Here is a 144,179-nt window from a genome sequence, read left to right on the forward strand (position 1 = left end):
TTGGAAACAGACAAACTATTGCCCTTTAAAAAATATTCAGTTTTTGTGAAGGAGTATTTTCTTTTTACTGTTTCTTTTAAATTTGAGATAACAGGAAACTGTGGATGTGAAGTTTTTACATTCTCTGTAAAGCCTGTTGTAATTGCTGGAAACCTGCATCTGTAATTTTTTAGGTCTATTTAATTCATGAAAGCCTTTCTGAGGCCTGAAATTATTATCCTGTGTCATAAATGTTGTCTTCTTGCATTATAAAATATGATGCACTAACCAAAGGCACTTGGTTGCTTTTTATTATTGCTTTTAAATTAATTTTGTTGTAGTCAGAGTCCAATATTTAATTAAAGTTATCCAAAGTGTCTTGACATTTATCTCAGAAATTGAGAAAGAAACACGTTTATCATCTCATCTGTTGCAGCAATTTTCTGGAGTTCCCACAAGAAGTAGGGTTAGTAAGACAGATTGAAAGGCTCAAAAACATAATACAATAGATTACTTGTTTCCTTCTAAAAAAAAAAAAATTGCAAATTCAGCCACTTACAACCTATAACTTTTATCTTCTTTCTTTACTTTTGCCTGTTTCTTTGGTTTTTATTCCTCTTTTCTCCTTCTGTCTCTTATGTTGGGATTTACAGCCAACTTCCCGGATTCGGTGGAGGACAATCTTCCAGCAGACATCAGCACAGGAATCTATTACGGCTGGGCGTTTATCAAATGATGATGAGTATCTGCTGTAACCAGTACTACAAAAAGACAAAGAAGTGCATGGTTAGTTGAAGTTGGGTGGCTTTTATTTCAGTCATAAAATCCATCCTCACTTTAATCATGTTTGGTTTTGCCAGCCAATCGAACAGGTTTAGTGTCTTTTACAACCGGACCACACCTTTTAGAAACTGGTTTCTTCAGTTGAAACTATTAATGTTCCCTTGGGAACAAGATGTACTCATAGTTTAGGGACGTCGCATTCCTCACAGTTAACAAGAACAAATCAAAAACCCTGAGCTGCACAGTTGACCTGGAACATGGCTCCAGGTTATTTTTCTCTGTCTGAATTGAGTTGGGCAGATACAGTATGTGTTTGTACCATCACACATGGAGATCAAAGAAACATGAAAACTATTTAATTTGACTTCTGAAAATGATTTCTTATTTTAAAGATGAAATATAAATGTTACTTTTGATCGATCTATCTATCTATCTATCTATCTATCTATCTATCTATCTATCTATCTATCTATCTATCTATCTATCTATCTATCTATCTATCTATCTATCTATCTATCTATCTATCTATCTATCTATCTATCTATCTATCTATCTATCTATCTATCTATCTATCTATCTATCTATTGTATTATATTTATTTATCTTTGTGGCATATATTCTGTGAGGCTAATAAAGAACAATCTTCTTCATCAGGCTGGTTCTAACTTGCCTGCCTGATGAAGAAGAACAAGCTGATTAATATGATGAATGACTTGGGGGGAAAAAAACACAAAGTTTGAATGACCAAGCATTGTTTCCTTTTTATTAGTTATAGTCAAACAGTTGTTGATGATTAGACTCTATCTGGTGTGTGCTTACAGCAAAAGCCTTATGTTTATGAACATACATTTCTTTTACATAATCGTATGTCAAAATTGTACAACAGATAAACTATTTTCCATTTTGAAATATTTCAGTTTTATGATATTTTGTAATGTGTTTGAAGCCCTTAAATGAGGATTTTCTTTTTACTGTGTTCTTCTTACTTCAGAAAATATGACAGATTAAGCAAAAGTGCATGATTGCTTTATTGTTTTTATATTGTTTTAATCAAGGTTGAACATTTGATTTAATTAATGTAATTTATTCAATTTATTTAATTTATGTCTATCATATCATCTGTTGTAGCAATTTTCTTGAGTTCCTGCAAGAAGTAGGGCTACTGAATCAGACTGAAAGGCTCAATCCTTTCTGTTTCTGTTTGAATTTCCCGTAATGCTGTCATTAATTGCTAGTGATGACTGGCATGTCTTAAAATGCAACTAAATAAAAGGGGAGTGATGTATGAAAATAAAAAACTGTAACTGTGGGGGAAAAAAATCTTCCAGCTACAGCTTTAGTTATTTGTTAGTCAGTTTACGTTGTAGCCTAAACAAACCAGGGAAAAGGTTTCTGCCTTTAAAAGATCCAAACATCTCAGGGTCACATGCCAGACTGCACCTCAGAGGGAATTGTACTTTAAATTTTTAGTCACCGCTAAATAAAAGCTGAGCTGCATTGTTACAGCTAAAAGCAGATGGAGCTGCTTGCTATCACACTTGATTTTCAGAACTTTGACTTTAGTCCAACTTCCCTGCTCACAGAGCCAGTAGCCCAACAGCTTTCTACTGGGGCAGCTGGTATAGTAGAGAAACCAGATCACATATACTTAATCTTTGATACAACCTTCCTCCTTTCTTTCTCTCCCCATCTCCTGTCTTATTACTGAATATTTAAATATATGTAAAATATAAGACCGAGAAAAAAAAAACTTTATTCACCCACAACAAAATACATTTCTTTACTGAGCTCTGGACTTAACTTTTCTTAAAACATCCAACCAAACAAGAAGTCTCTGTAATCTTCTAAGCATTTATTCATAACTTAAAACAGTTTACATGCAGTTTGACCATGCAGGGAGGTTGTCTGGTAACTGAAATGATATTCACAAAGACATTTAAGAAGCTTCATCTGACTGACAAAGCTACTTATGACTTATTGTCACACACTTGTATAACACAACTTGATCTAGCTTAATGTGGTGCAGTTTCTTATATTCTACTTGAATATGTTTCCTGATTTACTGTGTGTAAAACTACCAAGCAATCTGAGTCCTGAGCTGGAAAATAACACTGCATGTTAGCAGAAAATGTTGTGAACAGTGAGGATTAGTGGTTAACTTCAAGTTGAAGTTTTAATATAGTTAATTTGTCGATAAGCCAGGTATCCGCAAGCTCCAAACAGTAGAAATCCTGTAATCATGAATAAATCCATGGTGTATCCCGCTTGGTGTGTCCAAGAGGGCTCTCCTGTGCCCTGTCGTCTCGTCGAGAAAATTTGATCAATTGCATAAGATAAAAATCCACAGAAGAAATTTGTATTCCTTAAAAAATAAATCTAAACCGTTAATGCTAATATTTTTGTTAGAAAAAAAAGAGGAAATAGGAAAAACCAACATATTTTATTAGTTATGACTGTTGTTATGTACAATTTAGTTTCTGTTACCATGGAGCTGCCATCACCATTTACATCCAGCTTGGTGTTATCACAGGAAACAAGTCTGACAGACGAGTGAATCCCACCGTCTCTCTACTGTCACACTAACTAGTCACAACCTGAACATTTAAAATGAAGGCCCAGACTTATAGGGATCACATGTAAGCAAAAAACGTAAAAATACAAACATGACAGGAAACATGTGGAAGAAATTTCTGAATTTTAAAGACAAAAATTACAGTTTTAGTTATCATCTTTCAATAAATAAAAAGATATTACCCTGCTTCAACCATAAAATGAGCTAATAATCTTAGTTAAGATCACAGAGAAAAATCATTTGACTTAATTACATTGATGTATCGGTTAAGGCACTTAAACAAGAAACATATTCACAAACATAATCATAAGCAAAATCTACCACTTTAAAATAAGACAGCCCTCACAAATAATTCTTTAATTGTGTCATTAATTAGGCTGTTAAAGCTTCATAAATAATAATAATAAGCTGTTATAAATGAGACTTCTCATAGACTCAGAATAATTATTTAGCAAGGCACTTTCCACCTTTATTGTCTGTCATTTTTAAAAATAATACACAATAATTCTCTATTAGTGGTTTATAGTGTTCACAGCGTCACTAATAAAATGTTATTACTTGTTAATAATTAATTTATTAAGGCTTTCTTATTGTAAAGTGGTACCAAAAATAGGCGTGAATAACATTTTTGCACAGCTATTTTTTCATGTTTTTGCTTCATCTGTATGAGTAGCTCTCATCGTCATATTCCAGCTCGACATCATCATCATCCAGAAGGCCGTACTTAAATTTCCGATACACCGTTCCGTCTTTACTCATGTACACGATGTCCTCTTCGTCGTACTCCTCATCGTTCTCACACTCTGTGATTCTGTCGCTGTATTCCCCAAAGGAGGAGGTGGTGGGCTGCGGTGGACTAACATCGTTCGTGTTCAGTTTCTGATACCCCCCCTCCTTGGTTTTGGACTTCATGGCGAACCACTTGGAGCGGGCGGAGAGCAAAACAAAGATCCCTCCACCCAGAACAACGATACTCATGACACAGGCCATGACGTTGAACCTGGCACTGCTCTCTAAATCCTCAGCTGACCTCATGACAAAGTTGACACCGAGGATACACCGCACTGAAAAAAAGAGAAGATACATATTTATAAGATTACTTTAGATAATGCAACCTGCAGCTTAGCATCGGTTCTTAACATATTTTATTAGCAATGACAGAAAATAATGATGTTTTATCACATTTCGACAACAAATGTTCCGTTGGGTTTGGACAGGACTCCCTGCAGCCCAGACAGATTATTTCATGTCATCTGTCCCATATATTTATGGTCATGCAGGAACAAGTAGGTGACATCCTCAAACTGTTCCCACAAATTCGGGAATATATACAGTACAGACCAAAAGTTTGGACACACAGTTGTGTCCAAACTTTTGTTATAAAGGTCGCTGACCCCTAGTCAAAGCCAACAGAGTTATTTAACCTGCTCATGGAAAGAAAGTAAAAGTTTGACAATATTTCAAAATCCAGAATAAAACAACAGGCAACGTCTTTAAAAAGATTCTACAAAGGGTGCTTGGGCTGGTTTCCTTTTAGTGATCAAATCATAAAATGCTGCTGCTCAAAACTTGTTATGAATGACTTAAGCAGCAGCAGAGAGAACAGCACCTCTCTGTTCTTGTGAACATAAAACTTTGTTTTGTCCTTTGGATTGCCAAAGAAGAGTGATTTATTACGTCACTACACATTTTTACTGCTCCAGAGTTCAGTAAGGGTGTTCTTCATCCCACTGCTCTCAATCCTTTGCACTGAGCTTGATTTAGGAATATTTAGTAGCATCTAACTGATTTTAGATGGAAGCAGACAGCATGTCTAGATGGGTTTATACTTGTGACCATGGAAGGGACTGGAACACTTTAAGTCAATTATTTTTTAGGCGTGACCCAATATTTTTTGCAATATAGTGAACTTATGGAACTTAAGTTATATTTGTTTAAGATTCAAGAAGGTTCTGCAGCCTTAGAAGAAATTAATTTATATTAAAGTGTTAAAATTACTTGCTGTATTATAAAGGTCGCTGACCCCTAGTCAAAGCCAACAGAGTTATTTAACCTGCTCATGGAAAGAAAGTAAAAGTTTGACAATATTTCAAAATCCAGAATAAAACAACAGGCAACGTCTTTGAAAAGATTCTACAAAGGGTGCTTGGGCTGGTTTCCTTTTAGTGATCAAATCATAAAATGCTGCTGCTCAAAACTTGTTATGAATGACTTAAGCAGCAGCAGAGAGAACAGCACCTCTCTGTTCTTGTGGACATAAAACTTTCTGTTGCGTCTTAACAGAAAGTATCCTTGTTTCTGTCAAGTAAAACCAGTTTTGTCTGTCAGTTAAATGACACCGTTAAAACCGGGCAACCTTGACAGGTTTTACTATCAAGTAAAACCTGTCTGTTCCTAACAATTTACGTCTGTCAAGTAAAACCTGTCATACTTTTTGTCAGAAAGTATCAGGTTTCTAGGGGTGTCATGTTAAAAAGGTAAATTGCTGAAATAATTACTTATTGACATTGCAAACAGCTGTTTTGCTGTGAAATAAAACTTAAAACACTCACTTGGAAAAACCTTTTAAATGAATACAGTAAGTTGTAAAAGCGCTGCAAGTGGAAATCATGTTAAAGGGGCAACATGATTTCCACTCAAAAAATCCAGTTTATGATTAAAAATGTTTCTATTCACAAATCCAGGGAAGACATTTCCATTGATAAGATGACCGTAGAGGTGATGCAGTGTGTTCTTGTTTACCGTATGATGCCTCGCAGTCGCAGCACTCTCTGGGTATTGGTGTGTCGTCAAGTGGCGTCTTCTTTCCACAGCAGCTCAAGCAGCGGCCGTCATCGGCCAGGATGTGGCTCGGGTGGCAGAGGGTGCACTGCCACATGCTGGGGCCCCAGCAGCCCTCACACGATTGGTCACAATGTCTGCAGTTTGGGTCATCACGCTTCAAATCCTGAGAGGGGGGGGGGGGGGAATGATCCCACATCTATTGCTTTTGTTTTACTTTTACATTTATTTCCTAACAATTTAACAAATATAATATTAAGTACAATATTACGTAACTGTGACACATTATTTATTATTGCAGCTGCTAAAGCCAAAAGGTAAACAAGGGTTGTTTCTGGTTTGTTAAATTATTGCATTAGTAAAATGGGGCACTACCAACTCTCTTCTGAAGACAGCTCAGTACTAAACAGATTCAGAGTGTGTGTTATTTAATCTCAGCAAAAACACAGGGATGTGGACCATTACAATGCTTACCAAGACATGGCCGTCCACTTAAACTGAGACTGAGACAAGAGACGATTAAATCTAAAGTGCTTTGAACTGAAATGTTCCATACAAACAAACTTGATTGATTGGTTAATCAGAGAAGCAGCCATTAGGCACATGATAACTCTAGAAGAAGTGGAGAGATCTACAGCGCACATGGGATAATACGCAGAGAGGATAAATATCTTCTTATGAAACTTGCTCCTGTTTCGTTCAAATTTTATTAATTTATTGAATTGAGTCAAATCTCTTAATTGCTTGTTGTGTTTCCGTGTTTATAATTTTGCTTGTTAGTGTGGTGTTTTCTTTCTGTTACCTTAGAGGCCGGGTAGGAGCCTATAAAACAGGGGTTGTCACAGAATCCGCCCTCAAAGGTGAAGCCGTCATAACAGGACAGACAGGACAAAGCGCCCTCATCTGGACGAACATGGAAATTACATGAAGCACAATATCTTTGACACATGAACCGTAATTTCAAAAAGCTCAGCAGAAGTGCATCTTATTAAAATCTTATAACTGTTTCAGCATCTGTTCTCAGTTTAAACCCTATGTTTCATCTAAAACCAATTGTCTTTACAGAGAGATAATTGCAGCAAATGCTGATGTGTCTATGGTTTATCTCTCACCACTCATCTGGAAACACAGGAAGAGGAAATAAAACCACAGAGCATCAGAAAGCCACCGCAGCTTTTCTTTACCGTTGCAGGTCTTGCAGGTGTGGTGACACTTGTGACAGTCTGTGGACCAGATATCTTTGTAGTACCCTGGAGGGCAGCTCTTCAGGCATTGCCCCCATGGCCTCATGTACACATAGCCCTCCCTACAGTTCAGACAGTGTGTGTTGCCACTGCCTGCACACTGGCTGCAGGAGGGGTCACATCGCTCACAAAGCATGGTGGTCTTGTTGCCAAAGTGGCTGAAATTGAAGGAGGATTAGTATTTAGAGTATATTACGGTGATCAGGAAAGGGTTTTTAAAATGTTCTCTAACCTCTCAGAGCAGGTTTCAACACAGCTGCTGGCCTGTTTAAAAAATCCTGGTTTGCAGGTTTTGCAGTGTTGACTGTGATGACCAAAGCAGGACTCACAGCTGGGGTGGCACCGTTCACACACACGATCAACTTTGTCCTCGATGTAATAGCCCACCGGACACTTCTTCACACAGGTGGTGTCTAAGGGGCGCAGCCACAGAGATGTTAAAAGTTTCCTACACTGAATGCATCCAGACGGACACCACGGCGACTCACTCAGTAGGAGGTGCGGCTCGTTGCAGCCAAGGCAGTGGTCTCTGCCTGGACCGTCACAGCGGTGGCACTGTGTGTGACACCGCTGGCAATCACCGTTCAGGTCCATGTACGAGTCCATGGAGCACTGACTGTTCCACACACAGTGTCTGCTCTCATCCACGCGTCTGTTGGTGTCACAGCTGAGGCAGTCGGTGGGTTCATGGCCTGAGCAGGTCAGACACGACTTGTCACAAGCTGCAGGAAGAAGACGCCATTAGGACCTTCCAGAAGAAGTCAGCTGTATCCAAGAAAACTCATGGGAAACTTTGTGGAGGGGAAAACTATAATTTTAGCTTTATATATATATATATATATATATATATATATATATATATATATATATATATATATATATATATATATATATATACAGTATATATTATTATAGGTGGATAAGTCTCCACCTTCCCTACCTTTGCATTCATTGGTGTTCTCATCATGGTAGGTGTTGCTTGGACACCTGGCCAGACATTCTCCATAGTATCGGACCGCTTTAGGGTTGCGACACACATCGCAGTCATTCTGGTCGGGTCCGTCACATGAAGCACAGTCAGCATGACACTGCATACACTCCTGGTCATTGTCAAAGTAACCTTTAGGACACTCGTCCACACAGTCAGCATCGTACAGGAAGTAATAATCTGCACATTCTGAAACAGAGAAGATAAATTATGCAATAAGCAAAAGTCGGTGTAATGAAAGACGGGACAGTAATGTTCAGGGGGTTTATTGAAGAAATTTTACATTTATTTTTCCAGTTCACTCATTTAGTTTAGTCAAACGAATGACCACGATTTACCAAAAACAACACAGTTACCAACTTTCTCTTGTTTTTTTAGCCTGTTTTAAATCCCTCATCATCTTTTTTTGAAGGGTCAGATCAGGTCACATCATAAATGTTTTTTAACATCTATGTGATGTTTCAGAAAAAAGAGTTAGGGTATCTAGCTAATTTAATTACATCAACTTTTAATAATGGTCTACGTTACAAAGCAAGTAACTATGTTTTTTTTTTTTTTTTGGTTTAATTAAATTCTGACCACATTGACCCCAAATTGTTGTGGTCTTTGTTGGAACAGCGTAATTCAATTAATTAATTAAAATCATAGAATTTTATGTAATTGTAATGAAATAGCAAAAATTATTATCTAATTTTTAAAAATCTAAGGCAAATATTTGTAAAATAACTTAAATCTTATTAAGTAACACCGTCAATGCCCGTGAAATTTACAACTTCATATTCTACTCCAATTACTTTAGCTAAGTTAATATTTTACTTTCAATGTCTATGGAGAAATATAAAATCAATCCAATGTAAACAGATTTAAATTACATGTCATACATTCTAATTTGATACAAGTTGTGAAACAATGAAGTCAAGTTCATGTGTGAACTTGGTTTTATATATATATATATATATAAAAACAGACAGAGAAATAAAAAAATATTTGTCATCTTTAAAGTTTTTAATACAATCAATCATTTGTTTTAAAAATGATTCACTTATTCCCATGTAGACACAAATCATTTTTAAAAAGTTAATTTTGTTTTTCTTTTTATTGTTTTTTTTTCTAATTTTGCTGGTTTTTTTTAGAAAGATTTGTCAGAAACATGATTTTTTTGATTGTCCTCCATTTGTTTCATGTTATACTAAAATATAACGGGGTTTTTTTTTTAACTGTCTTCATTTATTTATTACTTCAAACACAATCTTAAATAATCCATTGAAAATGCAATTTTCTCTTCACTTTAAGCGTCAGCAGAACTTGGAAACTAATAAAAAGCAGCAATGTCCTTCTGTTGTTCCTACTTCGTGTTTTCATTTAGCTGTGTTCGTGTTTTCTCAATTTAGACTCTTTGCTGTTGAGAAAGCAGACGGAGAAGTTTCTAAATTTCCTGTTTTTTCTCTTTCGCCTTTCTATAAGCTTCCTCTTTTCAACTATTCAGCTCTAAAGTAAATCCCTTTCAAATCAGCATGTCTGCAATCCTTTTCACCACATTCTCCATTCCTACTTACTCTTGCAGAGGCCATCCTGACTGCACTCGCTACAGTGCTGTGGGCAGCGCAGGCACTCTTTGCTGTTGTCATAGTAGCCCTTTGGACAGGAGGACAAGCAGGAGTTGTCCAGCAACAGAAAGCGTCTCTCACAGCTCAAACAGTTGGAAGAACGTTCTTTGCAGGATCCACACTCCGGGGCACATTGGTGGCATTCTTCACCCTGTGGGAACCCTCTGAGGACGAGGCAGAGAGAGGCCCAAACCACTGAGTGACTGCTAGCAGCGACATGCTGTGTGATTTGTGCAAATAGTAAAAAAGGAGATGAGAGGGACGGCACCTCTGACACTCCACCACGCAGGTTCCATTTTGCAGATAAAGTCCTGTAAGACATCGCTGACAGGCTTGGGCTTCCTGACACACGACACACCCGCTCAGGCAGGGATCACACTGTCCAGATGTCTTGTTGCCAAATGTACCAGATGGACAACGAGACACGCAAGTGTGATTCAGAGTCAGAAAATGGTCTAAAGGCAAAGAAAAAACACAAATTACGTCAATCATACAAAAGAGGGCATTGAGCCAGTGACTCCGAATTGATACACCAGCATGTTTGCATGAGAAACATCGGAAAATACACAAGTTTGTACTAACCCATCATGGGAACACTAAAAACCTATTGTACTGTATTATAGATATGTATAAAGTTCATTAAAAAGCTTAATGTTTGCTTGCTTTGTCCTTTCCAAAACCAGTTCAGATGATTGTTTGTGTTTTCCTGTTGGATCACCGCGCTGTGTTCATGCTTCTACCATCTACCATATAGTTAATCATCCGATGTGAAGCTAAGGAAATACACACTACTCAATCATCTGCACTGCAATGCACCAAACCAGATGGAATGATGCCGCCACCACAGGGCTTGGTTTAAAAGCTTTTACTTGACTCCATAGGCTCTTCTCATAAGTGTGGTCAAATAACTCAATCTTTGTGTGGTTTGACCATAAAACTTTTCCTAAGAAGGGAAGTGGGACTACAGAGAGCATGAGGAGCTGGAGTCCTGGCAGGAAGGTCCTTTCAGTTTTTAAAGTTTACATTTTTGGAAAATCTGGATTTTTTTTCACCAATTTACTGGTTTCTGTAGTTCCAGGTGATGTCAGCCCACCCAGGGCCTTTGTTGTCATTTGGCAGCTTCTACTTACTTGGACTTTGAATAGAGGAAAGGTTACAGAAGGATTAACTGAAGTAAAAGCCCTTATTTGAAAACATTTGTGTAATTTATAATTTCTTTTGAAGGAAAGAAAACAAGGAAAAAAGAATTGATTAAAATCAGAAATCGGATTTTGCATAAAAGAAAAAGAAAAAAAATAAAGATTGTACTTTTAAGCCAGGTTGCTCAGTTCTAATAAGGTTTTTGATGGATAGAAAAAGCGTGTTGGTTGATTTACTAGAGTTGCAGCTGCTGCAACTTTCCTTCCTTGCAGCAAAGCAGTTCTTACAGGAGGAGTGACACAGTTCACATTTGCCTTGACCTGATGCAAACAGAGAATAGAAAGCAGAGTAATCATTTCCAAATTCATTTTGGTTTGAAGAACAAAGCTAATAGCAGTTTCATATTTCAAAGTGACTAGATTTTGAATATTATTTAGTATAATGGCTAAATATTAACAATCTGACGCACTGTTTTTGAACTGTCCCTCAGGACAAGTAGCGAGCTGCTTCCCGTCGAGACACTCCCCATTTTTCAGAGTGAAGCCGTCTTCACAGGAGTCACAGCTGTCAGATCCGGGCCCTCCACAGGAGCGACACTCTCTGTGACAAGGTTCACATTCCTGACTTTCCTTATCCATGAAGTATCCTTCCTGGCAATGATCCACACACTCTCCCTCTGGACACACAAGTGAGCATGAATTTATCTGTACCACATAAAATACATTTTGTTTCTCCAAGTCCAACATTTGGGGTTGAAATTCATTCAACAGCTGGTGACTAAAACACTTGAGATGAATAAAAATAATCAATTAAAAGTAACAACGAAATACAATTGAAGGACTGAAATACGTGTTTCTGATGTTACCAGAGACGTAGAATCCGTCTTCACACCAGTAGCACTGGGACTGGTCACAGACTCTACAGACTGGGTCATCACACGAAGAACACATCATGGTCTCCTTCACTTCGTAGGTCCAGTCTGGACAGGACTGATGGCAGTCAGCCTCAAACCTGCAGCACAGGACGTTTGGCATCAGTGTGAGAGCTTAAAGCTGGACGACGGTAATGAAGGAGCAATCCGAAGATACTCACAGATAATATCCGTCTTCACATTGCAGGCAGGCAGTTTTCTGTTTCTGATCTCCCGAATCATCTGGAAATTAAGAGAAATTGTAATAACAGATTTGTAGCCAGCGTCTTCTCCGCCCATCTTTAAGTGGGTTTATGTAACTTTGACCAACAATGGAGTGAAATCAAACCATCTTCATTTTTTTAAAGATAGCAGAAAATAATAATAATTTTCCTGTCTCGTTTCATTAAAATAAGTGCATGAATGAACGACTCTAAAATGTAGCAGCAGTAAAGCTTTAAAACAAAGTTTATTCAGATTTGTAAAAGATGTGACCAGCATCAATAATATGACTTAATAAAAGCTGAGGGTAAACACAGCAGACCAGTGGCAGTAAACTCAAAAGTTTAGTCATGAAGTTCCTACAAGAATGCTTTTAAGACAGAAATCCTATTAACTGTTGATTTCAACCCAAAACTGTCTTGTAATTACTTTTATTGGCTTTCAGATTCCTGGTACAGCTGCGAAATTATTTTGAGCAAAACTGCTGACAGAAACACACATTAGAAGTTACAACATCAGCCAAGAAGTTGGTACAAAAATAGGGAAAAACTATATTTAGTAAAAAATTTTGCCAAAGGAAAAAATTATATATATATATATATATATATATATATATATATATATATATATATATATATATATATATATATATAAATAATATATATAAATAATTTAATAAAAAAGAAAGTTATATATATATATATATATATATATATATATATATATATATATATATATATATATATATATATATATATATATATATATATATATATATAACTTTCTTTTTTATTAAATTATTTCTTATGTCTTTAGTGATTTTCTTTTTACCTTTGATGGACTCAAACAGTAAAACAATGAAATGTTTGAAATAAGAAAAATCCTAATTAATGGTAATGTTAATTTGATATGGAGGAAGACGACCACAAAATCGTTATACGGGAATCATTCTTGTCTTCTGTCCTTCCATCTTTGCATAAGAACAAAATAAACTAATTTTAATGTGCTTTTTGATTGGAGACAAATTTTATTCAGATGTGAAATTGGTCAAAAAGACTCAAGAGGTTGAAGAACGCTGTTCTAAGAGTAGTTTCAGTTAATACCAGCAGGTGGCACTCTAATCTCAAGCAACAGGTTCCTGTAGAGTACGACGCATGGATCTGCTTTATTCCGTCATCACCTCAGTGTGATCATAATAATAATAAATCAAACCTTTTTGCGTGTGTATTTATGTTTGGATTGATCTGATTCTGAATGTTTTTTAAAATAGGTTTGATTTGCTGATCTTGTAAAGTACCTATTGGGATGAAATTTGATGTGAATTGGTGCTTTAATAAAAAATAACTGTATCGATTTTAATTAAGCCTTCAAAATAAATAAATAAAGTTAAGAAAGGATTTTTCCCAACTTTAAATGAATGTTCGAGGCTGGATTTAAAAGAAAAAAATGTCCAGGGTGAGATTATGCTACAACATTAAAGTTTATATTTATTTTAAGAATTGCCACACACTCTCCTTACCAGGGATAATACAAACAAACTGGAACATTGTAGCAGACCCCAATAATCATTTCAAGTGAGTTCGTGAGAGGTTGCTTTTATACAACGACCAGAGAGTGAGGTCATTTTCCCCTCAAACTAATTAATCTGAGCTGTCTATCAAAACCATTCAGCTGGTAACTCTGGAGGACCCTGACTGTCACCTCCGGATGCAACAATGTCACAACATCTTCAAGGACGGAGCGAGTGAGCAGTGTGGGTAAAAGAAAAGAAATAAAGGATCAGACAGGCAGGGAGAGGACTTAAAGGATGGCTTAAAAAGACGCTCCTGCAGATCTTCCCTTGGGGCATTAATCCTCTCAAGAAAAACCCTCCGCGACCCCCACATCCCATTCCTCTTTCTGTCTCCTTCCAGCACCCTCAACTTAACACTGCACCAGTTTGCACTTCAATGCCGTCAACAAGCCACAACCTGTGAAAGCAATTACTCATACAGGGATAGAAAGACTGGGAGAAGGGGCAGGCGGGAGGGACGGAGGTGTAGGAGAAATACTCGGGTGAGGAGCCGGAAATCGTGCCTGCAGGCTGTGTCTATGAGAGGGAGAAAACAGCGCCCGCATAAATATTAACGGTGCAAAGCAGGAGGAGGGGTGGATTTCAGCTGCCGTACACATCCTGAGGTATTGACTTGTGGAATGTGCAAGCACTCACATTTACTTTTTTGGGGGGGCGTTTTTTTGCCCCTAAGTGCATTGAAAAGCTGCACATCATGTCAGCAATTGAGAGACATGTGTGATGTGAGTGCACACAATCACACTTTAAGGTGGTTCAGTTCAATTAAAAGTGAAAGGCAGTACAATCTAGGGAGATGACTGATGAATGCGGTGCCTAAATTTATCACTTCAGCTGGTTGATCTGGCATTCTGCGACTGTCAGGAAAAGAAAGGGGATAAATGAAAAATGTGGTGAAAAGTGAGTCAAAGTGAGCACCGAGCTGGCTGCGCAAAAATAATGAACAATACCGATGTTAAAAAGGAAGGAATAAATATAAGGACCTGGTTTTGAGAATACAGACTATAAAGAGCCTTATCAGAGTGACTCAGTAAAGGTGCTGGGTCTCCACATGTTGCCTTCACTTCTACTTGGCATTCACTCTGCAAGCCCGTGCAGTTCTGCTGGCGGGCGTCTTCCAGGAGATACTCCCTCACTTTGTCTTTTAACAGTGATGGTAAAGAGGGATCTCTCACACTTTGGTCCAAACAAGAAAATATTCTCTTTTCGAATCTTAGAAATTTGAAGGCCACTTCCTGTACTCATCTATCTGTTCTTTTAGCGACCGTTATTGTTCCCTTAGATACAGGAATTTGCATCCTAGAAAAAATGACTAAACGCAGCATAAAAGTTATTTTTGTCCAAGATCCCCAAAATCTTCCTCTCCATATTTGAGCTGCACAAGATGCTCACAGTGGGAGTTCCAAGTTTCAGATTTATCTTCTGTTTTGACACCAGTCTAAATGAAAAGAGATGCATCAGCAGTAATGCTTAGAAAAAAATTTTTTTAAATCAAGTAGACATGTGCTGAGGAGGAGAAAACCAAGATAATATCCTTTATCCTTTGAATAAGACAGAAAAGTGACCCCAGAGATGCAAATCCTGGAAGTACACTGAGCACCAGAAAAACATGAATACATTGTGTTTCTAGAAGATTTCCAAATCTCTAGCATGTGGTTTGGAAAGCATGACTAGTATGTTTTGGAGTATTAAAGGGTCTATAATAGGTACAAAAGAAAGTCTTGTATAACAAACTGACCCACAGATGGTATTACTTTAACATTAACCCTTACAGATCCAACATGAAGCCTAAACTGCAGATGCAATTATTCCACAACATCTCCATGACCTTATGCAAGACTTGGAGTTAAAAATCAGATTTTTTTTTTTGATTTATTCAACAATAAACTTCACTGTCTTATATTTAACTTTTATGTGATGGACAAACACAAAGTTTTGCAAAGTTGTGAAATGGAAGAAAAATTATTTCTTTCCAAAAATTTGCCGCAGGGTCAAAGTACCCCAACATGAAATGAAATCTGACTGAGCTTGAACTATTTTGTAAACATTAAAGAGCAAAAATGTCCATCTCTGGATGTTCAAAGCTGGTGGAGACACAACAAAGGTCTGAAATTGCAGCTGGATGTAGTTCTGTAGTATTGACTCTGTAGCAGAGAGTTAAACTATAAAACTTTTTTTTTAAGAAGCAATCCTTTTCCTTCCACTTCACAATCATGTGTAGGTCTAAAAGACAAAACCACAATTAAATACATTCACATTTGTGATTGTAACATTGCAAAATATGAAAAAATTATGACAGTATGACTACTATTGCAGTATCAGATCTGTTTGGTTTACAATCTAAAAAAAAGCTAAATAAAAGGATAAAAATGTCTTTCCACACACAGAACCTTCAACATTAACAAGCATTTTTCCAATATTTCTATCCCGGTGCCCTAACATTACCCTGTAGCATCATGTTTAGCAGAAGCGCCGTTCATCTTAAATCCCTCCTCTGCTGACTGATACGTTCAGTGTGGGGAGATGATGGGTGGCAGGACGGCCGAGCAGGCAGCCAGACTGAAGCAATATTCCAGACGAAACATATAATGACATAATAACAGCCCATCTCTGCCTCAGATGAGTTCACTTCACAATAACAACTTTCAGCTGTGTGTGATAATCATCTGTAAGAGGAAGAAGGTTTGTCTTTCTGTGGCATTGCAGACTGCATCTAACACGGCACTAGAGTTAGAGTGTAACTAACAGAGCATCAGGATGAAACAACCAACTTTTTCACCCTGACTCTGAGCTGCACAACATCCATCCAATCTCAAACCTGAACTCACTTTGAGAACAAGTTTTATTTCAAAGTAAGTGTCTTATGTAGAGTGTGAGGAGCAGAAATCAGTCATCATTTATAAATGCAACTCACAGTCTTGTGGAGTTAATTTAAAGCACAACAAATTCTTTCCTTATCCACGATTTTAAACGTCAGCAGGACAACAATTGTATATTATTATTACATTTCACTCCACACATTTGGAGGAGCAGGAAGAAAAGTCACTGTTGAAAATAAAGAACGTACGAAGCCATGATTCAAACTTGCCACAAGTCAGAGGACACGGCAAGCATGTAGTAGAAGGTTCTCTGGTCAGATGAGACAAAAATTAAAAAGTAGTCATCAAAATAAAGGTTGCAGCTCAATCTGAACACACCCTTCCCATATTCAGCAGGCGCAAAACTGGTGTAAATAGATGGAGCTCAAACAAGCCAGTGCTGGAAGAGAAACTGTGACTGCAGAAGATTTGAGTTTGGGTCCATAAACATACAGGTTTGGTTACAGCATATCCATGTGTCAGAATGGCTTTTTTTAAACTCCAGGCCTAAATTCAACTGGGAATCTGTGGCAAGACTTGAAAACTGCTGTTTGTAGTTTCTCTCCATCTAACTGAGCTGTTTTGCAACAACAAATTAGCAAAAAATCCAGGCTGCAGATGTGTGGACAGATAGTAGCGACACACTTGAAACTGTAATTTCTTAAAAGGTGAAAAAAAAAAATCCCATAAATGCTTAGAATTTTGTGGTTGTAACATAACAAAATGGGAAAAATTTAAAAGGGGGAATACATGGCACTAAATACCAACTGAAAGCCGTGACTTTTAATAAATCTTACTGTGCCCTCATGTGCACCACAATTGGTGGGTTTGTGCAAATTGTTGTTTACAATCTCATATTCTTTTCATATAAGTTTCATGCTCTGTGTCAATTACACAATGATGCTGAGCAGTCATTGGAGTAAAATCCAGAGAACAGCAGCGGATCACAACATCAAGTTGCAGTGGCTTAAAGTTTTGCTGATGGTTGATCAAGTTGCAGCATGTTTTACCTAGGATACACACTTTCATTCTGGTTCATCCTGGTTCTAAATGGACAACATCTGTTTAAGTTGGAGACATATGAGAGGGAAATAAAAAAAAAATAGAGACAGACGCAGTCTACTTACTGAGCCTGCATTTCTTGCAGCCCTCATCACAGGGAAGGCAGTCCTGTTGATCATCATCTGAAGCCTCATCTGACAGAAAACACAAGAGAATTGATATAAGGAATAAAATACTAAACAGATTTCTCATGTCTTGAAAAGTGCTTTTGTGACTTTTAACTTTTTCAAACATTACATTTAGTCTAAATCAAGTAAACTGAATCAAAATGTTACAGGAGAATGAAAATTAAAAACAATATAGTTGCAGATCTACTGTCATGATGTCATGATGCAATCTCTTCATGTACAAACTCTCATCCATGTTCATTTCAGACCCACTGGCGCAGAAAGCTCCATCTCCGTTCTTTATCTCAAATACTGCGAAAAGCAGAAGTCTCAGCTTTCGCTCAGTTCTCCCCTGACGGCCATTCCCAGCTGATCTCATGCTTTGATATAAACTGTGAGGTGTTCATCTTTCACAAGCTCTCAGAGGATAAAAATGAGGATTAAGATCAGAAAAAAGGGGAGGGGGGCCTGCACCATGTGGGCCTTGGTAGATGGACTAGATTAAGGCACGCCAGCAACTGTGCTTCCAACATTTTTCCCTTTGTTGAATATCAAAGATGATGGTAAGATGGCATGAACTCTCTAATCATATAACTAACATCATGCTGGGAACATCTGAGAGCTTCTCAGATGTGAAATTTAAAATGAGAGAAGAATCTACTTCTCTACAACAAAAGCTCTGACAGTTTATCATTAAGAGACTTTAAAAAAAACAGAAATCAAATCCAAAAGTTGCTTTGCTTTTTTGTTTTGTGTTGCTAAGCAGATAAACTGAGGCATCATTGTTCAATCATGACGCATTAATTCAATGATGTAATGTTGGTTATTATAACTATTATCTTTCTGACTAAATTTCTCAGAGTTGTGCCACAGTTAACCTTAATATGCAGATGTTTGATGCAGAAGAAAATGTGTCACCGTTTATGTGTCTCTAACCTGTGCTGCACTCCAGTTGGACACAGTGGCCATTTCTGAGCCTGTATCCGGAGCTGCACTGGACGCAGCGGTCTGCTGCAGTGCAAACGACGCATTCTGCAGGACACGGCTCGCAACACATCGTTGCAGAATGGAAGAAGCCCTCAGGACAGGCTTCCCGGCACTGATTCTGAAACAGGTATCTGGGTTCACCCAACCTGTCTGGGTTGAAACGGGGAAAAAAAGAGATGAGGGCTTTCATGGGAAGGAGAAGCTGATGAAAAACACAGGCATGCAGACAGACACACACCCACAGACGGAGGTTTAAGAGTAATTTAGGTTTTAGGAAACCACTGTCTTAAACGTGAAGCATCATTCAAGAATGTGCAGTCTCATCTGCCTAGCAGAGATCTTCATTACCCTTAAATATTTTCATCATTTGCTACCCCACAACCACAAATATGGATAGTTTTTTTTTGTAGATTTCATGTGATAGACCAGAGGTCTAAAAGAGCCATTTTTGCCTTCAATGACATTTACTCAGTTGTTACATGATTTCATGGAAAAAAAGATAAACATCAACTACAAAATCTTTCTTGCAATTTTCAAAGCATCACAGCTTTATTTCTATTTCTACAAGTTTAAAAAATACAGAAAATAACAAAACTTCTGTGGGATGTTGAAATTTGTGGAAAATGATGAAGAAAAAGATTACTTAGTTGCCCACAGACACACACACAAAAAAATCTTCCATTTTGGAAATTCAATGTAATAATTCCATGTCAAAAGAGGAAAAACTACTAAAATCTACATTTGTTACATTTATTTTTAAAAACATTAGCAGGCAACATTTTAAGGGCCATTGTGGAAGGTCCAAAGAGCCACTTGCAGCTCTGGAGTCTCAGGTTGCAGGTCCCTGTGACAGACCAACATGGAGAATAACATCATTATCCTCCTTTTCCACCTGAACATTTATTAGAATCTGCATAGACCGTTTATCCTGAATCTGAAGTTTTCATGTTGTGCATTGGAATTTATAGGTACAGTCTCCATAACATTTTTATTTTATTATCACTGGTTATCTTCGTGTGTCTGTGTTTTCCCCATTCTATTCTATTCTATTCTATTCTATTCTATTCTATTCTATTCTATTCTATTCTATTCTATTCTATTCTATTCTTCAACAGCACTAGGGAACCTAGATAGGACAGGCAGGAAGATGTTTGCTGCTAAATAGACAGCAATCGTCAAAGAAAACTCCATAGAGACAGCAAAAATATTTGCAGTGCAGTTTCTAGTTAAATCTTATGTTAAAATTTTTATAAACTTTATATGTGTTATTTTAATTTTATGTCTAGAAAGTTTTTTATTTGCAGTTTCTTTTACTGTCATGCTCCCTCATTTAAAAGTGACAGCAGGGATCTAAAGCATCACTATCAAAGGTCAGTATCAGAAAATCTTTTCTGTATCTTGCTCTTCTGGATGCATACCTTGTGTGGGTGTGTGTGTGTGTGCGTGTGTGTGTGTGTGTGTGTGTGGGTGTGTGGGTGTGTGTGTGTGTCTCTGAGATAAGAGAGGCTGTTCTGAGGAAGAAGCCAGGTGAGACAGATACAAGTTCTGTTCCTGCTGTTATTGTTATGTCTCATTGAGCCTCAGACAGACTTGCAATTAAACGGAACCACATTTTCAAACATAGGCTGACAAATTTTTCGGCTAATTGAAAGTGTGTGTGACGAGGAAATCTGGTGTTAATTCTTTACTCGGACATCTGGTACCTCAAAGTGAGTGTAGGTGCGTAACAGTATCTCCCCAGCGTAAACACTCTCATTCTGACAGCCATAATACCGTCTGCAACAGTGTGATAAACACAGTTGCTCCTGATACCATCAGACTAATATTTCTTCAGCTGCAGTCTGTTAATGACCTCTGAGATTTATATTAATATGAGAAAAAAGGAGTGAGGATTAGCTGCTCAGAATCAGAGGATGACAGCACTTAACACCGGGGTGGGTTTCACATTGAGGAGCGAGGAAGAAGATAAATGGACACCGTTACAGCGAAGACATCAGGGTGGATCATTCGAAGACTGATTCTCCCTTTCTAAAACACATCTATCAACAGCAACATTATAACTTAATTAGATCCATTTACTTTCAGAAGATTAATTGGGGATGTCTGACACAAATGAGCCTTAGCTTGGTCTAAAAGCACATTTGCTCCAGTCAGCAGTCAGAGCCGCGCCAACAACTTCAGACCCCTTGAGTTTTTCACATTTTCTCAGGTTAAATCTACAAACGTCTGTGGATGTTATTGAACTCTTAAGTGAAAAACAAAGTAAAGTAGTAGATAAATAGGAAGTGGTGGGAAATTATGCAAGCTTTTGCATTTTTCTGTGTGGCAGACTATGTTTTACTGCAACTACAGCTGCTGAGGAATGCTTCTACCACCTTTCCACATTTAGAGATTTAAAATTTGCGTCCATTCTGAATCTGTGTACATTAATTTTCAAGTATTCTCATCATTATTTAGATTTGGGCCATTCTAACGCATGAATATGCTTTGAGCCGAACCATTGCGCTGTAGCTCTGGTGAATTTCTCAAGCCTTTTGTAGCCTCAGAGGTTTTCATCCCGGAGTTCCTGATCTATCTTCCCGTTAAGAGCGTCCATATCCCTGCGGAAGAAAAGCATCCTCTGTAGCTCCCCAAGTACAACGAGCTTCTCTGATTCCTCTCTGATTTTTTATTTCCTTGCGCAGCGTGTCAGTTTGTGTTGATAGGTCTGGTTAGGCTTGTAGTTCCATCAAACTTTTCCATTTCAGATGATAGATTGATCAGTACTCTGCAGATGTGCAAAGCCCTTACTGACATGTCTGGTGTGTTCCCTGATTTTCACGAAGAAACAGTTTTGTATTTGGGTATTTAACGTGTTGGGGGCTGAACAGAAATGCATGTCAGACTTTGAAGATTTTTTTTTTCTGTAAAACCTTTTTAATACAATGAATTATTTTTCATTTCTTCCCAGCCCTGTATTACTTTGTATTGGGTATATCCCACAAAACCTTCATGAAATACATTGAAGTTTGTGGTCACAAGTGGGAAAGTGGTATGAAAATGTTTGTGAGGTTTAGTCACAACTTCACATGTTCTGAGTCTACAAACACAGGCAGCACATTGAGAAATTTTCACTTAGTAGCTATTAAATACCAAAGCTAAATCAATATCCTGTGCAACACGGCGAGTCAATACACCAACTTTAGTAATTATCTTCCTTGATGATTTCTGAAACATTTCAGAGATCAATAATTTACTCAAATGGAGGAAGGGGTGAAACTTTTCTAACTTCCTGTTGCAGCTAGTTGTGCTAATGCTCGCTAACATAGAAACACCTGGTGACTCATTTTTACTTGTAGCTGATATTCCTGTTCTCCGCTACAGCAGTGACACAGAACATCAGGGTTGGTATCTGCAGCTTTGGAAACATAAACCACTCATTGCTGCTCCCACTGTAAATACACTTCTGTGCCGATACAAGCCTGTTAAATTAACACACATTCAACTTGCAGAGATGATGAAAAAAAGAAAATATTTTACTTTGGCACCTGCAAATATTTTTCTATTTTCACCACAAGAAAAAAAAACAAAAAACAGAACAATTTGAATGTATTTATCTCTGTGGGAGTGTTTACCTGTGTCACAGCTGGTGCAGCTATCTGGACCCTCAGCAGTGCACGCCTTGCAGGTGTTATGACAGGGAAGACACTGCTTCCCCTGGACATAGCGCCGCTCCTGGCAGCGGATGACACAACGGCCATCTTCAAAGAACCTACATGGAAGCATGAAGCAGAGCCACAGCTGAAACATAAACACTGTGCATTAAGAAGTTAGATTTATCCTTGGAAATGAGCAGAATTTCCCATTATCTGAACCCGCCCATCTGTGAATTCACGTCTGATTTATAAAAGCATCAACTCTGTTTTCGAACCACAGTGCAGTGGTTGGATTGTAAAGCAATGTTTGCACCACTTCACTTTAGCTTACATCTTTTAAATGAACAGTGCAGATGAAGAATGTTCCACATTTTGTTTTGTTTCAGGTTTGTCTCAGCATGGATCCATTTGTTTTTATTCCTTCATTGAGTTACACACAGCAGTGCGAAGGGACTCACAAAAAGTAGTTTTAATAGAGTGTTTTGTAGCACTTTTTGTACATAGAATATGCCTCTTTGCATAATTATTGAAAAACTTCTCTTTGTACTTGGCTGAAGAGAGTTTGGCAGCCTGGAGGTTTCTTGGGAAAGATACCACAAGCTTGGCATACCTTTGTCTTGGAGGTTTTTCTGTTTCTTTTTGGCAGAATCAGTCCTGAGTGAATTTTAGCTCTCTCTGGAGAAGCTCTGCTGGGTTCAGATCCAAACTCTGGCTTGCTGCGTCCAAGACCTTAAACAGTTTTTGTGTGTGCGTGTGTGAGAGAGAGAGAGAGAGAGAGAGAGAGAGAGAGAGGCCATTCCTTTGTTTTCTTGGCTGTGTGCTTTTGTTATTGTCTCCTTGAAACTTAAGCCTCAGTTCCAGATTAAAGTCCAGATGATTGTAGGAACATATTCAGTTATATTCAGTTTGCTTTATATTTTCATGCATCTTTCTACTCTTTCCTGACCAAACGTTCCTGCAAAATAAAGCTGCAATAATTATATTCAGCTGGAAGGATGGTACAGAGGTAACACACTGTGCCAGGTTTGATTCTTAATTGATCCTAATAGCTAGAGAGTCATTCGAGTGGCCGTTTGGTAATTTAACAGAGGACTTTAACAAGCCTTTTAGAAACAATTAGCTTCTCCCCGCCTCCACACCTTCACTGTTTAGTGAAGTGCTGCACCGGTAACTTGTTCTCTAAGTTCTTCTGTCAACACAAAGTAACATTAGATGTGGATTTCTATTATCCTGTTCAAAATTTGTCCTGCTAGCTTCCTGTTTTGGAGTTAAAATGCAATATTTAAATATCTCCAAAGCTCAATCTTATAATAAATGTGTACCAAAAAGTGCGAGTGAAATTCTAACAATAGCTATGAGTTTTAATGGAGATCACATTTATGCAACCACATTATTTAAGTCTTTTGATTTCTCCCTCTAGAAGATTTAAGTTTATTTCTTTAGTTGAGTTGTACTGTTTCAATGTTATAATAAAGGTGAAAGATGTTTTGCAATTATTTCTCTTGGCATTACTATTTTACACTACAACAATTTGGCATTTTAACGTGTGCAGATTTTTTTATATCCACTGAGGCTCATAGCGACTACCATAGTAAAGATCAAATCACACAAACTATGAACTTTGATAATCATCTTAACATATCTAGCTTTAATATCATCTCTTTTAAAACTGGTCTGGGAAATCAACAAACGTGTGAAACAACAAAAAGTCTGAAAACATGTACTCTGCACTGGTGACGTTTCCTTGAGAAAGGTTTTAACCTTGTATCTGGGCAGACGGTGCAGGCTTCACTTTCCGGACCCGTGCACTGCAGACAGGAAACGTCACAAAGATGGCACGTTCCCTGTTTACTCAAGTACTCCCCTGCAGACAGAGAGCCACAAAAAACAGCTTCATTACAGACCCGCTGCAACATTATCATTCAACCCATTTCAGTTCAATTCAAAAACTTCTTGTTGATTCTTAAGGAAAATAAATTTGCGGTAACTCATATTATTGAAGTTCCTTCAAAGAATTGTAGTGGATGCTGACAGGTGGAGGCAGGAAGGATCGCCTGTAGCAGTCTGTGTCGCAGCAGATCTGAAGGAGTCTCAGACTGAAGACACTGTTGATGTGTCACGGTCTGATGAAGAAGATGCTCAGGGCTGTCCATAATGTTCTTCATTTCATGAAGAATCCTTCTTCGCACAATAATCCAAAATAGAACCAGCTTTCTTTATTCAGATTGTTTAGCCATTTTTAAATCACTAGCCAATGCTGCGACCCAAACAGATGATGGCAGAAGAAACTGCGCAGACTGACTTTCAGCATCGTGCTGCAAAAATACTTTTAAAAAGTCACTCAGATAATAAAAGTTCTGAATATTTTGGGTTTGGTTATTCCAGGCTTAAAGCCAGAGGTAAATGCAGATCATTTAAATTTCACTGATGAAAGATAATCTGCATTATAAGAACAAAGTTCAAACAACTTCCTAACCAGTTATACTTTTTATGACACTAGATATTTAAAAGTTTTAGAGTTTAATGCTTCTGTGTTTATTACCCATGATTGGAGACATTTCCACCTTTCAGCAGCACAAAAGCACAGTTGGAGTAATAAACACCACCCAGAAATTTCCAAATTAAAACTGCAGAGGAAAGTTTAACGGACTAACATCATCCCAGTTTCGAGTTGTAAAAACTTCGAAATAATGAAAGTTTGAAACAAATAAACTGTGATCGACCTAAGTAAGCAATTCTAAGAAAACATTTTGACAACAAAAAGATGTTGCAGTCACACATCTCTCAAAAACAGGAAGTGATCATCATCTATTGCTAGTAAATTATCTGCATCTGTCAAAAGACAGATGTACTTTTGTTGGCCATAAAATACCAACAAAAGTTTTAATGAAGACTTTTTTCTTCATTAAAAAAATAAACCCTTTAAGTATTGCCAAACAGATGTGTGGCCACTTAATGGTTACACAGAAAAGGAGGAAATGATACATTTTATTACAAAGATAATCTATAAAGGAAAATGCTATTGGGATTTTTTTTTTTTTTTGCCAGGGATTGTTAAACAGTTTATATTCACTCAAAATTATTCTTCGGAATGTCTTAACACTCATTGTTTCTCTGTGTTTGAGACAAATAAAAGACAAAAACAATTGCATATCAGTCTTAACATCCTCTCCAAACACTACATGTGTATCATTAGATTTAAATGACTTAGTAGAACCAAACCACAAGTTGTTTAGTAAACTACCTCTTTCCATTATTACAAAATTTGGGTGACAAACTGTGCCCGCAAAATAAAGTTTTAACTGCTACATTTCTGTGGTGAATTTTACTTTCCCAAGTGAAGAAGTGACAGATGTGGAGTCAGAATTGGATCAGAACTTGCCTCTATTTGGACGCTAGCAGGTCACAAATGACAGCTTAGTAGATTATAGGCACATTTGGTGCTTTTATCTTCTACCGTAGGGTGCCAGTATAGTAGATACCTAAGCTAAGGTTGTCAGAGAACATTTCTCCTTACCTCCTCCTGCTCAATGAATAATTTTAAATGTTAAATTTTAAATCTTAATTTCAGTTTCAGACTCTGTTATCACTACTCTACCCCTGACATTGCTGACTGAGTTTGGTATTCAAAACCTGACATTTTTAGTCAACTTTCATCTATGTATAGTCACAGCTCTTATGTGCTCATTTTTTATTTTGTGCTATTTGTGTATTTTTCCAATGTTGCTATTTAATGAATATACTGCTACAAGTCAGAAATCTAAACAAAAAATAAATAAATAAATTGTGAAAGTTATCATCTTTATATTCATTTTTGTGACCAAGCAGCAAAAGCCTCATCACTGAGAGACTGGCTTTGTTTTAGCCTGAGGTTCATAACTCCACTGCTAAAAATGCTGAACCTGTGCGTGGGTTTCAGAAGTGCAGCGAATTGAGATTTGCCTGCTGGAAACCTCTGCGACTGGCAGAGTAATCAATGAATCATTGCATCAAAAACATTATCACAATTACCATGGCCCTCTGGGTGGATGTGCAATTATGATTCCACAAAGGGCAGAGGCATAACCAAAGTTATTAAACAATGTTTGAAAATGGTCCCCCCCCCCCCCAACAAGAATAAGAGAACAAACTTCTGAAAATTCATAGAAATTGTCTTATATTGCTGGCAGTGAACTAGAAGTTTCCACAAATCCATTGACCCTAAAAATGCAAACAAGTGGCGCATAAACATCGTCTCCCCTCACTTTGCTGTTAAACAAAGGTGACAAACGCTGGTTTAAGCATAACGACGGAGCAGGATGTTTGTGTAAGAGTAGAAAGCGAGAGCATCCTTCTCCGCAGCGGTGAGGTTTGTCTGTGCTCTCCGGCTTTCGGTGAAAAGCTCAATTGTTCCTCTGGAAAACAAAGGAGGTTCTTTGTGTACAAACACAACAGGCGGCAGCTTCCCATTCAGCCTAGCTCTGCTGAAACCATTCAAAAGCCCCCCAGCCCCCTGCCACCCGAATGAGCGCCGTCACTCTTCCTCACGCCCACCCCCGCAGACAAACAAACAGAGAGCCAAGTTCTCAGGGGACCGAGGGCCACAGTGCTCTACTCAGCAGAAACCTTCCTGGAGTGCCATCCAGGAAGACAAGAGAGGGGGAGACACTCAGGGTGGTAAAACGTCTGTCCTCTGTTGTGGACGCTCAGGTCTGAGCTTGTAAGGGCAGCAACAAGTTGCTGCTGTGAGACAATGCTGACATCGTATACTAGAGAGTCTGAATCCCAGCTCCACAACTCTTCTACATCTTCTCACACTCAGTCCAAGAAAGCAGAACAAACACAACTTGACTACATCCTCCAGCAGATACATTTAGATTTTGGAAATCTTGAACGACGTACAAATACTAGATACTTTAGTGTTCAGATAAATCTTCAGAATAACTACAACATACAGAATCTTGCGAAAGGATTGATACTCCTTAAGCCTTTGCCATTATGGGATGTTCTGATAACCAAGGCTACTTCTAAAGTGGAAAGAAATAAGAGTTTCAGATATTTTTTTTTTTTACAAATTCAACTAGGAAAACTGATGTGTGTGTTTGTCTTCAGCTCTCTTTATAGAACCACCTTTCAATGCAGTTATCACTGCAGATTTTGTGGCATGGTGTGAAAACAATCATGTCAACTTCAATGAGAACAAAACAAAAGAGATAATTGTAGGTTTCTACAGAAACAGGGTTAGATCAAACTCTATTTCCATCATGGGAGAAGAAGTAGAGGTGGCTGAGGAAAATAAATACCTCAGTCTTCATCTGGACAACAGACGGAAAGGACAGAGCAGGATGTACTTCAGGAGGGATGCTACACTTTTTAGATTTACAGCCATGAGAAACTTTGAAAGCCGTGTATCATTTTTACCACTTCACAATTATGTATCATTTAGTGTTTTAAAAATCCTAATAAAGTCAATTGTAATTTGTGGCTGTAATTATCAAAGAAAGAAAGTTGAAGGGGTAATATTATCTTTACAAGGCAGTCAGTGTATTTCACACAGTGTCCCAGTCTTGTTGGTCTAGACCGTGCATTAAAATCATGTTAATACCATTAATCATCTATTTAAGAGGTTTAAAGTTTCCAAAAATCCTTTAGGGATTTTATATTCTTACAGCCATCATAACTACTGTACTTACATGACTTGTTTTTGAGCAAACATTTAGGAATCAGCTATAAGGGTAAAACTGTTTACTATGCATCAAATCCACTAGATCCCACTAGGTCAATGTGCATGCTTTGAAATCATGATTGATGAAAAGTGAGTTTATATTTAACAATCCCCAGAGGATCCGCCGTCAGAAACTACGGTTTTCTGAAACAAGTTTGATGTGATTAAAGATTCCCGACATGTCACATCCCGATGTAACTTTTATCAATAAAGTCAACAAAATTCATAAACAATTTATTTCCATTTTATCAAGACTGAACATTCTATGTTACTGTTGTATTTGGTGAGGATTAGACGTAATGACCACTTTTGGAGGAAAGAGGCAGATTTAAGTAAGAGGGAGTGGCCAAAAAAGTTGGCATGATGAGCAAAATATGTGGAAACATTGGACAACATCTCAATTTATCAGCCAAGAAGATAGAGATTGGGCACAAATGAGCCTTGGAAATTGATAAAGACCACAAGCATATAAATGCATTTATTATAAAGTGGCTTAACGATAAGAAAGTCAATGTTTTGGAAAGGCTGTCACAAAGCAATGAGAAGTTGTGGGCAGATCTGAAAAGGTATGCATGAGAGTAAGATGAGTTGCATCATTTCTATCAGGAGGAATGGAGCAGAAGTCTAGTGAGGAAGGAAAACCAAAAAGCTTAGAATCAAGTCAAGTTGATGCTGAGAAAATGTATGTAAACCTCTACATTTAATTGAATAAAAACCACTGTCAGTGAGAAAAGTGTTTTGAGTTTTTATGTTGCGTATATTAATATCAAGTTTATACTGCATCTCCTCCAAAACACTCAGCCTCAAGGAATGTGGAGCCTTTATTAAATCAGCTTGACTGATGAAAACGTATCACTTTTTAAAATGTAACTCGGTGTAGAGTAAAAGCAGATTTTCAGATCTTTTCTTTAAAAAAAAAAAAAAAGGAAATAATTCACGATGCTAATACAGTAACAATTTCATGGTAAAAAAAAAAGTGAATAAAAGAAAACCCGAGAAGACAACAGAACCGTAAACAGATTAAACATTTTAATAAGAACACTTAAGTAAAGGTAATAAAAAAAGATTTTCAAAACTAGGACTTTGAGTAACATTAATAATGCATTGTCACAGATATGTCACAAGTACACAATAAAAACAGCTTTTATACGAGGGGCTGTATGTGTGTGTCTACTGTCACACACACGCAATCAAAAGTCATCTTAAACAATGACCAAGATTAACTTCTTTTAACCCAAACAGGGGACTTTCTTTATTACAAATCACCAACAACCATTACCAGCCCACAGTACAGCAATTCATCTAATACTGTAAAGGCTCCAGGCTGCAGGCATCAACACCCACCAAAAAGTACCATCCAGAGAGGTTTTTATTTTCCCTTTTAGGTTTATTTGCATTTTTTTTTTTAATTCTTATTCAATGTTAAAAGCCAGCATTTCTGGAATAATTTACGAGCTCCATCAGGTAAAGCTCAAAGACGGACAGGAGGGGAGCGCAGCACGGACGTCTATTGGGCTCATCACTGAAGCTTTTTTTCTTTTAATTATGTGAATTTTTGACACAGTTTTGAGTTCTGACACCGACAGCTTCCCTTCAGAGAAAAATAAAGAGAATCAAATGTGTGACTATACCTTTAGCTTAACAAAACAACTCAATTTGTCTAAAATTGAGAAAAATAAGGATAGAAATGTGAGACGGCCGTTCCCTGTCCAACTGCCTCTCAGTGAGCTTTATCTGCAGATGCAAACATCATTAAATGAATATATTATGTAAGAATTGTCAGAGAACATCAGTTCATGTGCATTGTCATTGTAACAGAATAAAGAGAGCAGAAACTTCTAAAACTCTATTTTATTTGAGAACAGTAACATATAGGGATGCACCGATACAGATACAATATCATTACTGGACAATAGTTCCCTTAAGCTGTGTCATACAGGGCATGTGGAGAAAGGTAATCAACATTTCAATAAATTTCAGACCCCAGTAACAAGTCTGACAGATATTGCAGTTTTCTTATCCAACAAAGTAAAGGAAGAAGCTTTGAAGTGTGAAGTCACTGCAGTGGATAAACTCGGTCCTCAGTTTTTGGGCCATGAATCTTCGTCACACGTGTGAAAACGTGGCATCGGTACATCCCTAGTACCGCAAATTCATTATAACTTACTGCGGAGCTCCCCTCCCTGCAGAACGATCTGGAAAGAATGACTATCGACTCTTGAATGAATCAATGCCGTCTGGGCTTACATCAAGAATTAATGGCAATCTCCTGGACACCGCAATAAAGATAAACACACCCACATACACACTACTCAGAGGGGCAGATGGATGTTTGAAGTAAATGAAAAGAGTTGGTTCTGCTCAGTAATGTGCATCAGTCTTGGCGTACGCCGAAGTCTGTAACTTCAAGTAGTGGCTGATAAATGTGTCTGCGCTCCTGCCTAAAGGTGCATGTGTGTGGTGTGGATATACATATATAAATATAGACATTTATGTATTTATATATGTATATATAAATGTGCATCAGTGTACTGCGTGTGGTACGTACTAAAGTGTGAATTTGTCTTCTCTCCCCTCAAACAGCCAGAATCAGCCCAGACACGCATTATTTTCACATTATGAGCTACGTGGGTTTTTTTTTTTTTTAATCTTCGCCTTCTTTGACGTATATTTACAGGCAGAAAACCATGGCATCTCCTACTGTATGCTCACTTTCTCCATCTGTTGGTCATTAGCACTGGAAGGAGATGAGAAAGAGGGGCCAAAACAAAAAATGCACACAGACGTATTGAGAGGTCTGCAGGCTGAGAGGCTCCTGTTTTTAACTATGCTCTGTACACTGGCAACAAATACAAAGAAGGTTCAATTATTTTGGCATCAATGCTTTGGTCACAAAATACCAACACCTTTATTTTCTTTTGTTTGTTTGCTTTTTTTCTTGTTGTTGTTGTTTTCAATAGCTCATTTTTCTTGAAGTAAGTCCCAGTCGTTTCACACCCTGATCATGTGTTTGTCCCAGTACTGAAAAAAAGGTAGGTTTGTTGTAGTCCTGTCATCGCACCTCCGATGCGTCCTTTAAAGAGGCACAGATTTTCTTATAAATTATGTGACTGTGAATGCTCAGGCAGGTAGAGGGAGGAGGGGGGTTAAAGAAGGAGAGGGTTGGCCCCCGTGCCCTCCCACCCCTCCGTGCGCTCCCTCTCGCGCCCGGTGGCGGCGTCCCGTCACCCCTTTTGCGAGCACGTTCTGCAGCACAGCTGCTGCAGCACTCTCCTCTGGCAGAGATTGTTCTTTTTAACGAGCACGCAGAAACCGCCTTCCGCCCAAGATTCTTCATTTGCTTTCCACAGACCAGGAAGAGGAGATGCAGGCGGAGGGAAAGGGAGAGAGGGGGGCAAACATTACAGAGAAACACACACAAGGAAGAACCATTAACAATGACAAGCAGAGTTGCATGATTGGTCAGGAGAATGTTCAGGTGACAGGAAGGAGGGTTTTTTTTTTTTGATCCAATCACAGGGATGTTCATCGAGGTGGAAAAGGATTGTGGTCCAGCGGAGTGATGTCAGGAGATCAGAAAATGGATTTGGGGGAAAGAAAAGAGAGAGAAAAAGGGGAAAAAAGTGTCACACAATTAGTAAAATAATGATTTCCCCCCCCCAAAAAAATATTAATTTAATTTTTCCAAACTAGTGAACCCTCCATCTGTACACGGGCTTTTAATAAAAGCATTCTAATTTTAAAGTTGCAGACAAACCATCATCAAAATGAGACTTTTGCTTTACAAAGACAGACTGAGGGTGCACTTTAAGTAATACAGATCATCGTCAACATAAAGGTGACGCAGCAAAGCCACGTTCCAGAGCTTTATCTCATCACACGGATGTGTTTTCAGATCAACTAGAACATTCTTGCCCAAGCAGAAAATCGCAAGTTGCAGTCAAAGCATCATCAGACTGACAGGTCTGTGAGTTAGTCAAAACTATTTATGTCTAAAGAATCATAGACACAACATGCACAGTTTTAGGGGAAAAGAGAGCAGAGGAGAAAAAAACTGAATGTTCAACAAAAAAGATGAATGCGGGAAAACAGACGTTATGAAGTAGACTTCAGGTCAGTGCAGAGAGAAACTTGGAAAAACTGTTTTAGAGATGGAGATCTTGTCAGTGAGGTATTTCCAGAGAAATGATATGTTGTGGGCATAAACTGTGAGAAAGCAACACATAAGCCAGAGCATGAAAGCAAAGGCAGACTGGCCGCTTGCTTTGGAGCTACAACAATGAGTGGGTTAGCAAAGATGTTAGTAAAAAGCTCAAAATGTTATCAAAAGGCCACAAGTTTTGCTGTGCATTGCAAAAATACTGTTAATTTATTCTACTGTTTATTTGGTCATCTAAAATTTATCCAACATTTTATTTCCCATTTCTAAAACGATCCCATTTCTATACTAAATGCTTGTACAATGAAAATCTATCCTATTTGCATGTTACGGCTAATATTGAAAATGCACACACACATATAGAGCATGTAGCTAATAAGAAAGCTGACAACTCACCATCTTTGCAGACTGTGCTAACCACGCAGGTTCCCGCCTCCAAGTTGTAGCCGCTGTTGCAGCTGCTGCAGTTCAGTTCCCCGGGTCCCAGGCACTCGAAGCAGCTATTATCACATCTGGCCAGGGTTAAATCCAGAATTACGTTACTAAACTATTAATTACGGTATTAAACTTTCTTTATATTGATACGGTTTAAATAAAATTAAATAAGGAAACAATCAGAAAATTATGCAACAAAAATATATTTAGTGAAAGTTTTGGGATTTAAGAAAATCATTTTAATGAATTTTTTTTTCCCACAAAAAAACAAGAGAAAGTAAGAAGATAAAGATTCTGAACATCATCTTGATCACAACAAAACCCTTGCCCTGCGGGAATAATGAAAATAGGGAAAACGCCTATAAAAATGGTTTTCCTGATAGGAGAGGGGCTGACAGAGAATGAAAGAACTGAAGAGGGTAAAAGGTCGGGTGAGCAATAAATAATTCAAGGTGTGAGAGCAAAATACAAGGAATGCATCACAACGAGCGAAAGCAGCACACATGTCCGATTCTGTGGCGAGGATTGGCTTTGATGAAAAAAATAAACTGATCGTAAAATAAAAAACATTAACAGAGGATGTTTACGGCTGATTCTTACTTCTCCTTTATACATCTTAGCATTATTTAAAAGTGGCAGCAGAAAATAAACATCATCAGCCAGAAGAGCACCGATGTGTTTGTTCACATTTTTATTCAGGCAGTAGCACATGGTGCTACAGTGTAGATTGTTTTCATAAACTGCAAAAAGTGAAAGGTTTTAAATGTAATCACACTTTATGCCATTAATCCTTTCATTATAATATTCTCCCAGCAGCATATTAATCTTTGATCTTCCCATTTAAGGCTGATCCAAGCACCATAAAGACATAAAGAATATTTAATTATAATTTCAGATCTTTGGTGCTTTGTGTTGTTAAAACTAAAAAACATCAGCTTTTTAAAAAAACGACACTTTTTTTTAGTGCAATATGTTTTTATGTTTTTTCTCTTAAAAATAGTTTTACTTTATTTATATTAATGTAGAGTTTTTAATGACCTTCCACAAAATGAATGAAACTACGTTTTGTGAGTTTTTTATAAAAATACAACAAAATACAATGCTTACCATGTATGGTGAGGACTTGAGCTATTTATGGCATTAATAAAAACAACTTAAAAATAAAAGCAAATACAATTCAGTCTTTAAGAGCCTTTTGTGTTGAATGGGTAAAGGTGGAACAATGTAATACAAACTATATTGCAAAGAAAACAGTTCAGAATGAGTATTTGCTGCTAGACTAGATTAGTGCTGCAAAATATTATTTTAGTAGTGTTGCAGTATCAAAGAACTGCCTGAAATAAATATTATTTAACTGTTGCAGTGCCATGCATCCAGGCTGTCTGTAATATATTTGGTGATTTGTTTAATTCAGCATGAAAAGCAATAGAAGGTAAAGAAGTGCTAAGATGGTCAAGTCAGTAAGAAACAATAGCCAAGTCTCAGTAAAACCTTGCGGTTGAGATGGAAATAATGATTTTTTTCTTCTTTTACAGTAGCTGGACACACTATTATCTGGAGTTTATGTTTGCTATAAACCCAAAGCAAAAAGAAATCAATAATTTTTAAATTATTTTTCTTTATTTACCGAGTTTTGTTACTTTGACACTTCCCGTCATCATCAAATATTTTATGTTTTCCTAGTGAGCAACGCCAACTCTGACAGCAATGAAAATTAAAACTGGCACAGTTGTGTTTATTTCCATAGAAAGTACTCCTAGTTCAGTGATTTTATGCTAAACTGTGACATTTTTTTGGGTGATGCAATATTCAGTTTTTAACTCTGCACATTCAGTTTTTTTTTTTTTCTGCATGCATGCTCAGTTTCCTTCGACATGTGTGATTCTGAGGTTTTAGAAAGACTTTGGCTTCACATTCACAGAGTTTCTTCCTGATCTTATTTTGGCCTTTCTTCAGTATTATGTAGAGATGCTTGCTGAGCAGACTCACTTCTTACAGAACCGCTGCACCTGGCCATTGTCTGAGGTCTGCTCTGACAGGTAGTAGCCAGGGCTGCATGTTAACACGCATCGCCAGTCCTCCAGTAAGTAGTCATCTGCACACTTGGTACACGCTTCTATACCTGTACCTAAAAGACACATCATTTTTTTAAAGCAAAATATGTTGCTGAGGTAGCTGTGTTTTTTTTGTTTTTTGTTTAATCTTGGACTTTCTACCTGCACAGGTGGCACAGGCACGATGACAAAGCTCGCATGTCCTCCTGTGGCCGTTGAAATAGGTTCCAGGATTACAGGTCATCTGGCATTTATGTCCTTGGAGACTGGAAGAATAAATAAAAAAATTAGTTTATAACTCCATCATCCTCCTGGGTGGCACACAGAAGAGCAGCAGAATATTTGCTGCATGTTCTGGACCAACATAAATCAGCCTGTTTTGACACGCTACAAGTGGTTTTGGCCTTTGAGCCAGATGTATGGATAGAGGTCAGCTAGGAAGCAGGTTTGGAGGTTATAAAGTCCCTTTTTGTGAAGTCACAGTGAGGACAGGTTGGTGCGTCTGTTGCACTGAGCTGAAAAACAGCTGGAAAGCGTTAGCAAAAGTTTCCCAGAAACAATCTGGTCCCCTCTTCCTCCCTGGCTCTTAACAAGACTAAATGGAGGAGGGGAAGCTGAGCGTGTGCATGTGTGTGTACAAGGTCCTTTTATTTTTTTTACTGTGATCTCAAAGCCGTTCCGGGGAAATTACGGCCTCCGAGTGTCTCCACCTCCACCTCTGGCTACACTGAACACTTAAAAGTTGAGTTTGAGACTTCCAGACTGCAATGTGTTTTAAACGCTTCTCAGGAGTTTCCCTCATGACCTCGGAGGAATGTCACCACTTTAAATCATGATATCCTCTCTGGAAGGGGCCAAACAAAATGAAATGGAAAATTTAGAAAACACTTGAGGTTAAATTAAAGTGTCTTTAAAGAGAAACATTTAACCCAGAACAGCTCATCAAAAACGTACATTAATTTAAAAAATACTAAATTAAAAAAAAAGATTTTCAGGGAAACAAGATTGATTATTTCATGTTGCAAAACCAAACAAAAGCTTACTGTAGAAAATTAACCTGAAATAGACAAAATCTCTTTTGCTATCTCTGTTGCAAAAGCTTGTCGTATTGAAGGCTCAACATTTCTAATCAGTAGTTTTATTTTTTTCCTCGACACCTGAGTCCCATCAAGTTTAAACTGCTCCGTATTGCTTGAATACAAATATGACCACATAGCTGAATGAGACAGTAAGGGGTTGACTTAGTTAAATGAGCACAGCTGTCTGATCTGATACAGTTCAAACTAATGATTATTAATATGCTAATGCTAAACGAAAAGAAAAGAAGTGGCCGGGGAGAGGGAAGTCTGGGCCTCCCTTCTGAAGCTGCTACCCCCGCAACCCGACCCCGGATAAGCGGAAGAAGATGGATGGATGGATGGATGGATGGATGGATAAATTACTCTGTTCAGTATCTGGGTCGAGACACCCTAACACTGTGCCTAAGCTCTCGGGTTTTACAGCTTCGGTTGCAAAATTTGAGCAAATTTAAAGTTTGCAAACTTTCCATGGATTACTCAGAGGAATAAGTTAAAATAAGTAGCAAAAAATGGGGACTATAAAATATAGTTCTTCAAGTGGATTTTAGATGCAGTTACAGTATACAGAATACAGTTACAGAATACAGTACAGACCAAAGGTTTGGACACACCTTCTAATTCAATGGGTTTTCTTTATTTTCATGACTATTTATAAGGCAAGAAATCCCACTTATTAACCTGACAGGGCAACACCTATGAAGTGAAAACCATTTCAGGTGACGACCTCTTGAAGCTCATCAAGAAAATGCAGAGTGTGTGCAAAGCAGTAATCACAGCAAAAGGTTGCTACTTTGAAGAAACTAGAATATAAGGGGTGTTTTCAGTTGTTTTACACTTTTTTGTTTAGTGCATATTTCCACATGTGTTATTCATAGTTTTGATGCCTTCAGTGTGAATCTACAATGTCAATAGTCATGAAAATAAAGGAAACTCATTGAATTAAAAGGTGTGTCCAAACCTTTGGTCTGTACTGTATATTTTAGCATTTTGACAAAAAACAACCAGATTTTATGAGGTTACATTTGGTTATTCCTATTCTATATCTCAACAGCAAGTAAACAGCATATTGCTTTCTGCAGAGGTGTTTAGGCCACATAGCAAATTACCAATTTTCAGAAGATTCCGATAAATTTCCAAAATTCCTATGGATACTTTCCCACTTGGAATACTTTGAGTATTTTGGAAAATTTACTATACATTTTTCTCCTTCTTGCAAATATATTTGCAGCCATTTCAGTGTGCCAGAGGGCAAAAAAACAGAAGTAAATATGTAAAGGTGAGAAAAAATTCACATTAAAATTCATAAAACAAAGTGATCTGAAAGCTATTCTGTGTGTATTTAAATGGTTACAATATTGTGAGGTAGGCAAAAACCAAAACCAGCATTGCAATAAATGAAGGTGAAGAGAAATATTCAAATGTTTGTCTAATGTAAAGAGCAACAGTTTTGACATATGATGTGCAGCGGTTCTGTAAGAAGTACTCATCATATTATCTTTATAAAAGAATTAAAATAAATGTGGAAGTGTAAAACCACCCTGTCTCATGTATTTACAAAAGGTTAAAATATAAGCTAATGTAAAATAATTTATTGTCAGTCTCATGTTTTCTTTGCTTACCTCATCCCAGGTTTACACTCAGTGCAGATATTGGAGGCTGAACATCTCTTACAGTTCTCCTGACATCTTCTGCAAATGTTGGAATCTGTAGGACACACAGTGTCCGCATCATAATTAGGGGCTGACCTGGAAACAGTGTTCCTGCATACATTTGGTGAGATGTGTAGGTTGAAAAGTCATCAAAACAAGAGGATTTATGACAGGTGCTAGAAAAGATTGCTAGAAAATATTAACATGTTAAAGACTCAAGAATAACATAAATATCAAAACTTGAAAACTGACATGTCTAGTGAACAAAACATATTTTTTCACAGTTTTTGGAAAATGTAGGAAACACTTCTGCAAGTACCAAAAGAGAATAAAGGCTACGCCACACTTTCACACAATCCTCAGCTGCCAAAGAAGAGAGAAAAAGAAAGAAATATAAATTGAGAAACAGGAAAGTCTCTGGCTCCTACATATTTTCCTTTCAGAATGCCAAAAACAATATGTATATAAATTTAATGTCAGTATTTTAAATATGGAACTTGCAAAAACATCAGCGAGTCAGGAGGAACCAAAGAAAAACAAACAGATTGATGGATGACTGGATGGACGAAAGGATGCATGGCTGGATGGACACACCGATGGATAAACGGTTGGATGGATGGCAAATACATCGAATGATTGATGAACAACGGGTGAATAGATGGAAGAATTTGTGAATGCATGGATATACACAACTTTTAGAAAATGGGATAAGCTTGAAATACTTTTTTTAAAGTCCATTTTCTGTTTTCAGCCAGATCTCCAAATGACTAAAATCAAACTTGGAACTGTGTAGAAACCCTGTTTGTAATTAAGTTTATAATACAATAAAGGAACAGACGCATTTCCTTTGCTTATCTAACTTTATCGTCACTTAGAGTTCTTTAGAAGGAAAAACATTAAATAATGAATCTGTCAATGTGATGGATGGAGGAGGAATTCACCTCCTTTTGCTGCCAGAGTGATAAAAAAGGAAACTAGTTTGCTCATTTGAAAACCAAACATTAAATTGTGGCACCGATTCAAAGGAAACAGCATCCACTTCAACTTGGCCTGGTGGAATAACGATGGGATTTGGATCAGATCATTTCAGATCTGCAGCCAGGGTTTACACTAAGCTGGCTGTAAACACACACTCATAATTAGAAGATTTACACCAAAAAAAGGTCATTTACAAAGCTTTAGTCTTTTGTACTTGATCTGCTTTCAAAACTGGCATATGTCTCAAACATAAGGCAAATCAATCAGTAGGTCCTTTCCGTGTTTATGTTATAATGTAAATGAATAGATTTGGAATGACTCAATGCACAGAAAAGACCCTGATCAAAATCTAAAGGCAATCCTGTAGGTCTGTTTCATTTTAGTTTAGTTATTTTACAGTAAAACATCTTTACTACCACATGCTTTTTCTTTTTTTCCTAATTGGATTCAGCAAGTGCAGGAAAATAAACACACGGCTAGACATTACATCAAGGGTAAAACGGCATCACTGTGAGTCCAGGAGTAGAAAAACAGTTTTGCAGAGTACTCTTTTTTTTGTAAGGCAGGTGGTAGACAGATGTTTCTAAAAGTCTACTTTGCTTCGCCATCTCTGGAAAACCGTTTTCACAGTGCAATACCTTCCACCGTGCTTTTATCTCAGGGGCCATGAGCTTACAAACGATCAATAGAGAGAAAAGGATTCTGGCTGGACAATTAACAAGATTGGTCCAATCTGCCCTCAACAATTTGTTTGGAAACAAACACTTCACTGCCAACACATCTACTCGTTTCTTAAAGCTTTTTATGGAACTAGTGATCTTTATTTAACAGCAGCTCAACAGAAAGAAGAGCAGAGAGAGAAGGGAAACGCATCATATTATTCAGAGAACTGCAGCGCCACTGTTCTGCCACATGTGGCGCTCCATCTGCTCACTAGCTAAGCCAGGAAGAAAAAGGCGCACCACTATCAAGGTAGAAGCCATCAGCACAGTTGGCAGCGCACGTGTTGGAGCCCTCGATGAGGTGGTAACCCGTCCTGCACGAGATGCACTGGTCGCTCCGACTGCCGACACACGTCTCGCACATGGAGGAGCATTTCTTGCAGCGCTTCCTGTCGTCACGGAAAAATCCACTGGGGCACTCAGAGACACACATCCTGGGGCGAGACGGGAGCAGAGGAGGGAAACCAGGTGAGAAAGAGGTTGAAGAACTTCACAAAGATGAACTCAGAAATATTTATATGCATAAAGAGTTAAATAAAATGTTTTCTCCCGTCCCTGCCTGACATTAAATCAGGCTAATTTAGTTCAGCTAGGATTACCAAAATTATCCCCATTTTCAAAATTTAAAGCAAAGTTTCTATGTGGCTGAGACCTGGGCTTTGCGATTCCAAAACGTTACATTCTTGTCCTCAAGACATTTTCCTTTAATGGCTTGTTTAGAGTCAATGTCCGTTTTAAAGATCCATTTTTGGCCAAACTTTAACGATGTGTTGCTTTAATATATTAACATGTTATTGTTTCATCATTATGCTACATATTTTGTTTAGTGCATCAGTGCCTCCTGCAGCAAAACACTCACACAGCATGATAGTGCCACCACTGTGCTTCACACTTGGGATGATGTTCTAAGGGTTTGCAAGTTCAATATTTCTTCATCCAAATGTAAACAGTCATTACTGTCAAATATAAAACCTCATAAAACGTGTCTCAAAAAATTTAAGTCTTGGCCCTCAAATGCAATTAATCTGGACGTTTTATGTTGTGTTTGTAGCAGCTGCTGCTTTTCCGAGCGACCTTTTATGGTCAAAGGCTAATACACACACTGTAACAAGAAGTTTGCCTCCTGATGTACTCACTCATGTACAGCACTTTAATACTTGCAAATAATTGATTAAAGTAGATAAATGAGGAACATTCAGTCATCTGGAATCTCATTTTCCTTTGATTTTTCCATACAGTCACACAAAGGAGTAGTTTGTTTGAGGTGCTGCCCTAAACTACATTCACAGGTGTTCGTACAATTAACTCAAGTGTTCTGAATTAAAATATCTCACATGTAAAAAAGCCATAACATTACTATCATCTGATATTTTCCACATTGTTTTAAGGCACAGTAATCTTGGTGTATGTAAAAGTCTGACTTTGAAGAGAGGGGGAAAAAATGATCCCACTCCAAAAGAATCTCTTATTCACACATTTGGCAAATAAAAAAAAAAACCCAACTTGATAATAGTAACAGTCAAACTAAGAAGTCATTGTCAGACTGTAAAAAAGATTGTGTTTTATTCTAAAGTGAATGTAAACATCTGGTTTTAATTGCATGTAATAAAATATTCTGGTTTAGATTCCATTAAAATTTAAAACAGGAGTTAAAGCTCATAAATGTATAATGAACACTATCACACAGTTTAATGGTATATTAACAGGATCACATTGTTCGGCCACATCCTACAGATAATGTGGCAAACACGAGCTCTAAATGTGTTAAACTGAACCAGAAATAATCATATTTCACTGAGTTGGGGCAGACAGATGTGGAGGTGTAATGGGCCAGTTTGCGTGCGTGCAGGTGAACATCTGCCGGATTACATCAGCACGCCTCGTCACCCAGAGGCTCCTTTCCTTAGGTGGAGAGACCTCTGAAGTCCTCAGCAGCACAGAACACACACACAGTTCAAGCCTTAGTCACACTCTGCAGAAACCTCTGCCAGAAAGCACATATGGAACATGTCAGACACTGAATCTATGTGTGAAAGCACACGCTGGCTGCAATTGTGCCGAACTGTTAGAGTCCGCTTTCTCGTCAAGCTGAAGCCGACAGACGACTTGTAGCGCATGCTGTCCTAATCCAACTATAATTTATAATTTTTAATCAAAGTCAATCAGATTCACTTTCTAAGATTTAGAGATTACATCACTTTAATGAAACATCAATGTCAGACAATCACGCAAACCTCTTAAAGATTTAAATATTCATGCATCACGTTTTTCTTTCCGATAGAAACCAAAAAAAGTCCCATTGGACAATAGAAGTCCATGAATTTGAGTTCACATACACATCCAAATAAAGATATTTAGTGGGATTGTGAACTAGAAAAGAGGAACATGAGATGATTCATGCTTTTCTTTGAAATTGTCAGACGTTTTAAAACAAAAAAAGGAAAACTTCTAATCAAAGAGCCCAGCACCTTTCAATAAACAGAGACCATCTAAGATGTGTGTTGTTGTAATTATCTGAACATCCTGCCCCTTCCTGCCATCACTCCCCTCCAATCTCCATTCATCAATTCCTCCCTGTGCGGGCAGAAAAGGCCAGCACATCTCTAAAGTGGGCCGATGTTAAGCTTCAGCTAAGCTTTCACGTTCTCATTCACCTGCATTGCTTTGCCTTTTATCTGCACAGAGGAGCGCCAACACAAAGGCAGGTACCACACACTTTGATCCTAATGGGATTCGAGTAACACAAGAAAATCACATCTGCATATTTACAGCCCACACTCACAAATCATGTTTATGATTTATAATTTAGAGCAAGAAATGACAAACTAACACAGTGCGACAGGAATAAACGTCTCTACAGCCACCGTGTCACAGTAACGACAATTAAAGTGTCAAACTGTGGAAACAGACAGGAGTCCTTATTTCACACAGAGGACAAGTTATTTATGATGAGACAATGCAGATAAAGTCACAACTTGTCAGTAATGTTGGAGGCAAAATTTAAAGCTGGATCAACATTTCCTGAGGAAACTATAACTAGAACAGTAGAAAGACAAATAGAAACCAGTTACAACATGTTTGGAGAAAAAATGTATTAGGCCTTAAAGTTACACAACTATTGGATTCAATTCTACATATAAATGAACTATAACATATGTGATGTATGCATTAAGGATGTTTTATGAAAATAATTAAAAAAAAAAATAACTCTTCTGCTAGGTACAGATACAGTGCCTTTTACAAGTCTCAACACTTTGCTTTGTTCATGTTACAACTACAAACTTGTCATATTTATATTTAGGAAAAATTCTGTACTCAGGACTTCGTTGTATTCAGATCTACCACATATAATCTCTATAAAATGCAACAAAGTTTGTCTGTAAGGTGAAAATGAGTTAACAGGGAATTTCTGAAAAATAAAGCAAGCATGACCGTACAGGGGGAAACTGGATTTTGAAATGTGTAAAGAAATGATTATTTTACATCTGCTATGGTCAAGAGGCCAGAAAGATCTGAACGGGTTTTAAATTGATTACAGAATCATCTGTAATCAATCTTCATAAATTAAAAATCTTTTAAAATATATATTTTTATTTATTTATTACTGCATTCTTCATTGTTTAACAATTTGTTATCTGTAGTTGAGGGTTTTCACAGTTGTTCTATTTCAAAATTCCATATTTTTCTACGACCAAATGTTCAGATATTTTTCTCACCATTTTATAGCATTCAGGAAGTTTGGGTGCAAAACATTTACCTTGAAAATTCTTGTACAACTTAAAGCTTTTATTATTGATATGTTCCACAGATCATTGCATGACCAGAGTCTGAAGTTTGCTCAGTCTGCTTCAAAGGGCTGTTTTCCTGCTTTTTTCTGTCATCTGCACTGACTTGTCAGATCAATCACATTTAAAAAAAAAATCTAACATGCTTAGATGTCTTAAATTAAAGATGATTTCATAAAGAACACTTTGATGCTTTCATTCTGTAGTAAAAAATATATTTTTAAACAAAAGTCATGGTTTATGTGGGATCAAAGCCAACATCCAGTTTAAAAACCTGATATAAAGATACAAATACGGTTTGAAATTGAAAATATGTTTGAACATGTGTATATCTGTGCAGAACAGACAAAGTCTAAGTGTGAAGTGGCAAATTGAGAATAAAGAAAATGATTTAAAACATAAATCAAGAAGAAACACTTTTTGAACTTGGCACACTTGTAAGTACCACAGTAGGATGGCAAAGTCCTGCCAAGATTTATATTTAAACCCACATTGAAGCGTTTCGGATCACAGTCTCTCCAGATCTGTGGCTGAACCACAAACATAAATGACAAAATATTCTTGGGTTAATAAATGAGGGCAAATGTGTGACAATTTGTTCAAAGTGAGAACAAATTTCTAGTTTATTTTGGTTGTCATGTTAATAAATATGCTTAATCGTTCAATACTTTCCAAACATCTCTTTTCTCTCTTTTACAACGAGGTGAAATTAGCTTTGGATCCATGTTCTCTTTGAATCTTTCCACTATTCCTTCCCTTGAAAACAATTTGTAGATCGAGTAGATTAATATCAATACATCATTATTTTTAAAATATTTTGCAAAGCAAAGAAAGAAAGAACCTTTCTGTAATGTTCTAAATCAGACAGACCTGGTGTTGTTCTTGAACTTGAGGAAGTAGTGGAGGCAGTTGATGCAGTGGTGCGGTCCGGGACCCTCACAGCCATTCTCGTTGCATTCAGCATCACAGGGACCTGGAAACGGACAGAAGAAGCCCCTCAGTGAAACCCCCAAAACAACATCTGGACTGACTAATGATAACTTTCTATCAAAAATAAGCCAGTTCAGTCCATTACGCCACACAAACTCCCATGTTGTGGTATATTAAAAAAACTATTAAACCCGATTGTTTTTTTTAATTTATGGTGATGCTGCAGTGTGTTTTGTATGATTCACCGTTGTACTCCTCAGTGAACTCCTCCTCAGGCTGCAATGAGTCTGTGAAGCGATCCTTTTGCTGAGTGGAGTACGGGTGGACAGAGGTGCCATACAACACCAGAGACCACTCCTTCAGCTTCCCTGTGTAACACAGACTCCTGGTGAAGATCAACCCCAGGCAGGAATTACCTTCGACTGACCAGGATTACTACATGTTTCCCTTATTGAGTTCTGTGTCCTGCAAGTCAAATGTTCACATCTTTCAAAAGTGTTCCAGATTTAAATAAACAATGGGACGGGAAATTTTCACAAAATTCTCATGTAATGCTCCGAAAATTTGATTAAGTTTGCATCCAGGTCAAATGTTTGCTACAGATGCTCACATTCCTAACAAAAATGTAGTTAAAATCCTGCTGAACCAAATTTTTGATACCAGTTAACAGCAGTGCAGTTTTTACCAGGCACTTTCTGGCTGCGGAGTTGAGAGGGCGAGTCGTAGATCTCCAGGATCCAGTCGCCTGCTGCCTTCTCTCCCCAGCAGTGGGTGGTCATGAATTCCCAATTCTTAAAGCCCTCCATGGAGTGATCAAACAACCTGTGCATTAAAAATATACACCCCACACACACGCACGCACACGCACGCCAGGATACACACACCCCACAGATCCAAGTCTGATTAGTAATGAACTTAAGTGCTCCAAATAGCAGAGCAATCAGGACAATTCACACTCAGCAAAATGGAATTAGCTTCTAATAAACACAAACAGGGCTGTGACTTATGGCATTCCGGATTCTGTCTGGAAGAATTTAGTAGCAATCAGAAGGCGTAATCATTCAGCTAAAACTAAGGTGTTTACAGTAATTAAAGTTAAAGGCAATGAAAGCTGAACACAAGCTGCAGCAGTAAAGCCCAACAACAAAACAATGCGCTCTCTACAGGAACAGCGTAGACCTGAATGCCTCATAAATCCAAATTAATGTTTGAAACCCAATGAAAGGTCACAGGTAATCCAGAAGAAGCCAACGTGCAGCAATTAAAATGTGAAGCAGAAAACGTAGAGATGACCCAGAGTCTTCAAACAGAAAGTATTCTGTGTAAACTTCTCTCCATGCATACAAACTGTTGGCCCAGTTGTCCATTCTTAATTAGCAACATCTGCAGCTGTAAAAGAACAGCCTCATCTGGCCGGGCGCGCGGCCACAGCATGGAGGGCGGGGACGCGGACAGATAAGTGAAGCTGGTGAAAAACATAATGACTTACAGAGGAAGAAAAAAATTCAACCTTAGTTGATATAAAATTTTCATATTTTCCCCGCACGCTTTAACCTTAAATTAGGCTTAATTTATCTTTTGTAGAAAAATTATTTGTTTGGGCAAATAATTGATATTTCCATAAATGCCAGAAGAATAAATAATTTTTTAATTTTTCTAGATATTTTCTTTTTACTTTTTTGAAAAATCAGAGGTTTACGTACACTAAGGTTATTGTGCCAATTAAAAAGTGCTAGTGCCTTTGTGAGCTTCTTATAGGTTAATTGACAACATTTGAGTTAACTGGAGGCAAACCCATTGATATATTTTTAAAAGCAGGCCTAAAACGCACCACCTCCTCCTGGGACATTATGAAAAACATCTAAATAAACCAGTTAAGACATCAGAAAATGACCTCTAAAGATGTGATTCATCCTTGGCTTCAATTTTCAAATGCCTGAATGTTCCACATTCATCCGTGCAAATTATCATATTCAAGTACAAACAGCATGGAAATGTCTGTGCCATTAAACCACACAGTAAGCAGACAGGTTCAATGTCCCAGATAGGAATGTGTTTTGGGCTGAAATGCTTGGTTCAACCCTAAAACAAAAGCAAAAGGCCTTGTGAAGACGCTGGATGAAGATGGAAGATGGCGCTACAGTAAAACAAGTTCCTTATCAACATCTGCTGAAATATGCAAACTGTAGTCTGGATTTTTATGTTGTCCTTATTTTCTGATTAAAGCAAATTTTAATGTTTTGCCTTATGAAGAAGAGGGAAGGCTGCAAGCCTGACAACCCCATCCAGAATGAGAAGTATGAGGGTAGCAGCGTCATGTTGTTTGGGTGATGCGCTGTGGGAGGGACTGGTGCACTTCACAAAATAGATGGCATCTTGAGGAAAGAAGTTTATGTGGAAATACTGAAGCAGCATATCTAGATGCAAGCCAGGAAGTTATAGCGTGTGCATAAATGTGTCTTCTAAATGGAAAACAACCCTCAACATGCTGGCAAATTATCTGCAACGATGTTTAAAAACAAGTAGCTCTGTGACGTGGAGGGGAAATCAGAAAAAAACGTGTAGGCAGAGCAGAAAAGCTGAATGTGAGGAAGATGGCCTACAAAACCTGAATCTGTTTCATTGTCAGACATCCACATTAAAGTATCGAGTCCTCAACAAGCATTTACATTTTTGAAAAATTGCAGCTGAAATAAGAGAGTTTCTTTTCTATTTCACAAGATGCCCAAATGCCCAATTCATCTAGGAAATGTTACAAATTCTGTCATCAATAATGACAGCTGGCCTCAACAATACAACCAGGTTTGACAACATCTTTAAAAATGAACACAGCTGACCATCCACGGCTTTTTCTGTTCTGTACCTGTTGGCGAGCAGCTGCGACTTGGTCCCCGACGGAGAGGTCAGGTTGATCGACAGATCCCCACGACGAGGGTGCGTGATTGTTATGCGTACAACCACATGCTCCAGGTAGATCACTTTGAGGTTGGGATTGTCCGAACATCCAGTCGCCTTGTACACGGAGCGCACCAAGTGCTCCGGACGGATGGTTCTGCTGGACAGGAAGGAGGGAATTAGTAGGTCAACATTAGCAACACATCCACGGGTATAAATGATGCTTTAAATTCAACGACTGAAGGGAAAACTGGATCAGTGAACACAAACAATGAGGAACCTTTTGGGTTCTATGTCAAATGCTTGTTTAGTTGGATGGACTGCTGCAAATCCAGGACTTCCTTAAGTAAATACCTTTTCACTAATTGGTTTTTAAGAATGACAAAAATCTACCCTAATCCCTCATTATAATCATTTAAATCAAAAAAGCATCTTCCCTTCACACTTCTCACTTCTCAAGTTTCTTTATTTTCTATAAATTGACTTCTTCTTGGGATTCATCAGCATCCTAGATGGTCACTTCCTCCACATCAAAGTCCTCCTCTTCATTTCCACTGTAGAGTGAGGCTTTCGTACGGCCAGTAAATTTTTCCACTCTCAAATTCATGAGCCTATTGCTACTCTTTTGTTTCAAAATATTACCCTTTTTTTAGGCATGAAATTCTCTTAGTAACCATAAATTTTCATGACAAGTTTCCATTCTTCCACCTAGATCTACCCGAGGACCTACGATTACAACCATCAAGTTTTGCTGTCATTGCAGCAATCAATAACACTTCATTTAAACTGAACAGTGCCCAAAGTTTCCCATTTCTAAATGTCCATCCTGCTAAAAAGCTGTATGTGATAAGATAAAGAGAAATATTTGCTGAATCTGCGATGCACTGCTCAGCGGCACAACCACCTCAGAACAGCCAACACAAACATTTAATGGCCACTTGAATAACATTTGCAGTATGATCTAACACCACAGCAACACAACACCAAAACCACGGAGAGAGCCAGTAAAAAAAACAACGCATATCTTCCTGCCAGCTCAGGGTATTTTTATGCCACAACTGTGTAAGAATTCGAAGCACCAGATCGATAAAATATCAGGAGGTTCATCAGAGTGAAACAAATTACCATGATTTGTGTTGTCACTGACGTGTGTCCTCCCATCTTGTCTTAGAGATGATTTAATCAAATTCCTTCTCGTCTCGCCTAACAATCACAGTGATGACATGTTTACCGACAAACCGATCCAGCATGGATATTTATCTTCTAACCAATAATCCCTCTGAGGTAATATGCAGTTGGTCTCTGATTACTTGGAAAAAGAGGCACGACATGCCAACACGTTCAAAGAATAACTGATATTAAACATATTAAAAACTCACTGACATCAATTATCAATACTAATATTGATTGGCTTGTTAATTGAAAAATCCAGTTTAAACGTATAGTGGATGTTAAAAAGCTGCTTAAAGGAGCAAAAGTTATAAAATCAGTTTTGAATAAGTGATTTATCAATTTAAAATGAAAATTTAAGCAAAACATAAAAAACTGGTATAACTTTTTTCCACTTTAGCTCTAGCCACTACAAGCCTGACCTGTCCTACTGAAGGAGTCAATAACAATTTAAACATAAAAACACAGAAAAACAGCAAACATTATCTGGAACAGACTACTCTGAATGAGCAGCAGTCGCTTTGGACGCCTGTCTGGGGAGTATGGAGCCGATAGAACAGCTCTGGCCTCTCCATGACACAGCTCAGATAACTGAGTCGTACGCATGGGACAGAGCACAGCAGATGCACAGCTGATTACTACCAGCTTGATTGCACAAAAATGATTTCTTTTTGTTTTGTTTTGTTTTTCTGGCGCATACTCCAAGCAGAGTGCAGAGGATCAGCTGCAGAGCAGCAACACTAAAGAAGAGGGGAAGGTCCGGTCAGATGGTGTGAAGGAACACGGCATTGAGCTGATGTCTGCCCTGACTGTCAACATTTCTGCTAGAACCACGACTACAAGTCACATAGACACTCTACTTTCAAAATAAAAATACCGATGTACAAAATATAGTTGATATTAGACATGAATTAACAGATTTCCAAACTTTTGGATTCATATGAAATGTTCCAGTTTTTAATTGAGACAGAATCATAAGAGGTTTTTCCTTCGTTTTAGTTCTACGTCACAGATAAATTAGGTTTTTATTTTCTAATTGCATACCTCTTGCTGGATAGAGATCCAGTTTTCTCCAACAACAATTAAAGAACCTCCAAGTGTCAATTCACAAAACAGAAGGAACAAGAAAGCTTAAATGACAGGGTTGCTTTATTCATTTCACGCTTTAGCCCACATATATTACAAGACTGTAAAAGGCTTGAAGATCACTGGATTTGACGTGAGTCCGACTTTACATAGGGCCTATATGAAGAGACTTGTGCAGTGAAGCAGGACAGACAAAATGACACAGATAACGCTGCATTTTCTGTCCGTGGAGGCTTCAGCTGAAAGCAAACCAGTCCAGGGCCCTGAGTTCAGCCAGCCTAATACAGCACAGCGCTCAGGCTTCCAGCTGCATCAAGAATAACAAGCTGTGAAGTCCTGGCTCTCTCTGAGTAAGAGTGTGTGTGCATAGTAAAGGTCTTATGTGAGAACCACCCTGCCAGAACTAATGCTTGGCCCCTATCAAGGTACAGCTTGCACAACCGTACTCTAAAACACATGCCGGTGCAAAACACTGGAGACAGAAAAAATGAGAAAAGACTTTACAGCTGAGAGAGAAAGAATGGAGCAGACAGAGAAAGAGGTTCCTGAGCGAGGCACAAACCAGTTCCCATTTACACAGCAACCATATTTGATAGGGATGCACAGATATTAAAATCTGGGCAGATACTGATGCTGATGCAGCTGATAACCAATATCTACCAACATTACTTACATTTTCCCTACCCTTTCAACATCATGAAAAATCTACCGTACTGCTGACATCACTATCACAAGGCCAATCCCCTTCCCTCCTAAAACACACACACTAAATAAACGTTAGTAATTATTATTATGAAAATAATCAGTCGATAACGATAGCAATGCCAATATATTGTGCATCCTGAATAATTGATCCACTGATGGATAAAAGTTGCAACACACACAAATGTGGAACATTTGATAAAAGTACACTAAACCTGCAGCTCATCTGGCCTTTTAAGTCCAAATTAAATGAGTAAATACAAAAAGTTGTTGTAAAATGATGATTTAATTTATTAACGAAGAAAAGCTATTAAAACCAACATTAAAATAATCCAGTGATTTCTAGTGAAAATTGTAAACAGCTTACAAACTATGAAAACCTGCCGGTCAAAATGTTAGTCTTCACTAATGCTCTTTTCTCCTCACTGTTTATTGCCTTATTTAATAGCCTGTGCACCATCTGATTGTGATTATGCTGCACCTGATTTGTCTGTCGGCGGTCTCCACGCAGACTTGTTGGGCGGGGACGTGCTTCCATTGCTCCGCCTCCTTCACCATCGCCTCAGCATCCATAAGGCCAAAGCCGTACAGGTGGCTGACTGCAGAAACAAGGAATGTTTTAGTGGTTTTAATCTGTATGCAGACAAACATACAACATAAGGAAAACATGTGACTGCAAGAATGAAATCATTCTCTTCTCTTTTCTCTTTACCCCCACATTCCATTTTCTTTGAGCGTTAGTATTTGTCAGTATTGGTTTCAGTAAAATCCATATATCTGGTCAAATACGCTATTTGCATGCAGTGCATTAATGTATTAATGCATATCGCCAGCCAAATGCTGCACATTAATAAAGTGATGATGACTGTGATTCCATATGTTGTGCAGCTATTTTTTATTCCAGTATATTACATAACACAAATGTACATGGAAAGTTTTTGCTTAAACCGATTCCCTGCAGATTTTCCGATTTAAATATTAGATGAGTCATAGAATATTACTAATATTTAAAAAAAAAAAATCAAACTACTGCCCAACTGATTGCTACATATAATGTAGTGTGAAATTCTTTCATACATCTACCCCCCCTTCTGTCACTTGGAAAGTCTCCAGGCAGCAAGTCTGCTGCCTGGCTGACCCTTAGTTCCCACTCTCCTGGTTTCTCTCCAACACACACTTTCATACGCTCCCTCTCTCTCTCACTCTCACACACACACACCCACACACACATTCAGGTATGCGTTAATCATGCACTGAAAGTTACAAAACAGCACCCACCACATGGACCCTGACAGATGGCAGCTGGCGGCACACCACTTAGCAAGCAAGAACTGAACCTTTGGAGAAATTGCTCAAGGCCTTTTATCTCACTAAAGAAAATCTGTGGTAAAAATAAGTTATGTATCCAAACTGATGAGGTGATTAAAGAAAATGACAGTAAAATTCATGATAAAAGATGGGAGATAATAAATGACTGTCTAGTAAAAGATTGTGAATCTTTTCATTTATGTGGTGTTGCAAACTGCTGCTGATTTTATCTTGCTACAGATAATCAGTTCTGGGAAAGATGAAAACATCTTCCTTTCTGAGATGTCCAAAGGTTTCATAGCATGTACTTATTAACATTATTTTACATCCTTTCAGTGCATCTTTAAATCTAACTCACAGGTTTATTTTTCTGCTAATCTCAATCTTCTTTTAGGTATTGTTTTTAGTGCAAGACTTATTTTATAGCATCATGGATTAAAAGTCATCTAAAACTGCGGTGCAGTTACCTCACACAATCAAAACAGGTGCAAATTATAACACCACCCCACACCCTATCACACATATGGGACAGTGCTTATGTTCTTTACAGCAAACCGCTTTCTCACTGCTATTAAACTGTCCACTGTCACCACATGCTTCCGCAGGAGATAGGATGATAGAAAGTCAAACTCAATGAAATCATCTGGTTTAAAAGGGCAATATGACATGTTTTCCAGGCATATAGTACCTTTTATAGCACAATCAAGTAACTATGATATCTTCAATTGTTATTAAAAAAAATACTGTATATATCAAACACGACTTAAGAGAAGTTTGACATTGCAATTCAACGTCATGAAATTGGGCTTCTGTCTCTTTAAGAGAGAAAACGTGGAGGGACCTCTGAATGGCTGCCACAGGAGATTAAGGGATTTCTCAAAAATGCATGAAAGAATCAAGGCTACAATCCAGATGTGTTTATAAAGAGGGAATAACATTTAACGCAATCTAAAGGTCAAAAAAAGTCACATTTATATAATACACCCCTTTAATTAGGTTGACTTTTTCCCAATTGGCCTTTGTAGCCAAATTAAACCAGCATCAAACTGGAATGTATATAATTTTTACAGTTGAATTTTTGTCTTGTATTTTCCTGTAAAATGCCTTAAGTACGGTGGCCGACAGGTGCAAATGCGCAGCAAAAGAGAAAACATGCAAACAAAAAAGAAGACACCCCCGAATGAAATGCAGCAAACAAAAAGAGAGACGCAAACACCCCCGAATGAAATGCAGCAAATAAAAAGAGAGACGCAAACACCCCCGAATGAAATGCAGCAAATAAAAAGAGAGACGCAAACACCCCCGAATGAAATGCAGCAAATAAAAAGTGTTGAAAACGGAAGTGCTCCAGACCACTAGGGGGAGTCAAAGAAAATAGTATTCATTTCTATGGGACCAGATGCAAGATTCTTCTTCTTCTTCTTCTTGGTATTTATTGGCGGTTGGCAACAAACTTACAGTAGCATTACCGCCACTTACCAGTATGGAGTGTGGTTCGAGATGGTCTATAAACTTTCACTTTCTACCTTTTCCCTCCATTAACTCCTGATTAAACATACCCCCACACATACACACCTGCTTATATTATCCAACTTGCTTATAACTTTATATACCCCTCTTTGATATTCTTTACACATTCACACCCAACTTGCTCTACTCATATCCTATGAAATAGCTTTGTTTTTTTAAGATACCGAATAATTATTTGAATATGTCTACTCCCGAAATCTCTCCTCAAAAATTCTATTAAATTAAACCTTTCTTTAATACCTACACACTCTCTCAGCATGCATCTTCTCTCTTCTTCATACTTACAACACTCTAAAATAACATGCTCTATTGTTTCAGACTTCTCACAATAATCACACTTTCCAGATGCAAGATTCAGAGAGATACCTTTACTTTCTTTCAAATTTCTTTCTCTGAATCTTGCATCTGGTCCCATAGAAATGAATACTATTTTCTTTGACTCCCCCTAGTGGTCTGGAGCACTTCCGTTTTCAACACTTTTTGTTTGCTGCATTTCATTCGGGGGTGTTTGCGTCTCTCTTTTTATTTGCTGCATTTCATTCGGGGGTGTTTGCGTCTCTCTTTTTGTTTGCTGCATTTCATTCGGGGGTGTTTGCGTCTCTCTTTTTATTTGCTGCATTTCATTCGGGGGTGTTTGCGTCTCTCTTTTTGTTTGCTGCATTTCATTCGGGGGTGTCTTCTTTTTTGTTTGCATGTTTTCTCTTTTGCTGCGCATTTGCACCTGTCGGCCACCGTACTTAAGGCTGCATTTGTTGTGCATCTAAAGTTATATAAGTAAATACATTTAATCAAACCATTCTTACAACTAAAATGTTCCATTTTATTGTTTATCCATCAACACATTTTTCCAGCTGTCCACTGGCCAGACAATGTGACCTTTATCAAACTGCAGACAGCAGGTTTCTTCCTGGTGGATCGAAGTCTTCATTTCGCAGCTCGGCCATGCCCACACTTGAGTTCACCGTTCTCTTGATGGTCGACTCATTAACACCAACATTGGCAATTTTTATTAGTTATCTGTTTTTGGCTTTCTTTATGACATTTTGCTCCTAAAGTAATCTCGTTCATTGATCTCATCTTGGATTGGTAGGAATGTTCTTGAACTCGCTTTATTTGAGCACAATCAGCCTTCTTAAAGATTTTTGGAGATTTTTTTGAACAATTTTGCAGTCCGAGCAGCACCTTTGATTTGGTGATTTTACTTTGCTTGTGTCTGTGTTTGTAAGGATGTTTACCGTTATAACCAGCGGCATTGGTCTTCCAGTCAGGAGCGCTAAGATGTCCAGCTCTTGAGGTTTTCACGATGATGTGCTGAACATCTCTCCATGTTAGAAAAGTACTAAGGTAGGAAAAGCATTAACACTGCTTAGTCATAAAGTATAATACATAATGTCACATATAATGCAGTACAAAGAGATCATTAGAAGACAAAATATGTGTTTTAAGAAGCATTCATTAAATATGAATACATAAATAACCTTATGCAGGGTTAATTATCCACCAGAAAAACATGATGAATAATTCATTGTAATGTCAACAGATTAGAGTAAAAAGAAGATCAACCAAAGGACTTGGAAGGGCAGGATGATCATTAATATACACAGACTTATCTTTGTTATCAGAGTAAATTTAGACAACAGTGCAGAGGGCAGATAGTTAGATGAAAGAGGAACATAAAGATGCAAGATGAAAGAGTTTAAAGACAAATCACAAAGAAGAACAAGAGATTGTAATATGAAAGCATAAGGTAAAGAAACGAGTCATATACTGTGTATGGTAGATTAGATTAGAGAGCAAATTACAGAGAGCACAGATGAAGAGCTGCCTGTTGATGTATCCCTTAGTTTTCCTTTTTTAGATCTCACGTGAGAGCTATTACAAGATAGCAGCCATGTGTCTGAAGTCCTTTGATGCCCAAACAGGAGATTAAAGGCAAAAGAAACAGGAAGAAGTGGGTCACCAAGTTTCATGGGATTCCCTTCGATCTCATATGTTTGCCAGATGCTCTGCTCCCTCCCTCGTGTCACTGCCTCACCATCTGAGACCTCCAGACTTCTCAGTAATCCAAAACGCTTGAAGAAACTGTCAAATATTATGCTTGTTCTCCATAGTTTGGGTTTTAGAAGCTAACAATGTTCTCTGATACAACACGAGAGAGAGAGAGACGAAGAATAGCAATCGACTTCCTGCTAAATCGCTTACATAAGAGCAGGTATGTTTAAAATCCTGAACATCTGTGCAGAGTCTGAACGTCACATATTTAGCTACTGCACATGTTTCCAGAGAGGTGTTTACATATGCTTGTTATTCTGTGAAATTCAGACAATTTGGGGCTTTTTGTGAAACTAAAGAAACACCAATCAACCTTGGATTCTTCCATAAGGGAAAGATTAGCAATTTAATGCTGAGAATCAATCCAATACATGGAAAATCCAAGGTAAAATCTGGTTTGTTAAAAAGAGGTAGATGTTTCCTATGAAAACAAACATCTATGAAAATACCTGGATCAAATCTCTATAAAGTAAAATAGACCGATGCTTAAAAAAAAACACATAACATAGTAGCGCTCTGAATAAATCAATCTCTGACCAGTGCTCTCAAGGAGCCAACTCTTATTAAATCCATGAGAATATTCAACATCTAGGACAACTGGCTGGAAATAAAATGTCAAGAGCAAAATAAATAAAGGGTGGAAGCGCAGATAAGTCCTGAAAGAAGTCAGAATAATTAATGTTCGGATCAATATTAATAGGCTAAGCTGCCACTGCGTAATTATGGTTCCATTAAAGTTTTATGGTCATTAATTAAAAGTGACTTTGGCATTGCTATCTAGGCCATGACCGCCTTCCCATAAACAAGCCAAAACTAATTAATGGAGGAGCTCACAGACAGCAGGAATCTGCAGCAAATAAGAAGTCTAATATACGTTTCTCTCTTCTTCTCTGAACTGCAATTATGGATGGAAATAAAGCTGGAAAACAAGGAATTTTGAGGAAAAAAGGAAAAGAGAAAGAAATAGACATTCAAACTTTCACCTCTCTATAGTCTGTTTACAGAGGGACACCAGTAAAACCGTGGTGAATTTATTTTTCCACAGAGAAAAAGAGGAAAACCAAGTTTAGGTTTGATCCATCTTCTGTCTTCTTGAAGACTCCCTTTCCAGCGTGAGGTTTATCAGACATATTATTCCTTCCTTTTCATGTTTCCTGATCACTTTAGCATTTTTATGTTACATAAAGGAAGGAATCAGAGAATCATACCAATAGTCAAACATGGTTGTGGCAGTGTGATGATCTGGGCCTGCTCTTCTGCTTTAAGACCTCAGGCACCAGATGTAACTGTTTCAACCATGAATTCTCCTCTCAACCAAAAATTATGCAGCAACATGATCTCAACACCATCAAATTTATCTCTTGGATATTCATCGGCAAAGTCTAGTCTTGATTTAGGTTCTATTGACGATAAACAGTCCAGTTTTCCCAAAGACTTGGTCGCAGTTGTGGACTCAAAGGTTGGATTTTCACACAGCCATTTTGGTTGGACAGCTTATTCCCCTCATTAAAATAAATTATCATTTGAAAACTGCCTTTTTTAAAATATTAAACTTTTGTTTACTGATCTGAAACATCAAAGTATGACCAAAAAAAAGCAAAAATAGAAGAAATCTGAAAAAAAGTAAATTATTTTTTGCAGCATGGTGGTTTGCGAGTTTGGCATGAAAACCCAACCAAGCCAGCAGCGTGAAAGTCAGTTCAGAAAGAAGTCGGTTTCCCTCACAGGACTAACAAAGAGCATTGTTGCTGTGATGGAGCCACAGAAAAGCAGAAAGCAAGCAGGGAAGAAACCGTGTGTGATAATCTTGTTGAGAAAACGGGCTTACGATCCCGGCACTGCCTGGAAACCGAGAATATTTTCTGTTGGGAGGATTTGGATCGGATTATCCAGGTTAATCGACGTGACCTCAGTTATCCGAGCTGCTCAACATGTGATGATGGGCCTAATTCACAGTCTCTGCACCTGCGCTGCACTGTTGCCAATTCATGAATTTATTACAATATTGATACCCAGAACGGATTTAAAAGAAGAACCTGATGGCATGGAGCAAAAGAGAAAGGTCATGGAGGATCGAGAAGGGATTATGGCAAAACACTGAAACAGATCAAAAAATGACTTGCTTTTAATAAATATTTTTTCTAGGTTTTGGTCTCGCTTTGATTAATAAAATCTGAAAACTAAATCTAAAAAAAAGAACAGATTATATAGATGAACTGAAGTGTTTGTTTTGTGAGAATGAAGTTTTCTTTTTAATCGACTGTTGAGGTAATGATCAGAGTTAAAGGCAAAGGCATAAAGCAAAGCGGCTCATCGTTTAAATTTCTGCAACAAACAATCAAAATGCTAATGAGTCATCCACCTGCCTCTGGATCCCAGTGCATGTATTCATAATTTACCGCCGTCGGGAACAATCCCGAGTAAGTCTTCTTACAGTTTGCACACACTGTAGCTAAACGTGGATGCCGCTTCACAATAGTCAGTTTAATCCTGATAAAGCCCCTGAAGATAATCACTGAATGAGCATGATGACAAACGATCTGAAAAGCAGCAATTAGGTTCAGTACTGCAAGAACGTTCCTCACTTCAAAACATAAGCAAACAATTGAAAACTCTGCTCAAGATTTCAAAGGCCAAAAGGTCAGAGTTGAGAGAAAATCAAGGAGAATTTTAGACTTTTTTTCAACATTCAGTGCACTGATAAAACAAAGACTCCTGCATCTCCAAGCGATGAAGTGTATTTGTATTGTTGACAATGTGAAGTCTCACGTGTTCCTCTTATAGATCGGTGCGATAAGAGGACAACAGGGCATTAGAGGTTAGTGGCGGGACAAAGGGATGAGAGGATGAGGTTAAGTGGATCTTACTTTGCTTCCAGGGCCAGAGCAATGATGGCAGCTGCCATGGGAGCCGAGGCTGATGTCCCGGTGTGACTGTCTGTGCATCGGTGTCGCAGGTCTGTTGTGATCTGAGGATGAGGGAGCAGGAGAGACTCAAAAAGATGGATATAACACAGACTACAATTAAGACGGGGATAAATGACAGAACTGTGGAGGAAGACGGCAGTGATGACAGGTAGAACGGGTGAAAAAGGTTACGTTCACACAGCAGGTCTTAACATATTTCCAATTTTTTTGCTGAAATCTAATTTTTCTTGTTGTTTCGTTCATATTACCGAATGATGCAACTGAGATAAAACTTCTGTGTCACAACCACCAAAAGACCTGCATGCAAGAACGTTGATGTCATAGGAGGGCACAGTTTAAGGAAGTAATAGTGGATAGAGCCGTTTATGGATCACTATTAAAATTATTTAGGGATGACAGTATTGTTGCAAGATCATAACACGAAAGAAGCTAAGAAGAAGACATAATAGCTAATAACAATGGCCTTTTGTGGAGCACTGACTGCAACTTCGGTAGAAAAGTCTGTTTGGGCGTGAAGTCAGACCAGAAGTGGCTTAACTGTGACTAACAAACTTCTTTCATAATTTAATTGTTATACTTTTTAGCCATTGTTTATGTCTGGATTTACCCCGTCTGACTTCTTCTGGTGAAGAGTTATGACGCAAATGTCACGTCGATGATGTAAAAGTCGAACAAAATTCGACATGACCGTTTAGACTTCTGACACCTTAAAAACTTTTGGCTGCGTTTCCAATTTAGTTTTAAGTTTTATGTTGTTTTATGTGGTCATATGTCTGTTTCTGTATGTACTGCTGCTGCTCTCTGCACCTTAATTTCCGTTTGGGATGAATTAAGTTTTATTGAATAGACTTGAATAAAGTTATTTTTGGTTTTTTTGTATGAAAAGATTGGAATTGGGCCGCCCAGACTGCCATAGAAACATCTGTTTTGGGTCACATTTACCTGCTGAGTAAACGCAGCCTAAGAGACAGACTAAAGAGATGAGTATCAGCCAGATTTAAACACACCTGAAATCACTCAGACACACATTCCAGCTTTCATACAAAAACTCACGTCAGTTTATTATGAAAGAAACAAGAGACACATTGTGTTAAGCAATATGATGTAAGAAAAGTTATTAAAGAGCCGTAATATTTACTTTGATTGCGCATACGTTAAACAGCTTGACATTCAGTTGGCCAAGAATAACTTGGATCATTTCCAGTCTGAGCTCTCATCAAATGGAGCTTGTTTGGACTGGAAATATTGAGGGATTATCTGAACACAAACTGGACCTTACCATCTGCTGTGGATTGGCCAAAAGTTAAGACACACAAGCTTCTACTTTTCAAAAGCTTTACAGAAACTGTGTGCGTGTGTGTAATGTCAGTGTGAGGAATGTAGCAAGAAGATGCTGAACAAGCCAGTTCTTCATGGTCAGACATCTTAGTTCATCCCAGTGATGTGGTTGAAAGCTGTCAGACAAAGTCATAGTGCTTTAACCACATTCACAATGAAGAAAATAAATGTCTTCTTAAGAAGAAGAGGCTTTATGTCCAACTGGAGCCAGCTGGCTGAGTTAAGAAACGAGGAATGTGGTGTGCTTGCAGACAGACGTTAGGCTGTCGAGCACACATGCAGGGAACAACTACAATAGCTCTTCTCCTGCTTTTTCTTTTAATTTGATAACAGAAAGGAATGATTGCAGATGATACACACTCAATATGTACATCTTGAAGTTATGATGATCAGTTTCCACAAATTAAAAAATCCCAAACATACCCAACAAACACAAAGCCAGTGTGATACTCACGATCTTTCGGTCGTAGTTCTCGCCGCTGCTGTACGTAGTGGTCAGGGTGGACGAGCATTCCTCCAGGTACCAGGGCTTTCGTCCGCTCTCGGCCGTGCTGGAAATGGAGATGGTGTAGATGGAGTTGGTGTAGCCGTCGCAGGAGCAGTGGTCTCTGCTGCGCCCACCGTTTCCTGAAGCCCAAACAAATATAGAGCCACGGCCCTTCCTTCCCTGAAAGAAAAAGAAGCAGTTGCTCCACTTATTTCATCTTTAGATTAATGTCTCGGGTAACGGAGTGAAATCACAAAATGAAGCAAATTCACAAGTGCAGTTGAAGCCCTGTCATAAGCAATAAATTGTTATCAGATTACAGTTCAAGCTGTAGTAAGATTCAGTAAAACTTTACTCGAAATAAACACTGAAATCAGAAGGACATTGGCCCTCCAATTTTCTACATTTGGTCCCAAAGTCCGGTTCGTCAAAGCTCTCACATTCATCATCATCCTCAGTGTATTTACTGTCAGGCACGGCACTGTCGTCTTCAGAAGTTGTAACCATGACAACCACAGCTGTAATTTGGTGCATGTATAACATTTTTATCTATGGTGTCTAAAGTGCACTGTAAAATATGCAAATGTCAGAGATCACTACAATGTCCACTATCAAATAGATACGAATGTACACGTTTCAAAAATGTCCTCACTCAGACATTTGCTCGCCTGTCAAACTCTAAAAATACTGAAATCAGTTAAATATAAAATTATTTTCTACCAATTTTTCCAGATATATGAGCATATTCTATATGTGTATGTAGTCAAAACTTACTAAAAAGGAAACTAATAGTCTGAATTAACACAGTGAGGTTGTCAGGAGCGCTCAAGATCAGCCAGGAGTGGGTGAAAAAAAAAAGATCCAACAAACAAACTGGCACTGAAATTCACACCAGTTGCTTATACACACTAAACACACAGACTCACAAACTCTAATACATGGTAATAAAAGGTAGGATGGAGTTTTTCAAGAGAAGGCTTCTGTCAGACAGCGATAAGCGCATGAAGCCCCTCTGTGAGTTAGAGGAGGATCAGTCGGGACTAAAGGCTGGCAGGTGAAAGTGATGGAGAGCACTTTTATAAGCAGTTAACAAAGGAAAGGGGGTATTACACAAAAGGATGGAGGATAGTGAAGGAGAGGAGGCAGAAGAATGATTAAGTGCTATATAAACATGGCACAGACAAGTTAAGATCTGATTAAATCATATATATAGCAGCACATCACAGGATGTAACTCTCACCACAGGCATCAGTTATACTGCTAACACCTCGGCTCTGAGTAAACCGTCTCTTCAGGGTGTCTCTCAGGTCCATGTCACACTAACAAGCACGCCACTTTCACTCATCCTCACTAACCCAGCTGTACGGGGACAGTGGGACAGATCCACCTGCCCAGCTTCCACAGCTGGACAGCCGTCTTCCTCACCTCTGTCGTCTGTAAATCCCAAACAACCTCCACCTTTACATGTTTTCTTTTTGTCCACAGACATTCGGTTGTAGCCAGTAATAATACAGAGTACACCTTACATTCAGATAAACACCATTAACTCTTCTCCCTCGCTACTACAACATCTTCTTCATTAATAGAGAGCTGACTAAAGCAAACAGTGTGAATGTGCAGGCTTATGTTCATGCCATTAAATCACTTCACCCCCATTGACCTCTGCTGCAGCTTCCCACTCGACTCAGACACTCTGCCCTGTGACTCAATAAGCGCCACTTTGTTGGTGTGAAAAGCAGCCGATGAATATGCAAATGAAAATATGCTAATAAAGAAGCATTGCACTGAAATGTCAGGAGGAGGACTGTAGGTAGAAAATGGCAACAGATATCTCTGATCAGGAAAATACCGGTAGGAAAAAAATGTGTTTATATCACTTCTAGCTATGTAAATGCTCATGTTCAGTTTTTGGCTGGTTAATGGTTTACATGTTTATATATGATGGGATATTTCTGCTTGTAAAATGTGAATCCAAATGCGCTCACCATGCGGATGCCGTTCTCAAAGGCCTGCCTGGCCAGAGACGCCGGTCCGTCCACGGTCTTCCCATCGTCATCGGGTCCCCAGCTGGCGCTGTAAATATCAATATGCTGCGGGTTGAGACTCAGAGACCTGGCCTCCACCATGTCTGTTACATCTCCGTCCAGCATTCGGACACCTAGCGTACAAACAGAAACAAAACCAAACACTTCATCTTTTCCACAAAAAAAAGATTTAAGAGGGCAGTCACTGAAACCCAGCAAACTTATCAAGTACTTCTGTGTTGCATTTTTTGCCTCAGGAAAATATATGAAATTAACAAGCACTGCATTTCTGCAACACAATCCTTCAAAGCCTTGAGGAGAAAAAACAAGAAAAAAACTGAGGGGGAGTCTCCTGCAAAATTTAGTGGCTCTGTTAGACTGTGAAGGGCATGTCTGGCTTTTTACCTTTTTGTCCATTTTTACTGTTCCGAGTGATTCCTCGGATGAGACACTGCTAATAGATTTACATACCCCCAATTAATGTGAAATCTAGTTAATGATTTGATCGGCATTAACAACTAAACTGGAAACTTCACCAACTCTGCGGTTTTCTAACCAGAGCACCCTGTACATTTACTGACAGTCCAAATGAAGAAGGAAACAAAAAACATTGAAATAGTGGTTTTGCTCCAACTATTAGATTCAGTGCTTTTTTTTTTAACCCTCTTTAAAATTCCAATATATTTTGTTAAATCAACTCTGGATTAAATCTAAAATCTAAAAACATTTAGACTTGTCATACCTGGTGGGTTCAAGGAGGTGCCAAAAATAACATTAATCCAATTTATTTATTATGAACCATAATAAACTAATAAAAAATGTGATGAACATTTAAAATGCCTTGAAATTTATTTCATATAAGTTGGGGGTACACTACATGTTTATAAACTATAAAACATATTAGAGAATATACAAAGTACAGTGAAACCTTTAAAAAACATTTTTTTTAAATCAAGAGTTAAACATACTGAACTACTGACCTCCTATTCTGGCATTGTAGGCAATACCCACAATGCAGTGAGAGTTGTTTGCAGCTGCAGCGACTTCACCTGCACAGCGTGTACCATGTCTGAAGACAGAGCAGGAATAAACAGCTTATCATTGCACAATTTCAAACACTCTCAGTTGATATAACTGCACAAATTCACAAAAGTAAATTTAGACACCAGCAGGAACCAAGTATATAATGTAAACCTGCAGAATTTAAAGAAAAACTAATAGATGAAGGAAAACGCAGGTCTTTAAAACGTGAACATGGTTGAAGAAGTTGTAAACAAAAAGAGCTGACATGTATAAATTAAGGGATATGCAGGCTGAAAACATACAGAACATCTTCAAAAATATATATATCAGAATCGCTTCTTTATAAATGTAGAAATCCAGAGACCTTGTTTTGATATTCTCTATGAGAAGCCCCCAAGCTGTATACTTCCACCGGACCAGAAGAGGACAAAGACAGCTTTAGCAATGCCTACAAGTAATAAGTTTGACACGTGAGTGAGAGGGTAACATTCCTTGAGTAACTGCAGCAGTGACAATCGAGCCAGGTCAGCGACCATGACACAAACATGGCGTGTTTGTGTCTGCTGCCTTCTCCAAAACACCGCTTTCCAGATCTACACAAACACACACACACCTCCTACAGAGAACATCTGCATCACAACTCACACACACACAACCCCAAGAATAAAAACGATCTCTAAAAGCAGCCATGGAAAACCAGCAAACAGTTAAACAAAATCCACCATCAAAAAAAATAAAAAATAAAAAATCAAAGGGAGCTCCAGAGTCCTGAAAGCATTTTAGGCTGAATAAAGTTTGTGTGTCAAATCATCTCAAGGTAACAAAAATTGATTTACGTAACAGAACTGTACACTGAAACATCCTCACTTGCTGCTGATGTTATATCAAATATCTTGAATCAGTTCTTTAAAATGAACCATTCATGAGGAAAATCTGGGCTAGAAATTCAGCCAATCTTCACTTGAGTGCAGACACTGATGCCAGTTTAATAATTTGTTCATATTTTTTCATCTTATACTTTTTCAATCAGAAAAAAGAACCCTATACAAGTATATTTAACAATAATTTTAAATATATGTGTATAGATATCCTTTCTATTTTAGACCTAAAATAAATAAATAGATGACTGACAGAAAGAGGGGGACTTTTAAGTTGAACTCGACCTGTACCTCAAGTCTCAATGAAATATGAAGTTTCTTTTCTTAGAGATTTTGATGTTCAATGTTGAGGGATTCATCATGATATGGGACCGAACTGCTGCCTGCATCAGAAAATTACGAGGTACTTTTGAGCAAAATGTGACGAGACAGAGTACTTCATTTTTGGCAAGACAATGTAATAATATGACCAAATTGAACTCCTAAAAGAAAGTGGAGTCGGTCTGATTAAGACTTAGACTTAGACTGACTTTATTGTCATTTTGCATGCACAGGGTGTATACAGAACGAAATTTCGTTGCATACGGCTCAGGACAATGTTTTGAGGTTCCAATGTTATGAGGTTACTCCAGAATAAATTAAAATACAGTATAAAATATGAATATAAATATAAAATATAAAGTGCAGGAATGACAGTAAAATAGAAGTTATTTAGCTATGTACATGTGCAAGGTATGAAGTGGAGACCATTCTCCAACACTCAGTTCTGAACCAAATCCTGCAGAAGATCTATGGAGATGGCGGGAGCTGAAATCTGCCGCTTTCTTACAGGTTCTTGCACCTTTAAGCCAGTTTGATGCTTTGAAGCTGCAAAAGTCACAGGAAAGTCTAGATGACCTCTAATCTGCTTCAGGGTTCTGCATCTGAACGTAACAGTTTTCCACAAACGCAGCTCTTATATCAGCCCTGAGATATTCAATCAATGTACACAAATATGTGCTGTACTCCCCATTCAGACACATGTGGGAGTCGCATCAACAAGAATGACCTTCATTTGCTATCTTCCAGTTGTAAAGACAGTGATTTCCACATCATGACTTGTCTCCAGCTCGCGCCTCCGCATCTCGCTCACATTTCCAGCTGTGAGAACACGTCTCCAGCAGAAAACCTCCAGCTGTGAAATGCATGTGTGAGCAGCATCTGCAGGAAAAATAACTTAAATTTCACATTTTCTGACTTTTACATCTTTTTTCAGACTAATTGTTGGATAATTGTGGAATTATGCAAGATTAAAAAGAATCTGTTTAGCTGTAAATATAAAACTCAAACAAATAAAGTGACTACAGATTAGTAATCTGACTTTTTAGCACAGTTAATTAGCTCCCTCTCCTGCACTGTCCAACCTGCTCACGTTATCGCAGTAATCCATAAAACTGTCTTTCTGGCCTTCTTTTCGTTCTTTAGTGCTTGTGTCTGTCATCACATCTGTGTTGCAGTCACTCGTGGATCTCTCTGCTCAACCAGAACCAATTTTCAGCAGATGGAGCCACCAGAGCATCTCATTTTCTGTACACAAGTTAATTTGGATCCAGTTCTAATACCCTTACAGATATTTTCATGAATGTTTCTGTTAATCCTGTGTTGTTTCTGATGCATTTCAGACCATAAAAGACTATCGAGTTACAGCTTTTGTTTGTTTTCAAATGTGTCATATAAATTAATTTTAAAAAATCACACCAGTATTCCTGTTTTTTAGTGTAAAAAAGGCAGCTAATGCTGAAAATGTCTTAGGTCAAAGTCATAAAATCTCCACTACTGAGTAGATCCACCTAGAAACCCTATGAAATTGTTTTAGTCTTTAAATCAAGCAGGTGTTAGTTTCTAATTTTGCAGACCTAAAAAACGCACAGGTAGATATTACAAAAACCTAGCTGAAGCTTTGCATCATCAAACTGTTAGAAAGTTCATTATACTTTGATTTTAGCTGAAGGCCGCCTGATTAGAAAATAATGTATTTAAAAATGCACTTCAATACTTGCACCCACAAAGAGGGGCTTACCAGAGAACAACTCCAGAATATGAAAGTGCAGAAAAAAGAATGGCACATTTGACCCAGATCAAGAACCACAGGTGCAGTTAAGCCAAACGTTAAGTGTTTTCTGGGCACATAGTGCTATTTTATACCACAATCAAGTAACTGTGTTACCTTCAGCTTTAAAAATGCCGTATAAATCAAAAACTTCAAAGAAATTTCACTTCCATATCCAACTCCTTAAAATTGGCTTCTGTCTCTTTAAGAACCTCCTGTCCTTTTCGACACTCCTCTTTCAACGCATCATCACAATAAAGCTTCTCCATGCTGTCCATTGAACAAACTAAAGAGGTCAGCAGGTGCACATTTCCCCCAGGTGTTTGCTAGTTGCTGCTGCCGCTAGTCTGGTGGAGCTGAGTGGGGGAGGTGCAGGGAAGAGCTGCGCTGTGAGGCGGGAGATCAAGGATTCCTCAAACATGCATGAAAGAGTCAAAACGTCACCTTGAGTATGTTTGTGATGACACGACATAAAGATCAACAGCTACATTTTACATAATATGCCCTTTAACCATTCTTAGACCTTTGTCATTTTGAAAATAAAAGGGAATAACATTTTGATAATGAAACATTTTTATAGACTGTGAACCCTGAGATGAAGATTGGTTTCAACAAGCCAGTTATCTCATATCAACATGAAAGATGTTTCCACTAAAGACATCTGAATTAAAAAATAAAACATAAAACTGCTCCACCCTATGATACTAATACAAAAGGTCATAAAATAGCAACACCCAAAGCCTTATAAGTGAAAAATTCAACCTGGAGCTCATTCAACTGCATCTGCAGCCCTCATGCTGTCTCTTTAAGACATCACCAGCAGGGACTGAGCCACTGCCACGACACTTGTGTTGCTGCAGCCAAACACACATTCAAACAAAAAAAAAAATAAAAGAGGAGGAGGGGAAGTCACTTGCTGAGCTAAAGCCAAGCTGGCACAAGACAAGTGCATAGACAAGTGAGTTTGTTTTTCTCCCCATTCTTACACAGCCACTCACACATTCACATTCTTCCAAACAGAAAAAACCACAAGCTTCCCACAGATATCATCACAATCAAATTCTCTGTCACTCAGCAAAACCACAACAAAGTCAGGACTGAACTAATCCATCAGAAAGACACAACTGCTTCAAAAACAGCATGAAAGCACTCCAAGATGAAGAAGAGCAAGTATACCATAAAACCCTTCCTGTCCATGACTCATTCTTTTTGTAAAAATATTTTTTCTTACTTGTTCTCATTGGTTGCATCGTATCGCGGCATGGGATCCAGATCATTGCTGTTGACGTCATAGCTTGCTTGAGGATCCTGGAAGAGACACCAAGATGAAATCAAGAATATGAAACTTCAAATTAGCTTGTAATAAAAACAGGAGGGAAAAAATCTTGACAAAGCCCAACATGGTCATGTCAATGGATCATCAAAATGCGAATCCAGCCTGAACAAACAGTTCACACGAGAGTCATAACGGCTCTGTAAATTGAATGCAATCGTAGTTAATCCACTGTGCCGAGCATTTCAGCCTTCAGCATAAACAACTCCTGGCATTAGGAGGAGTTAATAACCGCAGCACAGGCCCTGTCAAACAGGAGGAATCACTCTGACTGATAGCCTTACCAGCTGCCTGAGGCCAAGATGTTTACCTAAATATCTGACAAACTTCATCATCCCTTCATCATCTACTGTATGTAACTAGAGATGTACAGCAACATGGACAGCACCTTGCAAAAGTACAAATTGCTCATGCACTTTTGCTTTTCTTAGATTCCTATTATGTCTTGTAACAGAACACCATGACGTTCTGGACACTTGTTAAGTGGAAGTAAAAATACTTTACTTTTTTACCTAAATGTTTTCTAAATGAAAATCTGAAAAGAGGGGCAAATACTTGTGTACAGCACCTCTCACTTAATGATTTTTAGACCACCATATGCTGTAAGTGTTTAGAGGTATTGCTCTACCACAGGGGCGTCCAAACTTTTTGTCACATCGACATCGAGTCTAAAATACTCAAAGGCCAAGAAAAAAAAATAAAATAAAATCAAGCAAAATAGGCTGATTTTTTATTTTATTTTGTAGGAAAAAGATGTTATTCATCATCAATCCAAACATTTGAAATGATTTTATTAAAAGAAATTATTTTGAAATAATTTTAGGCTCGTTTGAACAGGATTTGGGTCACTTTCTTTCACAACGCTTGCTATGTTCAGCAGAGTTGAATAAATTTGGGTGCAGCAAAGTCAGTTTTTCAGAAAAAGTCTCTAAATAAACGTGGTTCTACTTATCATAAAAGTTTAAAAAGACAAATACTGTTTTAAAAGAAAATTGTCAGTAATAGTTTCACCCTGGGTAAAAATGAAAGGCTTTATAAACATTATTCTTGAATACAGTTGGAGGTCATTAAAAAAAGAAAAAAAAAATGTCCAAGGTCACATATGGCCCCCAAGCCGGACTTTGGACATCCCTGCTCCAGCATCTTTCCACATCCAGAAACTGACATTTTTTCCTCATTTTCTATTGAAAATGGGGAAAAAGCCTCAAGCTTAGTCAGACTGGATGGAGAACATTTGTTAGCCTCAGTCTGCCATCGACTCACAGAGTTCACAACAATTTGTTGTCTTGTTAACTGATTCCTCCTGCTTAGCTCTCAATTTCTCCAAAGGAGATAATTTGATAAGATCCTATTTGATAGGCTTTTCTGATTAAATGAATCCTCTCTTGGCCCATGGGTTTAGCTGGATGGTCATGTTTTTACTGGTCATACTTTCCATTTTGTGAATGTTTCTGTTAATCCTGTGTTGTTTCTGAGACTTCTTCGTCATGAATCTGTTTGCTCACTAATGTTCTCTAAGAAACCGTCTGAGGCCTCCACAGATTTACTGATTAGTTTTGCATACAATATTTTGGAAAACCACACATTCTTTCCCCTGCTCCACATAAATATGCGCTGCCTTGTGTTGATCTAAAAGCTAAAAATAGCAATAAAATACATTAAAGTTCAAGTTTGATTTGTTACAAAAAGTGGAAAACTTTATACTTACTTTTGCATTTATTATACTGACAGCCTACATATGCTCTAACAAGTTTAAAGAAGCTTCCTACTACAATATAATTTGTGATTATCAGATAAAAATTCCTTTGGAGGTTTAAATTTTTCACATTTTTTTTAGACTTTTATTATATAAAAAAAAATCTTTCTATAAGCCTGACCTTTTAAGACACAATATAAAGCTAGAGCCCAGAGACTACAGCATAGTTTGTATACCTACCCAAACCTCACATGTAAGCAACAGTACTTACAAAGATCAACACTTTGAAGTCACTGACAACACCAAACATAAACACACTACCGCTCATAGTCGCCCTACACGCGCATACATACACACTCACGTAGTTCTGAGAAAGGTCCGGGTGGGTCCGCTCAATCCCATCGTCCAGAATGGTGACCACCACGTCTTTACCCGTGTAGCCCCTCTTCCACGCCCCCATGATGTTCATGTCCGACTGGCAGTTGTGGACGTCGTCGCTGCAGTGCTGCAGGGCCGGAAGCAGATGGAGAGGAGAGGTCGGGAGAAAATAGAGAGTAAATAAAGCTGTGAGGGGAAAAAGGTTAAGAACATTCAAACATGTACTGCTAATTTACAGCAAGATCCAGAGTAAACATTGCACAATCGGACATAAACAAGCTCAAACTTGTTTATGTTAGGTTTATCTGGAGAGTTTTTTTTCCAGTTTCATTCAACCTGGTCAAATCATACAGTCCTGAAAGAAAAAACTACCTCAATCTCATTTGTGGAGAAACCAAGAACATATGAAAAATAAAAAGCTAAATTGAGACAATAACATAATTGAACTCTGCCATAATTCCATCCTCAGAAACACCTATAAGTCATAAGTATTACTTTCTGGTAGAAAAGCCAGAAAGTAATAAACTAAAAAAGCTTCATTCAATTCAGTCTGGATGAATTTTAGGTGTTTTCAGTTGTCATCAAACATTTAACTTGACATCAGCAGTGATGAAGCAGAGTTTGTCAATAAGAAAACTACAAGTTGTTCTGCACAAATTGTAATTTCTAAACTGAACAAACACACTCATACATTAGCAGTGCTTGTGATTTCCTACCTAGAGTGTCAACATCACATAACATTGCAGCAGTGGCAGAATACCTAAGACGCGGTTGGACCACGTGGTTGTGGTCCAAACCTCTTCGAATGCTATTGGTTCATGTCTTAACATTTTCACATATTGCAAGTTTTCTATCATGCAACTCTTGAACACCATTTAAAATAAGAGAAACTGTTTTGATTACTTTATCAGAGTAATGTAATTACATTAAGTTTCTCTTTGATTACTTTTTAAAATATCAAGGTAAATCACATCTTCAGTTCACATTAAGCAGTCATCCAAGATTGGCACGTTTCAGCCACTCAGATGAGATATGTAATCTAAATTTAAAACATCCGACATTATTGTTTTGAAATGTTAAGAGGTCAGTGCAACACAATTTTTACTCCTATTGCTGTCGTCACTGCTGCACCACAATTCCTGTCATTTCTGAGCACTCACAGTTGTGCGGGATATCACCGTCTCCACTTGTGATTTATGACTAGCCAAAGGGAGCACAGTGGCGGCTTGTCTTTGTGAGTTTATGGCAAACGTGTTTTTTTTTAAAGAGGCTACAGACTGTTTGGAGCACAACAACATCTTGAAACTAAGAAAACATTTTACAATGCAGTTAGATTTGTGCCTTTTCAGCAGATATAACACACTTTAATCACCCGTAGCACCGGCAGCTCTAAAGTCGTGCAGGCTGGAGGCAAAGGAGGCGGCAAACAGGCAGGTGGCGCTGTAAACGGAAACTGCTTACCAACGAGCCCGTAAGTCAAGAGTAACTTCTGTAATTCTCATGAGACAATTAAAGGAAAAATATAAATAAAATGTTGGAAGCACTTTACTCTCTCTAGATTGCAGCTATATTTGAAGAACTAATTATCTACTCACTAGACAATTTAAAATGATATTATGTCGTACGACAAAACATTACTGCCAGGATTTTATGAGAGCAATCTCACAGTGTGACACTTGCAATAAAATTACACGATTGCTGTAGCTGCACAGGCTGACGGCGCCTTTTGTTTGAGTTGGCAATCCCTTATCGCTCAATGAAAATGTTAGTCAAACGTGTCCAATTTTATTTGTTTCCAGGTCAAAGTGAAATTTAGGTGCACAACTGTCAACAATGACTTTACCTTTTAGCCACTTAAAGGGGAGCTATTATGTAAAATCTACTTTTTCGAGCTTAAGATCATGCTATGATGTTGTTTTAGTCTCCGATGTCAACCACTCAGTGGCGCCTAAACGCTTGCTCTCACAAAGTGGCACCCATTGACACAAAGCTCTCCCTTGGAGCTGCAGCCTCCAATTCAAGACCTCACAGACCTCAACTATGACTCATTAACTGAGCTCCTTCAGACTAGCGGCAGCTGCAATTAGCAAATACCTGGTGGAACTGAGTCTGTTTAGTCCAACGCTCTTAAGACAGGGTTGTAAATGCCATAATACATGAACATTGTTGTGATTACGTGAAGAAGATGGAGTGTCAAAAAAACGTAGGAGCTCCTTAAAGAGATAGATGGCCAATTTCAAAAAGTCAAATTACAAAGTTATGTTTGATATATGCAGCACTCTTATAACAATTAAAGGTGGCATAGTTACTTAAATGTGCTTTAAAATGGCACTATATGCCTAGAAAATACATAATACCATCCCACTGAGGAATTTTCTGCTCGTGTGTTAAGTTAGAAAAAAACATTTTCATTGTTTCAACTGTACTGCTGGTTTTTTTCAAGGAAAAGACAGGATGTAATGTTTTTTTCTTTGTCTCAGAGAAAAAAAAAGTACAGTAAAAAAATCAGTTAAAAAAATACTGGCATAACCTAAAACCAAACGCAGAAAGTTCAGAGAGTTTCATCCCCCAGCTGAACCCCCCCAAATCTCTGGTCAAAGTACCAGGATTTATCTAAATCAAGTTAACTATTGACAGAGTCGAGGACACTGGACCGGTCACATACACAAAAAATGTACACCTAAAGGAGCAATGATCTGAAGGTGTACAGTAAGTAAACACCTCTGATAAATGCCCAAACACAGCTGGTATAAACCACGCTTCTAGTTGTTTTTCATACGGTAAAGAGGGACATTTTTTCCATAAAAACAACCACGATTGTTTGATTTCAGAGAAAATAGGCACATAAATCCCTCAGCTCCACTGTCACCGCAGTAATCAGGGCCACATCACAACACAACCAGACCTTTGTCCCACAAACTGGGGAAAGGTGGGCAGCACACAGTCCTCTGAATATACAGTGTACTTACAATATACCACATGCTGCTCCACTTTGCATCATTGTAGAAAATGTTGTTCTGGGCCACGCTGTTCTGGGCGGGGCTCGTCTGGGAAAAGGGTGGGACAGGTTTGTAATCCCTCTTGATCCTCCTCTTCACCACCTGCTGTTCTATCCACTCCACCTAAAACAAGCACATACACACACAGGTGTAATTTAGCAGAGATCACTACTACTAATTAAACACACAGTGAAAATTAGCCCTCAGATAACACAATAAGGAAACAAGATAAAGTATAGATAAATATATAAACCCTATGTTCTAATTTATCACATGAACCAAATAAAACATTGAAAAGAGACTTAACAGAACAGATTATTAGTTACCTGCGAGCCAAGGTAATAAATTATATTTCAAGCTGAGCTGGTGCTCTGTTGATAGCATCCTCACAATATATTTTGCAAAAGTTCTCAGGATTGATATCTCATCAAAACAAATTTATCTCTGCAACACAGAACTTCTACTTTCCAAATGACATGATAGTTGGATGTTCCCAAAAATAACGTGACTGATTACTTCTGATTTTTTCTTGATGTTGCACAAAGAAGCAATGTTATTGAGGTTATTGCTTTAAAATAAATCCCAACATTTACCTCAGTTTAACTAAACTGCAAAACAAAATTTCTTTGGTGATCCGAACTGAGCTAAAAACGAAAGGTTCACTCTGATTTACTTTTAGATATTGAAAAAATTAGGTTATTAAAAAGTATGATTTTTATATTACTTTACAGTGGTTGTAAAAGTCAGGTTTCGACTAAATGTAAAAGCAGCATTGATTTTACAAATGAAAACCAAAATGTGTTTTGGAAAAAGCATCACAACAACCCAAGACAAAAAAATAAATAAGTAAAAGGCAATCTTGTATTTTCTGGCTGAAAATCATTTGCTAAGAACTCATAAAAGTCTCCCAGGTGACATCAATTTCTCAAATGTTATGCGCTTGCTTCCAAGCACAAGCCAGTCCTTGGAAAAAAGTTAATCCCGGTTTTAGACAGAATTTTCCGATTTCAAAAACAGCATTTTGCTGGATCAGAGGAGGACAGCTGAACCCACTGCTGAACTCTGCTTCTTTGTGTTTAGTCTAGCAGGTTTCATACCTTCAAGAGTTTACACTCAGGCAGCAGCACAGAAACTGAAATGACACCAGACACAACATCCATGGAGAAGAAAGGAAAATACTATAGAATTTAAATTTGCACTTAAACATATGCTGCAAAGAAGACAAATCCCATTGCTTTGTATAAGTTTTAACCCTGACTGTTTGTTTATATTTTACCTTTGGAAAACTGGTGCTAAAGATGGCGCTTACAGCTAAGAAGCTTTCAGACTCTCTGAAGATCTTCCTGGTATTTTGTCTAGCTTTTACACACACAATACAGACTAAAATGTATTTAAAGTAAGCAGCAAACTGAAGGAACGAGTGTGTAAGAGTCAATTTTAACATGAATCTCTAGCTACTGTGTTACTAGTTGGTTAAAAAACAAATAGCATTCGTTACATTTCTTCAAATAAATCTCCAAAAATGCTAAAAAAAATAATAAAAAAAGAATGTGGCAATTTAAACTAATTGTGATTCCATTAACTGAAAAACGTATGGTGACACAATATGCAATGATTAGCAAAAAGCGTTAACAAGACAACTGCAATTTCTGTTGTTAAAAGCAATAAAATACTGACAAAATACCTGGTAATTCCTTATGCAATTTCTTTAGTCAATATATCTTTTATAAATAACTCTGCAAGTAAAAAGAAGGATCAAATGAAGTGTCTTTGTCATAGACTTGTGAACACAGAAGGCTGTACAATAAAACCAGTCGGCTTTAAGCCTTTAAGAAACACCAATCAGGATTTACCAACTGATACTGATATTAGACGCCTGACTTTTGTTTAAGGAGATTAGAACAGGAAACATATTTCTCCTCATTTTGTTTTAATTCAGCAATTAAATGTAACAAACACTAAACATAAAATGAGGGGATTACAAGAGTTTTCCCATTTGTGCACAAACTTACATGTCCCTAATCATATCTAACTTTTTCTACAGTCAAAATACAGAAAATGCTTTTAAAGAAGAGCCTTTTCTTTCTTGATGCATTTAATGAACATTACATAGGTCAGAGTTTGGCAGCTTAAACAAAGATTTAATAACAAATACTCTAAATAATAGAAAACAACAGCCAGTGTGAAAATAAATAAAACCCAGAGAACCATTGATCAAGATCCATTGAAAAGATTAATAAGAACAATCTCCCTATTCTTAAAAGACATATTGACAATAAAACTCGCACATGGAGGTATTTTGTCAGGTTACAACCACAAAACATGCATTTTATTGGGATTTCATGTGAAAAATCAATAGATATAGAAACTAGCAATAATTTGTGTAAGAAGGTAGGAGGAAAATGAAACATAATTTACTAAATTTGAAAATCTAGAAAATATGTCAAGCCTTTAATTAAGCCCTCAACCTCTATGGGGTTATTTCCCCATGATGTGGAACTTTGTCTTGATCTGTCATGAAATGTCATTAAATTAAAAGAAGTTTAAGGTTGTAGTGTGACAAACTGTAATAATGTTCACATTTTACAAACCGTTGTGTTTTCAGATATGTATGTGGTACTGTTGTGAAGCTAGAAGTCTGACTGTCAAAGTGATGCTCAGACAAAAATATAAAAATACACATTAAGGGCAATCAATTTATTTTTATTTTCTGATATTACATAGTTCACCAGACATTCAGAAATCCATGATTACCCACATATTACTCACTGTACCTCTGTAAAAGTAAAACATTTCTCTGCTTCTATGCATGCTTTGCAGATGAAGAGGAGAACGAAAACAAAAAAGAAGAACAGAAAAGCTGACATGACGACTATGGAGTGATTATCTGGTCTCATACACTGAAACAATCCACGGGATCTCTGGAGAGTTGGAAAGCGAGGCAACAAGACAAGAGAAGATGAGAGGAGGAGAGACGATAAAGAGCTGAAGAGAAGGAGTCCCAGGAGAGTGAATGAAAGAAGTCTGAGCTTGAAGAGGAGACAAGTGAAAAACAAATTGCATGAGGGACCAAAAGGGAGAAAGAGGTGGTAATAATTGATTTTATAGTAAATAATCTGGATTTCTTAGCTACATATATTGTTTACAATGTTGTGAAGAAAGGCTAAAAAAAAAATAACACTTTCCATTTGTGAAGTAATTCAATAAATGTGCAGAGCACAGCAAGATATGAAAGAAATAAAATCAAGGCAAAGAGAAATAAAATGATTGGAGATGGAGAAAAAGCCTGAAGCTTCCTCCATGTGCCGAAGTCTCGGCTCATTTCACTTCGGACTACTATGAGGACCATCAGCTTCAAAGTGACCATTTACACAACCCATTAGCTCCAAAGCAAATCCCACGTAGTGTATGACCCTTCCTGCAATTTGCAAATCTAAGATCCATGAAGCCTTCCAAAGCTTTAATTGCACTTTTTGAAAACTAAAAGTAATTATTCACTCAAGTCACAACACATATATCCAACATCTGAATAAAAATAAGACAATCATTGCATCATTTACAATACTTTTACTAAATTTTAAAGGGGCAAAGACATTGAACCTGAAACTATTTTCAAATTAAAAATGTTTACTGAATGTATAAAATCTCATTGCATTTATACAAAGCTCACTATCAACAGAAATGTGCAGATCTTTTAAGCCGATTTTGTTTACTGAAGTCCAAAACTGTTCAGTAGCTTCTCTTGGAATTACCAGAATGTCTGACCCCAACTACAGAGAAGCAAGCTGCTTACAGGAAACATGTCCTTTTATGGACCTGAGGCTGTGGAGGCCTGCAGCCTTCATGTTGATATCAAGCAGGCCAAATCGTGCAAAGAGAGATGGTGCAAGCTCTTAGTGCAAGTAAGAGCTGCAGTTGTATTTGTTTCTTTTTGTAAAATTATTCTTCATACTTGATTTCATGCACAAAACATTAAAGCTCTAAGATGTTTCCTGGGGCTTATTTTTCGAAGACTTTTACTGACACAAAGAATTAAAAATAAAAATGGTGTAATTTTGACACAATGAGCTAAGTTTTTCAATTCAAATAAATTTTGCTTGATGCTATATTTAACAAAAAGACTTGATCTCATGGATTTGTTTTCATGCTGTGGTTTCTCCAACTGTACAGACCCAAATATATTTATCTAAATCATGCATCATCTAAATCATTCCTCGACTGGTTAAAGAAAGTGTATTTAATAATACAGAGCTTTGCATAAAACAATTAAGTCACTTTATTTTACTAGAAATGTGACTTTACAACCTCAGTATGAAATGTGCTATTTTTAACATGCCTCACAGAATAACTGTGGTTTTGCAAATTTTTTAGAAAACTGATTTTAACTTCACTGGCCTTACCAAGGCATGATTACCTTCACACCCGTAGTCAAAAATAGATTCATGTTAAGTAATTTAAGTACGACAAAAAACAAAATAAATCTTTAAGAGACAAATACGTTTTATGGTGAAAGCTGAAACTAAAACTAAAAGCTGAAAAGACTAAAACAATTAAGGGTGTCTGCACAAAAGCTGCTAATGACTGTGGTTTATTCATGTCGACTTACACAAGCAGTAAACGCTGGATATGTAAACTTGGATATCAGGATCTGATCAGAACTTTTCTAAACCTGAAGTTTCCTCTACTTGGTAATTTTTCTTACAGGCATATTGTTGTTCTGTCATATCTGTACCACAAAACTCAGTGTCAGGTGTTCGTAGGACTATACTGTTGGTTTCATTTATGTTTTAGTACGAATGCAATGGTCTTTTTAAAGAGATTTGACCTGAGGATGGATGGGTGGAAGAATGAGGAACATTTTCCTGGACAGACGAAGAACTGTCTTAAATTTTCGCAGACAGTCAAAACGTTGTGCATTTTTATGGTCACAGAGTTCCCTCAAAAAATTCTTCTGTTGCCACATCCTGCTTTATTTCTCATAAGTACATCTGTCCCTGTGAGTAATTATATGCTGTTTTTCTTTTTAAAAGTAGTAAAATGAAAAAACTGACTGCAGATCAGTCTGCTGAAGTTTACTTCAACTTTTCCAAATTGGAATACAAATACTATTACTTACATAATAAAATAAAACAAAAGTTATACAGTTATGATAATGAATATTTTTTATTTTATTAGGGAAATTGCGTGATGATTGGGATGTTCTGAATAATCCATCTATAATATATTTCATAAAATGTTAAAGTTATTCTTAAATGAGAACAAGTGTACCCACTAAAATAAAATGGATATATTGTACATGCATTTTTCTCTACAAAACGTTTGTTTATGGTTGGTGGCATTTTGACATGGGTCATATGGGCGACTGCCCAGGGCAGCATTTGAAAAGGGAGTGCAAGAGAGCTGGATTTAAAAAAATTGAATTATATGAATTATAAAAAGGAGATAAGCTGAGAAAAAAACCCTCACTGAAACTTCAGGCTGACTTTTCTGTCAATCACGCTGCTAGAGTACCTTTATGTGCGCCCAACTGGGAAATCTGATGAAATTACTTCCTCACAAACTGGAACTGCACAACTACAAGTAGACTGCACAGATGATGATACATTTCTTTTCTAGGAATACATTTAAAAGTTGTATGCTCAATTTGTTTAATACCCACAGGTGAGAAAAAGGCCGTCATCTAACTATTTTAATCTACCAAGTGCTGTGGCCTTCCTATTTGGTCTTCAATAAAAACAAACTATTGCTATCTAGATCGATTGGATTTTGTGTGCCAGAGTTTATCCAAACAAAAAACAACACTGCCCGTCGTTACTGCCCCTAAAGCTTGGCTATATATTGCTCAAGTTGTTTTTGTGCCTGTTCTTTGGCCGGCCTTGAGGTGTGACAATCTATTTAGCCACTTAACTCCAATTTGATTGAACACTGGATTTCCTGCTAACACCTCTGCTCCAATGTCAAAGTTCCTATTGTGCTTTTTCTTCCAGTCTGATTCCCAGTTATCTCAGTCTTCTACCCCTCTCCTCTCTGCCCCTGATTTACTGCTCTCTTAGCAATTCTTTTTCATTACATTTTCTGCTCCTCTTATCCACAGATGCCCATTTGCTCCCTCAGATGCTTGTCGTTTTACTCGCTCCTATCTCTGCCTCTCCCTCCTTCCTCCCCCCGGCTCTCATTCGAGCTCTGTGTAAGGGTTTGCAGGTGGCTCTCTTGCTGGCTGGGTCAGTAACCAGGGGAAACTGGGGAAGAGTTCACTTCAATAGAGCAAATGGGAACAAATTGATCCACTTTCACTGCTGTTTGTGTGATGATGTTTGAACTGCAGGCTACAAAAATGTAAGCTGGGAGTTTGAAGAGAAAAAAATAGCAAGCAGAATACTCAGAAACCTTTGGCCTGAGAGAAGAAGCCGGTTATTGCACTGACATTTGAGAAACTAAAACTTTTTAGAGACTTCAGATTGGGTAAAACTGTGGTTTCCTTGCACACTGAGTCTTAATTTATGAATTTGGTACTTTTAAAGAAGACAGGAGATTTGATACAAGAACTCCATATAAACAAAGATCTGCACCTCTGACTTATTATTTACAAATTTGGCAGATTGTGACTTTAAATTATTTTCATTTAACGCACAAGCCTGTTTCTAAACAGGAATGATAAAATAATAATAAAAAAAAGATTCAGTTTAAGGGAAGCAATGCCAACAATTTAACTCTTCTCAAAAATAAATGTTATTTTTTATTATTGTTTTTACACATTAAAAAAATTTGATTGTTTCTTGTTGTTATTTATTATTAAAATTACTCAGTTAAATCTTTGCTTACTGGCGTTTGACGGGTTTCCACTGGTAATTTGATGATTTATTTATTATTGATGAGCTCCAAGTGATAGAGGTAAGAAGGCGTCCTTGCTACCACCCTAATCTTTAGCTCAATTCCAAAGATTACCAATCAGATTAAAGTCAGGACTCTGACAGGATACCTTTGAAACATTAATTGAAGAAATGCGTTCAGTAAAAGATTACCGTTACTGAACATGTTTGTTAGGGTAAATATTAAGCTTCCTTCAATGGTGAATAAAAAATATATGGCCTGTACTTTTAGAAAAATCCACCTAAACATATTTTTAAAAGACATTTAAAGAAAAAAGGGTAAGAGGAAAAAGAAAACATTTTGAAGTGAGTTTTGTCCAAATGAGTAATTTCATCTAAACACTTGTGGAAATTAGTGAAAGACTGCAACCAGGACGGCCCAACATCCCAAACAGAGCCGCAGAAGCAATTCTGTACTAATTTCTGAAAACACTTTAAAAGGACACAAAACAGGGAAAATAATATTATAATACTGTAATTACTGCTTACACTCAACATTAAACAGTTGGAGAGTAATTTCAGATTTGTATTGCAGTAGTTATTTTGAACAAAGACATGTTGGAGGGAACAAAGGGTTTATATAAAATGCAATGATTTATTTGTATTTCTTGTTTGGAATTCAAAGCTCTGGAGATTTGGTCGAGTTCAGACATCTTTCTTTATCTGGAGGCAATTTCAGATTAGAAAAAACAAACTGATGATGTAATGTACGGCGTTGCTCATGCTGTCAAGTGCCAACTTTTTGTTTTAATTTGATAAATCTCCTACAAGTTCATGTTTCATATTTGGCTTAAAGCTAAAACACAGTAATAATGTGAAATCTGGTTTCCATAGAGTTGATGTCAGTAAACTCCACTAAAAAAAGGTTCTGTCAAATGGACAAGAAGTTCATTTCACTTTGAAAAGTCTGACAAAATATTCAAAAACTTTCAAAATTGATACAAAAATTAAATATTAACTGTGTGAGGCAAAATTGTAGCACATTTTAAGACTGCCCGCTTCTCAACAGATCTGGTTATTTAAGGCAGGCTCCGGCGAGGGGAGGAAGTTCTAGCGAAGCACAGAGCAAGGGGGAGGGTGTGAGCAGCATGTACATGTCAGTTGATTGACAGCGTTAAGACCCACCTCCTGGCTCTGACTGGTTGTTTCTGACCAGAAGCAGTGTGTTTCTGCAGACGACCTCAAGGAAGAGGAACTCGATTTTGTCACAGATTATCTGTCTCATACTGTCAGGACATAGTGACAGTTTTAACAAATGTGTGAAAAATATTTTTATAAACATTACCTATTGAAGCTTTATATAATCGCTGGGCTTCCTCCTAGTCATGGTTGAATATTCACAGATTCACTTATTCTATATATATTGGCATAAATATCAAAAGTCAGATATTTGAAAAAAAATGTATGTTGGAAAGCTGAAATACTGCACCACACCTTTGAAAGATAAAAATCCCAACACGTTTTAAAATATCATACAAACAATAAGAGAAAAAAAAAGAACAAAAGAATAAAAGTAGATAGTAAAAACTAAAAGTTTAGCTGAATAAAGAGTCACCAGCTGCCTTTTAAAGTAGTCAATGCTGTCAATACCACAAAAAGACAAGAGAAGCATCTTATGCAGTCAAGGTGTGAATATCTGAAAAGAGCAAACTCCACATTTACAAGTTTTGAAGCCGGTCTGAGGACCCAACCAGAACCTCTGGTTGGCTGAGGTTTTGAGTAAATGTGTAAGGCTTCACCGGGTCAGAGATATAAATAAGGAGCTTCACCCTGCAAAGTCCTAAAGGTTAACAGCAGCATGTTAAAGGGAACTCTAAACGTACCTGGTAGCCATCCAGAAACATTAACACAGTGTGTCCTCTGCTTGGTTCTAGTAAGAAAGTGGCGCTGCAGAGTAAGGTAAATAAGAAGAAATAAAAAGCATGGAGGATCTTCTCTAATCTATGTCCTAACACCAGCCTTCTTAATTTAGAAATATTTCTCAAGTGAAAGAAAGAGTTTCGTACCAGCTGTCTTGTGTGATGGTTTAGAGACATGGACTGATCAAACACAGCATCCAAGCTCCGCAGACAGGACAGGCCAGCTCAATCTAAACGGCTAATTTTAATGTGGAGAGAAAATACATGAAAATATAACAAAATCTCTTTAAATGAAAGTTAAAAGTTGCTTTGCTCTTCAGTGAGTAAAACAACCAGTTTGACTTGGTCCTACTTTGAGAATCATCCATTGACCAGCACAATTCAGAGATGTTTTTTTCTAGTTGGCCTTTAAGTTTGTAGAGATCTCAGGGGGCATTTTGCAGAAACACTCTAAATTCTTTAGGTTTCTTGACCGCCACTTGGCAACTCAAAGTTTCAGCTTCCTCCACAGATTTTCTGTAGAACGGAGATCTGGAGACTAAGGTCACCTCTTTATGTGCTTCCTCTTTAGCCCCTTTGTTGCCTTGCCAGTCTTCATAGTTCTGGCTGAGGAAATAAAGTTTCTTACTGAAAATCCCTAGATGAAAAATCTCCCCAAACAATAACTCTTCAACCTCCAAAGGTGACAGTATAAGTATCCACCAAACATGTTGGGCCGATTTGGTCCCAAAAAACTCCATTTTGATCTCATATGACTACAGCTCTTTCTCCCACGTTGTCGCTTAACCATTTAGATGATCTCAAGATATTTAAGACAGGCTGTGATGTACGTAGTAGGCCTGTATCAATAACAAATTTTGTGGGCAATAAGTTATTATTGCGATGATGTTGTTTTGAGACCATTTTCAAGTAATAAAATGATAACGCCAGAATAATGAAAAGTTTGTCCGCTCAAGACCAATAAACTTTAAATTTGTAAAAATAAATAAATAAATAAAAATACCTCACACTGGAACAGGGAGATATTTGAAATAATCAAATAAATAAACAAAATGCCCAAAAACAATAAATAAAACAGAAATAAAAATCATACACAACTGAAACAATAGGTGTAAGATTATGAAATCTGTCAAAAAAAACTGCCCTCCAAAAAATATTAACTATTAGAATGGAAATTATCGAGCTTATTTTGATTTATTATGTGATTAATTAATGTATTGCTTGTTGCGTCTGGCTCTGATGTAAGCCTTCTGCAGCAACAAGATGTCAGGCCATGACAGCAGAGTGTGTTATCAACGGTTCCTTAGTGCTTTCACTAAGGACTTGAAGGACTTGACTGGCTGTCCAAAGAGCTGTCAAAGAACTAATGAAGGATTTGCTGGACAGCAGAGTGTGACTGATCAACACGGGACATGAGAAAAGACTCAGACTTCATGTCATTAGCCAAACTGCTCCACATGCAGTTACGGGTTAATCCCTCTTCGTCCCCTTGAGGTGAATTCAGTCTAAGGGTAACAGTTATTTTGTATTTTAATAATACTGTAACAAAAAAAATCTGTGATATCTCTCAAGCTTTCATTCTTAAGATATTAATGTTGCTACAAATGGCATTGCTCACAGCAACTTAGCAAATTACCAAGAAGAATGTTGCAACCTAAAACGAAGCAGTTCTCTTTGATGGCGCTAGAACGTCAGCTTTTGCTCGGTTCCACGTAAAGTGGAACTGAGTAAAAGTCTTTTACCTGATCTGAATCTAGAGGCAATTGTCAACTGGATCATGTTTTTATCTTTAAGCCATAAACGCATTAGGATTGTCGCAGTGCGGCAAGTCATGTTGACACGGTTAATTGTTGTCACCCATAAATAAATAGGCCACGTCACACCGGGCCAGTGCCGACCTCTGGACTCTGAAATAACTAAAACAACAGAAATGTATTGTTGTGATGCGCATTGTGCAACTTAAAAAAACTGTCAGCAGTTGAACAATGTAAAAGTGAAAATGGCTTTCTATATGGCTTTCTGCCGTCTTTCCATAAAATACGGTGGGTTTTTTTGTTGTTGTTTTTTTTAATTTCCTTTATTTAACCAGGTAAATCCCATGAGATCTGGATCTCATTTTCAAGAGGGACCTGGGCAGAAATCTGCAGTTAAACTACAAGTGTTTTGTAGAACAATTTTTGTTCTTTTCACTACTGCCAATTTAATCTAAAAGCTCCTGTAAAACTTGTCATGAGCATTTGTTAAATCACCAAAACAAAGTGGGGAGGAGACTAATGAATGCCAAATTACTCAAGGAAAATGAAACAAACTTATAAGATAACTAATGTTTCTAATTTTATCAAATATTAACATGCAATAGTTGCTTCTCCAAGGAGTCTTATAAAACCTTAAAGACTTTGATCTTTGAGCAGTATATCCTGACAGGTTTATCTTTGAGTTTGAGATGCCATAAAATTTCCATTTGCACTTCCTTGGGGGAATTTTCCAACAAAGCGGTTCTAGAACTAGCTTAAAAGCACTTGTTTATTCATGCTTTTAATCACCAATGTGTTCAATTTAATCACTAAGTAAATAAAATTGGTGTTCTAATGTCAAAAACTCTTTGCGAGGCCCAGTGTAAAGAACAGCTGTTCTGTGAAGGTGTGTGGTAGATATAGTAAAAACTAAACAGAGGGATTTAATTGAGACCTCAAGCGTTCAACTTTTTGATTTAGTTTAGCTTTTTATTATACAGATAATTTTTGAAGTTCAATAAATGTTAAGCAATGCACAATGTGAACTACAGTTAATGTAATGGTTTCAAATGTTCCCTCAGTTTAAATCTTCAAGACGTACTTCAGGAATTTAAAATGACCGCAACCAACAGACTCGTTTCTGCCACATGCAGCCTTCTTGGGATGCTTCTCGGCATCTTGACCTCTTTTTATATTGGAAAATGACCCGACAGGCGAGTGACACCACGTTTAGTCAGGTGACATAAACTGGTAATCTGTGCTGCATCGCCATGGCAACATGCGTGCCAGTAAGTACTGGGGATGGCAGGGTGCGTCGTTTCATGGCTCTGCTACACCCATCTGACTCACTCGTACACACACAAAAAAAACGCGCACGGCTGTCATCACAAAACCTGATTGCAAAACATCATTAGCAGTGCGCCAGACTCAGCTGGAGCAAACTGGCCATCAGTTTGAGACCCAAACACAGACTGGTCTGCAGATTGCTCTGTAGGGATAAAAGCTGACAGCTCAATTACTGTACGGTCCAGGCTTTCTTCACTTAGTCTCTATGGTTCATCTCCCTTTCAGTTTTCTCTCAGTTAACCTTCTGTTCCTCATCCAGTCTGTTAAAATCCGTATCTTAGCCAGCTGGCATCAGACCTGCATCAAACAGGCACAGTGTCGGGCCCAAGAGGGCAAGAAGACAGAAGAACCAGGACAAGAGACGCGTATACTGGAAGCAAAAGAGGGAATCAAAGGAGCATAAAGAACAATAGATGAATGGAATAATAAAAAAACACAACATGAACCAAGCTATAAGACGACAAGGTGTATGCCAAAGGAGGTGACAGGTGGTGTCTCTTCTTTTTTTGACTCTCTGCTGTAGCTTAAACACTGGGATGCATCTTTACTGATCCTTACTGCTCATCATGCATTCATGTCTGTAGTTTGCCAAGTCAAGCCTGAGCTTGTATGAAAATGTGACCCACTTCATAAAAAAGCAGATCTAAACAAGCTTGACTGTGAAAGATGAAGGCAAAATATGTTAAAGATAAAAGATTAGAGCTAACCATACCATTTCATCCCAGTGTATTTACATTTTATACCCATAAAAGAAAGATTTTGTAAAGCTGTATCTAACTGCCTAGGGGACCATACTATCTTTGGGCAATACTTAAAAAAATCCAAGATCATCATGTTCAAATAACAGTTTTTCTACAGTCAATTAATAAGAGAAAACTGACTTTTTGCTCCACAAAAGGTCTGAAAACATTTCATGTTCCTTTTCGGTTTAAATGAAGTAGGTGATCATTTCTAATAATAAACTAATTAATTTTGTTAAGCTAAGTAATGGAAACTTGTTAAAATGGTGGCTTTATCTAACAGTCCACCATTATAGTATTACCATAGTAGCATTGGCATAACCAAGCATTGACAGAAATTTAAAGAGGAGCAGCAAAAGCAAATAAACTGGATAAGCATTGCTTGCTAATAACTGATGGTGTCATCAGATATTAAGCTCTTAGCATCTCATGACAGTCACACGGCAACAGTCTTCAGTCAGAGGCTTGCTCAGATTGTTGTAAGACTGACTGCTGCCTGAGATCCTTCCTGCCCACAGCATCAACATGCTCAATCTTTGAAGCTACTTGGGCCATATGAGTTATGACAACATTTAACTTGCCTGTGGGAAGAAAAAAGTCTTTTTGGATCGAATTGAATACTAGTTTGGGTATTTATAATGTTCAAAGGCATATTATTTCATCATACGTGTGCTGTTATCTTTATAAACATGACATCATCTTTTCCTTTACTGACATCATGATGCGTACCACAGACTGCTCGCCGCTGCGTGTTTATTTACCTTGTTTTTTTATTGTTTTATTTGATGGATTATGGAGTTAAAGACCACAAAAATGCTCACCGTTGTCTCTAATTAAATGCAGTTGTATGTCATTTTCTGCAGCTTTCTGCAGTACAAAATCATTTTAATTTTATGTGTAGTTTGTAATAAAAATACTGTTCTATGTATGAACATTTAGTACTGTGCGGAAGATTGTATTTATTTATCAACACCCAAGTCAGAGGTCAGCAACCTGCGGCCCCAGAGCTTCACCTGGTTCATTAGGCCGTCTACATCCAAAGTCATTTACAACAAACCAGAGATTTAAAGCATAACAGGTAGTTTAAAAAGGCAAGGGTTTACCTTTTTTAAAGCCTTTTCTGCACAGACCTTCCATAACAATGGTGAAACAAATTATTATTGTTCAGATATTTTTGATATTAGGCCACAAACATTTCTTTTGTTCCCACATGCATGGGTCATTCCAGACGGAAATAAAATATTCACTTTTTTGCAAGTAAATGTATGTCTTCTCAGCATAAATCAATCCATAAATCAAACAAATGATGGACGCTATTGCTTAATGTACCTGGAATGCCAAATTAACTTTAAACAGTTTAACACCAGTGAAACTAAATATTAGAGTCTGGAATGAAGATGGCTGACCATCAGCTATGAGGAAGATGAAATGTGCTGAATGAGAAATTTTTAATTACTTTAAAAAATCATCACAAGGTTTTCAACACTCTCCTGTCTTTAGCATATTGGACACAGTAACCAGTGTCATGTGTGGCTATTTACTGTTATAAGATTCCAAAAGGTGGAATACAAACCAGCACAATAGCAGAAAAACATGTTCATTACAATGTTTTTATTGAATATTATGATTATACTGGTTATGATTAACCCACTACTTTCTTTTCCAACATCTGCAATTCGATGTATGTTTGCTGCTAATTTCAAATTATTTAAAAGATCTTTGTTTTTCCTAGAAACTTGTAACTGTGTAAAAATTTTGCTTTCACAAAAATATTGTTAAAATGTGTCATTATACTCTTTGTTAATAAAAATCGCACACTGTTATAAATGGGAAGTTTAACACTGAAGACTTTCAGCTACTTTCATCCAACATGGTTGTTTTACACAACTATTACATACATTTATCAGAAATATTAAATAATACAGCATAATGCAAGTAAACTTGATTTAATTTTCAGCCATGGTGAAAATGTTTATGTTACCATGGTTCCCTCAGGAGTAGCTTTTACAGATCTGCCTGTGAACAAAGGAGTGAATACTTTACATAGTATATGTCTAAATAAGGTCAGGACAAAGGTTTTGGACTACAAGCAGAAACATCTGGATCAAGAAAGATTTTTCTTTCTTTAGCCAAAGAACTTCTGTGAAAACGTTTGTCAAATGTTGTGACTGCATTTTGGGTCAAGCTGCACCTAAAGCCTCAACAGTCTGAGTGATAAACGAGGTTTGACGCACAGCAGCGTTCAAGGTGGAGACCATGAACTTTGTGCTGCGGCACAGTAAAAAAAAATCTGATCAACACGGTTACATTCTGGTTCCTTTTGAGGCAATACTGAACCTAATGCCAAAAACTGAAAAGTAATTTATGTTAAAGCTGTAGAAATTGGCATCTTGGAACAAACGTAATGAATAAATTCAGTAGTAAAATGTTTTACAAGAGTTTGAGTTTTTTGAGTTAGACATGGGCAAAATTAACTCAGAAGTTTAACTATGATATAGTGTGATATTACCAACATTTAATGTGGAAACATTCAAAAATCTGAACAGCAAATGAAGGTTTTGATTGCTGTATTGTAAATAAAGATTGTACTGTTGATTAAAGAGAAGAGTATAAATCAGTTTAACAACATAATCAAGCAATTTTATTATTACTTTAAATTCTAGACTAAATGACAATTTAAAACTCAAATCTGCCAGGGTTACAAGTAATTCTAGGTTTAACTGTGTAACAGTGTGTGTTATATTACTTAGACAAGATTAACAATTTCTGTACAGAGTGTCAGAAATGCAGTCCCTTTTTATATTCTGTACTTGTATGGGTCAATACTGTTTCCTGCAAAGAAAAAAATGCCTCAGCCTTCCAGTTAGACAAAACCCCATTTTGACAGAACAATCTTCATCCACATAATGACCTAATAAACCAAACCACCTGCACGACTCTGAGTAACACATGGAGTATCCTCAGCTGCCACCCTGAATAGCAGCTTGATTACAGAGTCAGGAAAGACCCACTGAGTCTCAACTGAGTCAACTGAGCCAGTCAACCCATCGACAGACAGAACCACAGACATGCGCCGACACAGCAGGTCTAGAGCAGGCCACAGGCTCACCTTGGGCTCCATGGAGATGAAACTATGGCGACCACGGCTTGATAAAGTTGATCTCTTGATAGTCCGACTGTGGAAGAAGTGATAGTGGTCTTTGAGGTCCCCAATCTGCAAAGCACATATGCAGACATTAATGCATATACTGTATATCAATGTGTTATTTGTACTTAGTGATATGTTGAAGTAAGGGAGTGGTGGCATTTTTACTGATGAACCATCTTGAGACACCAAACCATAGAACATAAATGTATTATTCCAATAAATTCTATTATAAATGTTACCAGAGTTTTGATACAACAGTGACCAAAGAAAAATATGTAATTGAAACATGATATTATGACAAACTAGGAGTGGGCGGAAGATATGATGACATTTGATAGTTTAGGTGTTTTGAGACAGACATGATGGTTTCTATTTCCTTGATGTCAATTTCATAAATACAAATAAAAGCTATTTGCTCTAGATAGAGATGTTTTATTTCTATTAGAGCAATTCTTTTATGTAGAGAAAGTATTAATGACTTCATTACAAAAAAGTTGATATGATCGTTTTCTATAAATAATCCACATTTTCCTTTTTTATCATTACACATTGTCAACACTAAGGATGCAGGATATTATGAAAACATTCGATAATATCTTAAGATTGTAATAACAATACAATTTGCAGTTCATAAATAAGCAAACAGTGTTTATCCCTTTCTGCTCTGCAAACATAGACCAGAACATAACAGTCTGTCCAGCAACAGGCACAAAAAATAATTGATTATTTCTACCACAAGGTTTCATTGAAAAAGTTGACCCTGACTGAGGTGTGTAGTTTTTAAGTCTTCATGACTTGAGCATCATCCAAAACTTTTCTTGCTGCTTAAAAAACCTGGCAATACTATATTTGCAAGCATAATACATTGGTTGCAATGCACTTCAGCTCAGACAGTTGTTTGCGATATGCATACTGCGTACAGTGAACAATAAATGTGCAATATATTATGCAGCCGCTGCCTTAGACAACATTACTCTGCATAAGTCTTAGTATCTGAACTAAAAGCTGAACTATCAGTTACGGGCAGTAAAGGCAACTAAAGACTATCCAGCTGGACAAATATGCAGAGCGTGAATGCATAACACTTGAAATCTAATATTCTACCAAATATCCCGTCCAAGCAATCCTGCAAGATTGTGATGTAGTTTGTGCCTTTGTTTGCTTTTGTTTAATTGACTAACAATGTCTGTATAATTTTATGACAATCAGAATCACAAGTCTCCATTTATTTTAGAGGTCATAACAAGATTTTTTCCCCAAACCAGTTCAGATGCTAATCAGTGCCCCACTGGTTTTAGTGACTGCATGAGTTTCACCACAGCCAGATTTGGCACTGGTAAACTGGTGCATATCTTGGCAAAACGACAAAGCTGAGCCACAGAAAAGAACCACTTTCTACCTGGAGATCAGAGATCAACAACCATGTTAGAGAAACGTTTAACACTCCTGAGATGATTTCGTCTTTGATTTGCCTAATTTGAGATGATAAACTAGAAAGCCGCCAGGTTTTAGATTAATAAAAATTGGATTAGTTTTCGCATAATGTTACTTGGCTCTTAGGTTTGAGTTGTTCATCCTAGTATTCCATCCATTATGAGGCTTTATGTTGGTCAGCTCATATCTGCTGTTTTTGCTAAATTAGTGAGGTAGTTCCTAAACATCCTTGGTCTTCTGAGATTAATAAATACTGATACCAATCAGATGAGCTAATCCAGACTGTGAAACATTGACAAAATCAAATTGTTTAAAATGGTTTTCAACAACAATAAAAATGGTGACATGAAGGCATCTGTATGTAGTGTTCCTAAGACAGATTATGTGATTCCTGTAGATAAACTGTCTGTACCCAAAGATACTCCAATGTATTGGGCTTGTATCTTGTCATGTTATTCTAGATCAATCAATCCATTCATCAGGGGCCACCATCATAAAGATCTAAGATCTTCCCCTGCAAACCTGTATCAAGTAATTGAATGATCTCCTTAGCGTGTTACTATGTTGTGTAGGAAACCCATTCAAATGATTCTGATGAGTTGCAGCAGGAGAACATCTAAAAGATGTCATTGAGAGTGGGAAAGTGTCCACTTTTGTCCAACACCGATTTCATAATATCTGTATATAACTTGACTTTATGGAGGATAAGACACACTTCTCCTCGACTTCCTGGTTGTGAGTTTCTTTTGTGCTACAAAATGTGTGAAGGTCTGATCAGGTGCTTTAATTATGGTAATTTGTGTGGATAAACTTCTCCACAGTTGAAGCACACAGTGTAAGCAATTTATAGGTTTCTATGAGAAATGTACTCTACAAGTGACTACCAAGAGTTAATTTAATTTAATGTTTATTATAATGTTTGTTAATATTTCTTGTTCCTAGAAGTTTAAAAACAACAGCAATAAAAGGTCAGAGAAAAGGTGAAACCCGAGACAAAATGAAACACGACCTTTTAATGACTGTGGGGGAAAGGGGACAAATGATACACAGAAACAACAATGGTAGACAGCCGGCAAGCTGCTGTTAAGGTGATTAGTTTTAATAATTGATAAAGACCATTCAATCCTTCAGATGATCAAACTGTCATGGCTGCCAGGGGTCCTGTGGTGCATCGCTGCTCCACGGCAGAGAGCCACCACCTCAGAGTCCATTAGATCAACTTTCAACTCCAACACACGCCCGCATTTTCCAGCTTACTCTGAGAGGAGATGAGAAACAAGTAACTGCAAAGAGCTTCACATCTACACCCCTTAGCAAAGCTTCAACATGTCTTCATCGCCTCTCTTTTTAATCGCTTTAAAAAGAGGCTGGGGTTGTCACCGTAGTTATGACAACCTGTGATCGCAGGTATACATGCAGGTACTTCCAAGGGCAACAGATGTTATCCAACTACAACAATCTGCTGCAAGTTCTCAATAAAAACATCAGAATGATGTGTAGGCTGAATGAGAGGGAGAAAACACAGGATTGTGGATACCCAGTGCTTTGTAACCCTGACTTTTTCCCAGATTAATTACATTTTCAACTCATCTGCAGAGTTCACTCTAGGGAACTCAACAAAACACACACATTGCCCAAATAAACAATGATGTAACAGCTCAGACGGTCAAAATAGGAATTCAAACTTTAATCACATTACTGCTTTCCTTTTATATCAAACAGAGGGACAATCACAACACAAGAAGCTGAGGAAATTACACACAAATCTACTCTGAATGATTCTGCCAGATTCAGATCAGGTTGCACCATTGGCAATTCAAAACCCAATTTAATATCCTCACATTGCCATTTTGTCCTATTATCTGCCACCCTGTGTGGCTCGATTATTGTTCTGATCACTTTATAGACCAAGTGACTAATGAAATATGGCAGAATATGTTCACACATCACCAGAATTGCAGTAAAAGGACAAGCTGTAGTGAGTCCAGAAAGAGCAGAAATCAGGGTTTTAGTCATGGACGGTTGTATCGGAAGCAGAAACGCTTCTGAAGAGAACAGGTTTAAAAATAACTGCTCAGTGCTGCACCTTGGAGCATTGGCTGCTTTTTAAATTAAGTGTGATTAACCACATTCCTCTGGTTTCATTTCACTAGGATATAGGAAAAGTCCAATTTGTGACAGATCTATGAAATCAAGAAATCAGTAAAAAGGAGCTTGTCTGATGACACAAAGTAGAAAATGGATCTCAAAAATGAGCAATCTCAAGAAATTCAACAATTGAGAAACAATGCAATTGATTTTATCAATCTGGAAGAGTGGCCAAGTTAATTCTAATAATTTAGGGCTCCAGCTAACCACAGAAACACTCAGACTTCTAACAAGCAGTTTGCCAACCAAAATTAGTCCAATAACCCATCAACAACTCATCCAGGAGCTCAAAGATAAAGTTGGCAACATCTAAAATGAAAGTGTTCAGCACTCAACAATAAGATAGAGTGAGAAAAAAATGATCTATTGAAAATCACTGCTCAGTTGCTTACAAAGGACACAAATACCTGTCTCAGATTTTTTTTTTTTTTTACTTGTCTCACATTTACTATAATACATCTTCATGATCCCTAAATCGTCTGGGAAAGTATTCTACTGACTAGTTTTTTGGGACATGTGTTCCATTACATCTGGTGACAAAAACAAAACAAAAAGATGGTCATGCTGCCAGTTAAACTTAAACTTGGTAATTGTGTGATGCAGAGTCTAGAGCTGCTCTGAACTATAAGGAATTTGCCTAATTATTGATGGAACCAGTAATTCTGATCTCATCAGAAAATCCTGGCCATCCAGTGAAAGGCAGTGATCAGTAAGTCCATTTCGGAATGACTAAAATAGAAAAAAATAACGTTTATGAAAAGGCCTAGTCAAAGACCATCTTTAAAAAAAGATGAAGTGATATAACCTGAAACAGGCTTTTCATACCCTAAAGTCCTACAAAACCATTTCAGTGTGGTAGCAAGAAAAAGCAAAAGAAATCTGAGGTGGTAATAGGAGCATAATTTTTTTGACTCAAGTTATTTCACCAATCTGTGTTGCCAATGAGCAACTTCCTCCTAGTAGACTTTTATCAGAGGCACATAACCACTTTTCCTTTCAGCAGACTAGGATTATAGAAAATTACTTGATGCATCAACTTAACGTAGCATTTTCCTTTTTTACTAAAAAAAAAAAAACTTGGGTGCAAGACAACCAAAATTCAATATCACGAAACTGTAATTGGGTGAAATGACCAGCACCATATTCTGCCTGAGCATCAACAACAGAGTTGAATTGTGACCAGAAACAAGTAGATGTGGAGCATAGTCCTTCACAAAAAAAATGAGAAGCACAGAAACCTAAACAGCACTGGTTTTAGAAAATGCAACATTTCACAACACAAAAAAAATCTTTTTAAAATCATTTTATCTGAAATGTTTTCTGGATTCCGTTCTTACCTCCTCTGGGTTGTCAAGTTACCTTTTGAGAAACTTGCAGATTTTATTTTGAATGGAATATTCCTCTATTTTTTAGACTGCATTTGTTTTCCCCAGTTTTTGTCAAATCCTAGAACCGTTCCTCTCTTAACCCAGTAACCAACAGACTGCAAGGCATATTCTGGAAGCCCAATAACAGGAGAAAAGAAATAAATGCCCTGTACGAATCACCATCTTCAGTTGTTATTGATCCAAGCGTCTCCAGTCTGGCTCCAAGTTATGACCAACCCTCTCAATGCGATCCACATCCTCTCCCATCCCTTCTAAACACCAATTTGGACGGATATCCACGTCTGGGGCCTCATCAGCTGATTTAGACTCAATTTGAGCCAGTGTCTTAGTCTGGGAAGGGGGCTCCACAGCTAAGAGGATTACCCAGAATTCCCCAACGAGGCGCTCTCGTACTCCATGCCAACTCTTTTCATCCATCCGTCCATCCATGGTCCCAGCTTTCAGCCCCTCATTCTGTCATCTCTCAGTGTGCTTATCTTTGTCTGATTTCCTCTTCCCAACCCCGTAAAGAAGACCATATTGTCCCTAAGCAGCATTTTTTCCTTCCCATCCCCCTTTGTCTTTCTTTAAGCACTTGATCCCACTCCCAATTAAACCCCTCTCCTAATTTAGCATCCATATTGTTGTTTTATCCTTTGTTACAAGCGGCCAACTTGAGCACTCTACGCAGGTTTAAGCTGCAAAACCTGCACATTAAAGTGAAAAATAAAACATAAAAACATATTCCAAAATTAATTTCACAGTGATATGAATGTTGTGCTGATAAACAGGCTGAGGGTCTGCTATGACAGAGATGTCAGAGTTCACATTAAGCAACCAGAGCGTGCTGCTATCAATCCCATGGGAGCGGCTTTCGGCTGACCCCAAAATAAGGAAGTGAAGTGAAACTCTTGTCTATGAGGTGTCAAAGTCCAATGAGTACTCCATATTGAGATGGAAATCAGGGCGAACGGCGGGGGTTGGGGCCGCCAACCCACTCTGCCGGGGAATTCCTATGTGCGGGGGGTTAGTATGGAAAAATTGGGAGCGTGTGTGAGTGTGTCTGAGAAAGGGGGTGCAGGGGGTGGGGAGAAGAGATTCAACACATTAGTTGTTGTCAAAGAGAGGGGATAAACGAGGCCATTAAGGCCTACTCTCTCCGGGAGTACGGTGGGTGGGCAGGCTGGGTAAGGTGGAGAGGGAGGGGATGGTGGTGGGGATTCAATAGCTGTTGACTAGGCTACCCCACAACAACCTGTCAGAATGCCCCCCTCCCCATGTTCTGTGCTGTCTGCACACCCAACACTGGCAAGTGCAGGCATGAGCTGCCCATGTATGATGGCGGTACTGGAGTGTGTGTGGGGTCCACATTTGGGGTTTCTTTTGTCGGCCACTCTTTCAACTTTGTCAAAACACATGTAGAAGAAAAGGGATAAACCTCCCGACACCGACACAGCGTCCTGCTGTCAGTTACTTGCAGTTTTCCATTTTCTACTTCTTTAAATATGTTCTTGGAAGTTATTTTCTACCACATTATACAAAAGCCCCTTGCTTTACTGCATCAAATCAATTGAATGCAGAGGGACTTGAACTGCACATAAAAGTGCAGTTTACCCAATTATTCATGCCACTGGATTTAAAACTATGTTTTCAATCACCAAAAAGTTTGTTTCTAATTCTAAATCACACAGGCAGCTCGCAAAAGATAAGCAAAACGACGTGGAAAGAGAATCAATTTAGAAGAATAAAAAGCTTTGTTTTTATTAAAAAACAGCAATACAAACATTAGCTTTATATAATTATTTATAATCTTATCATTGCTGGCCAGCTTTTTGAACGTTTCCACTTGGATTGATGAGCTCCAAGTCTTTGAGGTTGGAATACCTCATTGCCATCACCCTAATCTTTAGCTTCCTCCACAGATTATCAATACAATTCAAATCAGAACTCTGGCTGGACATGTTGGTCAAATCAAAAGAGGACTTTGAACCTAAATCTGGCAGGGGTATGAATAATTTGGGGCTTGACTCAAAATTGGGTAATTCAAATCTAGTAATAGATACCAACGTTGGACCAGTTACTTTTAGAAATTACAGGCCATTTCTTGTAACATTTTAAAATGCTGCACTATCATTCTCAAAACTTTTGCATAATAAGACGATTTGTGAAAGCACCCAATCAGTCATTTCTCAAAGGGTAGAACCTATAAACAAGGGGTGCAACACTAAAAGTTATGTTGGAACATAATGTGCTTTCTTTCTATTAAAAAGTTCTCCTGAGGAGGAAAAAAAGTTGCTCTTTTTTAATCCAAATTCTCCATGGGAACATCATCCGTTATTATCTCTCTCACACACCCTGCCTGTTGTATAAGATGGATCCACTCCGGACCTTTAGGTGTCCAAGATCAAGAGCCAAACAGCGCTGGCTGCTCTCAAGTATGTGTCAGGAGGAGCAAACACAGGAGACAGCTGTGAGCGAGGCTCAAAGCGAGTTCACTGTGTCTTCTGAACGAATCTGCGGAAACCCAGAGAGGAGGCACCTGTTGTACCATCCTGCTCTCCGAGTCTTTGTTCCCCGCAGCTCCCCTCTCCAGATCTGAGGTCCGGAGAGCCGCAGAAAGAGTTAGGAGAGGAGGTTTTGGTTCAGGTTCCTACTTGTGCCTCGTTTCAAATCTGCGTCCCACTCGCGTGAGTTGCAGCAAACACGAATGCACAAACACAACTCTGGCCGGGCGCAGTTTGTGACTTACCTGTCCCATGTTCCTATAGCCATATTTTTCCGCTATCCGATCGGCCACCTCGGGTCCGCCGGCTATCCTGACTGCCCAGTGGTTCGTGAAAAGCCGAGCTTTGCACGGCGGGGACGCAAAGCCGAGATAGATCGCCAGGACGCAAAGGAAGCTCCTTCTCCAAGCGGCGTTGTGGACCATCTTCCCCCCACTTTTAACCAGACTCTTCTCCTCCTCCTCCTCCTCCTCAGCCGACCAGGCAAACAACCAAACTTCTCTTCTCGCCAAGCAAGACTCTCATAGGAACACAAATATCCGGGATGAGGGGGAAAGAGGAGAAAAAGAAAAACACTCCGAGGGAGAAAGAGAGGGGCAGAGGGGGGGAAAGCTCCGAAGAGGGGAAAAAAATACACCTTATCTCCAAACCTCTGCTTTCCACATGGGAGAGTTGGAAGTTCGTGTGCCCTCTCACTCTGCTCCTCTCTCTCCCTCTTTTTTTTCCACGGAGGACGAGGAGGAAGTGTGTGCGTGTCTGTGCGCCGTGCGTAATCGCGCGCGAGTTGGTGCGGGTGTGCGCGCGCGCGGAGCTTCTCAAAGCTGATTTCTCTTCTCCACCAACTACTCGGATGTTGGTCGCTCAGCGCATCATGCTTTCATGTGGCGAAATGGCTACAGCGCCTCCCCGCAAATAACTGGCTGACAATCCGGAGAGTAGAAACAACTACAGCCGCGGGGTTTCCCTCCCAACTCCGCTGGGTCTTAAAGGCACTCTGTTTGAGGACGCAGCAGACGCAGTTCAGGCAGAGGGGTTTAATGCAGGACGGGGGCCAACTTCAAGGACTTCATCCAGCGACACCTCCCCCGGAGAGAAAATAATAATAATAATAATTAATTAATTATAATAAAACAAAGCTAGAAGTTGTTCTTCTGTCTCCAGCTTATTTTTATTTTTTAACAGTTAAATAAATAAAGATAGATGGGGGCCCGCGCATATTTTGGTATTGACCAACAGTGGAAAACCATCGAACAAATTGTTGTTGGATATTTATTTGAAAAAATAAACTAATTCAGATGAGTAGAAATCTGCATTTGCGTTGATTTATCTTTAACTGTTAGCAACAAAAAAAAAACTGACCACTTTTTCCTACTTCAATTTCTAGACAGGCACCTTGTTAAATGACTATGCTTTACTGTGACTGTAGGGGGCGCTTTTTTCGGCGCATCGAAAGAGCTTTCCCGCTTAAGTTTTTCACAAAATAAAAATAAAGAAGAATATTTTTAACAAACGAAGCATTATTTTTATATAACGGTTTTATATAGCTATTGCTATTTATTTGATTGCTTCTCAATCAGAAAACAAGCTTGAAGTAGTTTTTACTTTAAAGCAAAAGTCAAATTAACATTTATTATGTTATTTCTCATTTCTGACTGTTACTCAGATTTTTAACTTTAGGCATTGTTCTTGTATTTCTGAAATAACATTTGTAGACAAACTGGAACATGTGTACATAACACATCATCTGCACACATGAAAATGTGTTATGCACTAATTATTAGCACATCTGGGGACTTAATAGATTTCACATATTGCAATGTAAAACCTCTATTAGCAAACATGCAGCCTCAGTGTTTTAACACATAAAATGGAAAGAATTAAATTTTTTACAGCTTGTGTTGGTAATAGTATTTCGCGCCAGCAAATCTTGCTGTTTTCTGATTTGGAACTAAGGTGGATTTGACATAATTTCTTATGTTGAGCTCTGATTTCTGTGACAAATTGAGTGCATCAATAGAATGCAGAAAACAGGCTTGCTAGTGGTAACAATATGTATTTCTCCTTATGTCATGTTTTCAAACACCGTAGTTATGTGTTTGCAAATATACACACATAAAACACGAGCATCTGTCACTACGTTTTACATATTCTCCTTGAAAATGAATCTTGCACCTTTGAAGTGTCTGTTTTCCCCTTAAATTGAACCACGTTTGTAGGGAAAATGCATTTTTGGGTTGAGCAGCATCCTCTATGCTAATGCCAAACAGCTTTGGGTGAAGACAGGGTGATTGTGTGGGGCAGCATCTCCCTCGCAGAAAATAAGCAAAGCTTTAGCAGTTGAGACAGTCTTAACGCAGAGAGATAGCAAGATGAGATTCTGGAGCAAGTGGCACTCACCCCTTCCATATCTTGAAATAGCAGTGGCATCCTCCAAAATGTTTACCCTGTTTACCCCAAAAGATTGGATTTCCCAGAGAAAAGCCAGAAACTTTAGGAGTGAATAAGATGAAACACCCTGATCTAAACTCCACCGAATAGTTGTGAATGAGTTTGGGTGTGCTGTTCTTGACAGAGTTATCTGAATTTCAGAGTGACCAAAACAGCCACGTTGGCTGACTTGCACCAAATGCTGCCATCCCTCAGCAGTGTGGAACGAAGCTGGTGACCATCGTGAGCAGGAGTTGCCAGGCTGTTGTGGTTGTGTAAGGTTCTCCCTTGAGGCTTCTGTTTGTACAATTAATGAATTTTTTAACTGCCATTACCTCTTGTTGCTTCAAACTTTAATCTTCTAGTCCAACAAATTACACCAGAAGCAGAATAAGCAGAGAGGATTTGGTCAACATCAACAACCAACTTGGCTGCTTAACCTAAAGATGGCTTTTTCTTACACATGTGGCACTGGATAAAGGGAAATAACCAGGTTTTCCTACAGTAAGTTTAGTTACTAAATTAAATATCTGCAACTCCATTGCCTAAATTCTTGACATTATTGTCAAGAAATTAATTGTTCTTTGTGAATGTTTTGTTGCCATTGATACCATCATAAATGAACTGACCAAACAGCCTGAGATGCAGACGTAATTTATTATTTTAGTACCTTTAAAACAATCTCTCAAGAATAAAGCATAAACATCAGTAAACAAGGAGGAGGCACCGATTGCGGTTCAAATACTTCTGTCTCTGCTGTTGAATGCAAGCTTTGTCTGCCAGTAGACCAATATTGACACAGACATACCAATGTAAAGTTGAGTAAACTCTGGCCTCCACCCCAGTCATCCTCCACTGAAAATCAGTAGCACATATGAAACAGAAATATCAAAAGATTCCCATCTTCTATGAAGACGGAGGATCAATCAGTTTGATCATTTTTTCATGATCCGCAGTCGGTTGGGTGGACTATTTGTGTGGGCTATAAGTAGGCACATTAATTTAGGAGGATTTGTCACCTACTAATTTCTTGACCCTGAGAACAACTCAGGTGTCATTACCACAGCCTTGTTCCTTGAATCAGCGAAGCTCTTGATGTCATGCCCCCTCGTCACAGCGAAGATCACAGCTGACTAAATGCTGTCATCATGGAATGTCCCGCTATTATGTGCCGCCGAGCCATTCATCCAAGGCCTTTGTTGACTGATAGCTTTTTGTTTGGCAGCAATTTTCCAGAGATGTCTCAGTGGAGAGCAAAAACTCTGTTCTGCACGGGACACAAGTGAAAATCAGCATAATAGCTCTAATTAGAGACAGTTTCTTTCTGAATGGACCCCAGCATCACATTTCACAAAGAGGAGGACAAGAGCATATCATTTACTTACATGCTAGAGACCTAAACAAATCCAGTAGCAGTTCTCCATTCAGCTGCATGCAAGTGTTTCTCTTTTAAAGAGATTTTTTTTTTAAATCAAACAGTAGGGATTAATTTTAGCATCAAATCAAGTACCCCCATCAAGACTCCTCCTTTAGCAACAGGAGTGTCAAGTTTCCATTCAGACCTTCAGTGTTGCAATATGCTGTGTGACGGCTTCACAGCTCCCCGTGTTTCCCAGGGAAGAATGAACTATGTGAACCTCAAAACCATCTTTGTCTACATCTGAGAACAGAGCGGTCGCAAGTGTCAGCAAACACTCTTAGGGGCATTCCTGTGTGCATTCCAGTGTCTCAATGAAATAACAGGGTGAATTGTGAATAATGTGCCAAAAAAAAAAAGAGCCCAGCAGACAACTTGCAGCATCCAGTGAAACATTACAATGGAAGACCGGGTGGGAAACTGCACCCACGCAGTTTTATTCTCTGTGGCTAATTTGTTCATTCAGTTTCAAGCTCAGCATCACAGGGGGACATCCATCAACAGAAACACGTGACCAAACAAGTCAACTCCTCTGTAATGTTTTTAGCCATTGTCTGACATTTTGTATACACTGTTCTCGTTTTGCAATATTTCCGTTACGGCTTTGTTTTATCATTTCGTCTTTAAATGGCCCCATGTAACCCTTGTAACCATCAGCTGCTTCAGATCCTTCCTTTATACCCAACACATCATTGTGGGTGGGCTGCAAGGGGTCTTGGGGCTAGCCTTTTAACTTCACTTTGACTTTTAACCTTCTTGCTGTAGGCTCCCACAATGCATCCATAAAAGCACCCGTCACTCAGGTCAGCTCTTTCTATTTCACATCCAATGTCTTTTCTTCTTACAATTTTTCTAATTCACCACATTCTATGGTTTATAAAGGCTAGTTAAGTTGTCCACATACTACTTAGTTCGGAGGCAAGACCAAAGAAGTTGCCCGCTTCATTACAGACAATTCATATAAATTGTCAGCAGTGCCAGACCAGAGTTCATGTATAAATCTGAAGTTTCTTAGGAGCTGTATACTGCCATCTACTGGTATTTAGTGAAACTTACACCACTAAGAACGCATATCAATATGTAGTTTATTTGAATCGTACTATTGCAGTCTCCAGCTGTGCTTTTCCAATGCTGTGTAAAAAGGATTTATGAATCATGTTAAATCTAAAAAAATAAATAAATTTTAAAAAATCATGATTTATTATACTTGAGCCTTAATTTCTTGTAGTGATGACTATGGCTTAGAAAGAAAACAGAATACAGGGTGTGAGAAAATTTGATTATAAGCTCAATACAAATTATATTTTTCAAGAGAAACGTCAGGCTTCTGAAAAATATAAAATTCTAATTCTTCTATGCTGCCAGTACTTGGTTGGGTCTCCTTTTGCATAAATGACTGCATCAATGCTGCGTGGCATGGAGGTGACCAATCTAGAAACACGTTTCTCTGATAGTCTTCTTGTAAGTTTTCTATGGTGAGTTTGCTAGCCATTCAAGCACAGAAATACTGCAGTCACTGAATTAGCTTTTATTACCTTTGGCAGTGTGAGCAGGTACCAACTCCTACCTGAAAAAGAAATCAGCCTCTTCATACAGCTTGTCAGCAGGAGGAACCATGAAGTGCCCTAATATTTCCTGGTAGAGGGGCTGCGACTGAGAAAACACAGTGGACCAGAATCAGATGGCATGGCACCCCTAGCAATCACTGATTGTGGAAACGTTTGACAATGTGCCTCTCAACTCTTCAAGACTCTAGGACTTTAATTTCCAAACGAAATGCAAACTAGTCTATGGTCTTAAGAGGACATGTCTATAAATTCAACCTGGTGAACATGGTGTCTTCTGCAGAGACAACATATACATCACATCAGACTTGTGGAGATCCACTATTCTCGTCCTGATTTCCCTGACATTTTTTCCCGATTCTGTTAGACAATTACCCACATATTTAAAAGAGCTTAGTTAAAATACTTAAAAAAAAACAAAAAACTGTTGGTCTATCATTCTGCACAAATTATTTAAATTATTTTAAAGTAAATTCTTAAAGGGAAAATTATCTAACTTTTAGCACATCCTTACTGTTCTAAAAAAAGAAATATAGTCTTATGATTCTCATTACTGATGAGGTTTGGAAATGCAATGTTTGCCTTTTACAATCTATATTTGCTATGTACCTCAATTTTACAGATTTTAATAAAATCCATTTTCAGGATCTCACTGCACCTCATCTCCACTGAACGACTTCCTACTAACAGAGCCAAGAAAATGTCTCATTACCAAATATTTATAACCAAGTTGAACTTTAACAAAAAAAGAAACATCTGAAATATAGCCCGTGTAAAAACTGGGACCATAGAGATGAAAAGACGAGACAGAAGTTGGAGCTCCAACTGCTCAGAACTTTATTTTGAGAGAAATAAGGGTTAAAATTAAATTAAAATATAAAATTTGGTTGACAGGTCTGGTATGTAGTTTTGAAAAAGAGGCGGTATGGACACAGGGCGGGAAGGCAGCTTCCAGGGGAGGGAGCTAGATGGAGGGAAAAGATATGAAAAATTTAAAGAGGATGAATTAAGCAATACAGGAAGTCATGTATAAAAAAGAAAAACAAAAAGACAGATGCAGTTAGTCATTATAAACCCCACCCCCATCTGAAATGTCCTCATATGTGATCAGTGCTACTGCGCTCTCCTTTTCCTTTTTCTGTTTCTTCAGGAGGATTGGATCATTTATCATCTTCACTCTCATATTAAATGTAACAATTTTTCCTGCAGTTTTGAAAAAAGTAAACAAAAAGTCCTTCAAAAATAAAATGCGGCAACCACTTTATGTTCTACTATTACATATACAGTATATATATATATTTATATATAAATACATACATAAATATCTTACATGTACAACCAATTTTGAAAAGAAGGGGGAAGAGAGAACCCAAAAGACTTATGAGGACTTGGAGGTGGGGAGAGCATAATGCTCATTGTAAGGGTAGTGTGCCTGTTTTTTTATGTTTTCCATTTGTTTTGTTCTAACTTTACACACACACTCTCATGCAACCACACAGCCTTTTGGGGGAGAAGGAAGTGGGGAGCATTCCTCAGTTTGCCCAGTAGGGAGAGCTGCCATAGCTGGACTTGCTGCCTTGGGTTTTCTGCTGCATACTGCTGGACTGATTTCGCTGACCTGGACCACCCTGCAATGAAACAAAGAATCGTTGTGAGGTTTCATCTCGCATCCTGTTCTGCAATAGAGATATTCCACATGTTTGCTATAGACGTACAATTTTAGAGGTGTACAGACAGAAGGTTTGGCCTTTGCTTACCTGTCCATCTTGTGTTAGGTGATGGTGCAGCAGCTGGGAGTGGGGTTGTTGGTGTGGAGGCAGGATGTGCAGGAAGGGGGCAGGAGCATAGCCAGGAGCTCCACCAGGGTTCATGGGGCCGGTTCCTCCCAGAGCAGAAGGCAGACTGAAGGGAGGTGGCGTCCCGGTGTGGAAGCCTTGCTTATCAAACGACTGGGATACAAAAGAGCAAAAGAGGTTCAATTACTTCATGAGAACCCGCAAGTCTGGTGTCGCTCATTTATTAACAATCATTCCTGACTGCACTCAGACTATACAAATGCCCAACTGTAAGTGCCTTTAAATTTGCTCTGGACTCATTTATTGATGCGTTTACAGATTAATATATGTACATACTTGTTTTTATCTATTCTATATTTAAGGTATTTTAAAATTACTTCTACTTTCACCTGGAGAATGTTGATTAAAAAAAAAAAGATATATACATAATATCACTTATGGTTATATTTGGTTTTCCCTAATATTTAACTCCTTGGATGGAGAAGCTTGTAAACAAATAAGCTACTCAAAATATATTCTGATTACCCTGCTGCCAAAGAAAGACATTTTCCTATATTTAAAATAGTTTTAATCAATATTATTTTAGAGATTTTGATGAACATCGGAGAATCTGCAGTTCTTTCCCCTTTCACTGAGATGTTTCTTCTCATTAAGGCTGTTTGCTTTAAAAGTGATCAAGTCACAAAACTGTTTAAACAAGCAACAAAACAACTTTGTGTAAAAATTTAGTGTGTACCTTTAAGCTTAATTTTAAAATTTGTTTGTAGGATCTAAACTTGTTTTGATTAAACTCCTTTAAGATAACAGAGGTGCCTCCCAATCGTAGCACTGAAAGCAGTATATACTCCAAATGTCTAGCAAACACATCACCAAAAGATATTAAACATTAATCACACAAACATGATGAGAAACATACCTGTGTTTTGCTGTATATGGAACCTCCCATATCAGGTACTCCACCAGCAGTTCCTGATCCAGATAATCCTGGTGCTGAGAAATGAGAGAAAGAGAAATGAAGAAATATTTTAATGAAAGATACTTGAACCTGCAGTGAAAAACAAGAATTGGCAAAAGCTTTAAACCAATCTCTTCACTGTTTAGCAGTAAATCTTGAATTTCTGTTTCCATGTTAGTATTCCAGATGCCAGCCCGCAGGAAGAAGCAGATTAGGTGAGGAGGTGCAGCGGCACATTGTCTCACTTTTTCACCACTCTCTGCAATGAGCTGCTGTATCCCATGTGGATAGATTTCCATGGTTCCACTGCAGTAAATAAACAATGTTTCAGGATGCACATGTGTTGTGTGTACCTTTCCCTGGGCCGCTGCCAGCTGATTTGGCCTGTGACTGGGCAGAGCCTCCATACCCTGTCTTATTGTAATCCCCACCGTGGGCTTGAGACAGGTCATCAAAAGCTGAAGGACGAGGAACAGCACAGGACAGAAAGAGGGGGTTGGGGAATCAGAAGGGAGATGAGCAATGAAATTTATGAAGAGGAAAATGGATAGGTGGAGAAGAAGGGATTGGAGCAGGTCAGAGAGATACGGCAACCCGACAGTGATGGAAAGTGTGACTATATGTTCAACTTCAGGAGTGGCTTTCAGCTAAGCAAGCAGGCAAATAAACAGGCCACACACATGCAGCAAGATGTCCTCGTTCCTCTACAGACATGAGAGCAGCTTTTAGCCACATAACTAGAGTCTGATGTCACCAATCTTAGAAGTATCTGCTTTGTACAAACTATGTGCAACACTGCTTCAGTAAAAGATGAGAGCGTAGTAATGTCCCACCTGCACTGTAGGCGTGCTGCCCGTAACTTGGCTGATGCTGTTGGTGGTATTGACTGGAGGGGTTGGCCAGGCCCATCGCAGGCTGCTTGGCAGAAGCTGGAGGCACAAACACTGTGGGGCCGTACTGGAAGGCTGAAGGAACGCCAGGCATGCCAGCGTAGTATGGCAGACCTGAGAGAGAGCAGAGGGGGAAATCAAAGCTTAGCACAATCTCAATTAAACTAATACAGTAAAACTGTCTAATTTTTTTCTGAATTCTGCCAGGAAAAAGATTAAAGGTTATTTGTAGCTTGTGTAAATGTTAGAGTAACAATTAATTAGAATAAGTACCTTTCAAACCCTGAAGAACTTAAATCAAAAGCTAATAAAGTAAACTATGAAAATTATTTTATTGTGTAGTGCTAACTTAGGTGGTTGATGTTTCATTCAGGAAATCTTATGAAGCCGGGAAGAAAAATACACATTTAAAATTAGGTGCTTTCATCAATTTCATTTAACCAATCAGAAAATGAAAAGTTCATACAGAATGTGCCTCAGTGTCACATTTGCAAAGCTTTAAAGGTCAAGGGCAGAGAGCCTGTAGATAACTGCTTTACATATAAAAACATCAGACATCCTGCCAGTGATTAACATAATCCATCTGCAGGTTCTGGTTTTCTTTACCAGTGTATCCGTAGCCAGGTGGCAGAGGCGGGTTGAGGAAAGCCTGGTTCTGTGTCTGCTGACCCTGGTTCTGACCCTGTCCTTGAGTCCCTGCCTGCTGGGTCTGCTGGGTCTGAGACTGGACCCCAGCTGTAGCCAGGCTGGTTGGGGGAGCCGGGGAAGAAGAGTCATTCCTGCCAAACTTTGTTGCCTCACCTGCAAACGCAAGCACACACAAAATCATTAATTGGATCACTGGAATATTTGTTTTGAAGTATTCTGATTGGCTGATTAAGGTTTTAGCTTTATGCTACACTTCCCACTGTGCTTTCAATATGTTTAGAAGCCAACACTCTGGTGTATTTGTGTACAATACACCAGAATGAAAGTTTTTCTTAAAACCTTCCTGTATGTGCAATATTTCCTAAAGCAGATATTTTTGTCTTTATAAAAGCCCTCTATGTATGTAGAAGGCCTTAGTGGCCATCATGCTCACAAATTATGTTGACTTATGGGGCAAACATACAGATCAGGGGGAATATTTATACATGTAAATTTGGGAAAGTGATGTTGATTATTCAGTGTTAATGATCAAAGTAAACCATATTTCACTCACCAGAATATGGATTATTAGCCAGACTCTCTCTTCCAGGCATTGGAGCTGTAGCACCAGGGAATGTTACACCGTAGTAGTCCTGATAAAAAAAATAAATCAAGGGGTTAAAGAAGATGTGAAAAAAGGAACCTATTCAATCGATAAATATACAAGCACATACTAAACTTAAGAGCGGTTTAACCCAAGAGAAACTGCACTGATGTGTATGGTTGTGTGAAGGAGTTGACTGAAATAGTAAATGAATTGAACAAGACGTTGAGCATTAATAGAAATGGTGAAGTCAGTACTGTTCAAAAACATGAACCTAATTTTTCAAATTACGTGTCTTTTGTGCTACTAAGTTACTGTCAGGAAGGGAAAAAAAACAATTGGATGTGTAGTTTGTGAAGCTAAGAAGGTAAAGCAGGCTGAGCTGTCAATGAGCTAACATGAAGAAAATCAGGAAGTGACTAAGAAAAATGAAAAGTTTAATAATAATCATAGAACAGTCAAATCTATTTGAAGAAAAAGCAGTTTAAAAGCAGAGACAAGTAGTTTAATTTTTAAATTGCGATGCAAAACCATCGGGGATCAGACTTCATGGATGCGAATCCATTTTGTTTAGATTTGAGCAGCACGAGAAAAAGACTCACCAAAGGTAGTCGAGACTGCAGCATTTGCAAGTCTTCATATCCATAGATCTGCTGTTGGAAAAAAGTAGTAATAAATTATCATCTTGTGTCATGGTGAAATATGTAGAAAATCCTCAGGAATGACGCAGAAATTCATTTAAGTCTCTGCTTGTAAAAAATGACATTGAAGAGAATGAAGACAAATTACTATAAATTAGGAAAAAAAAGTTACCGGGTAAGCAGGCAGCAAGCCACCAGGACCCATAATGTACTGGTTAGCCAGTAGCGGCGGTACTCCTTGGGCCAAATTAGGAGGAGCCTTACCTGTAGGGGAGGAAGAGCAGAAACCCACATGACCTTCTCTTTCATAAACAAATGAAGTGACATAAATCAGGTAGCTAATTTGAAATACTGAAGCAAGTTGACTTATGGGCCCAGATAAAAATAACTTGCCAGAAGTGGTGGTGATTTGTGGTGCTGTGCGGCTGCCTGCAGCTGAGATTGTGTTGTTTGTGCCATTCTGACTCAGTCCTGGTCCTGCTGATTGGTGCAGACCATTGGAGGATGAAGTGCTGGCAATCGTGGATGCAGTAGGAGCGACAGCTTGGCTGGAGGATGATGAAAAGGCATGAAGGTTGCTGTTGCTTTCCTCATTGGTCATCTGGTCGAGAAAGAAACAACCAGATCAAGTGTGAGAAATTCAGGACTAAAAAGAATTGGAAGCATAATCTCGGTCACAAGATGCTTGTAAACTTACAGTGAGGGAAGAACTTGTGACTAGGGCTGATCCAGATGAGTGAGTACTGCTCATGTGACTGCAAAGAGAATAAATATATTAACCTGATGCAAATGAAAGTTTGAGCTTTAAAAGGAAAATGAGTCTTAGAAGCTAGGAGATTCAGAGATTTGTTTTCTCCACATTATAAGATTAGGATATGTGCTTGAAACCATCATTATCTCCATGTTAAATGTCAGTATGAGTGAGCCAGCCATTACCTGCTGAGTGATGAGATGGGGGCTGAGTGGGATGGGGTAACTACAGGAGAAGGAATATGGTGTCCAGATCCACCCTCACTTGTCATAACAGGAGATTCTGTTTTCACAGTTCTAGACGACGTAGAGCCTGGTTTAAAGAAGAAAAGAAATGTATCTTGTGTGTTGAAGACATAAAATATTGTAGTAGTGGGTGTACTTACTTTCCTGTGTGCCCTGTGTCTTCATAGCACTGTAGCCATTCTGTAACAGGAAGAATGCATTTTGTCTTAAAATTCATCAGGCCGCGGCCACAGTAAGCCTTCAGGAACCAAACAGGACCAAGTTGTTTATACTTACCGTCAGAGGAGCAGTAACACCTGATGGAACGTCTTTGCTCTGCGAGAAGGCAAGATGAGGAGGCAGAGTTCTTGAGCTGCTGTTGTCTACTCGACTGGTTGGAGTAGGAACTGAAGAGGAAGGTGGCGCTGCCGCACTGGGGAGACCGAGTGAAGGGGAGGGAGTAGCACCAGGTAGGCCCAGAGATGGGGAAGGAAAGCTGGCATCTGATACAGCTGAGGGTAAGCTGCTCATGTGGTCACTGTTCAAAAGACCAAGGGGTGGGAGGGAAGGGAAATATTTGAGAGAAATATTGAAAAGTATTGCTTAGACAGCAATAGTTTAATTATGCAGGTGTTGAAAAGAATTGTGGAAATGTTTTACAAGGACATTATGGTGCTTGGCTTAAGACTATGTCAACATGTAACCAAATTGTTTTATTGTCAGTACAGCAAGTTTAGTTAAACACAGGTGTAGCATATTAGGTTTCTGGAAAGAAAAAAAGATTTATCTTCTGCCATATTGTCCCTAAAGATTAAAATCCTCTCCGTGTGGCTCTAGTCTCTCTGGGAAGTGTCGGAGGGTGTGGAGATTTTTGTAGGCTGCATAATGCATTAACTAGAGCTGTGATGCTCATCTACTGCCTGTTGCTGCATTCTGCTAGAGGACATGGTTCTTACAGGTTTTTCCATTTCCTCCATTATGAAATAGAAAATTCCAAACTTTACTATAACTACTTCTGCAGTGGTTAAGTTTTCAAGAAGGGGGAAGGAAGTAAAGAAACGAAGAAAGAGGAGGTAGGATAAGAACGAAAACAAAAGTAAGTACACGAAATTGACACCAAGAGGCAAAGAAGAGAAAGTGAAAGTTGGGTCAAGCATTTGCAGATCACAACTGAATGCATAACTACTGCAGGGGATGAAAGAAAGAACATGATTAGATATTTTACTGAACTAAAACCAAATTAAAACTAAAGGAGACAGTGTGAAGGTCTTTTTCTGGATCACTTGCACACCTTTCGGGATCGTCTAGCTATTCAACTATAATAGATTGAAATCAAAGAGATATTAAGTACATGATGCATTTTAGGGCATCATTGGTTTACAGGTAGATTGGGTGTCCCAAAAAACAGCAGCCGTTGGGTTCAACACCTGACCTTGACATCTTTCCTGGATGTCTGCTCTTCTCTCTGATTACTGTCAGTCATTTTTTTAATGCATCAAGTTTTGCAATCTTTATCTCAGGGAAAATTCCTTAGGGAATTTATTTTAGGTAGGAACTGGTGAAAATAAAAAATAAAATACATATAACCAAGACAAGGCAAAACAACCCCCAGAGAAAGAATAGAAATAGTACAGAAATATACATAGAATGGAAAATTAAAAAATAATTCCTTATATTTTAAAAAGTTAAAGACTTCTTTTCAAAAACTATGTTAGATATGCACTAGTTGAAAACTAGGAAAGAATGCTGGTTATGTTGTAGTTGATATGTGAATGAATGGGAAGACCTATTTTGACAAGAGCATGAAAAAAATCTGCTATCATCTGAAGCACATGTCAAGAGACCTACCATGAAATAGATTCATGACACTGATGTGAAATTTTTTACATAAAACATGGAATTATTACAGAACTCACTGGATTGCCATAATTGAGTTAAATGTATTTTAAAATTTGGTGCATGTGTCCTACTATATACAACATTTTTCATTTTCTTGAGAGAAAAAAAAGAGATAAAAGTAAAATAAAACCAATTTATTGTCAATGGGCCTCCATCCTTTTGTATGACCACTGTTCCATTTTAATAGCCTCATACCTCACAGGTCCTGACTTGGGGAACATGCTGTTCTGTGCCTGCTGTGTGGGAACAGCTGCAGGAGCAGGCATGGTGGTCTGAACCAGGGTGGATGAATGTTCCCGGGCCAACTCAGCCTGAGAGTCTGCTGTTACACTTCCAGCTTCAGAGCTGAAGTCAAGAGCTCCAAACTGAACGTTCAGACCAGAGATGTCGGCTGAGCCTGGCATTTCCACTGCTGATGATGGAATCTGAGACAGAAAGAATGCGTGTTGTAGAAAAAGAAAGCAAACCAACACTGGTATAAATCCTGTGTACTTCTTATTTACAGAAGGGCTAAAAAAATAAATAAATAACCACCCCAAAACTGCAATGCAATCTGTAGTAACACTTCTCGCTATGAAGAGGTTTCAAAGTTTAAAACCTGAATTTGGAATCAATGAATTGTATCTTTATCAACATAAGTTGATGTCTTACGAGTAACATTCCCATCATCCATGCAGAGGTTTGTATTGTACATTTTATGTTCTTAAGAGCTCTGATATTTTACCTTTGATGGAAGAGGAGCTCTGCGTCGCTGGGTCTTTAACTGTCGCTGGGGAGGATCAGAAATCGAAAGATCCAGGCCTGACTGCTTACTTCCTGGAGAAGATCCATCTCTTACAGGGAGGCCAGAAGACTCCTGACCTGAAATTCAAAACAATGTTTTTGCATACAATAACAAACCTACAGGTGTCAAAAGAAGACATGTTAAACACAACACTCCCATAATCTCCTCATACAGGGACCGATAAAAAACAGTTTGCATTATTTATTCAAGCTGAATTGTGTCAAAACTGCAATATTGTATTTATTAGCATCTGTAAAAGTATACAAAAATTTTAAACATTGCATAAATCAGTGGGCCATTTATTTATTGCATCATTCCTGCTATTTATAATCCTTTTAATTAAAAGCTACGCTCACGTGTTTCTACACACTTCTAATCAGCAGGATGAAAGAATAATAAACTATTTAACTGTTGGGAAACAATTCCCGTCACAAAAATCTCAGTGGGGTAAGTAAAGGAGCTTCACAGCGCTGACTGGAGGATGACTGTTTTAAAACTGAAGTTTGTTACCTCTCATCTTTGTTAAGTAGCTGACATTTAAAAATTACCCCACCAGTTTATGATTATTCTTTATTAATACTGAAGTCTTGTTGTCAAATAAAATGTTAGGAAATAACTACAAAGAAAAAAGCAACTGTAAAGATCTATTTCAGGTCATTGTAGCATTTATAGTGAATATTGTTACAGTTCTGTTTTAAACAGAAGACGCCATGTAACATTTTACATATTAGACTCATCTTTAACATCATGAAGACTAAATGTATTTAATAGTGTGTTGAGCTATTCTGTGGCTGTACCTGGTGGCGTCGGAGCCTGTGGTGCGTGTGGCTGAGGCAGGCCCAGAGGCTCTGTGGTGGGCAGTATGGAGGACTGCTGCTGCCTTTGAGCAAGCTGGCTGAGCACTGCAGATGGTTCTGGCTGATGCTTCATTTCCACTTCAGAGAACACAAAAAATATCGTTGTAGCTGCAAGTACATGGTTAATTTAGAGCACCCAAGTCCTAAATTTAATTTAAGATGAACTTACAGTTTTGGGATCCAATAGGGCCATTTTCAACCCTCTGTGCCTTGGTATCTGCAGTTGGTGAAGCAGCAGGAGCTGGACTCTGCATCGAAGGTTGTCCTGGGTCTTTGGAGACGGCGCCGCTTGTTGCCAACATCTGACTGGTTCTCTGAGGCAAACGAGGCCCGTTGAGTGGCTCAGACATGCAAATGTCTGGACTTGGTGCCTGCTTAGGTGCATTCAGGGACCCGAAACCAGAACCTATGACTGAAGACTGGGAGCATAACAGACAAGACAAAATGACTTCAACAGTACCACAGATTAGTAATATTTATGAAATATGGGTTCTCTAAAACGGGTGAGTGTGTGTGGTAAGGAATACCAGTGCAGCATGTGCATAGGTGGTGCTAGCAGAGGCGGCATGAGCGTAGCTGTTGGCGGTGGCATGTGCGTAGCTGTGTGTTGCAGTCCGTCCATTGTGGTGGGAGTTGGTGAACACCAGGCTTTGGCCCAAATCCTCTGCTGAAGGACCATCAACGATTGCTCCCAAGTCAGAGTCCACAGAACCTCCCACAGTCACTCCAGTCTTAGGCAGTATGCTAGCCAGGTCCACACTGAGCAGATACAGGACAAGAGAACAAAAAGTAGAGGAGAGATTTGTTTCCAGAAGACGAGCATTAAGAAGATTGGGATTTTTAAAGCCTGTTTTATAAAGACGTTTAAGGTTGGACTTTGAACAAGAAGACTTACTTGTGTCCAGGTGTGATGTGGTTAGCTGGAGCAGAAGAGGCAGTGAACACTTTGGTCTCAGACAACTGTGATAGAGTATAAATACAGTCATGAGATTATCTCTGCGTATGGCTGACACTGTAGGTCAAATGCAACTTCTTTCCAACCTTGTATCAAGTGCAACTTTCATTTCCATCAATAAGCAGTTGCTATTATTTACCAAGATGCTTTCATGTCATTTAGCCCCTGAGCTGTTTTGCTTCTTGGCAAATGTGGTTATTTCATACCAGGCTTTTGCATTACAAATGGTGCTGTCTAAACCAGGGCCTGTAACCCCCAGAGGGAGATTTTGTACCAGCTTTGATGGCCATAGATTAGAAATGATTCTCAATATTCTACTCAGTCTACTGCAGGAAAATTGAGTTATATGCATGATCCTTGTGTATCCCCCTAATATTCACCACTGGACCAAAACAGTCTATTCACAATTTAATGATACTATGTATCCTTAAATGTCTCCAATAGTAATGAAAATACTCTGCTGCCAAACAATACAGTCATACAACATGGCATGACATGGTTTAAGTACATAGGAAAAAAAACAAACTGTTAATAGGCATAAAATTGAAGCCAGAAGGGTGTAAAACATTCTCTCGCTTCTTAAAAAACAGACTTTACTCAAGTATCCATGATTACAATATTGACTCAAAATATACCCCTAAAAATACACTTTATATAATTATAAATTATACACTTTATAATTACATAAAGTGTACAAATACACTTTATGCAATTATAAAGTGTTTTATATATAATTATAAAGTGTATTTATATATAATTATAAAGTGTATTTATATTTCAGTCAAAGCAGATAATTCAAAGATTGGGGAACTTAGATGTTACGCAGTGAAAGTAACCGAGAAATTATGCTGTTGTAAATATGACAAGACATGATTGAAATTGCAAATTGAAACAAACAAGTGCATATTTAACATTTATGTCTTACATCCTCATTCCATTCTTCTGAAGTCCAGTCTTCCACATTGCCGCGCCATGTTCCTGACAGAGAAAGAGAGCAAAAGCTGTCAAGTTATAAACTTATTGTTTTAAGTTTCTTTCAACTCTTCACAAATAGTTTTAATTTTACCCTGAGCTATATCTCCAACTCCAGTCCACAAGAGGTAAAGTTCTGATGTTTTTATAGATATTCTTGTTCCACCTGAATCAAATGTCTGAATCACACCCTTAACATTTCATCAAATCCTGTCAAGTCCTGGTAGTGATCCATTCATCAGATTCAAGTGTCTGTAAACAAGGTGGCCTCAGGACAAAACATTGTCCTCAGCCGTATGCAACAAAATTTCGTTCTGTATACACCCTGTGCATGCAAAATGACAATAAAGTCAGTCTAAGTCTCTAAACTCTGAAGACAGTGGCTCTGAAGGACTACAATACTACACCGCAGTAGTAAATTTATGTCTTGTAGTGTGGATTTCAAAAGCAGTGAGACTGTGCTACTAAAGAATGGACTGATACCACCAAACAAAAGGCCACATCTACTGTAAAAACATGAGCAAAATCTGACTTCAAAATGTGGAAAATTAGTTTCTATAATCTTATTTACCAGCTCCCTCAGTAGTTTCATTGCCCTCCAATCTGTCTTGGTTGGCTCTGGAGTTTGAGGTGTAGTCAGCAGGATTAAAAGTGCTGGAAGAAGTAAAAAGTAAATTACTCAGAATCTAATATTAAAATACAAGATCTTGTTCCCACAGATAGGGTGTGAATTTTGTTTTGTTTGAATTTTTCCTATTTCTGGAACAGTAAATGGACAGGAGATAGGGAGCAGGGATAAGGGGAGGACATGAAACAAATGCCCCCAAATCACACCACATCAAGAACCACAGCCTCTGCAAATGGTGCCCACGCTTTAAGAATTGAGCCATCCAGTGCCCAAGCTGTACATATTTTAACAGAGCTTAAGATTTAACTCAATCTTTTATCATTTGATACTGAAAACAATTATTTTAACAGGATTTAAGTCAATATCCTTACCCCATTCCTTGTGAAGAGAACCTGTTTCCAACAGTTCCTCTTCCTCTCCCACGGCCCCCAACTCCTGAAGGGAAAATAGACATGAGCTAATTGGAACCCTCAACCTTAATTTCTGATTAAATACTTTATGAAAAAATATAATAAGAAAATAAATAAATAAAATGAAATCACCCAACAATTTTCGACCACTGAGAATACAATAAATCAAGAGTCGTTTGTCCAGTAAGTTTGTTAAAAGCAAACAAACTCTGGATTTATCTGCATTTAGTAAGAGGGTTTTATTCTAGTGTACCTCTGCCTCGCCCCCTGCGCCCACGGTCAGACCCTCTCTCTCCAGGAGTCACCTCAAACCCGTTCTCCTCTGAACGACCTACAATTCAACCAGAACAAAAATAAATACATAATAAGAAAACTGCACACACACAGTCTACATTATTCAGCATTACACCATTTTAACATTTCATACCTTCACGACCTCGGCTGATTCCTCTGCCCCTCCTGTTGGACGCTCCACGTCCACGGCTGACCTCCCGTTCTCCTTTCTTCTCCCGGCTTTCTTTTAAATCCGAGGTTCCTCCCTCTTTCCCGATACTACGCTTCTTTCCTACAGTCTCCCAGGAGTTCTGAACAGCAAACAAAATCAATGTTGGTGCTACAAAGAACACTGTAGAGATGGGTGGTTTGACCAAAATTTTATATCATGGCATTTTCAACAATTGTCACTGTGTGTTAATCACATTTTCTACATCCTTAAAAAATGTGACAGGATCTCTAGAAGTGAGTTTTCAGGACAGTGTCACTAATGAATCACATGGCATGACTGTTGTGGTGTAAATATAGAACATTTCATTAAATATTACCTATGTGGTATTAAACAGCAGCAGCTATCCAGCCTTTTGGCCATAGCTCTAAAACGTTTTTCCACAGCGCTTAACGGGACCATATCTTAAGCTACATAAAAAGTGATTTTTTTTATTTTTATTTCAACCCACCGCATGCCTCTTTATTTCAACACAGATGGCATATTATTGTTGTTTCAATGACACGTGAGCTTTCAAAGCCTAAGTATTTCTATACAACAGGAACCGCACCTCTTTTAGGCACTTCTTCTAGGTAATCACCTTAAACTTCTTTTGCTGCAATTTTTGTCCAAGTCCACACTCAACTTCCCCAATGACACTGGCTTGTCTTTTGCTGCGCTGCATATGACTTTAGTGTGTAACAAAGAAAAAGGCCCTTTGTGAAACAGGTTACTAGTGCATGTAAGTTCCGAGACTTAAAAAATAAATAACTAAAAGGCTGTACGGAAAATTCAAACAACAAAAATAAAAACAATTAAAAAAAAAAAACTGTCTGATGTCTTATGTGATTAGAACAAAAAAAATAAAAAGCAGCACAGTTCCCCCTCATTTCCCCCCAAATAGTAGTAAAAAAAAAAAAAAGCTAGCCAGAATGTCATTATTTTATCTCTGTACATCCATGTTTGTGTGTGCTCTTACTGTGTCAGAGGGACTCTCAAGCAGAAAATTGATGGCTCTGTTTACATCTTCATTGCAGTCATGGAGGGCTACTATGCATTCATCTTGGGTCTTCCCAGTTACCTCAATCAACTGAATGCAAAGGAATCAGAATTAAGATGTTATGTTTTATCATGAACCACAACAAAGTTATTTGTGTTAAGAAGCTGTATGAATCTAGACTACATTACTCTTTATTTCCCACCTGTGAATGAACATACCTGTTTGATCTTGTCTTCAAAGTCAGCATCATTATTGTCATAGATAACCTGCGCTAAACGCATTTGCTCTGCTGTGGCCTGTAAGAAAGAAGCAAACATACCTAAGAAAGGACAACAGCAAAATGTGGCTTCTTGTCTTAATCATTTAAAATTATCTTATGTGGAGGTTCACCGATTAGAGTTTAGTGGCCATTTCTTGAGCTCAACTTCTAAAAGCTTTGACCTGCCAATACACATTTTATGCAGCTTCAATTCCTCTTTAAGGACAAATTGAATAAGAGAAATCACAAAAAAATATTTTAAGCCTTCCTGCTACAAACATGTTTTAAGTTTATATCAAAACCAGAAGTGAAGAAGGTTTTGCCAACATAAAACAAAGACCAAACGCTTACAAAGTTCACATTTTAAACTATTCTTACCGCCCTGTATTAGCAATCTGAGCAGATACATTAGTACTTATAAGCCACAATCAGTGATTTCCCTGAAGAATGTAGACCCTGGCCTTAGTTCAGAACAACAAAAAGATGTCAATACTTCCAAATTCAGCATGTTACATACAGGCAGAAATCACAAGCTTAAAGGATTTTTAAAAAAGTGACTGTTGTACTTCAGCCATCTTATTTGCTTTAAAAGTCTTTGTTTTGCTGCCTGAATGAAATTCTGATGTAAAATGAAGTTTGATTTTAAATACTTTCTTGAATCTCAATGTGTCTCCTGATATCCTTTCTAAAATATTTTTCCAGTAACAGCATCCACAAAAGTGTTGTTGTCAGCAGACCTGATGGCGATCAGACAGGGTGCTTAAACTATAATATCAAGATAAGATATTATAGTTTCAGGCTGACTGGTCGCTACTCAGGGCCCATCAAGCTAAAGCCTGGATGATTATGGTCATCAACCATTTTGTTTGGTGAATTTTCATGTAGTTTTAGAAGTAAATACAATTATAATTTAAAGAAAAGAGAAACAATCAATATCTCACCTGTATCTGTTTCTGTGGCTGTGTTGTTTGGGTTGTTGTGGGCAGCGTCTTGTCCCGAGGCCCTCGGGCTGGATTGCTGACCACTGAAGTCATCATATACAGTATATACAAAAAAAATGTATGTACAAAATAGAAAAAATCTAGGGGAAAGGGAAGAAAGTACAAATATGGTAATTGAAATGAGAGTTTATGAAAAGGTAGAAATGAACAGCTGTGTCTTTAAAAAAATGGCTCTGGGTAAATGCGCAATACTAGAGCTGTACACTTGATATAGGCAGACTGAGACACCATGTATACCATGTAAGACTATAACCCCCCTATCTGCCGCCCCCCACATCCACAGTTAAATTTAGCCAGCCAAGAGGGGACTGTCCGGGTGTCATCTTACAGCTCTCCCTCCTGTCCCCACTCAAAAATACCGTCAGTATTCACCAGTGTTTCTTATCGGAGGTCAGAGATATCGTTCCCTTTGATGAGCTACAAACCTTTACCGCAAACAAAAACGAAAATAAGATTTTAAAAAGCAAAGCGGAGAACTGCTATGTAGGCCAAAATTAGTATAAATTGAAAGCACAAAAACAAGGATTACGTCACACCTTTTAATAGACCATAAGATTCCGAAAATGTTAGGAAATTGCGGGTTTCAAATGACGTTACAAAAATAAACAATCAAAAAAAATAACAGTGGGATGGCTAGTCACTGATGAAAGTTGGAAGGCAAAAATCACGTAAACGTTACATGGTGGGTGTATTGTCCGCTTTAAATAGATTCCAAGAGTTATGGGTTTTTTTTATCTTTCGACCATAGAAATAACTGAAATTATCCGACGTTGAAAAGCGCTCAAATAAAATAAAATAAAAAAAACACAACAGAAGCTGAAAATACAGACCAACGTTCAGTCGAGCTTATGAAAGCTGTAGCCTAGCGAGCCACTTGCCTTTGTTCTTTCAGCGATCCCTACGCCATTCCCGAGTCTCCGCTTGGAGAATATCAGCGCAGTAATTTTACGGTTGGTCCGCGTGTCATAAAACAACGACGCTTTTTGTTTTACAGTCACCAAGGCAGACAGGGGAGAACAACAAACAGACGCGTCAAGAGCGACGACATACCCCTTTGTGTAAACCCGAGCGAAAAGCTAACATTAGCAGCAAGCTAACACTTGCAACGAAAGCAACACAGTGGCGTGTCCCCTGAAGATTATCGTACTTACGCGACCCAAATATCGTTTAATTTACTTCAGGGACCGCGGATGGCAATTACTCAGTCGAAATTTAAGTTGCCCACGAAGCTACAAGAGTAATGAGCGGCTAAATGCTACCAGCTCCGGCATGTGAAAGGCCTTTTTCCCAAATGCAATACAATGGTTCACAGTTTAGACAGAGCCTCGCGTGTTAGCAAACCACGGAACAACCTGTTCAAGTCGAATTTACATACGTGGAACGTCAAACACCGACTATAAAACAAAACCAAATTACACAATAAAAACATTTCTACTTTTCAGACGGATTTTAAACATAATTCGCTAAACAAATCTGACTTTCTTTTACCTGCTAACACGCTTTCGCTCAGCCAGCAGGCAGCAGCAGATGTGTCACGTGATCCACCGCGCCGTTGTTTAACGTAAGGAATCGGAGCTCCACAAACAAACGTTACAACCAATCAAAATCATCTACCAAGTCACGTGGTACAACGTCGCAGCACAACTCGCGCGTAAGGTGATTGATATTTAGGCTTTACATTGTATTTTATTCAGTCAGTAAATGTACGAATTATGTGAAAAAATTAGACCCCGTATAAAGTCCCTTCGGTTTCTTTTCAGCCAAATCTTAATGTATCGTTATTTAATACAAATTATAGCACAGCATTAAGACAATAAAGTATCTAAGCTATTAAAACGTAAGAAAAAAAAACTTCTGTACATCATAATTTTTTTTAAAAATCACCTTTTCGAGTGAGGGATCAATAAGCGCATGTCCACATCTATTCGCAGTTAAAATGCATAAGATTACACAGGTGTATGACACTAGATGCACATCGTTAGAACTTGTTCACCCCGACATGCACTGTTTAAAAATTAGATATTTAATTTCATCTTCTCCTGACTGCCATTTTCTTTCTTTGTAAAGGAAATTGGCTGCAACATTTCCTCTTGAAACATGATTAGTAAACAGAATCTCTATTTTTCAAATATACAATTTTCATTTACCATAGACAGAGAAGTCGTATATATGTCCTTTATGGTTGATCTAAATTTACACACACACACACACACACACACACACACACACACACACACACACACACACACATATATATATATATATATATATATATATATATATATATATATATATATATATATATATATATATATATATATATATATACTTATATCATATAAAGCACTTATAATATAAAGCACTTTTTATTCAAATGTAAACCACTGACACCGTATAAACAATTTTAATTAAATCTTCAACCCATCTTGCAAAAGATATTCTACCAAAAACAGATGAACCTCTTAGTCAGAAACTTGGCCTGAAGCTTGAAATACATTAGTAAAAAATAAATAAATAATAAATATTGGAAAATACTATTATCCATATTAGCATGATACATGATTTCATTCTGCTTGATGTCCCAAATACTGACAGAATGTAAACACCATCTTGGTGGTCTACTCTGGACAAAGAAGATGTTTGAGGTTTTTTCCATTTTAATTAAAATTATATTAAGTTGTAGCAAGACATGCTCAGGAACATCTGAGATGACATGACCACAGACAATAGTAAATGACACTTCATTATAAAAAGCAGCCAAAGTTTTGTGGAACACATTTTAAAACAAATTTACCAAAATGATTCACTGCCTTCAGACACATCTAAACATGAGTGAGTTCCTTAATCTGCAGGGTTTAATGTAATGTTGGCCCACTCTTTGCCACTATAACAGCTGTCCTGGGACAGGGTGTCCACTTGGGTTAGGAGTATGTTTATAGAAATGTTGACAATTTTTAGTCAGACACTGATGTTGAATGAGACCCCGTCTTGGAAACTTTACACTTGGTAAAGCAAGGCTTGGCTGCAGCAGCTCAGGAATGGAAACTCACTCTGTGAAGCTCTCTATACTCTCCTCAGATAAAGTTTGGAGTTCTGTTGCTATTAAACCTGCGGAAAGTTTGTGACCTCCACACACTATGTCCCTCAGCCTTGGCAGACCCTGTTCTGTGATTTCAAGAGGCCTACCACTTTGTTACTGGGTTGCAGCTGGAGAAAATGATGCAATTCTACAAACTCAACCCCAAAAAAGAAAAAAACAGGAAAAAAATAAAAAAAATATATACATCAATTAAGTGCCTCCTCCTGTTGTCTTGATGTCCTGCACAAAGATCTAATATTATTATGTCAACCTTCCAGAACACTCAGGTCTTCTGGTTTATGTCTGCTCTGCATCTACCGGAATCAGAACCAAGCATTTAAAAAGCAACATTTAATTTTTGTGCTCCACTAATCTGGAACAAACTTCCAGAAAACTGCAATAATGCTGAAGCAACGAGTTCCTTTAAACAAGGAATGAAAATTTGTTTAAAGCTGAAATCAAAGAATACCTGGGACAAAACAAAGTGTAGTCTGTTTTCAACTTGTCATCGTTTTACCTCACTTTGAAAGATAAGAGTTTTTTAATTTTTTGTAGTTTTATTTTTCTTCTAAAAATGTAAAGAACTTGCCTTGTGGCTGAAAATGGGCTATGCAAATAAAACTGCCTTGCTGTTCTGTCCTATCACTTCCACTTTGTTATAATACCACTGCTAGTTGACTGTGGAATATTTAGCAGCAAGGAAATTTCATGCTGCACTGTCACCCAGTTTGTAGCACTATTGACTTGCAGCAACAATGTCCTGTGATTTCACTGCATGGAGATGTGGGTACTCCAGCTTCTCCCCACAGTCCTGAATCATGACTATTAGGTTAATTCAATTCTAATTACACTGATCAAATTAATTGGTCTCTCAATTCATGTCTTTAGGTATGTGTGTGTGCATGCTTGTGCTGTGTCCCTAGTATTATTAGTTTAAATAAATTTAAACTTGAACTTCATCATTCAAGTTTATAGTGGAATAAATTTTCTTGCTGGATTTTTAAAGTATGCTGGGGGGGGGGGTTCTTGTGAAAAATAGCATTTTTCTAATCTTCTTGTGTGGAGTGATGGTTAGTCTTCAGGTAGTGCCTCAGATGAGCTTTCATTCTGTGTACACACTGAGCCTTTCTCTCCAGGATCTCATCCAGCTTGTGGACAAATTCCACAAAAACCTGTTGGACCAAAGGACAAAAATTAGGATGTACAAAAAAAAAAAGAGTGAAAGCCATCTGTTGTGAAGTTGATTTTATCGAACCATATCATGCTGCTGGCGAAGAAGTTCCCCCTCTATGTGACAAATAGCGTCCATCTGTTTCAGCTGCTCCAAGTGGACCTCAATAATGTGCAACCTGGGAACACATTGAGTTAAAGTAGTTCTACTCAAGAATCATAACATTGTGTCACATTTAATAATTCTTACCTTGCGTGGTCCGATCTGTCCATGGTGAACAGACGGATTGTGGGTTTGATTTGCTGGTTGCCGCTTTCTTCTCCACCTAACTCACCAGGTTTGAACTGCTCAGCAGCAACTCTTGAGATATTGTAATAATTTGCCTGTGCTGAGTTCAAGGAGCCATATTGAGGCTCTGAATGTAGCTTAGATATGTCGGGTACGATTTTAGAGTGTATATTATGTGTACATTCTAGTGAATAGTGTGTAGACTGAGAGCTACAATCCTCAGTGCTTTTGATTAAAGATGAAGCCTGGGATTTAATTATGGATGCAGTTAAATTTTTTTCTGAAGTTGATAGTTTTTTCTCCTTGTTGCCTTGGTCTTTGATGGAGTAAGGTGTATCTGTACCTGAAAAAAAGGAGATTACCTCAGATTCTTAATAAATGAGCTTATCATCAAGGAGTTAATTTATGTCAGTAATTCAATTCAAAAAGTGAAACTGACACAATATACATTCACTACACACAACAATTGATTTCAAGCCTTAATTTATATTCGTTTGAATGATTCTTATAGCTAATAAATTCTTCTTTTTTTTGTGGAAAATTAGAATATTACATGGGAGCAACAACAAACGATTTCCAACAGAGCAATGTTATGGTAGGTGCAATACGGTTGCTGACTGGACAGATGTCCAGCAGAAAGTCACTGACATAATTTTCCTCAACAATGACGTTAAGTCACAAAATATGAATGCAAAAGAATCTGATTGATCACAGAGTTCTGTATCCAGGCATGTTGAATGGAAAGCTGAGTGGTCAAAAAGCTGCAGAAGGAACAAGAAATCTAAAGCCACCACACATAGCTGTGTCTGCGGCAGGAACCACAACTGTCCCATCAATATAAACCTAAACCATAGACAATGTTAGAGATGTCATATAAGATAAGTAAGGTGAAAAAAAGTTGATGCTCAGAGGTCGAAAGTTCTTTCAGATCAAAGTAATTTTTACATTTTATTTGGTAATACAAATCCAGTAGTCTGGGGGAAAAGTGGGGATCTCTTGTGCGGGATCCACTTTGAAGTCCCCACAGTCAGTGGTGATTTTGGGAGCCATGTTATCGTCTTGATCTTCTGTGTTTTATCAAGTATAAATCATTTCCATGCTGCGCTTCATTGATGCAGCATTTCATGCAAAAGGAGCCACAAGCAAGTGAATAAGTAAAGAAGAGTGAATTTCAGCACTTTTTTTTATTAGTCTCAAGTAATATTCCTATTTTCTTAACACACATTTTGGTTTTCCACTGAGCCAAAGCTTTAATTATTCACATTAACTGAAATAAATGATAGAAATGTATCTTCTGGTCTGTGGTGTTTCACTTTTTAAATTGAATCACCGAAACTAATGAACTTAATGTGATATTCTAATTTATTAAGATGCACATGTGCTTTATATTTTTTTACTAAAACAGAAGCAGGGTCTCTCTTACCTCTTCCATTGACAGTGATTGTGATGCATTTCTTTTGCTCATGGTGACCAGCTGCTGTTGCAGTATCATATGTAGCAGACATATTCATCTGGAGGTTCTTTGAGTGGGGCGGCTCCAATGGAGAAAAGGAAAATTCTTTATGTGGACCAGCAGGCTGCCGCTGCTGCTCCACATGAGGTTGGGAAATGCTGAGAGGATCCATAAAGCAGCTTAAAGAATCTCTAGAAATATCAACTTGAGGTAAAAGAGACAGTTTGCTGCTGTTTTCACATACTGGGGAAAGTGCATTAAATTGCAGATGAAGATTTTTGCTGTGGTAGTCAGATACTCCTTTCTGCTCATGGCTCCATGCTATGTCTGTTGTTTGCTGTTTCTGCAGATCCACATCCCCTTTGACCTCTGAATCAAGGCAACCAGACAGGTGTGCCTCTGTTTTTGTTGGGATTTGCTTGGACTCCACTTCTGTGTTTCCCATCCAACAGTCCCTCAAGTATCCCCCCTTCATACCAGGTAGCCTCTTCTCCTCCTTCCTCCCAGCTGCTTCACCTGCTGCCTCAGTCTTCACCTTCCTCTCATTTTCACACTTGTCGTCATCAGCAACATTCATAGTGTGGTTTGCAGAGGTTTCAGTTTGCACACCTGAAGTCTCTTCTAAACAGGGATCGGTTTGGGTAGAGAATGAAAAGTTAGACGAGTGCAGGAGGGAAGACAGAGATCCCCGAGAAGAGGAAGAGAAAGATGAAGATGAGAGAAGATGAACGTATGAAGACATTGGTGAAGGTGAAAACTGTTGCAGCTGCTGATGATACTCTCTCAGATGCTTCACTTTCTCTTTTTCGCCAACTTTGTGTAATTCTCTTTCTTTTAACTCCTCTTCTTCCTTGCATGTGTCTCTACAGCTTACAGCCTGTCTTCTCATTTCTGTCCATTCTGGTTCCTCACTCTTTCTCTCTTCCGTAGTCTGCTGATAGTTCTCCTTTTCCCTGTGGTAGAATCCAGATTCCCTTTCAGAAAAAGTTAAATCACCCCCTTTAACGGCTCCATTGTTTTGTTGTCCCAAAATCTCCACTGCTCTTGTGTGTTTCCCTTTAACACAGTGACTGTGAATATCACTGTACGTTTCATTTTCAGTTCTCCCATCCTGTCTGACCTCCAGTCCTCTACTCAAACACCTGTCTTCAGTCTGTGCAAACGACCCTCTAATTGGGCTAATATGTTCAAGTTCTATGACTTTTCTGGTCCTTGATTGAGTTTCCTCTAAACAAGAAGATTTTGTGGGTGTTGAGCAGAAAACTGGTTGTGATATGTGTGGGCTTGTATGTGTTTTGGAACTGAAATTCTTGTTCTGATTTCCTAGCTTTGGATTTTTAGAAGTCCCATCATTCCTTCTGTTCCCTGTGTTGCTGTTGTCGAACCGTGTCATGTTGCTTCTGCTTCTTTTTCTTCCAATTGGCCAATTTTGTCCTCTCAACTCTTTCACACTGTAAGAAATTGAACACATGCAGTGCCTTATGAAAGTCTTTATACAACTGACACGTTTCCAAATTTTCTAATGTTACAACCACAAACCTCAATATTTTTACTGAGATTTATAAAGTAGGGCATAATTTTAAGGTGGAAGCAAGATGATGCTGCATATTCTTCGGCACTGTCCTCTTTCCCCTTTACTCCAATACCCATAAATATAATCCAGAGCAATGTGCCAGCATCTTATGAGAGAAGTAACTTTTGCCTCTATTTACTGTTTCCTTCCCCTTTAAACTCTTACCGATCTGCATATCTCAGAGTATTCAGTGTGTGTTCTGTTGCTGAGTGACCCGGTGAAATGTTGGCAATCATGCATGTCTTCGAGTCACCAACAAATGAGTCCTTTAAAACCTAAAATTAAAATGAACCAGTTTAGTTTGAAAACAAATTCAAGAATATGTGTGGGTCAAAGTGGAAAAACAATAAAATTATCCATCTTTTTATTATTAAGTTACATCAGTCTAACTACCTGAGTGAGTTTGCTTTGTCGGAAAGGAGTGTGAGATTCCTCTTTGTCAAGTGAACGGATACATTCTTTCAGCTGTGGGGGGAAAGCAGGTATTAGATCTGTGGAAAAATTAGACAGAATATTGCTGCTTTCATAGGATTTAAAAAGAAACTTAGCAGCCAAGTACTGAAATTACATGTATAATATTAGCTGATCATCCCTGTTGCTTGCTTTAAAAAAACTCAGGTAGTCTCTGTTTATGTGTTTTAAAAGAAATGTGAATTTGGAAAGAGATCAGCAAGGATCTCAGAGGAGTCACTGTTGCTACCCATAACTTTGAGAATGTTCTTCAGGCCTTATTTAAACAATTTCAAAACCAATAAAGTGAAACTGATAAATTTACACAGAACACAGTTGCAATAGGAAATTTTACAAGCCACTGAATAATGAGATGTGGTTAATTTTAGCACCTTTTTTTTCCAGTGACTGATTATAATTAAATATGGTGAAGTATATCTGAGTTTGTGAGAAAGTTTCTTACAGCCAGCAGGCTCTGGTTGATCTCAGCTCCCTCCATCCGACTCTGCTTGTTTGGTTCTTTGGCATCTGAAGCCCTCTCACTGCCTGCCAGGTCCACAAACCATATTCTGCACACATGCATACACAAACACGCAACAATTCGTTTTATCAATTTTCCACAAAACATTAGAGCTATCGGATTGTCAATTCAGGTAGTTAAAAAAAAAATGAAATCATCAGGAAGGTGGTAAAACACCAGACCTTCTTCCAGGATTTAGCTCCTCCCATCTTCCTATCAGTGTGGTAGGATTTCATTTCTGCCATGTGTTTTCCATTTTCACATGACAGATTGAACAGCAGTCTGTGAGAAGTCCAAAGCTTAGGATGTTGCTTTAAACTTCTCCAAAACTTTCTCACACTAATTAGGTAACTACTGAAGGCAATCAGGAGAAATTGGATTTTATCCGAGTCTGTCAGAGTGAAGAGGGAACACAAGTGCATGCCACAATTCACAGATTTTTATTCTTAAAATAAAGAAATAAATGGTCTATGACATGAAACACCCCTCAAAAAACATGCTCAAGCTTTAAAATGTTATGTGACAAAATGTGAAAAACTTCTTTTGGGAGAAATTTTTAAACCTTGAAAAAATACTAACTATTATAAATAATATTAACAAATAGAAAGATTAAGTCTCTCACCTTCCGGCTATCTGCTGATTAAGATCCCTGAGCTGAATCTGAAGCAAGGCATGGGATCGAGAGGAAAGAGGATTCACGCCACTTGTCCCTTGTGTTCGCTCAGCTGTTCCCTGTGAAATCACCTTAAAGCAGCCAGGAATGCAGAAAAAGGAGATAAGCTTAAGAGAGAGACCATTACATTACAGACAGAAGAGTGATTCCGATCTGAAATGTAAAGAAAATATAAATTAATGGTAGGTAGGAGTCAGCTACTGGATCATTGAGGATGTAACCACATATCTATTATTTCACTAGACTAAATTGTTTTGTACCTTTTGACAATTAAAGTAGTCTTTCTCATCTTGAATTGGAAAGTATTTCATTTCAGTTTAAAAGTTTGGTTTAAAGCTCATACTTTGTTGGTTGGTTTGCCATTTACAACACTAACTCTGGACTACACATTGGGTAAATTACTAATTGTATGAATAAAAGGATCAAACCTCTAACAGTGAGCTGACTGAATCCACTCGGATGTCCCGTAGACCTGAAATGTGAACCACTTTCTTTCCATCCTCCCTGGCAAATAACCTTCAATGGGGGAAAAATAGGTAAGATATTCTGGTCATTATAGAAAAACTAACTGTCCAGCAAAGAAAAGCAGTGAAAACACAAACCAGTTAAGAATAAAAAAAAGCAATAAATTTGAAACCAATAACCTTTTCCTGTGTTCCAACAAGTCGTACAGCTGGCCGCAGTAGATTTCAAAGAAGCTGACATAAACCAGTAGAGATGCGCTTGTTGCAGACAGGTGAGCAAAAATGTCATGAACTGCTAGAGCATATAAGCCGGTTCCAGCAGGGGATGAACCCAGCATGGTGTGAGTCTTTCCTGCGCCTGTCTGTCCATATGCAAAGCAGGTGGCCTTGCCTCTGTGGATACACACAACACAAAGAGAAAGACACTAAAGAGCGGAAGCTTAAACACTTCATGTTATTTCATTTGGAGGAAAGAATGTGATCAACTGGACAGTTCAGTAGGCATGGGTCAGTAGGAAACTGATCTGATTACTTTTATTGAAAATATCAACCATTAACAATTAATTATTTACACTGTTGGTGCAATAACCAATCGTTAGGCTCTTTAAAGTAATATCTACAACATTTGCTCACTGTTATTTAAGTTTGACACACTTTTAGTTTCCACGCCCATGACAGTCCATGTTTTTCTTGACCAGAATTATTTCCAAAAACACAAATTTGTCTTTCATGTAAGCAATAAGGGGGAACAGTAAGATAATTTTTTGTGCCAGTTGACTGGCAGTGCACAGCAGCCTGTGGGGAGAGGCAGAACTGCATTTGTCTATGTGCTGCACAGCTGGAGAAAAACGTCTTTAACTTAAAGAAGTTAAAGAGGTACAAATACAGAAAAACAAGGTGGGTGTAAAATTATTTAAAAAATACATAAACCAGTCATTCTCATTACTTTAAATCTACTATATATACATTTTTAAACTTAGCCAATAAAATAAAAACCTATGATGAAAGTTTTGGGGGGTTTGAACTTTAGGAGTCCTTTCACAGTAGTAATTGACCCTTATTCTTAATTTTTTTTTTTTTAACTATATTCAAAATTGCAATGTTTATTTTTAATCTGTTGTATGTTGTTTTTAACTTTTTTGTACAAGCACTTTGAATTGTCTTTGGCTGAAAGGTGCTATATAAATAAAGTTGCCTTGCCTTGCCTTATCTACAAGGCACATGCCTTGCATGGCAATTTAGCAGTGGACACCTACCCACTGAGCATGTGCTGTACCAAAGGGTATGCTGTTTTCAGATAGACTTCTTCATTGGAGCTCTCCTCTCCAAAAACCTGGTCGAAATGATACCTGTGCTGCAAAACAACAGAGAACCAGAACAAATTAAGCATAAAATGTTATTTTTTTTAGAATTACAAAATGAAGGAATCAGAATTTTTCTCTTTCTGCATATCTACCTGTAATATGTACTCTGTGAGATCCACAGCTTCTTTACTTTCGTGCACAACCGCCATACACTCTCCACTTTTAGTTGTCACAACATCTACCTCTCCTCTTTTGCACTCTGCACGAGTTAAAGGTCGTTTCCTCACACACACGCTGATGCGTTGTCCTTCCCCATGTCTGCTCCAAAATACAGAGATCATACTGTTATTATGTTTCTTAGGTTCATGCAAAAGTATTCAAACCTCTGACGACCGCAAACATGAAAGTCATTTAAATGGATTTTATCAAATGGACCAAGACAAACTAGTCCAAATCAAAATCTGAAAACAGTGGAGTCCACTTGATTTCAGACCAGTTCGATCTGATACCCTTATAAAATTGCCTTCAGAAGTTGCATTAACAATAACAGTCCTCTTTTGTGAAATTTTATCTGAGTATTAATTAGAGAATCTATGACTTGAAAATAACTGTTGTCAGACAATCTGACAAAGCTGAGCTATTTTTACAAAAAAAATCAACAATAATTCAGCTGGAGATGCTAAGAAGATATACAAAAGGTCCCACACCAGTAATTGCAGCAAAAGTTGATTCTACAAGGTACTGACTAAGCAGGGGCCATTTGACAAATGAGTGTCACTCTTCCCAAAGTAGATTACTTTAGAAATATGCACTACTTTGTGTTGTCTGTCTCACAAAAAAAAACACAAAATGGGTGAAAAGGGATGTGGACACTTTAGCATAGACACTTGCATATCAACTTTCTTGCTAAGTGAAACTGGCAGTTGTTGTCTTGTGCAGAAATATAGCAATGAGGGTAGAACTGAATAGCACTTTACTTTGCAGCCTGAGGAGGACTCAGAGGTAATCCATAGTTGTAGCTGGCTGTTCTTTTTGCTTCGTAAACAGGCGTGGGCTTGGTATCATCTGCAGCGCTCTTTTTCTTCCTGGAGATTGTCTTTCTGTCTTTCTGTGCTGATGGTCTGTTAATAAATGATTCCGATGTTACTGCTGCTGGGGGAGCATTCAATTTGTTGAATGCCTCACTCTTTGGTACTAATCTGATGTGAGAGTTGAGCATTGAAGATTCCCGTGTGACCTGCAGCTTGATGCTTTGCACATTGTGAGTATCACATGAACAGCTACGCTCATTTAGCTTACTGCTTTTGCTTTGTCGAAGGTCACACACCACAGTGTTTCTGCTGTGAAGCCCCAGTTGAATGGGTGTGACTGATCCGTTTTCATGAACTGGATCATCATTCCTGTTATGACTTGCATAGACATGAATGGTGTCTTCAAAATGAGAACACAATCTCTGATCTGTGTTTTTAGTAGAGAAATCCAGCCTTCTGCGAACATATGATGGTCTATCACTGAATGCACTAGAAGTAGCTCCACTTTCATTCTTATCCCTTCTCACATCTCCATTGGAGTTTCCATATCCATAAGGACTGACGCTATTATTAGCAGGAAATAGCTCATTGCCTTCTTCATAATAACACTCATTGTAAATCCCAAAATCGTCATTTCTAAGGCTCCTTAGATCAAGGCTTTTAACCAGTTGGACCAGCTGGAAAAGGCGAGCTCTGTCCTCCATAGAGCAAACTCCCAGGAGGGGGTAGTCCTCCATGCTCAGTGTGGAAAGATGGGCTGCCCGGTAAACACCCATCAAGGTGAACCTAAAAGGCAAAAAACAGAGAAAGATAAGTGTATCATTAGAAAAATCAAAGCAACAATGTGGATTTGACTGATCTGTCTGCTTACCTTGAATAATGACGCTGAAGCCCAGCCGCCGATAGACAATTGTACAGGCAAACTGTCATTTCTCCCTTGGCTTTTTTTCTATTTGGTCTTCTACTTTGTCAAACAAGTGAATAAGTCAGCTTGGCTTCTGTCTATTAGGAAATAAATAGAATGCAAAGTGGGTAGCTAGCATTATTCTGCATTAATGAAATGACAACAGCAGCAACATAAAACACTGTCCTGTCCAGTAAAAATGATGACCAGTGGTTTCTCCTGGTGTCATTACTACCAGCATGTTCTGTTGACTGGAAAGTAAAGCACTGGGCTGCAGCATGACGCTGAAACCTGACACTGGTGCAGGATAGAGCTGGGGCCTGCACCAGTGCAGCCGCAGCATATTTCTACATAGTGGCAAACGTGACAAATGTAGAAAACACAGGCTGATCAACTGTTGACTTCTACTGTACATTGGCTAACAGCTGCAACCAGTCTTACTGTTATACAGTCTCCTACAATTAGTCACTTGGACATTACTAGACCTTCCATCCGTTTTTTACACCTAATCTTTAAAGGACCGAAGGGGGATGGTGCTTATCTCCATCTGACATCATGAGGCAGATGCAAATAAGCATCTGCCTCATGATGCACAGCATGGGGCAGTGCACCCTCTAGTTGCACTGCCTCTGGATACGTCACCAGACCCACTGGACACTTCTTTACTTTATGGTGTTACTACATAAGAGGGCTGCATTTCCTGAAAAACTGTAACATTTATAAACTTCATTTTTAAAACAGTTAGTCAATTGAGATGTTACTGCTGCTGAGGGTCTGAGGCATTGATTTGCATCTAAGTAAAGAAGTATTTCTGTGGATCTATACACATTCTACAAAATACTTCTTAATATCCTTGTTTAAGTTGCTGGTTTAGTTGCCAGAATGGCTCTTAAACTGTGCTACAAGAAGTGCCATTGGAGGTACGTGGTCTGACTTTAATGGTATTCAGAGGAAATGTTGGTATTAGTTATTTGCAACTTAAATACAACTAAATTATTACTAATATTTAGTTAGCTTCTAGCTCAATATGTAGTTATCAAGCTAAATATTTAGTTAGCAAACTAGATATTTAGCTTCAAGGTAAATATATACTTAGCAAAACCTAAATATTATTGTTAGCAAACAAAATATGTAGTTTATCTTCGAACAAAATTTTTAGTATGCAAACTAAATATTTATCTTCAAATTAAATATTTAGTTAGCAAGCTATATAATGTTTAGCTTATGACCACTTATCTGTTAGCAAGCTACATAAGTAGCTTCAAATTCTGCTCCAACCTAAATATTTAATTTAAACTTAAATATTTAGATAGATAATTAAATATTTAGTTTTAAGCTGTAACATTTACAAATGGATGAATAACGTGGTAAAAAAAATATGACTTTGAAAATGAACCCATATTTCCTTCTCTTATGACTTTGTAAATAATTTATTGCTGTCAATTTTTGTAACTTTACAAACGACACTCAACATTTTACAGTTCTCCATCATTCGGGTAGCTGCAAAACTCATAAAATCTAGAACAACATTGAAGGAAAAACAAAATACAAAATACACTTACCCAAGACGTTTTAGTAGCACAGAAAGCTAAGAACGGGACGTTAAACTGACATTAATGTTTCACCAAGTAGCAACCTGACTGACGTTTCCGTACACAGACAGAATCTCCATAACGACGGAAACAGCTCGGCGCCCTCTCTTCCTGCTGGAGCGCAGCCTTAGTCAAAATAGACCTTGTTAAATATAAAAGGCAGGCTTTTCAGAGCTGCAACTGGTCGAATAACGCTCAGTTCAGCAAAACACTGAGCGATAATCCGTCAGAGGCTTAAGCCACTAAGAAGCCCACACACCAAACCATTTCAAAGCAATGGTCAACTGAATGTACAACTGGGAGTAAGCAATACAGGTAGAGCTACTTTGTTTATTTTTTAATGAACCAACTGGACTGTATAAAGATAAAGTAGAACTGCTAAGAAATAAATTATCTTTTTTTTTATTAAACTTTATTTACTATTGTACACATATTTTAATTATAGTAATTTGGTAGAGAGAAAAAAACTCAATTGAGCATTATTTGTAAATATTGTAAAAACAAAAACAACGAGTATTTATTTGGTAAGAAAAGATAAGCGAGTTAGATAGAACAACAGGTGTAATGTAAATATATACAAAACCTATATTTAATTTGCTAAAAAGATTTTAAAAATATTTCAAAAATATTTTTAATCTTTATTTACTGGGTTTTATCATGTCAGAAATAAAATCTTAAATTTGCTTTTTATAGCTATTGCAGAAATTGGGGTGACAAATAAGCACTAAAAGATCAGGCGGAATGTGTCTCAGTTCGGGACATCGTTTTTGTTTCTTGGGGGACGTAATTAAACGTAACACCAAACTATTGGCTCGTTTGCAGCAGTTCTGGTTATAGGCGTGTGGTAGTTTGCATTTTATTTGTTGACTCCAAATGTTCGGGTACGCCTGCAGGGTGAAGATAACGCAGATCCACGTTTGCTTGCGCATAGTTTTGGTAAGATAAGTTGTCAGTATGAATCGTTGTACAGTAAGCTGCTTGAAGTCCTAACTAAAGCTGCCTGGAGTTCATGGTCTGGTCCCTTCAGCACCCAGTTGAAGGTTAAGTCAGAGACTGAGCCAAATCACAGTAGGTTCATTTATTCTCTATATCAGGCAAGCAAGAGCAAGGTTGCATAGCAACAGTGAATACATCTTTATAGATTAGTGTGAAAGTGCAACTCTGTATTTTTCAGATCTTGCTTTCCAAAATCTAGATTTTCATTTATGTTCATTTATGTATTAAAATAGCTTTGAGTAGTATTTTCCAATGGGTTGTAGAGACTTTTTATTTTTTCTTTGAATCTCAACTGCATTGCACTTATTTTAACTCCAGCACAAGACCTTTCTTCTAAAAAAAAAGTTATTGATATGTTCATTAACACAGATGTATGAATGAGTTTGAAATATAAGAAAAACCAACTCAATGGATTAGGTAACAAAAGATCATAAATTATTACTTTCCTTTTTACTTTAGATCAATAAGTTGGTTCCAAAAGACCATGAAAGAGTTGCCAACATGTCTGTAGTACTGAGGATGAAATAGGCATATTTTACTGGGTACTCACTGTTAAAGTAGAGGGGCTGTTACTAATAACTATGTTTTTAAAGCCATAATTAGAAAATAACTGCTGGTTAATTATTTTTGTCTAAAAAATAAATTGTGTGCGTTTTATAGTTAATTTCAAATAACAACTATTTGCCTCAAATGAACCAAAACAAACATCAAACTACAAGAAAAACTCACCGTGTAACATCCTGGTACTCCACTGACCACTCCATTCCTGAAAAGAAACCAGTCGTTATTTCACTTCTTTAAAGCTTGAGGTGCGTCTTCTGTTTCCAGTTTGCTGCTACAGTAACCTTTCTGCAAATTTGAGTAACTAACCTGGTACAGATCATTTGGTGCTCAGTTTTTACCTTCCATACTGTTAATAGTTTAGCTTGTGCTCCAAACCAACTTCTAGTAATGATACTGAACTGATAGTTTGGAGTTAGGCACAGGAGATTGAGTATCAGGGAACATGTACTAGTTCCTGTACTCTCCAGTTCAAAAATATTTAGTTGATTTCAGTGTTTCAGATATTGAGATAATGTACCTAATTCACAAAATAGAAACTTATAATTATCACAAAATCAGGATAAAGACCTCTTGGACTCTCACAGATGCATGATCCACTAATTCTGTAAGTCAATGTTTCAACCAATACTTGGAAATCACCTTGTTGGTACAAATATTAACGCTTTATAACTCTATAACTCTCTTGCCTTTTAAAGTTTGTGAACGATCTGTTAAACAAATTGTGTGGGGGTTTTTTTATACAGCAGTACAATCAGGATGTCATCTCAAGAGGAGAACCCTCCTTGCCCCTCGCCTGATATGCATTTCATTGGAAAGAAGGCTGATATTGTTAAGGCTGGCCGTGTGACGATGCGGGTGAATGGATGCAGAGATGTGCTTGTTGTGTACCACCAGGAGAAGCTTTATGCATTGGACCTGCGTTGCTACCGTAAGCTCTGAGCAAAGGAGAGCTGTGTGTGTGATTGGACATATAGTCTAAAGGGAATGCCCAGTTGAAATACTGTATGGAATAACAGCATCTTTTTTTTCTTTTTGACAGATGCTGGTGGTCTATTACAGGATGGAGATATCGAGGTTGGCTTTTTCTGTTTTATAAGTAAAACATATTACATCTGATAGTAGCTGTGAATGGTTTTCCATTGCTTTTATTCTGCCTTGAAATAGTATTCAAAGTTTAAAGCAATACCATAGACTCGAGGATTTTGTATATACTTTTGCTAGGCACTGTGCATTACAACATTTAAATATGTACCATATTGAGGCTTATTTGTGTGTGAAATAGCTGTTTAGTTGTATATTTATATCATAGCTGTAGAAAACTAAGTTCTTATTGTAATACCAATTTTACACTTGTACCAATAATCTCCATTAGGACTTCAATGGACGGCTGTGCATTGTTTGTCCGTGCCACAAATACAAGATCACCCTGACAGAAGGTGAAGGACTTTATGAAGCTGTGGACAATCCTACGATCAGACCACTGAAGACTCAGTGGCGCTCCAAGGGACTCAAGCAAAGGATTCATAAAGTCACTGAAGTTAGCGGGGATGTCTTTGTTACCCTGAATGACTCCAGCGAGGCCATCGAGTCAGATGTCTACCAGACTGAGAAATACAGAACTGTTTCACTCGATGCACTGCCGAAACCCAAACACAAGACATAGAAAAAATACAAACACTTATTAAAACTTCTGTCTTATTTACAAACACTCTAGTTCTTTCAAAGATAGTTTAATGATTTAACAAAATGTTCAGACTCCTTTTCTGATGCTATGTCAATATTTTCTCATTGTAATTTCGATCTGATTAATCTTTTAATTTCCACAGGGTTCAAACAAAGGAGAAACAAAACCTTTCAGAAAATTGATCAAATTTGCTTCAGGATGAAAACAAATGACTGAATCATTACAATTAAAGCCAATGATGCCTTCTTTAAAAAGTTGAATCTGTTAATCCTAATGTATTTCTTTTGAATATGTAGAACAAACAAGGATATTTTACTAATTACATTTTACACTGTTTCTTAACATATTGCAGTTTTATTTTTCTTCCTTTGCTTCATTCTTCTTCCTTAAGCTTTTACTTGAATACAGAAACCATAAACATGCTTATTAGAAGAGATGTGTTCAAACAACAAACAGATCTTACATCTGTCGATCTGTGTAATATCGACAACTTGCCAACAATTGTTCGACAAAATGTAATGTAGAAGTACAAATGATATTTTGACAATGTTTTTACATTTTGTATCAGTACAAACTGATAATTTTGCACAACAAACTTAATTTTAATTTGTTTAATATGTCTTGGCTTCTGTAAAAATAAGCTAAATTTTTATTGGACTACATTTTGTTGTGCTTTCTGCATTCTTTCACCTCAGAAATATTTCCTTCAGTTTGTGCATTATAACACTTACTTCCATTCCAACGTTGTTCACCTTAGTTGTGTTTTTAAAACTTTGTACTGAAAAACATCCTAAAAACTCTCAGCTGTTTACATTATGGACTTCTGTGAATGTATAAAAATCAAGTTTAATGAAATACATTTTATACTTTGATCTCAGGAGGTCTTTTCATTATCTTAGTCAAGGGTAAAGAGAGAGAGAAAAAGTACCCACAATTCAAATGGTGACTAACCTTTCTGGTAAATGAGAAAAAAGAAAAATATATATATATATATATATATTTGTATATATATGTCTGAAAAGGTCTATATTATTAATAAACTATATCTCATTAAAAGGTGGATTAATTTAGCCATTTAGTCCCAAAATGTGGGTCCTGTTTGTGTGTTTAAATTACTTACAATATTAAAGACAACTGTAAGTTTTACAATTTCTTTTCTAATGCACATTTTGCCAAACACATAAATGACTCTGATCACTGATTTTCCAGAGGTTTGGATAATTTGTTTATATCACAAACAAATTATAGCTGGTATTTCTTATGCTGTAATTTTGCACTTACTGTACAGTTTCTTATTTCTATTTATTTTTTTATGTTTTACTGCTTTGGGAATCTGCATGCTTCCATTTGCCTGCAATTCTTCTGCCAGTACACCTAGATTTTCCCACTTTCAATAAAGGACATTCCCATTATACCCTTTTGTTCTATCAAAGTGAGTCCAAGTATCAAAAAAGCAATGTAATATCCAGAAGTTGTTTTACATATGTGTGTTTTGATGATTTATGGAACTTGCAATTAGAATTTAAATTGGTTAATATTTAGAATTCAGATGTCTAGAATTTGGGCTTGTAAAGCTATGCAATTTGAAAAAATAAAAAATATACAGGAGCCTTGTATAAGAGATGGTTTCAATTATATTAGACAACATGAAACTGCCTTAAATTTTCTGTCCTATTTATTTAACTTTTACATTTTTATTATTTTTAAAGCATTTTTCTCAACTTTATTTGCTGGGTGATACTAAAAATGTCTCAACTTGTTGTGCAAAATCAATCGTAGCGCTAGGTGGCAGCAGGGCGCCTCTCTTTCTTCAGTCTAACAGACAATAGAAGAAGAGGCGATGCTTGCGATCCGCCATAATAGAAAAGAAGAAGAGGTTTATGTAGTTTTTCCTCGAACCTGGATAACTTTAGCTAGATAAGACGTTAGCTACATTTTATGCGCTATCAGCTAATATTGTAATTCATCAGAGATGGAAATTAGCAGCAGATAAAGCTGGAAGAACATCTGTTCTCCTTTGGTTTCTAACAAATACTTTACGAAATGGCTTCAGGTCTGTCCTGCTCATAATATGCCCCTTATTGGCAAACATTATGTTTTCGATAGTTGTAATGCTGGATCGTTTCTTTTGCATTGGGTTGATATTTGTCATGTTTTTTTTGCAGAGGATGAATTGAATCTCCTGGTCATCGTGGTTGATGTGAATCCCATCTGGTGGGGTCAGCAGGGTCAGCGTGAGCCAGAGGTATCCTCTTTCTTATTTCTGATACCTCAGTCATATTTTCTACTCAGTAGTGATTAGGTAAATTATTTATTTACATATGGCATGTTAAGATCGAAGCAAAAGAAATACATTTGAACTAGAGTTTGAGATCACATAATGCAAAGTTTACCACTAATCTTGTTGTTTACCAGGATTAGTGCTAAACAACACTAATCCTGAAATTAGTCCATTTTCTCATTTTCTATTGTCCATTTGAGGTTTTATCGTTAAAAATAAAGTAATTTATGTCAGCAAACAATCTATGAAAATTTATGTTTAATTCTAATATTTTAAACACAAATATCTGCCTGTCTCTGAGAACTGTATCCACTGTGTTTCTATTTTTTAAGTTCACTTTGTGCAAGTGTCTGGATGCCGTCATGGTGATGGGAAATTCCCATATGGCAATGACAAGGACAAACAGGCTGGCGGTTATCGCCAGTCACTGTCAAGACAGGTAACCACAGTTCACAACATTATAAGAAACTTTTGTTTACCTTCCCTCTGGGATTAATAGTGTAATTGAAATTTGACCCTGTCCTCCCAGCTAATCCATCCCTCCATCCATCCATCCATCCATCCATCCATCCATCCATCCATCCATCCATCCATCCATCCATCCATCCATCCATCCATCCATCCATCCATCCATCCATCCATCCATCCATCCATCCATCTATCCATCCCCAAGCACAGTCTTGTAATTCCTTCAGTTTTTGTTGACTAAAAGACCTACATAACTTTATTTTGCATGAATAAATGTCTTTGCAAAAATTATACCAGAATCAGTTAAAATCTGTATTAATATTAGTAAAAAAAAAGTCTAATTATTGCAACTCCAGTTTTTTTTTCTTACTGGATTGGACATTCTATTTATTCTTCTACATAGCCTTGCTTTTATAATATTTTATTGCCATGATTGATCCAGAAATTACATTAAACCTATATTGTGACAATCTAGTTTTATTTTTTTTTTTTTGCTACAGATGTTTTTTTTAGTGTTTGGAACTAAAATGCTGGATATGTAATGTTTTATACCTTTCATCACTTTTGTCTTTCATCTAGTCACTTCTTGTATCCCAGTAAGACTTGGAAAAGTGGGGACAGTGGTGGGGATGAAATTTCCTCCAGCCGGGATGGAAAATACGAACTTCTAGCTGTCGCCAACAACCTCATTGCTGAAGAGATCAGGAATATTATGGCTAAAAGTGGGTAAAAAAAACACCTTTGGTTTTAATAGCATGTGACTAAAGCTAATGTAAAAGGTACTCAGATTTGGTTGGTTGGTACCTTTTGTTTAATATTATTTTCAGCTATTTAATGATTCATTATTAAACATACTGGTGACTGCTGTGCGTCTTCTTCTTACAGCTGAAGTGACGGGGAATTCAACTGACACCCTGTTGGCAGGATCTCTTGCCAAAGCCCTCTGCTGTATCCTTTCAGTGAAACGTCTTTGATAATTCAGTATTCAGGAAATTGGTTCATCTAACAAAAACTGAATTATTTATATGTCATTACAGTCATGAAGTTTTATGACTGACTTCTCTGAGGTAACCCTACGTGCAACTTTGATTTGCTCATTGGGTCAGAAGAAATTAGTTTGTGTGAGCTGTTTTGCTAATTGTCCTTAAGATGTCACCATGCAGATATTCACAGGGTCTCAAAAGAGTTAGAAGGTAAAGTCAGATTAGACTGCCTCTATTTTTGTTTCATTATGTTCTTATATTAGAAACTACAAAGTTGCATTTTACTTTTTTTTTAGTTGGACAGGAGATGAAGTCAAGGATATTGGTAAGATCTTATTTAATTCCTCACTTGGTTTTGTTTTTCCTTATCAGTTCAGCTGTTGGTACTCCCATGCCATTTTGTACCCATGAACTTAACAGTTTAATTTTTTAAGCTGATTACAAATTTTGATTAATTGTAGCATTAAAAAGTACTAGAAATATCCAGCAATCGGAGGGTGTGGTGCTTTTTATCTGCAGTGTTCATTAAGCTGCTGATAGTGTACACACTGGACAGTTTTCCAGTCTGTCACAGGGTAACACTGAAATACACAACCACAGACACACACACACACCCACACACCTTTGGGTCAATTTAGAGTGACCAACCTGTTGATTTTGGACAGTAGAAGGAAGCTAGAGTAACCTGTGAGAACTCGAGCAGAGAAAAAAACACATTGAGTAATTGTGTAGTTACTAAAAAACAAATTTATATGAATAATATGTAGCTCATAAAAAACTAAAATCCTACATCATTTGTTCATAAAACTATGTTTCACCCTGTTTTTATTGATTGTAGTTCTGAATCAGTTCTAAATTGGTTGTCATACTTAGCTTCCCAAAAGCAGTTATGGTTAATAAATGCCATCTCATAATGGATGATCCTGCACAGGGACAAAATGGTGAAGATGTGAAATCACCGTCTCTGTTTTGAGACTAATGTTTTGTTTTGCTCGTCTTGGTTAGGTGATAAAAGCAGCTGATGACTGCGCTCTCCAGTACATGAACTTCATGAATGTGATTTTTGCTGCACAAAAGCAGGTAAAAACTAAATCTCCCTGCTCTAGACTTTCACTAATGTATCTTTTCAATGGATTAAAAAACCCCTCCGTTTATATTTTTGCCAGAACATCCTGATAGATGCGTGTGTGCTGGACTCAGACTCGGGGCTGCTTCAGCAGGTACATCTTTGCTGCTGTGATACAGGCTTATTAACGTAGCATTACAACTGTGAAGGTGTAACTAATGACTGACAAAATATCAGTCAGTGGATATTAAAACAGAAAGTAGTACCACCAGGATGATGTTTATGTTTTAGGCTTGTGACATAACAGGAGGCTTGTACCTGAAGATACCGCAGAAAGTAGCCCTGGCTCAGTACCTTCTGGTGAGTGTTTCTGCTGTTTGCTGTGGCTTACAGTGGTTGCAGTTTGAAGGTAGAGTCAGTATGTGTGTGTTTTGGGAACAGTGGGTGTTCCTGCCCGACTCGGAGCAGCGCTCCCAGCTGGTGCTGCCGCCGCCTGCCCACGTGGACTACAGAGCTGCGTGTTTCTGTCACCGTAACCTCATCGAAATCGGTTATGTCTGCTCTGTTTGTCTGTCGAGTGAGTAGCGTGTGCTGGCAAGTGCATTTCAGAGACATAATGTTATATTTGTGGTGATGATTTTTCTCTTGTTTGCTTTCAAGTATTCTGCAACTTCAGCCCTATTTGCACAACATGCGAGTAAGTCTCTTACTTTGACTTTACCATATTGTCAGGTAAAATATATATATTTACTTTATAGTTTGCTTGGCAGTAATGGTTAAAAATCTGTTTGTTCTTAGGACGGCCTTTAAAATCCAGCTACCTCAGATGGTCAAACCTAAAAAGAAGAAATTGAAGCAAGCAGCTTGATGACTGTTTTGATTTCCTCACTGCCATTTAGGCAGATCTGTTTTTGAGAAGAAGCAGCCCCTGATCCAAATGACCTCGTTACTGAAACTTCCTGGGTAAAATGTATTTGCTGTTAGAGCAAAGATTTCCTGGATACCTTTGTCAAGACGAACATGTGGAAGATTCTTCTTATTCTTCTTGTCTCTGGAAAGCAAGAAAAACATAATAAAAGACCCAACACACCCAGCACAAGGAGTGTTTTAATGGACATTTCTGGATTTTACAGCCTTGTTTCTATAATTGATTTTAACAATTTAATCTGCAGAAGAAACTCTTCAGTCTCATTGCTACGGAAATATTTAATCTCTTCTGCTTTGTCAAATTTATTACTGAAAATAAAAAAATCCACCAAGAGCTGATTCACTGTAACTTCACCAATATAAAATATGCTATGTAAACCCCATCCACAATAATATGTGAATTTCCTAAACAACTTAACAAGGAATCATGCCAAACCACAACCAGTTATACATCATAAACTGGTCACTGGTATTTCTAAAAATATATTTTGGCTATTAAAGCACAACTGTAGTAGTTTATTCATTTAACACACCATCATTTAATCTTAAATATTTTTTATGATAATAAAATTTTTTAAATATAATATAATATTGAATAAAATGTATTTATTGCAAAAATTCATCACTTCATACAAGTCAAAATGTTTCTTACTTGTTTTCTTCAAGAAAACTATTTATTCAACCAGAATAGTCATATGTACACACAGGATAAGAATTACTGAAGCATCCCATCTTTAATAACCATGACCATCTTCTTTCACGCTCCCAAGAGAAAAGAAACTTCAATCCAAAAGCCGGCCTCTTTAAACATGTGTGGAAGAATGTATGCAGATCTTAATCATAGGTTCAGTGTGATCCCCTTTGCTGCAGCACTTTTAACTTGGACATATTCTGTTCTTAGTCATTGTATGGAGAAAGTGTTCAAGATTTTAATTAGGAAACTGAAAAATAGAAATAGATCCAAGCTTCTGCTGTACAGAGTAGAAAACACTCAGGAGATCTGGAATAAGGTTGTGTGGATTATTGCTGGACTGGAACAATGTTGCACCTGAAAAAAAAAGAAGAAAGAACTGTGATGTTAACAGTTATTCTAATAACAACTAGACTCACAAACTGCTTCTGCTGCCTAGATAAGTCAGAATGACAGTTTTCGTGTCGCTTTGTGCACTCACCCTAGCAGACCCCTGCCGGACCACCGCTGTGGAGTCAGGCTCATCTGAACCTTTTGGCCATCTCTGATCACAGCGACCCGTAAAGGTTTCTGGCAACGAACATTATGCTGCTGTTTACATTGGCTGATAGGCATGTTCAGAAAGTACAATCATGGTAAAAGCAATCAAATTTACATTGTTTTTGCAAGTAAAGTAAAATAAAACATGAAAACTGAATTACTAAGCTACAGCAAACTGCAAGATTATCAATACTTAAAACAATTTATTTTTCAATATAAACAAGTGAAATCAAACTAAACTTACTCCTTCACTGTGTTGCACCACTGCAGCAATATTCTGCAGATTCTGAAAGTTGTTTGTGTTCACAGAGCCAAACTCAATGACTTCATCTCCTACTTTGAGCCCCTGTGAGAAAAAAAACAACAATCATGCGCAAAGAAATTGAAACTTTACACATGAATGTCAGCATAAATGTTGGTTTATCTGAAGGTTTTACTACGTTAAAGAGCAGAGAAAATGTTCCTCACAGCTCCAGAAGCAGGTGAGCCGTATGTGACGGCATCCACTCGAGCAAAGGGAGGAGGCAGAGTGACCTGCTCCTCCATCGGCTCCTCCTGGCTTTCTGCCTCGTCCCGTTCCCGCTTGGCTTTCTCTCTAGCGTGGAGCTTGTGCAGAGCTTCTTCTATCTCTACCATGATGGCTTTGTGGTCATTTTGTAGGCCTGAAACACAAGCAAAACAAAAGCCTAATAGTTTAAATGCAAGAATAAACATCACAGTTGAAGTGCTGTGAAGAATAATAATGTTCTCTTTTCAAAGAGAAAGCCAAGCAGCAAAACTGACAGCTAACCAACCATTGAATTCTAGCTAGTAGTATTCTAGTTTCACATGGGAAAGTGTTTCAAACAGGAGGGTCACTTATATCATTTGAAGAGCCTTGCAAAAATTCTCTTAACAGTTTGAACTGTCCTACAATATCCTACAATAAACCTTTTGTGATTTTATGTGGTAGGCCAACACAAAATAGTACACTATCCTTTAAGGGGAATGAAAATGATGCATAATTTTATACATAATTATTATTTTTTTTTACAAATAAGTCTGAAAACAATGGTGGCCATTCATATTCAGCCCCTCTTTCTCTGAATTATAGCTACGTACATCTCATGATTGAAATCTCTGTCCCCTCGTCTTTGTAAAGCTCACAATATTGCCAAAGATACTTATTCACCCATTCAAATAATTGAATGTAGGTATTTCAGTCTCTTCCTGTGTAGCCTGTTGGGATGTTGTCATCTATAAAATAGGTCTGGTTGTAAAATGTTCTTGTTACTAAATGTTCCACAGTCAACTGTTAGTGGTATTATAAAAAAGTGGAAGTGATCGGAAACAATAGCAAGTCTCTCCAAAGTGGTTGGCTAAATCACAGCATGGGACCAGCAGAGTCTGAGCTGCATAAAACACCAGAGTTCACCAACTCTGTAGTATAAATAGCTACAGAATTTCAAACTTTAGGTTCTTCAGATTACCTTAATGGATGACTGTGCAGCTATTACGGAGCCCTCTAGGGGACATGGGGATTTTTTTTTCTTTTGCGTTCCCTCGCAAAACTTTTGCGTTACCTCGCAAACCTTTTGCGTTACCTTGCAATACTTTTGCGTTTCCTCGCAATACTTTTGCGTTCCCTCGCAAAACCTTTTGCGTTCCCTCGCAAAAATTTTGCGTTACCTCGCAATACTTTTGCGTTACCTCGCAAAACTTTTGCGTTACCTCGCAATACTTTTGCGTTCCCTCGCAAAACCTTTTGCGTTCCCTCGCAAAACTTTTGCGTTCCCTCGCAAATGTTTTGCGTTACCTCGCAATACTGTACTGGTCAGTTATGCAGCATAATTGAATACTGCAAGCCTTTCTTACGGTGGGCGCCGTACTTTATGCTTTAATATAAGGTTATGTGAGGTATTTCCATGAATTTTAATATCTTTTTGTGAAATATCTGAAGTTTTATATCTTTCTTTAGAAAGGCACCACAAACCTACGATATAAACAGAAACCTTCCGTAAGTAGGAAAGAAATAAAAATACATTATAATTTGGACTATTTCTGAGTTATTATCGCGGGTAATAAATCATCTTACAGTTTTGATTGTGTCTCTGTTGTGTTCGTAGTCTGAATGGTTTAAAGAGCTGCTTTCAGTGCCGCTCCATCTTAGCCTTAACAGACATAAACATGCAGTAATAAATGAATCGATTTTCAATCAGTGTTTTGCACCAAACAGTTAATAATAATAAACAAGTTTTCACTGAGGCTCTGTAAGAGCCATATGAATGAAATAAGTAATTATTGATATGACAGGAGCAGCGGCTTTGACACTTAGGTGTGTCGACGTGGGAGTGACGTCACCAGGTATGAATGGGAAGGATACTGGCTTTGTGTGTATTAGGAAGCTGTGAGCGGGGCGGTCAGTCCTTGCAAAGTTTGGAGCATAATCATCAAAATGGAATAAATCGATAATTGTGACAGAACAAAGAAAAGGTTTGGAGTTGATTGATACACAGACAGATGAGATTCCCCGAGTTAACCCAGTGCGGCCCTTTACCATCATTAGTTTGTCGTGTTTTTAATAATAAAAACTTGTTAACAGTAAAAACTGCTTGGTGCAAAACACTGATTGAAAATCGATTTATTACTGCATGTTTATGTCTGTTAAGGCTAAGATGGAGCGGCACTGAAAGCAGCTCTTTAAACCATTCAGACTACGAACACAACAGAGACACAATCAAAACTGTCAGATGATTTATTAACCGCGATAATAACTCAGAAATAGTCCAAATTATAATGTGTTTTTATTTCTTTCCTACTTACGGAAAGTTTCTGATAGGTATTTTTCCTTTCGAACCTATATAAAACAAAGAACCACAGACAACGTATTATGAATTTTATAGCCAAGCTTTTGCAAAAGGAGAAAACACAGAGAACTGCTCCTCTGACCAGTTCACCATGTGTTCTGAAACTCTGCAGTAGAGCTTGTCTTTTTATTAACACAAAACAAAAGCAAAGGGGGCTGGTGCTGATAAGATTAGGAGCCCCCGAAACGAACACAATCAAACACAGTTTTACGACTAAGGAATTTCTACCTAGGGGACAGTCAGGAAAAACAACAAAGGTCGTAAAACTTCTGATACAATCAACTAGCAACCCAGTTCCTAGGTGTGATAACTAATCAAAGGTCTGAGAAACACATTGTTAACTGTTTCACATGAAGATAAACAGACAGTAGTGACTTCCAGGTCATTTAAAGAAGAGAACTTTTTAAACAGAAAATCACTTTAAACAGAAGATCACTTTAAACAGAAAATCACTAAGATCTATAGACTTAAGGTGAACCAGAGT

The 144,179-nt window shown here is 37.9% G+C and overlaps 6 protein-coding genes across 14 annotated transcripts in view; 2 read left to right on the forward strand and 4 right to left on the reverse strand.

The window, feature by feature from the left end:
• Window positions 1–3,183: 3,183 nt before the first annotated feature.
• Window positions 3,184–95,941, reverse strand: pcsk5 (proprotein convertase subtilisin/kexin type 5). Of its 6 annotated transcripts, none has more exons than XM_023343112.1 (37): window positions 95,250–95,941; window positions 87,513–87,617; window positions 71,826–71,978; window positions 68,840–68,983; window positions 66,681–66,757; window positions 62,440–62,528; window positions 61,421–61,593; window positions 59,403–59,615; window positions 57,551–57,651; window positions 53,867–53,970; window positions 50,275–50,392; window positions 46,804–46,992; window positions 44,626–44,762; window positions 44,186–44,308; window positions 43,881–43,983; window positions 39,466–39,659; window positions 37,496–37,580; window positions 34,960–35,063; window positions 34,733–34,871; window positions 32,705–32,820; window positions 24,207–24,309; window positions 22,425–22,561; window positions 18,760–18,960; window positions 17,782–17,850; window positions 12,187–12,247; window positions 11,960–12,105; window positions 11,564–11,770; window positions 11,331–11,414; window positions 10,223–10,409; window positions 9,904–10,118; window positions 8,300–8,536; window positions 7,848–8,081; window positions 7,592–7,772; window positions 7,300–7,517; window positions 6,918–7,018; window positions 6,077–6,281; window positions 3,184–4,398 (listed from the first exon to the last, which is right to left on the reverse strand). In XM_023343112.1, exons 1-37 carry the CDS (start codon window positions 95,427–95,429, stop codon window positions 3,992–3,994), a joined length of 5,640 nt encoding a protein of 1,879 aa, XP_023198880.1. In that variant the 5' UTR covers window positions 95,430–95,941; the 3' UTR covers window positions 3,184–3,991. The 6 variants fall into 6 exon arrangements, with proteins under 6 accessions (XP_023198880.1, XP_014323974.1, XP_023198882.1 ...); XM_014468488.2 differs by having other exon boundaries at window positions 46,804–46,995; XM_023343114.1 differs by lacking the exons at window positions 3,184–4,398; window positions 6,077–6,281; window positions 6,918–7,018; ... (12 more) ...; window positions 22,425–22,561; window positions 24,207–24,309 and adding an exon at window positions 29,986–31,489 and having other exon boundaries at window positions 95,250–95,938.
• Window positions 95,942–101,226: 5,285 nt separating this feature from the next.
• LOC102231912 (ubiquitin-associated protein 2-like) lies at window positions 101,227–117,702 on the reverse strand. Of its 2 annotated transcripts, XM_014469090.2 has the most exons (29): window positions 117,636–117,702; window positions 116,088–116,227; window positions 115,106–115,183; window positions 114,867–114,977; window positions 113,834–113,990; window positions 113,660–113,737; window positions 113,368–113,431; window positions 112,940–113,022; window positions 112,322–112,374; window positions 111,337–111,401; window positions 110,969–111,200; window positions 110,611–110,860; window positions 110,382–110,519; window positions 109,525–109,661; window positions 108,996–109,225; window positions 107,199–107,439; window positions 107,063–107,102; window positions 106,863–106,989; window positions 106,624–106,681; window positions 106,320–106,527; window positions 106,099–106,190; window positions 105,888–105,938; window positions 105,256–105,334; window positions 104,661–104,855; window positions 103,998–104,168; window positions 103,518–103,622; window positions 103,126–103,199; window positions 102,171–102,362; window positions 101,227–102,041 (listed from the first exon to the last, which is right to left on the reverse strand). In XM_014469090.2, the coding sequence occupies exons 2-29, from the start codon at window positions 116,181–116,183 to the stop codon at window positions 101,946–101,948; spliced, it is 3,501 nt and encodes a 1,166-aa protein (XP_014324576.1). In that variant the 5' UTR covers window positions 116,184–116,227; window positions 117,636–117,702; the 3' UTR covers window positions 101,227–101,945. The 2 variants fall into 2 exon arrangements, with proteins under 2 accessions (XP_014324576.1, XP_023199700.1); XM_023343932.1 differs by lacking the exon at window positions 103,518–103,622.
• A 983-nt stretch (window positions 117,703–118,685) lies between these two features.
• Window positions 118,686–130,768, reverse strand: LOC111610260. Its single transcript, XM_023343085.1, has 15 exons — window positions 130,620–130,768; window positions 129,025–129,155; window positions 128,100–128,939; window positions 127,275–127,440; window positions 127,075–127,172; window positions 125,999–126,211; window positions 125,783–125,870; window positions 125,304–125,425; window positions 124,625–124,730; window positions 124,105–124,176; window positions 123,877–123,986; window positions 122,109–123,589; window positions 120,647–121,028; window positions 120,482–120,575; window positions 118,686–120,398 (listed from the first exon to the last, which is right to left on the reverse strand). Exons 2-15 carry the CDS (start codon window positions 129,081–129,083, stop codon window positions 120,273–120,275), a joined length of 3,957 nt encoding a protein of 1,318 aa, XP_023198853.1. The 5' UTR covers window positions 129,084–129,155; window positions 130,620–130,768; the 3' UTR covers window positions 118,686–120,272.
• A 669-nt stretch (window positions 130,769–131,437) lies between these two features.
• Window positions 131,438–135,094, forward strand: LOC102217571 (Rieske domain-containing protein-like). Of its 3 annotated transcripts, none has more exons than XM_023343086.1 (4): window positions 131,438–131,717; window positions 132,953–133,137; window positions 133,249–133,283; window positions 133,582–135,094. In XM_023343086.1, exons 2-4 carry the CDS (start codon window positions 132,966–132,968, stop codon window positions 133,870–133,872), a joined length of 498 nt encoding a protein of 165 aa, XP_023198854.1. In that variant the 5' UTR covers window positions 131,438–131,717; window positions 132,953–132,965; the 3' UTR covers window positions 133,873–135,094. The 3 variants fall into 3 exon arrangements, with proteins under 3 accessions (XP_023198854.1, XP_023198855.1, XP_023198856.1); XM_023343087.1 differs by having other exon boundaries at window positions 131,438–131,585; XM_023343088.1 differs by having other exon boundaries at window positions 131,438–131,585; window positions 132,956–133,137.
• A 611-nt stretch (window positions 135,095–135,705) lies between these two features.
• Window positions 135,706–139,950, forward strand: gtf2h3 (general transcription factor IIH subunit 3). The gene is made up of 13 exons (XM_014468372.2): window positions 135,706–135,946; window positions 136,059–136,138; window positions 136,507–136,613; window positions 137,222–137,364; window positions 137,528–137,590; window positions 137,806–137,835; window positions 137,922–137,950; window positions 138,631–138,705; window positions 138,792–138,845; window positions 138,983–139,051; window positions 139,133–139,268; window positions 139,352–139,388; window positions 139,490–139,950. Exons 1-13 carry the CDS (start codon window positions 135,937–135,939, stop codon window positions 139,557–139,559), a joined length of 903 nt encoding a protein of 300 aa, XP_014323858.2. The 5' UTR covers window positions 135,706–135,936; the 3' UTR covers window positions 139,560–139,950.
• A 262-nt stretch (window positions 139,951–140,212) lies between these two features.
• Window positions 140,213–144,179, reverse strand: part of psmd9 (proteasome 26S subunit, non-ATPase 9) — a 5,277-nt gene continuing 1,310 nt past the window's right edge. The window contains exons 3-6 of the mRNA XM_005794964.3: window positions 141,318–141,511; window positions 141,094–141,195; window positions 140,791–140,879; window positions 140,213–140,666 (exon numbers count right to left, since the gene is read on the reverse strand). Of these exons, the coding sequence (XP_005795021.1) occupies window positions 140,639–140,666; window positions 140,791–140,879; window positions 141,094–141,195; window positions 141,318–141,511 (413 nt within the window). The 3' untranslated portion in view covers window positions 140,213–140,638. The remainder of the gene's footprint in view (window positions 140,667–140,790; window positions 140,880–141,093; window positions 141,196–141,317; window positions 141,512–144,179) is intronic.

Source organism: Xiphophorus maculatus, chromosome 12 (genome assembly GCF_002775205.1).
Source record: "Xiphophorus maculatus strain JP 163 A chromosome 12, X_maculatus-5.0-male, whole genome shotgun sequence".
NCBI lineage: Eukaryota > Metazoa > Chordata > Actinopteri > Cyprinodontiformes > Poeciliidae > Xiphophorus > Xiphophorus maculatus.

Bases quoted from the DNA above. Each gene is read 5' to 3' on its own strand.
- LOC111610260 (XM_023343085.1), bottom strand. From the start codon at position 129,083: ATGACAGTTTGCCTGTACAATTGTCTATCGGCGGCTGGGCTTCAGCGT. The intron at 127,173-127,274 runs GTAGATATGCAG...GTTGTTTTGCAG, and splicing joins TCACAGAGTACATATTACAG to CACAGGTATCATTTCGACCA. The intron at 120,399-120,481 runs GTTCGATAAAAT...TTGGTCCAACAG, and splicing joins TTCGCCAGCAGCATGATATG to GTTTTTGTGGAATTTGTCCA.
- pcsk5 (XM_014468488.2), bottom strand. From the start codon at position 95,429: ATGGTCCACAACGCCGCTTGGAGAAGGAGCTTCCTTTGCGTCCTGGCG. The intron at 44,763-46,803 runs GTACAGAACAGA...TTTAATGCACAG, and splicing joins TCGCAGCTGCTCGCCAACAG to GTTGTTTGATCACTCCATGG. The intron at 35,064-37,495 runs GTAAGCAAAGAA...TTATTCTTCCAG, and splicing joins GAGTGTAAACCTGGGATGAG to TCTCCAAGGACATAAATGCC.
- LOC102231912 (XM_014469090.2), bottom strand. From the start codon at position 116,183: ATGATGACTTCAGTGGTCAGCAATCCAGCCCGAGGGCCTCGGGACAAG. The intron at 112,375-112,939 runs GTAAATAAGATT...TTTCTCTGTCAG, and splicing joins TGAAACTACTGAGGGAGCTG to GAACATGGCGCGGCAATGTG. The intron at 106,682-106,862 runs GTAATGGCTGGC...TTCTCTTTGCAG, and splicing joins CCCATCTCATCACTCAGCAG to TCACATGAGCAGTACTCACT.
- LOC102217571 (XM_023343086.1), top strand. From the start codon at position 132,966: ATGTCATCTCAAGAGGAGAACCCTCCTTGCCCCTCGCCTGATATGCAT. The intron at 133,138-133,248 runs GTAAGCTCTGAG...TCTTTTTGACAG, and splicing joins ATTGGACCTGCGTTGCTACC to ATGCTGGTGGTCTATTACAG. The intron at 133,284-133,581 runs GTTGGCTTTTTC...AATCTCCATTAG, and splicing joins TACAGGATGGAGATATCGAG to GACTTCAATGGACGGCTGTG.
- gtf2h3 (XM_014468372.2), top strand. The intron at 138,846-138,982 runs GTACATCTTTGC...TTTATGTTTTAG, and splicing joins ACTCGGGGCTGCTTCAGCAG to GCTTGTGACATAACAGGAGG. The intron at 139,389-139,489 runs GTAAGTCTCTTA...GTTTGTTCTTAG, and splicing joins CCTATTTGCACAACATGCGA to GACGGCCTTTAAAATCCAGC.